General features: G+C 35.5%; 2 protein-coding genes across 2 annotated transcripts; both read left to right on the top strand.

The window, feature by feature from the left end:
- Positions 1-2,847: 2,847 nt before the first annotated feature.
- Positions 2,848-8,727, top strand: LOC138698104 (trypsin beta-like). The gene is made up of 5 exons (XM_069823833.1): positions 2,848-2,995; positions 3,160-3,245; positions 3,917-4,005; positions 6,388-6,526; positions 8,223-8,727. The coding sequence occupies exons 1-5, from the start codon at positions 2,950-2,952 to the stop codon at positions 8,628-8,630; spliced, it is 768 nt and encodes a 255-aa protein (XP_069679934.1). The 5' UTR covers positions 2,848-2,949; the 3' UTR covers positions 8,631-8,727.
- Positions 8,728-25,426: 16,699 nt separating this feature from the next.
- LOC138698943 (transmembrane protease serine 9-like) lies at positions 25,427-95,214 on the top strand. The gene is made up of 10 exons (XM_069825140.1): positions 25,427-25,552; positions 25,700-25,785; positions 26,001-26,089; positions 27,979-28,117; positions 42,733-43,137; positions 66,493-66,592; positions 67,006-67,091; positions 68,919-69,007; positions 86,040-86,178; positions 90,051-95,214. Exons 1-10 carry the CDS (start codon positions 25,507-25,509, stop codon positions 90,456-90,458), a joined length of 1,587 nt encoding a protein of 528 aa, XP_069681241.1. The 5' UTR covers positions 25,427-25,506; the 3' UTR covers positions 90,459-95,214.
- The last annotated feature ends 32,235 nt before the right edge of the window (positions 95,215-127,449 follow it).

Genomic DNA, 127,449 nt, shown 5'->3' on the forward strand with positions numbered 1-127,449 from the left:
TGTGTGTGTACGTATATATCTACATATATTTGTGTATTTACCTAAACAGAAGGTTCATTAAGAAACAAACATAAACTATATAAGTTACAGGTTTCCAGTAGAACGTACTGAAAGAATTAATTATGGTAATTAAAACTAAACATATAACCTAGGCCTACACATATAACAGTCATTGAAATTCTCATATCTCACATGCGAATCACAGTTGGATTTATCTCTTCCAGTGAAATTAACTTTCAATGAACATAAGAATTATTTTTACTAAAAAATTTTGTAGTATAAAATATAGTAATCCACCGTTAACACAATATCTACTGAGATATTGAAGATTATATAAAAGTAAGTACGAGTATAATTATGCACGTAATTTTTTTGAGTATTTAAGACGATTAAAAAATATTACCACTATGACGGCCACCAAGCACTCAACTATGCGAGGAGCAAGGGTCGCATTCCCAGACATACGTGGTACAGTCATTAAGTTCTGACACTGACGCCTGAAGGGTAGGCACCCACAAGAATCTGGATGTCTCAGAAGATGCCGCGTGATACGGCTTACACTTAAACAGATCGACATCCTCCCTCAATATAGTCGCCGTTGGCCGCTATGCACGTCTGCCAACGTTGGTGTAGCTGCTGGAAGCACCGCTGAAAGATGTTGGCAGGAAGATGCCGCACGGCTTCTCTTGTGGCAGTCATGACCTTTTCGGCCGCATAAAAATTACGCCCTCGTAGGATTGATTTCATGAGGGGAAAGAGAAAAAAAATCGCATGGTGCGAGATCAGGTGAGTACGGAGGGTGTGGCAAAACAGCGACCTGTTGCCTTGCAAGTTCCTCTTGGACAAGGATGGAGCGATGTGCTGGGGCGTTGTCGTGTAGCAACAGCCAATTCTTCCTATGCCAAAGCTCAGGACGCTTACGACGAATTGAATTGCTTAAACGGCCAAGAATCTCTTTGTAGAGGATCTTGTCTACAGTTGCACCTTGTGGGATGAATTCTATGTGAACAATTCCATTTAAATAAAAAAAACTGTTAAAGCATCACCTTGCCTTTTGACCTGTCTTGTTGCGGATTTTTCTGTCGTGGAAATAATGGCGTTTTCCAGGTGGCGGATTGTCGCTTCAGTTGCGGATCGTAAAGGAAACACCATGTTTCGTCTCCAGTTATGATCGGTTATAGCAGTTTCGCCTAATTTCTGACAGAACTTGACGTTTGCCCGTTGCTCAAACTGCAACATACTCGAGTTCCGACGCGCGCATTCAAATCACCGTGACAACAAAGACCGTAGTTCTGCTTACAGTGCATGCACTCAACTGTCTCTTGTTGGGTCGAGAGACTATCTGACAAGGTATCATACCATGGCGCCACCTATGCGCTATAGTGCACCACAACGCCACTATGCGCTCAGTATTAGAACTTAATGACTGTACCACGTATATCACTCAATGATATCATCAAATGATCTCTGACTTCTTGAGGCATCCCGTCTCATTTGGAACCACCAGGTATTAGTCGCGTGAATGGTGAACGACCTGATGGTCTTACCTTAATCCCATGATCTAGAGCAGTGGTCATCAGCACTCGCTGAAATGGGTAACGGGTAAGAAGTCTATCTGAATATACACCGTCGTGCAGAAGGGAGAGGGATGAAGCATACCCGCCACCAGCCACGGATGCATGCTGGTAAAGACTTGGTTTTCTAAACTGACGCATGAGAGTTAAGAAGTGCGAGGCACACAAATCCGGACTACACAAGAGATAGTGAGTGGTTTCTATACATGCAAAGTACGCAGACCTCGCATCTCGCAGTTATTGAAACCACTCACTATCTCTCGTGTAGTCCAGATTTATGAGAGGCGGGCCTCGCACTTCGCAACTCGCATGCGTCTGTTCAGAAAAAAACAAGATTTAAGATACGCTAGTCCGAGGATACACTGTGCTGATGACCACTGTCTAGAGGAAAATCTTTAATTTTGGACTCCACTTGCGTTGACACTCTAGCTCCAACTCACTTGCCGAATACCTCCAGACGCTCAGCATCTCCTGCTGAATTATCAGTGAAGAAAAAATCAATAAATATGCACATCTGTTAGAAAATTATATCTTTATCCTCTTTGCTGTGGAGACTTTCGGTTCTTGCAGTCATGATGCTAAAGATTTGGTACCTCAAATCGGCTAAATTTTGATTTCCATTACTGGTGATCGCCATTGTACTAATTATTTATTTGCGTCAACGCTTTAGTATAGCAGTCGGTTATTTTACGACGCTGTACCAACATCAAGTATAGCTATTCAACGCGGAAATGCAATGAGCATTTTAGGTACTCTTCGCGAATCCAGCCCTGTAGACGAACTTTTCCTATTTTAAAATTTATTAAATACTTTTGTAAATCTAAACACTATAACGAAGGTCGTAATTTTTGTGTAGGCCTATGCTTTTAAGTGTGTCCAAATTCGCTATTCTTATTGTTATTAAAAACATATCCGAGATAATATTTTGAATGAAGGAGTACTGTATGTAATTTTAATAGCTTTTACGGGAGCATAATATTCGGATAGCGATAACTCTTATGTGAAACATCTAATACTAAGGAAACAAAGTTACGTTGTTCATTGAACTTCTTATAATTCTTTAATGAATGAAGTATGTTTATAATTAATTATATATTTTATATTTATAATTCATTATTGAAGAGTATAAATCTTCATAAAATTAGGCGAAAGTTTTTCAATTGTAAAAGAAGAAAAAAAAATTCTAAATTATAATTTAATTAATTACATATAATATACTGGATTTCCCTTAGAGATTTGTCGTTTGATAATATTATAATTCTTCTTATCAAGACAATGCGCACTGAGCGACGCGCAGTGTGTGTACTTAGAGGTGATAGTATAAAAGAATGGACGATATTATACCAGGGCATCCTGCTGTGATCAGAGCTACAACATGCTTCGCTTCCTGGTACTGGCTTCCCTCATTGCCTGCAGCCTTTGTGAGTATTGTTGTTCACACATTGTAAATATTGTCTGATATTAGAAATAAAGAAAAATATTCAATTTTAAAATTACAGGGCAGACTCTCAGAACCTATCTTTAAACTTAATATAATGTGGAAAGTATAGAATTTGTAATTTATGTGAGAACCTTCGTTTTGCAGGCGCTGTTCCTAGGATCAGACGCCCCCGTCTTGATGGCCGTATTGTAGGTGGTCAACCTGCCGACATAGCCGATTACCCTTACCAAGTAACTAAATTCTCATTCTACTTATGTTCAATAGTACAAAAGCTCTTCAAAGAACACATTAAGCTATGTTAGGCAGCAATTATTTTAAGAATATTCGTGAACATATAGGTATTATGAAATTAATATAAATTTAACAAAGTGGTTTTTTCTCAGCGGTAGTATTAAAGCCGACAACTAATTATGAGACTTACGTCTTTCTTTCTAAAGCCGCATAAACAATTGTTATGAGTTTAAGTGATATAATTAAAGGTAAGTGTGAGAGATTTGTATCTCTTTCTGAGGCTGTCTAGTCAATTATGAGATTAAGTGATAAATAAAATGAATATGAGATATTTGCATTTCTTTCTAAAGCTATTTAGTCAAAATTGGTAAATCAAAGTAAATGTGGGACATTTTCATCTCTTTCTATAGCAGTCTAGTCAATTATGAGATTAAGTTGCAAATAAAAATAAATATGAGAAATTTCTAATCAATTATGATTTCTAATCAATTGGTAAATAAAATAAATATCTTACACTTTCATCTCTTTCTGTTTCTATGTCAATTATGAGATTAAGTGGTAAATAAAAATAGATAAGAGAGATTTGTATTTATTTCTGAAGTCGCTTACTAAATTATGAGACCAAGTGATGAATAAAAGTAAATATATGAGACATTCTCATCTCTTTCAGCTATCATTCCAGTACTTAGGTAGCCACATGTGTGGAGCGTCCATCATCAGCGAGATCTGGGTGGTAACAGCAGCACATTGCGTTGACGAGTGAGTTTGTGATTGTTTAACTGATACCAGTGTGTTTGTTTTATCCCTTTAAATGTCAATCATAAAGATTTTCACTCTTTTCATCTTCACTTCACACTTCAGGATCACATTCCGCTCATTTCATTATACCATCCTCACATGTACAGTACAACCAATCTATTATATAATGAAAACAGAGATGTAAATATGTTTCCACGGTTTAATTTTTAATTATATTAACATTTTATAATATTTTCAATTTATACAAATATTTATTTTAAATAACTTGTGGTATTGTTATATCATTGCTTCTTTTACCCAAAAATTGAATCTATAACATAAATTATTATCTACAGAAATTTTAATAATGCCGCATACTTCCCACATATTTTATTTAGTGTAAGTCAACTAATTAAAGTGAAAATATTTTGATATGGAGTATTTTTTGTGTATATACACATAATATTTAAATTTAAGATCTTAAATTATTAATTAAAAATCATAAATTAAACATATATGGTGCTATGCATAGACATTTCGCTAGGTTAGGTACATGTACAGTCTTAGACACAAAATATGACCGACTGTTATACCTAAGTCCTCTTCGGAAGACTTCGGTTGATTCCGTAAGAGCGTATGTTTACACATGAAGGAATTTTTTATGCATGACTCCGCTCTGGTTTCGCTTTGTTTTGTTAGTTTGTTTGTTGCTTTCTCTGTCTGTTTATCAGTAAAGTGTTATGAATAATCTATAACGAAGATATTATATTCAAGGAGTAAATAAGGTGCAAAATAAACATTCTTTCCCTAATTTTTTTTTAACGACTGCACATCTTATCAGGCTTGACGATGCGTGTCAGAGGGAGAAAAATTGTTAGTAAACATTTTAAATGTGATTAGTGTTATGTGTTACTAGTCAGTGATGTATAGAATGGAATTGAAAAGGAATTAGCCATACTACCGCATCATTTCCTGGCTTAGTTACCTCATGAGTGGTGCCTTATTGGTGTCACTTATAAAATCCAAACCTGTCTTTTGGGACAGTTTACTAAACAACAACATTGTTATTATTCGTTATTGGGTGAGTTGTATATATTTAAACGTTAGCAGGTTGGGATGAGTGCATTACATCAATAGGTCTGCTTAATAAGTTACTATTGGCTAATATTATATTTAAACCTAGTGGTATTAAATTAGACTTCTGATCTCTATAACATTTGCTTGAATTATTCATCCACTGTTTTTCCAAGTAAAATATGTAAATATATATAAATAAATAAATATATATATATATATATAATTTATTGGATTCAAAATAGCCTGTAGGTGTGTCATTCTCTCAACATTATACAAATTTCATGAAGTAAATAATCTATACAATACTTGAAGTTGTAACATTGAAATATTTGTTCACATATTGTACAATGTTCTCTATCGATTAGTACTTAACCTGTAAAACAATTTCACACAACTGTTCGCACCCAAACAGAACTTCAACTATGTATCACTGCACATGAAAATCTGTCCAATAAAAATAAGTTCAAGAAATATCCTAAACAAAAATAATGAAATTATTATTCCCATATGTAACAGTATGTCTTTGCAGCTAGAGGAATGGTGTCCGAAAACGTGCCTTCATATGGTCTTCAGTTTGGTGTCTCCGAGCAGGATACTTTCTCGTGTTGCAAGTTCACGTCCATATTGCATCCTAAACAACGCTGAAAAACCGTAACAGAATTTAACACAGCGAGCTACAATACGTGTAAGATCTTCTCCTACAGTGTCGATATAACTTATTAAACTCTACGAAGGCCACCAGCTGGGGCATTCGCTTCAGCTGGTTGGGGTAAACAGAAAATTCCTTTACGATACGGCAAACCAGAATTGCATATAATATATACGTTCCTAAATCTTCTTATAATTTAATTTAGGATGCTTTTCATTCGAAAACACAGCATATATTTGAAATGATTGTAGTACATACTAAATTTATAACGTTTGAGATTTTAAAATATTCGTTTATTTCAAAACGAAACTTGTGTAGTAGTATGGACTATTAACATTTGAACACTATGAGAATGAAATGATTATAGGAAAATTCACGTCTAATGAACCCCATTGTATCCCCACTGAATATAATTTGCAAAACTAGAAGAATTTCTTAGAAATAGACTCCGAGAAGCAAGGAAATTAAACCTCTCTTTCTATAGGGTATATATGTATGTATATATATATTTGTGTGTGTAATATGTAACATATATAACAATCAATTACATACCAAAATTCATTGCAATATTTGTGAAAAGGAAAATGCTTTCACAATACAATTTGAAATGGTCCGCCAAATTATTACGAATGTGTTATTGTTTTGAAACAAATAAAATTTTAATTTTCTAATTTCAGTGTTAGTCCTAGCTCTGCGTCATTTCGCGCCGGTAGCAGTATCAGGGGAAGTGGAGGCAGCGTTCATCAAGCTTCAGCTCTGATAGCAAATCCAAACTATGATTATTATACGATTGACTTCGATGTAGCTGTCGCTAAGGTGAGTAAGAAGGAAGGCCAATACAATCGTGTTCTGTGTTTGTATTGTCACAACAAAATATGAGGATGGAAAGGTTACCAACTAATGAATGCCATGTTCTTAATTACACTGTTAGTGATAAATAATCAACTCAACTTACTTACAAAAGGCTTTTAAGAAACCCACAGCCGCCCTCACATAAGCCCGCCATCGATCCTATACTGTGCAAGATTAATCCAGTATCTGTCATCATACCCCACCCCCCTCAAATCCATTTTAATATTATCCTCCCATCTACGTCTCGGCCTCCCCAACTAACACTCTATATGCATTTATGGATTCGCCCATACGTGCTACATGCCCTGCCCATCTCAAATATCTGGATTTAATGTTCCTAATTATGTCAGGTGAAGAAAACAATGCGTGCAGTTCTGCGTTGTGTAACTTTCTCCATTATCCTGTAACTTCATCCCTCTCAGCCCCAAATATTTTCCTAAGAATCTTATTCTCAAAGATCCTTAACCTCTGTTCCTCTCTCAAAGTGAGAGTCCAAGTTTCACAATCATACAGAACAACCGGTAATGTAACTGTTTTATAAATTCTAACTTTCAGATTTTTTGACAGGCGACTAGATGACAAAAGCTCAACCGAATAATAACAGGCTTTTCCCATATTTAATCTGTGTTTAATTTCCTCCCGAGTGTCATTTATATTTGTTACAGTTGCTACAAGATATTTGAATTTTTGCACCTCTTCCGAGGATAAATCTCCAATATTTGTATTTCTATTTCGTACAATATTCTGGTCTCGAAACATAATCATAAACTTTGTCTTTTCGGGATTTACTTCCAAACCTATCGCTTTACTTGCTTCAAGTAAAATTCCCGAATTTTCCTTAATCGTTTGTGGATTTTCTCCTAACATATTCACGTCATCCGGATAGACAAGCAGCTGATGTAACCCATTCAATTCCAAACCCTCTCTGGTATCCTAAACTTTTGCTTACTTTAGAACCAAATCCAAAGTACAGGAGCAAATGCCACCTGCATTCTGGATTTGATCCTAAAGTTTCAGAGTTAATTTAAACTCAGTTTTTTGCTTCCCTTGTAAAATTTACTTTTTGGCGGTTAGCAGGTTTATACTCTAAGCCGACGATATGAAAATAGTAAATATTTGGAAGTCCCTGAATGCGGTGCATTTTCATATACTTTACGAAATTAGAGTATATAGCCTATTATGTTAAACGTATGTCAGAAAATTGTATTTTCAAGGTCATAATCCCAGGAAATAGTAATATTCTGAAAGCACATACGATAGTAGATTATTTTATAAAAGTATTTCCTTTGTTTTATGAAACACATTGTTTCTTGGTGATGCTACAATTTTTATCTTCATTGACTCACGTAGTACATTAGTCACTGATGAAACGTGCTTTGTGGTTCATCACATAAATATGAAAGATGTACGAACAATTTTCACTACCTCCTAAATAATTTGGTGAAGTCTGTTGAGAGGCAGCTTTAAGACAAATAATTTATACCTACTAAAATAATTTTACTATACAAAGCAAGGTTTTGTAACAGCCACAACACTTTCCTGAACAATTATACAAAATAATTACGGACATTACTTTTCAATAAAAAGATGTTAGAGTTCTTAATGTGTACGTAGTGCAACTAGGCGTATAAGTAAGCTTATAACTTGTATCTGTTTAAAGGTGTCCACCCCCTTCAGCTTTGGTACCGGAGTTCAACCTATTGCTCTTACTTCCTCTGAGCCTTCTGCTGGACAAACTGCAGTGGTCACTGGCTGGGGAACCACATCTTCTGGCGGATCACTGCCAACTCAACTACAGGTAGTCTCTCTGCCCATTGTGGACCATGGTGAATGTAGCCAGGATTATGCTGATTATGGTGGCATCACTGACAACATGATCTGCGCCGCTGAGGCAGAGGGAGGAAAAGATTCCTGCCAAGGAGACTCTGGTGGTCCTCTCACTGTGAACGGAAAATTGACCGGCATTGTATCCTGGGGTGTGGGATGCGCCGAGAAGGGTTACCCTGGTGTCTACGCCAATGTCGCTTCTCTCAAGAGCTTCATTACACAAGAGACTGGAGTTAACTAAATGCAACGTTGACTTTCAGTGATTACATATTATTTCACACAATAATTTATATTGTAATAGTAAATAAAATATCAAGTCAAATATCATGCAAACATTATGTTCTGCCAAATGGCAGGTCTTTTACTGCAAACCCAAAATTCTCCAGTCTTTCCTATTTTCTGCCTTTCCCGTTAGTCTCCGCATATGGTCCATATTATCTTAATGTCGTCTATCATCTTCTTCTGCCCCTAACTCTCCCCCATTCACCATTCCTTCCAGTGCTTCCTTCAGTAGACAGTTTCTTCTCAGCCAGTGACCCACCCAATTCCTATTTCTCTTCCTGATTAGTTTCGGCATCATTCTTTCTTCACCAACTCTTTCCAATACAGCTTTAGTTCTTATTCTGTCTGTCCATTTCCCACGCTCCATTCTTCTCCATATCCACATTTCAAATGTTTCTAATCGCTTTCTTCACTTCGTCGTAATGTCCATGTTTCTGCTCCATAAATTGTCACACTCCAAACAAATAATTTCACTAATCTCTTCTTTAGTTCTTTTCCCACATGTTCGCAGAAGATTCTCCTGTTTGTATTAAAAGCTTCCTTGGCCATTGCTATCCTCCTTTTGACTTCCCGGCAGCAGCTCATGTACTACATCCCCAAATATTTGAAGCTGTTCACTTGCTGTACTGCATCATTTTGTATTCAAAGTTTATCTCCTTTACTTTTCTTCCGTCAACCATGGTTTTCTTCTAGTGTGGATTTATCTTCATCCCATACTGTTCACAGCTGTCACTTAAAATATCCCTCATTATCGCCTTCTCTTCTGCTAACAACGCCTTGTCATCAGCAAATCTTATCTTGTCGTACTCCTCTCCCTATTTCATTCCCTTGTGACATTTTCTTCTCGTATTCGGATTATGAGTCAACGTTACATATAAAGATTACTGAAGACTCTCCTCTCTTTCCAATCCACACCTATTATCTTCAGGATTCTCATCAGTTTTTTCCACTCCACTCTATCAAACACTGCTCTTCTTCCAACTGTCCTTCCATCTTAGAATATAATCGTCGATTTAGTATTCGCAGAAGAAACTTCGCCGAGTGCAATATCAGGCTGATAGTCCTGAAGTCGTTACATCTCTTAGCATTATTTTTCTTCGATATTGGCATCAAGATTATGTCCGTAAAATCTTCAGGTCATTCGCCTTTCTCACATATTTCGTTGCATAGTCGGTGATATATATAATGGAAGGGGAAAGAAACTTATTTATTTATTTATTTATTTATTTATTTATTTATTTATTTATTTATTTATTTATTTATTTATTTATTTATTTATTTATTTATTTATTTATTTATTTATTTATTTACTTATTTGTATGTTCGCAGTCTACACAACCTAGACCTGCATATCTATCAATACATTTTAAGTATTTTTTTTAGATTTAAAATTGTTTTATTTTCGTTATAATTTATAATTTTCAAGCCGTATAATGACACTGAATTACAAGAATTTTGCTCCGGCATAAAACAATATGTCCATTAGGGTTTGGTGTGCGGTGAATCCAAAAATGCATCTACTTTCTTCGTATAACGTAAGGTTATTAAAATATACTGTGATTTCACTTTTCGATAAGCTCTCTCCCAGGTAACATCTGTTACGGGTTAAGGGTTGTAAACCAAAACGAAAAGCTAATACATTTTATGCCGGTTTCTTATGGTTGTTGACATGTTCCTTTGCACTTCTAATAAATAAACAGATATTGATCTCTTCTATTCAGTAAATTTCATAAGAGTTCAGTGAGGTCTCCGCAATGAACAAACAAGGGTATGGTTTTCAATATTTAAAATAATAGTTTACCAGTTTCAGTGAAGACAAATTAAAAGAAGACATTTTCGTCGGTCCACATATTCGCAGAGTTTGGCTGACTTTTTGTTTGAGGGAAAACTTTCCCTTATAGAAAAAAATGGCATAGCGCGCTTTCAAAGATGGTTGCTCAAATTTCCTTGGAAATTCTAGGACAGACAACTACATCGAATTTGTGGAAACCATGTTAAGTGAATATGAGAAAATGGGGCGTAATATGTCTCTCAAAATTCACCTTTTACATTCTCATTTGGATTTCTTTCCTCTTAACCTTGGAGAGGTAAGCGACCAACATGGGGAAAGATTTCATAAAGAAATATCTGAAATGGAAAGGCGATATAAAGAAAGATTATCAATCAGCATGCTTGCACGCTATTCTTGGTTCCTTGTAAAAGACAGTCCCGGGTCTAGTTATAAACAGAAGTCATACAAAAAATCTTTTTAAATGATAAGTCCAAATTCCGAGATTTTCTCCATTCAACATATGTAATATTTTAATTGTTGTTGTGTTTTTTGTGTTTTAAACTGTGTAACATCATTTTTGTAACCAGTACACATTTTTCAATTATATTATGAGGAATTCTGAATCCCTAGTCTGTTGTAATTTTATCAGTCGCAGTGACAAATAAATAAATAATAAGTTTTTAATAAAAAAATTCAATTCGCTTTCCCCGAAAAATGGTATGTGATGGGGCAATTTGAATTTTAAATTCAGATTTAGGGCACACATATTAGTAATATTCACCTATTTTTATTTCGGAGCAATACAAAAAGTAAAAATTTGTTGTTCAGTGTCATTATAACTATATAAGTGTATTTAACAGAATCTCCTAAATCTTGGTTTAGATCCGTTTAAAAAACAAATGCAGAAACTGGGAACGTAAAATTTGATTAATCAGGTTTTGTCATTTTTCTCATAACTTAGGCCAGTTTGGAATCCACCACTTTATATAAGTGTCTTCATAGAGGACATCCCCCTTCTTTGTAATATAATGAAATAATTATTTAGGTGTTTTCTAATGTATGTAAAATAACAGAATTATATTTAGTACTGTAACCAAGGTCCCGCGCCGTGGCGTCGCGGTCTAAGGCATCCTGCCTAGAACTCGAGTTACGGAATGCGCGCTGGTTCTAGTCCTCATAGGGGAAATTTTCTCATGAAATTTCGGCCAGTGTATGGGACCGGTACCCACCCAGCATCGTGATGCACTTGGGGAGCTACGATAGGTAGCGAAAATCCGGTTTAGCAAACCAGCTATAACGGCTGGGGGGATCATCGTGCTAACTACACGATACCTCCATTCTGGTTGGATGATCGTCCACCTCTGCTTCGGCATATGAACGTGAGGCCAGCAGCCGGCCGGTCGGACTTGGCCCTTCAGGGTTGTAGTGCCATGGATTTACTTTCACTTTTTTACTGTAACCAAGCATTGCTTCAAATATAAAAGCTTTATATCGCTTATGAATAAAGTTATATATTAGTTTGTTGTATTTCCAATAAACGAATAAATAGAACAGATTTACTTCTATTATTTTATATACGTTACAAAATACGTAAATAACTTTTGTGCGAGATCGTGCGTATTTGCTTGCTTTCCGCACAAAACCTATACGCGGTAAGTGTGAAATACCACATTCAGTATTCCCAACGTAACACACATAACAATTTCCCTCTTCTAACCGCTTAAGCGCCATATTCATTTTACTGCTTTAGGCTTTTAACATATTATTTTTAGAGACGTTTAACATAGTAATAATTATAAATTGGAAACTTACCACTGCAATTTCACCTAAATTGCACTGTTAATTATTGTTTTTAAATATTTGCAAAAATTTACTAACTCTACAACACCACAAAAGTTACTGAATTTGTAATGCAAGTAACATTAAGGGAGCCGTGAAAAAATCAACAAGATTCCAGATGCCGATGTTATTACTGCAATATGTTATATAAATAATACTGTTAAAATATTAAAATGAAAAATAAATCATTACATAACCTTACGGTTTGTTTTAAGTTCGCATTTATAGACTGGGGGAAAAAGAAGACAGGCGTATATCACGGCCTGCTGGAATATAGTAAACACAGAAAACATTTTACAGCAACATTGTTGAAGATAGATATTTTTATTTTTAAAAGTTCCCGTCATTGAACAGAAACCAAGATGGAGATTTCATTGCAACTAATTAGAAATTCCTCTTTCAGGAATGTAATAAATGATCTCGGAAATTAAAAAAGCTCAACTACGTTTCGCTTTTTCAATCTTTTCCTCGAACATGAAAACATCAACATACCACTCTAGTAACGCATATTACTATTCTTAGTTATATTATATATAGAGAGGATTTTAGCTGACAATAAGACGTCTATACACCCAATGGTATTTCCTTAACTACAAACGCTTCGGGAAAGAGAGGTGTGAAGAGACCGAAGGAAAGATGGAAGGACCAACAATAAAGTCATGACTGTAAATTGAAAGAGGCAATAAAACCAGTCCGTGGACTGGAGAAAAAGAGGAATAGGATGAGAAAAATTGGTATAATTCGTTCTCTCAATGTGTTTGTTTTTGCGAACCTATACAACTTCAAAGATATTCTTTACCATCAGTATCCTTGTAGCTTATTCTTACTTCATTGAAAAACTGGAGGTATGTCACAATTAACGATTCACTTAAGTCCTAACATAATAGAAAACAACATAAGAGTAACAAAAAACATTCGATTCCCTTTAAGGAAAATACAATCTGATTTGGTATTTAAAGTCGGAAGCTTTATAATGTAAACGTCATCTGTTATATTTCGTTTCAGCTTTTATTATTGAAAATACATTAAAATAAATAAAAATTAAAAAGTAAAAAATTATGTACCATACGTAAAGCGGAAATATTATACTAAAGAAGACTATTGTCAAACTATAACGATGATAATGCAAAGAGAACGATGTGAGCTTGTAAGTTGGCACCCCAGATCATTTGAATTTAATCATTAATATTCTTGTGTTTAGAGTCTATTGAAAAGAGTGGTATAAAGCTTTGTTGTCAACATAATAGCATAATTGTAGTACCAGATTGAAGTTACCTTTCAACAATTTAGGAAATCATGTGGGTGTGTTTGTAGAATTAGTATGCAATCCAAAACTCAATGCTGAGAAGAGAGAAAGAAAAAAAGAATGAGAGAGAGTTTGTACTGCATGTAGAGTACGTCCACAAAATAAAATACGTCTCCTCATATGTATGCTTGCAAACGAAAGAACGATTTAAATCACACAACAAAATAATAAAAGTGCACGCGCATGTTACGACAGGGTCGCAGAGAACAACTGATGCGCTCTTGATGGCCTGGCTATGAAGCTTAATACTTGAACATTTGGACGCGAAATTGGTGGCTTTGTTGGTCAAGTTATAAAGATTGTTAAATATTAATTTTATCATTTCTGTGTGCATGTTGTTTTATTAAGATAATAAGTAAAAGTTTCATAACAAGTATAAACTAAACATTAAATATTCTGATGTAGTTTTCATTTAATTCCTTAATTAAATAACATACCACACAAACAACAGATAACATCATCATGAGGCTCTCATTTCAAAACAAATATGGTGGCTATTTTGTTGTTCTGTGTGGCTTTCCTTTGTCTATTGATACATCGTTGACTTGGAATGACAAGGTTCTAACAACCAAAATTTAAAACAATCTGTATGTGTAAATTTGCCTTAGATTACACTTAGAGTGATCTTCTATATGTAACAATGTAGCTGACATTTGTTGAATAGCAATGCAATGTAGAAGAATGCCAAGGTTGTATCTGCCCTAGAAAAGATCCTGTATTTGGAATGACAAAGTTATAACTGCTGCAATTTCTGTAATATTGACTCAGTAACCAGCCATTGCTTGTTTTCAGAGGCTATGTGAATGACTGTGTTTTGTTTCACTTAGTATCATATAAGAATGTATTTATGTGATATTCTGCATGAATTGCGGAACCATTTCACGAAAAGAATTATAAAGAAGCTAGGGGACAAAATTAAATGGCAGAGCACAATCAGAAAACAGAAACACGAAGCTAGCGAATGATAAATAAGTAGAAGAGGAAAGATAATAGCAAGAAAAACAAGGATTGTAAAGTGAAATGTAATCTAAAATGCACCAAAAATAAATGGTAATGAAATGAAATAATTTATTACTCCTATTATATTTATTTTAGTACGTTATTTTTACGACGCTTTATCACTATAGATTATTTAGCGTCCGAATGAGATGAAGCTGATAATGCCGGTGAAATGAGTCCGGGGTCCAGCACCGAAAGTTACCCAGCATTTACTCGTATTGGATTGAGGGAAAACCCAGGAAATAACCTCAACCAGGTAACTTGCCCCGACCGGGAATCGAACCCGAGCCACCTGGTTTCGCGGCTAGACGCGCTAACCGTTACTCCACACTACTCCAATTATAAAATTTATACTAATGAAAAGCGACATTCTTTCAACTTGTTGTTTCTTAACGTAACGTCCAAGAGGTGAATAGTAACAGCTACAGAAGATAACAAAATAAGAAGTGCGATGTGTCATTCTTAATTTTTTACCTTCAAAATGTCACTAACTTCACAGGGGATAAGATAAGTTCTTTTTACAGAAAGAAGTTAAATATTTACAATCTGAAAGGTTACTTTACCAGAGCAAATTGCAATTTATGGAACGACCACAGTCTAACAGAAGTGCTAATGACTTGGCTAGTGGCTTTAAGAAGTTAGTAGATGCAGTTGCTTGTGAAAATTAATTTACTGACTTGGTTACATGGGATGATTTTTGTCCTTTACAGAACTGTAATTCATATTTATCGAATGCAATACCGTACTTCAAAATCTGATAGAAAGCCTTGGAATAAGTATTGTAACCATAAATGTTCTGCACCCGGTCATTCTTCCTGCCACGAAATCGACACATCACACAGTTTAATTGAAAACACTATGAAAAACTGAGCATTTTTTTCCACCTTTGGGTCTAGTTGGATTACTGAAACAAATAAACCTAGTCCTTACGAAGTGAATCAGTTAAAAGTTCCAGTTTTCAAATTTTTTCAACTGCCCAATTACTGAATTACAACTTGTATCAGTCTAAAAAATATCAACCATAAAATTTACTCATTGGCTTTCAAGTTGCCATGTAATAAAAATGAAAAAACAACTACGAATAATTTAAAATTGTTCACAAACAGGCGCAGAAGAACAAAAAGCATAGGCATATTAGTTCAACACATTACAATGGTCACACCAAAATCAACAAGTAAAATATCATATATCGTTTCTCCAAAGAAGAAAAAAAATAGATTTTAAGTAAATGTTCAAATAAATGCCAGAGTAAGACAGGAAATATTAGAATAGCCTATTGCATTTTTAGTTGTAAGATTTGCAGTGATTGTTTCAGATATTTCATTTTGTCCATGTAGGTTGTATAACAATTAAAGAAATGCCAGTAATTTTATTAAATTAACAAACATACAAAAGATTTTAGATCGCCACCAGCATTAAAATGATGAATAATGTAGGAGTAGGAGATAGGTAAACAAAATTACTTTGCGGTCCATCTAAATTACGAGTATTTACCAAGTTATATTTCATAGTGTGTTATTAAAAATTGCAGTTAGAACCTTGTATTGCAAAGAGATTTGCTTTCCTACGACTGACAAGATTCTAACTGCAAATCCTTTCCTCTTATAAACAAACAATGCTTACAAAATTGCACTCCATACTTCTACAAAAGTTAACAGGATTCAAAATTGCACTCCATACTTCTACAAAAGTTAACAGGATTCAATTTGTAGCATCTATGCAAAAGTAGAGTAAGAAAATATACGTAGATAGGAAAGAGAATAAACTTAAAAACTTTCAGGCAGTTATTTTTTTTTCGAAACAAGCAATTGGTCATTGACATTCTAATATGTCTTAGGCATTATCTCATAGCTAACGTGCTTTTTCACCAGTATCTAATCAGGAAATTCAATTGAAACGTTTAGCGCTACTGGAGACCGGGCAACAAAACAACGGCCTGGACAGTCTTGCTACCGGAAACTCCTATCCCAGTTTCATCTCCCTGGTTTACAACCACATTTAATTTATTTTTATAGATATGATTCTTCACATACTCAACCGTCATTTGTCTCGACTGTTTGCGAAATCAAAATTATTCCCATTAATTTAGTAATCTATCTGCATTCTTCTTTCTTAATGGTAGATTTAACGCAAATAATTCCAGCATTTAATCTGAATATGGCCCTAGGTTTTAATTCCACAAGTTCTTCGTGATTTTAAAATAACTGTATTCTATAGCTTCACTGCGCTATTCATCATTGGCCCATTATTTCTTCGGAGAAGACAACAGAATAATATAAACGGTTATAGTAAACGGGGAGAGTTACTGCAGTATGCTACATAACTTCGTCGTTCTAGGCCTAAATAACGACCTGGAAAACATAATCATCTTGCAAGATCACACACCGCCTCATATCGTCTATTCCAGTGGTTTCAAAATTGTCTGAAGGCGCGACACACTTTTGGGCGAGACTTTTGTTTGCGATCCCCTCCCCCCACTCCCTTAACGGTACTAAAACCCTTTCAAAAAATGTAAATCCTTGCAAAATCGAAAATGATTAAAATTTTACTCAAAATCAGTGGATAGCATCCAAAGTATGACCAAATTTAATTATATATGGTGCAACAATTACACAAGTAAACATCATTTCTAGTACTTCAAACCATTACCACCTTGGCGCTACGGTAATATTTTAATATAAAGTGGTAAATTCAATCAAAGGAAGGGAGTTGGAAACTCGTATTTTCAGCAAAATTTGTGAAGGTATGGGTTTGTAATATGAAAATACTCTTTATCACACGGAAGATGGCTTTCTTGGGGTAACGTGTTGAAAATAGTTTTACAGTTGAGAACAAAAGTTTTAATATACCTGTTTGTACAAGACGAGAAATCGAAATATATGCAAACATATTTTCCAATTGAAGAATATTGTCCCAAAACTATCACAAAATATATATAAAGATAATACATGCAAAATGAACGATACACGTTTGCTCACAATCATATTAAAGCTGAATTAGATGGCAAGAGGAAAGTCGGGAGACCCAGTTATGATGGCCGGATGATGTACAGACAGACTTATGACAGATGGGAAGCAAGAACCATAAACCGAAGTGAATGGGTGGCTATTGAAAGGGAGACTGAGGTCAAACTAAAAGGACCAACACGCCGATGATGATGATGATGATGATGATGATGATGATGATGATGATGATGATGATAATGATGATGATGAACCTAGAACTCACTCAGTCTATTTTATTAATTATACATATATTATATACGAGTATGTTCTTTCTTTTTTTTTTATATTTCTATCATTATAATATATTAAGCTTCTTTTCCTCTAAAACAACGCCAATCCTTGCGTGAAGTTTGTGTTATTGTGAACACTTGAAAATAAGCTCAGTCTGTAGACAGGTGTATAAAAACTATTAGCCCAGTCTTTTCACAAAATTGACTGAACGCTTTGTGAATAATAGTTTGCAAGGCCAAGATGTTAACATTACAAGAGCCGGGGATAAAACTTACGGGTTTACAAAGAAATTTGATTTCTTGTGATATAATTGGACGAAAATTTATTTGATTCATTCCAGTGTATTAAAGAGCTCATGGAAAATTTTGATATAAATGATAGGCAAATACTGTGTTTTTGCGGACATGAAACAAAGTTTCCACAATTTTAATCAACAACTTTTTGAGTACATTCCGGAAGAAACTCAAAACAATTACGACTATCACAAAGATGGTGAATCCGTTTTCAGACAGTTGCGTTCACCTGGTTGAAATTCCAGAATCTATGAAGGAAAAACTCATGTAACACGTACCTAGAAATGGAATGTTTAAATTATGCTTTTTACGAAGAGCGTAGACCAATTCTGTGGCTTGGTTCTAAAAGGGCCAATGTCAATTTTTTGCACTTTTGAGTTTTATACACTTTCGAGCTTATCTCGGTCTGTTCTTCCATATACTAAAAGGGCCAATGTCTGCTGCAGTTAATGTGGAAGGTACAGAGCATTCACAAGCCAAGTCATAGGTTCACTGTACAAAATAAGCAAACTTCAAACCCATTTATCTCAAAACTAACATTTTTGACATTGGCCCTTTTAGAACCAAGCCACAGAATTTTCGATCAAAGAATGCAAAAAGTACCTCGAGCTTGCAAAAATACACAATATTTAAATTTTAAAATATTTGTAAACTTGTATTTATGCAAAATGAGTTTCTCGTCTATGTTCACCATCAAAACAAAAGTGAGACGTTTCCTTGAACTTTAGAAAATGATATCACTGTGTGTATGGAGTGCTGAGTCCAGATTTGAGAAGCTACTTCTGAAAAACAGGCACATTAATCACATTAATTATTTTTTACTTTATAATTACTGAAATGTTTTTATGTTCAATATTGTTTATGTTTTAATACAGAATAAATGTTAATAAGAGACTTTTAAAATTATTTTGAAAATCAAGTCGCGACCCCTCTCACCCTTTGCACGACCCTCCTGGGTGTCGTGGCCCACACTTTGGCAACCGCTGGTCTATTCTATACCTCCTAAAATAATTAATTAGACAGGACTTTGGCGTTCGTGTCATTAATAGGCATTTTCATAGGATATATTCTCAGGCGTGATTGTCTTGCACAGAATCCATTTTTTACTCCCATTTATTGTAACAGCAGCTGTAATAGTCCATTTGCTATTCCTACACCAAACAGGATCAAATAATCCAACAGCATTGAATAGAAATATTGATAAAATTCCATTCCATCCTTATTTCACAATTAAAGATGTTGTAGGATTCCTAATTCTAATTATATTATTAACAATATTATCACTAACGGTTCAAAGGAGAATTACAGAATAAATTTTTGAAGATTTAGAGATATTTTAAATTGAATATTAAGATACTCAAGTACATCACAAACAGAAGTTTGATAAATAAATATCAAACCCAAATCCATTTGGCAAACTGTAAATAAATGCTTAGAAACTCGAAGCGACTTTTGAAAGAGATATTTGTATCGGAATATTGGAGGATCAGTATTTACAGTATTAACAAATTAAATGCTGATTAGATAACTTAAAATTCCTAATTGTAAGTAATCTTTCAATGAATACGTGCTATTATTTTTTCTTTCTTGAAATGAGCCAATTCAAAAAACTCAGTATGTAGAAACACCATAGCTTTTATTTCCACCAGATATGTACCGAAATAGAGATGCTCTTGAGGTAATATTAGTGATATAGATTTCGTTATAATTGTCAGAATGTATAATTATAAGATGTATTTTAGAAGTTTTATTTAGTTTTGTACTTAGAAGGTGAGCAATATAATAAATATAAAGATAAAGATAAAGATAGCCTATTGTGTCCCATGAAGGGCAAAGGCCTCCTTAAATAAAGGAAAGCTCTATTTGCCTAACGTGATGAGCTAGTTCACGTTAGACGTGATATTTAAGTCTAGGAATTTGAATTTCTTTAACAATGATTCTCTCACTGCCTCTCACAACTTCCTGTCTATGCACAAATGTCCCTCGAGTAGTTCCCACTTTCTTCTGTCTCTTGCCTCTCTGGACCAGTGTTGACCTGCCTGTTCTTTGAAGAAGTCTGCCCATCTGCGCCGAGGTCTGCCTTGAAGTCTCCTTCCTATACAAGGACCCCACACGGTGCTCGGTATGTCCATCTGTCGCCTGGTAGCCTGGCCACGTGTCCACCCCATTTCCATTTGGATGTAATGGCTGCATGTGTGATGTCCTGTGTATCTGCCAGTTGGTACAGTGTCGCATTTGGGATTTTCTCCTTCAGTGATATGCCCATAATTTTGCGCATCATTTTCCTTTGACACGTTTGCAGTTTGGTCCTCTGTTTCCCTGTTAGCGACCAGTTTGGCACCCGTAAAGTAGTACAGGATAAACACAGTGCCTGTATCTTAGTTTTTCTGCTTAAGGTTTTGTCAAGCAGAATGAATTTAAGGGCCCTTTTCTGTTCTGTCCTTGAAAGAGATTAGTTGTCCCAGATAAGTTTATTCATCCACGTATTGAAGTGGTTGTCCATCCACTGATACTGGGATTGTTGGTCCGTTTGACATTATCTGCGGTTTTAGCATGTTCATTTTCAGTCCTGCTGCTTTGCTGTGTAAGCACAATTGTTGTAACATTAACTGTAATTCTTGTGGTGATTTCACAAACATGACCACGTCGTCAACAAATCGCAGATTTGTTAGTCGGCTTCCGTTTAAATTAATTCCATGGTTATTGCTCCAGTTTACTTTGCGAAATATGTCCTCTAATACGCACGTGAACAGTTTGGGAGAAATCGGATCGCCCTGACGTACTCCTCTCTTCAGTCGGAATGGTTGGCCTTCTCTTTCTGTTCTCACTTTCGCGAAACTGTTGCTGTAGATTTCTTGTAGTATGCGAATATACTTTGCTTCTATCCCTTGTGTGTCCAGTGCCTGCAATATGTTTATATGTTCAACGGAGTCGGATGCCTTGCTATAATCTACAAAGGCGAGGTACAGCGTCAGCTGAAATTCCCCCGCTTTCTCCATCAGTTGGTTTATAGCTTGTAGATGGTCGATCGTACAGAGTCCAGTGCGGAAGCCCGCTTGTTCAGGTGGTTGGTTTTCGTCGAGAGGTTTGGTTATTCTTCTTGTCAGAAGTTTTGGGTATATTTTATAGAGGTTTGACATCAAGCTTATAGGCCTACAGTTGATTATGTCGTCTCTTGTACCTTTTTTGTGGAGAAGGAAGATGGTGCTTGTTTTCCATTGCTCTGGAATGGTCTCTGTTTCCATGATTCTATTGAATATTCTGCATAATATAGGAGTTAGTTGGTTCTCCGCTAGTTTCAGCATTTCGTTGCATATTCCGTCCTCGCCGGGGGTTTTCCCGTTCTTCAATTCGGTGATTGCAGATCTTACTTCGCTTTGTAGGATAGGTGGTGTGAGCGTGGCCATACAGGTGAGCAATATAATATGTTATAATTCTTAGAAAGTGTTTCAAAATATTATACAAAAGTTCGAAACTAAGAAAACACAATAATTCTGTAGCACGAGAAGAAAATTATGTACGTAAATACGAAATGTTCTACTCTTACTTACTTACATATGACTTTTAAGGAACCCGCAGCTTTATTGCCACCCTCACATAAACCCCCATTGGTCCTTATCTCGTGCAAGATTAATCCAGTTTCTATCATCATACCCCACCTCCTTTAAATCAATTTTTATATTATCCTCCCAATCTACGTCTCGGCTTCCCGAAAGGTTTTTTTCCCTCCGACCTCCCAACTAACACTCTATATGCATTTCTGGATTCGCCCATACGTGCTAGACGCCCTGCCCATCTTAAATGCCTGGATTTATTGTTCCTAATAATATCAGGTGAAGAATACAACGCGTGCAGTTCTGCGTTGTGTAAATGTTCTACTCTTAATAAAAGAAAACCTGCAACTTCAAACCTACACGCTAATATGTGTTTTGTTGCTCCTGCTTGTCGAAAATATTGTATTACTTGAAATGTAAGAAATGCATGCATGTTTACTAAGATTTTCTTATAGACATTCTATTTCCGATATTTGTCATACGAACTATTCTGTACAGTTATGAAGGTATCCATATGGAAAAAAATCCTATATGACAATAAAATTTATGTTTGTTTATTTAAAGGTATTGAAAAATAAGACAGAAAGAGGCAGCTAATGTGAACATTTATTATTCCTTTCAAATTGATGGGGAAACAATATACAGAATGTTTCAAAATTGGCGTAAACGGACTACACATATGAATGCTGAATGAAAATGGACACGAAAATGTTACTGACAAAATTTCGACTGAATCTTACTTACTTAGTACGACATCATTCAATTTTTCGAATAAATCTCACAACCGTGTTAATTCCTTAAGCCAGTCATGTCAACTGATGTCCATAGGCGCAAGCTCGCGCTTTAGAATCAGAAGAGATTGAGCGCTTTACAACGGAAAAGAAAGACACAGACGAAAGAGGTAGTATATGCCGTTTGGTTGAGCTGTATACAGGGATGGTCAGCACTGATTCAATGGATAAAGGGAAGAGAACCTATTAAAACTATATCCGTGTTAATATTTAGATTTGTCTAAGAAGTATAATTGCATTATAAGAATGTAAGTTTTAATTTTAATGCTTATTTTTCACAAGTTTCCTTTTTTATTCAAAAGAAATAGTTTCTCTACTTCTTTTACAGAAAAGTGAAATTATCCGATTCATTTTAGTAGCCTTACAGGTACTGAAACAATGTTTTCGTAAAATTAATATCTCGTAAATACGTATAACTGAAGATAGTACATTACAAATTTTGAAAATATTCGCATGGAAAATGTTTCTAAGGAAATGAATTAAGAAAGCAATTACTGTTACAACATACACAAAAGATATGTGCCGATGTGTTGTAATAACGTCAGCTCTATAGTTTCAGGGGATTTCAAGAAAATAATTTAATGTACTGATGATAGGAAGTTGCGCATCAATATCACTTGAAAGGCATAATGCAATAAGAGTTTTGTTATGTAATATTAGTTAGGCCTACAGTTAAAACATAAACCTAGGAAACTTTGCTTTGTACTGTAATATTGTTGTGATTAGTTTATTGATTACTTTTAAAAGGCTAAAGATACAATCAATATCAATTCCAACTTACCTTGTCATACTCAATCCTTTTTCTTGGGATATCACTTTCTTTATTAATGATGTGTTTCATTCATTCATTCACTCATTCACTTAGTACATCATAGTTAACCTACTATGAAATTTATGTGAATATTCCTTCTTAAATCTTTATTATGTTTTTAACGTTTAAAACACAACTCCAATATTAAGAAATTGGTGCTAGTGCATTTGTTTCACAAACAATATAGATAATATCAAACAGAAAAAAGCCATATAGAAATAACGATATAAAATTTCACGTTCCGTTTAAAATTTATACACCACGGTCTTCTTAATCCAACAGGCTGCTTATTTATATACATAATCCTTCCTCCTTCCGTACCTAGCGCTTGATGCCCGCGCACGACGTCAAGGTCAGAAAAATGCGCTTGCCTTTGACATCACTGTCTTAAGCTATCAGAAGGGTGCTTGAAAATTAGACGTTCATGGTACAGAGTAATTTATTCAAATTTTTCTTTCTTCCTCTATTTCCTCATTTTAATTACCTGTATCTAATATTCGCTTTCTTTCTGTGGTATGTATCTTTACAACTTTCCAAGAAACAGAATTGTTGTATATTGATCTATTATTATTTTATCCTTTCTAAGCAACAATGGACAAATGCAGTGAATATTAAATAACAATAAACTACTAAGACATTATATGCTGTGCATAATTGCCAATTTATGAAATTTTATTGCAAATTCTTCGCACAAAATTTACTCACTAATATTTTCGCATCCATTTTATCCACACGAATCCACACCTATGGAGTCCTGAGATATTGATACAGCGCTGTAAAATAATGCACTGAACTATATGTCCACACGATTTTGTGTGTCAATATTGGGATATCTGTATGTTAGTGCAATATTTACTTCAGGTGCACTAGCTTACAATACAAACATGTTTGATAAAGGAATTTTTCCAGAAAACTGAATGCAATATATATTGAAATTTTCTCTCATATGTATACGCTACATATATCACAACATGAATTAATTTTATTGCGGCAAATAACAGTTCCAATATAAAAGAAGCGAGAAGCCTCATGCCTCTGTTTAGTTCTTAGTTTTTAGTTCTTTAAGGATTTTGTTCAGTTCCTTCATTAGATTTAATTTTAAGTTGTATTAAGTTAATTGTTTTAATTTTGAGGTTGTGTATAGGTAAAAGATAAGTTATCTATGTACCTGTCATTCGCATAAATAAATAAATAAATAAATAAATAAATAAATAAATAAATAAATAAATAAATAAATAAATAAGTAAATAAATAAATAAATAAATAAATAAATAAATAAATAAATAAATAAATAAATAAATAAATATAAAATATTACGGTATGAAGATTGCACTTTTTTCACATTCGAAACAAATCACAAATTAATATCAAATATATCTTCCTACAAGAAGATACATGCTATTTTTGAGATAGTGGCATGATGTCTTTAAGAAAGGAAATTTTAATGTGGAAAGATATTTTTATTTCGACTGTATAAAATTATCTTATTTAAAAATTTCCGAAGAGTTTTTTTCTGTGACAGTTTAGAACAGACCTGCAGAACTGTAGCTCTTGAGAGCGACTGCTTTCCTCCCCTTTCTTACCCTACCCACCTTTTCTACCTGTGCGGTCACGGAGTTCTTGTTACGTTCGGCTGCATCAACAATTATTCTCGCGGCGGAAGTCGATAATCCCAATAGAAGTGGAGTGAGGCTGACGTCATATTTCCCCTACTTCCGACTTCTGGAGGCCTGGTTTAGAAGTATGGCTATTTTGAATCCATACAGATAACTAAATCAATGTTTATTAAGTTTTACGTCTTCATGATAACGATGATTTCTATTCAGTTATTTTCCGCTATGTGTTGTGGAAATAATAAACATTTTAATAAAACATAAGCCAAATAACAATTCCGAGATTGTAATTGTGTATTATAATATCCAGAAAATGATATCTATTAGTTGGAAAGAAATATCTATGAAGAGAGATGAAATGTTTGCGATAACTATATCTTAACTGAATTTAGTTGAAAATAAATTAAAGAAAGAGAATATGACGTTTGATATGACAATATTTCAGTATTATATACGAATTGTTATTTTCCCTACATAGATAAGTCTCTCGATAGCATGATTTTTTTCGAGATAAATAAACACATCATAAGTAGTTACTTGGAAGATGTGAGTACTTGAAATAGGAATATAAAACAGCTGAAAACGGTATAGCAAGATACACTTCGGCCATCAGACCTAAAACATGTTTCGCTTTGTGGTACTGGCTTCTCTTTTTGCCTGTAGCCTCTGTGAGTATTAGAATTTGGATACTATAAACATAAAATTTCACAAATACAGAACATTGCTATTCCTTATTTGTTACTTTAGACGCAAACTCTTCATTCCCTGTGTTTTAAAGATACAAGTTTTGTTTATTGAGATCGTTGGTTTCAAAGGCGCTGTTCCTAAACCCAGGCGTCCCCATCTTGACGGCCGCATAATAGGCGGAGAATCTGCCGACATTCAAGATTACCCGTACCAGGTAATGAAAATCACGTTCGCAATATATTTATATGGTATAAATATGACATTTCAACTAAGAAACAGTACAATTTTGAAGGCATTCTATGGGTTTACATTTAAGTATATATAACATTTTAAATTATTATATTAACGATAATATACAAAATGCGAAGTTATAAATGAGGCTCAGCTATCAATTTAAAACAGTTACACGACATTGCGTTTCCTTTACAGGTTTCACTACAGTACAATGGTGAGCACACTTGCGGAGCGTCAATCATCAGCGACAGCTGGGTGGTAACAGCCGCAAGTTGTCTTGATGGGTTAGTAGGTGATTATAACACTGATATAAGAATACGATACCTGTATTTCTTTTAATGCATCTACAAATCTTTATTATTTCATGTACCCGTTATCATTTCATTATCATAATCTTTATTATTTTCTGTCATTACTTGAGTTTCTCACATCTGGTTCAACTACATCATTCAATATTTTTTTTTTCATTTTTGCGACCAACATAATTTTTTAACGTAAGATATCTCATATGCAGACAATTTTATGCTACGTTTGAATTCTGTAACCATCGCATTTACAAGATTTCCCAGAAATTCATGAGTTTAAAATGATCAAATTATTATTTTTCTAACCTATAATAAGGATGTTTCTATTACGTTAAGAAATACCCGCGTAAATTTATTTCGTCAATAGACAACTGTTCCTGTCTACTTGCTTATTTGCTTCAGTATCAAAGATGTAGGGTAAAGGTCCTAATTCCGTGATATCCCTAATCCCGTGATAAAATTTGAATTGACTGACATGGAGTTGTGATCTCTGACTTTTAAGTTTTTAAAATACCTAACAGATGCCAGAAGAGATCTTTTTTTCAATTCTATTGACTATCCGCCTTTTGAATAGAAGCAGTCGACTGCAGAAGCTTTTGTTCAGTGAAAGGTGGTTGATCAGTAAGTTTTTCTTTCTCTTGTGACCGCTCCTGAACAAACATTTTATATTTGAGGTAAGAATTAATATAGCATTATAAAAATAATATATTACTGTAGATTATAGTCAGCTGAATCAATGTGTATGATTATTTAAACATTATGAGACAATAACAATGCCAAAGGTGCTTTCCCATTTTCGGATTTATTATCATATTTATCCTTCCTGACTCACTCGGCTAGTGATGCCAACGCTAAATTGCGATAATCAATGTCTATAAAAGAAAATAGTTCGTGGAAATAATAATAGAAATAGGCCTAAGTTATAAAAACATCAATTATAATTATAATAATATATGGCATATATTTAACTTAATTACTGTTGATATTAGGAATATAAATGATGAGAAATAATTGTGTGACAATTAAATTTATTCAAAGCTAAACTTGTATTGAATTTAACTTTCAGTTTAATTTGTTTATAATATATTAATATGTAATATGTATTCCTGTATTTACACAAGTATTTTCTATGAAATTTGTCACCTAGGGCCTTTTTCTATGTTGTAATTTCTTGCTTAATCCAGATTGAAACAATATACCATGACTTTAATTTTTTTTTCCAAATACACGTTTGTTTTCTGAGCAGTTAATGAGGATTATTTTAGTATCAAGGAATTAGGATATCAATCACGGAATTAGGAAACCACTATCACGGAATTTGGATCCCTGTCACGGATTTAGGAACCACTGTATAACAATAAAGAATTATATATTATAAGCCAAACTTGTGAAACTATTGAACTGATTGTTGTAAAAACTGTAGCTAAAGGTCCAAATAACATCATCTAGGTGTTATTTGAAAATTGTATTACAATTTTTGCATAAATATAGACTTTATTAAATATGTCACGGAATTTGGTAACCTTACCCTACAATATAACATCAAGAATATCGACTTTTTATGATATTTTAATTGTACATATTAAATTATTATATAAACTCCATACGTCACGGAAGTTCAACAGCAACATTATGCAGTCTAAAATTTTGAAATGAGTATAACATACTGCGAGGAAGACATTGAAGGCTTTGCAATTAGGCAATACGCAGTTTTAGAGTTTCTCTGAAAAGTGTGCTCCATATTTTATTGAAAGCCATAATTTTTCTAAAAGTAATAATTCCAAATTAACCATAGATTTTCTCATAATGTGTTGACATTATAAGCTTATCATAAAACGGCAATTTATTTTTATTTTTGTGCATTTCAGAATTCCTGCTAACTCCACTTCATTTCGAGTCGGTAGCAGTATCAAAGAATGCGGTGGTAGTGTACATGAAGCCTCTGAACTGATTGTGCATCCAAATTACGGTTTCTACTTCATGGACTGCGACGTAGCTGTAGCAAAGGTGAGTGTGAAGAAAGGGAGATTCGAAATTCAATATGGAAATGCCTTGTGATGTGTAGAAATACTGTAGAAACTCAGAAGATAAATAATCATATGATCATTAAAAGAATGAGCATAATAGTCCTATGTAATGACTCTTACACATCTTACTTAAAAATATTATTAAATAAAGAAACCAAACATATCGTCGCTTAAGAACCAATACCGCGTAACTGACAAAATGTAAATTTTACAGGAGAAGGAAAAAACCGAATAAAAACCATAAAAATAACGCAATAGTCTTGAAAAGTGGTGTATGGCTATGAAATAGCATAACTAATTTGTAACTAAGTGAAAATGGATGATCATGGCCGTAGACATTTGGCCATGTGACTTACGCGGTATTGGAACTCTGCCGTTGACTACATTTTGTTAGTTACGCGGTATTGTGAGGCAACTTTAGCAGCTTCAGGACACATGCTGACAAGCGTTTTCTTTGCGTGAAAACTGCCTTCTGGGAATATTATTCGTGCTCTTGTATATGTCAATGTGTTATCTGAATTGTTGTCCTACCATCTGACTTGAGGTCAAGGTCGGTAGGCTGTAGCTTGAATCAGCAGTAGATTACGTTCCAGACAATGATTGCTGCATTCTTAATCAATCAAATGCTGAAACTATGGGAAAGGAAAAAGAAGACACAGTTCAATGTTTATTGTTATAATAATAATAATAATAATAATAATAATAATAATAATAGGGACCGATGGCGGGCTTATGTGAGGGCGGCAATGAACCTTCGGGTTCCTTAAAAGCCATTTGTAAGTAAGTAAGTAAATAATAATAATAATAATAATAATAATAATAATAATAATAATAATGACAATCTGATACCAGGTACTTTATTTTCACACTACGTATATGAATAGGTAAGTAGAATTGTAGCTAAAACGTTGCTGACAAATATAATTTTATAATAAAATAATTAATAATAATAATAATATTATTATTATTATTATTATTATTATTATTATTATTATTATTATTATTATTATTATTATTATTATTATTATTATTATTACTGACAATGTACTTGACTGACTTGCGAATAATGAAAAGAAAATCATATAAAAATATAATAATGATGACAATTTTTCAGGCACAATATTCGTTAAACACAATAAAGAAATAATTATAGGTCTATGCTGAAATCACAAAAACTAATCCTTTAGTAACCCTAGTATGGAATACTATCATAAAAACTATGGCACAATCGGTTCTATATACAATAATGTGACGGTAATTTAGGCAGGCTACTAATGCTTTTTTTTTTCTGTGCTTTTGCACGAGAACATGACTTTTTTTTTTTTTACTGAAGGGACGCCATCAGTACTATTAGCTAACCAATATTGCACAGTTCATTCTTTAATTCCCAATGTACACAGGAACATCTTTTTGCAAACCTGAATTTTTTTCTCATCAACTTTCAGGTTGTAGACAAATGTTCTCTTTCTTCTCGATTCAGAATTTGTACTGTCAGGTCTTTTCGTAGATTTGATACGTAAACGGTCCTCTGTTCCCAAGTCATAGATTTCCAGAATGCCTGAAAGATGTCTTCTCTCATTAGAAATTAAATTACAGCCCATTACTTTAGAATTTTGGCACATTTTATAACTACACTCTGGCCCCAAATTCCTTGCATCTCTTTCCGTATCATGTGTTACTTTGCCATCTTTCGATTTCTTGTAGCTAAGATAAGCTTCCTCTTCCATTCTAAGTTTTCTATTTTTCATTTTCTTCCACTTACCCTTTTGTGGCTTTGAACTTCTTTTTCTTTTGTGTCAAATTTCCATGAAACGCTTGTAGATTCTTCTCTTTACATTTTTCTGACGAATGTAAAGATGTATAATAAGTAGCACTCACGAATTCTTCGGGGTCGTCTACATATGAAAACGCTTCCGAAATTTGGTGTAGATCCTTCATTGACAGGGTATTGTCTTCAGTTTCTGTCCTATCCTATTTCTAGCTGTATTATTTTAATAGCGTTGCTTTAAATCATACCAGACTGCATAATACGATCATAACATTACCGGTAACACTGGACGGATAATCCCTGATCTGCAGCAGCCCATTTCCAGAAGGACGGTTTTCTTTTGCATTTGAATTATCAGGCAGTACACCTACGAATAAGATGAGATTACTAGTGTTTATAAATGTGATATAAATGGCTTAAAAACATGTGTAGTAAATATTATCATCAATTTAGATCTTCCTCCTACCGGAGGAAATGGAAGGAACGAAGCTCAGCACCACTAAATGTAGCGCAAATTATTTTAGCGGCCCCATTCATGATTATTTATATTAAGTACTTAAATTAAGTTTGCTGTTATGATTCCGTAACTGAAGAAAAATAAACGTTTAATAACTGTGATACTTCTTATGCCATACCTTTGTTAATGTTCACAGAAGTTTCTCCCGTCTTGAATGCAGAACATAGCACAGATAGGATTTCGTTCTCGCTAAACTGACTGTCGTCTGATTCATTGTCCATTTCTTTTCTTGTATCTGTAGGCCTATATAATAATAAAATATTAAATTACTATATTTCAGTGAATGAACTTGGAGATTCTGCGGGAATTCAGCTCAACTAACATTCAATTGACATTAGTGAAATAATTCTATTATATTTACCTTTTAAATAATTGAAACTGAACACTTCTTTAATCTTCTCAGAATATTACACACTGTTGATACAATTTTACAAGGCAGTAACGAGAACCAGCTTCCGTACGGAGGGCGCGCAGGGAGTAGACATAATATCTGTTGTCAGATGCGCGGTATTTCCTACAGACTTCTCGTGACTTCAGATACGCGGTATTGTACCCCCCTCCTTCGCACGCAGGCCATTCATGTAATCAAATTCCCGCGCTTGTCAATGCATGCAGATGACAGTGGAGGTACCATCTGTGCAAAAAAACAGTTTGGACCAAAAATGTCAGTTACGCGGTATTGGTTCTTAAGCGACGATATTTAAATACAGTCTTAAATATTTCCGGCTCTAGTATACAAAAATAAATAACAGCGCTTTAATTTTTCTCAATTTAATATTTCATAAGTTGTCAGTACCCAATGTGGGTACGATTTTCAGAAAACGTGAGTAACCTGACTACACCGTATCTGGGTATGCATGAAAAATAACTAATTCATGATCGTATATCCGTAATACTCAGACAAATTTGTGTTCGAAATTTGAGTTTTAACTTACATAATATCCTTCTATGCAAAATTAATTTACAATTATATCCGAACAAAGCACATTTAATTTCACTTTAATTTATTGGATGTATATTTATCCGTAACAAGTAAAGTTATGTTACACATAATCACGAAGAACTTGTGTGTTGTGGAATTCATTACGTGATTTTCCTATACTTATAACCATGACTTCGATGACATTTATTTAAATATTTTCAATATGTTTTATTGAATAAAATGGCATACCTTATTAGAAGGACGTAACAATATATTGCTTTGCTCGTTTGACAGCAAGGGAAAGAAATCTTAGGTATATAAATTTCTTTTTCCTAATATTTGCATATTACGAAGCTAATTACAATTTATGAAAAAAACTAGATCTCACTTCTTTAACGAGTTTTTTAATTTATACGATTTAATTGGCGTTTCTGCAACACCGGAATTTTGGTTCAGAAGCTAAATAGAATTAAAACCATCGCGTATTATTATTTTCATAAAAATAGGCCTATATTTATTATTATACTGTACTTAATAAAAGTTATTCATCTTGAGAACTGGCCACCTTACCACAGCCCCTTGTTTAGTTGCCTCACGAGTGATGCATTAATGGTGTCACTTATGAGGTTCAAACTTGAATATGATCAGTTGACTAAACATCTTGAGAAATGTAAATTTGATGTAAATAATAATTACTTATAACTTAGACTGAACCTATTATTATATCATGGTAAGTTGAAAGAATATGATAATCGTAACAATGACAGAGCTAGTCTATTTGTTGAAAAATTTTTCGTCGGATTTCCATACCATTAGCGCAGGGACAGGTAACTCTACGCTCCGTGAAGCAGCGGAAAGAGGCTCTTGCGCGCGAAATACGACTGTCAGCTCTCCAGTGTAAAACAGCTGAGCAGAGGCGGATTACAAATTACAGAATTATATTTACCGCGCATGGATGTAATAGGGATCATATTCATTCGCTCTACAATTAATACGTTTTGAGCGGGTTTGAACTAAACATACGAGTATTTAAAATAATTATAACTTTCATAATATGGAAAATAAACTTACACATTAAATAACACTGGTCAACAGCCATTTTGCGCCAGACATAAAACTTACAAATTCTTACTAATTTAGACATCCTGAATTCAAAAATGACAAGCGAAAGTTCCATCAGTTTGGGTTTTCGAGATGCACAATATAATTAATTTTATATGCATTCTATTTTAAAAAATCGCAGTATCGTGTGTAACTATTTTTTTACAAATGCGACGATCCATTATGTGAAAACAAAATTATTATAATTAGGCAACCATGTTAGAAGCACTTGTAGAAACGGAAATTATTTTATTGTCCTTTTACGAGTCTATTTGGAGGGGGGGGGGAAAGGTTCGCGATATGAATTTGCTTCAGTTTACCCGATTTTATTTGAGATGTGCAATTCTTTCACTGTGAGTTTTAATGACATTAATGTAGTTTATATTTTAAAATAGACCACCTTGTCAAAACGACTTCCAGATGGGGAAGTTATTAGATTACCCTTTTCGGTTCCATTTGGAGGGGGGCCAAAACAGATTCGCTATATAAAATCGGTTCAGTGTATCAGATTTCCATGGTATTAGTATTCTGTGTAAGACGTCTATTTCTTTAAAGTGTACTTTAATAATAATATTCAAATTACGAATGGTTTATATGTGCGGATTTGTGGTTGTAGCATTGCTTCTTGGAATGTAATTAGGCTACACACAATTTTGCTGGTTTCTGTTCAAATGGAACAGTCACGCTCGAGATAAGCATTATAAAATAAAACGACAATCACTAGAGCCAGGGAAGAAAAATATTACACATCAACCCCTTGTACCTCAAAGTAAAGTAAATTTTACCCCCTTTATACATTAAGTTAGTGTTAATAAAGAATTTTGTTAGAGGGATGAATAATAAAACTGAAGCATTTAAAATATCCAGGAAACATTTCCTGCTATTTGACTGGAAAATAAAAGAGAGAGTTTTCAATGGAGCACAAATTAGAGAAATAATGAAGGACAATCACTTCGAATCTTTGTTGGAAGGAAAAGAGAAAGCCGCCTGGGTTGCATTCAAGGAGGCTGTTTTAAATTTTCTTGGTAAACGTAGAAGTGAGAACTATGAAGAACTAGTGCAAAATTTACTGTTGGCGTATGAAACTATGGGTTGTAACATGTGCCTGAAAATTCATTTCCTTCACTTCCATCTTGACTTCTTCCCCGAAAATTGTGACGATTTCAGTGATGAGCATAGTGAGCGCTTTCTTTAAGTAATTTCAACTGTAGAAAAAAGATACCAAGGACAGTGGTGTACCTATATGCCAGCAGACTATTATTGAACTTTATCTTGTGATTTACCTGATGCCCAGTATAAAAGAAAATGCAGAAAAAGAAAGCTGTAATCTTCTAACAGTGAATATTTAACCTTATCGTCATTCCGTATATAAGCTGAATCAAATTGAAAAAAGAATATACCGTAATTTAAAAATGTCCATAAGAAGAATAAAAGTTATGGCCAATCGAATTAAACACTCTGTGCGCTAAAAAATAATAATAGAAAACAAAATATTTGAATAAGTATCTTATTTTGATTATCTGGGATGCAATGTAAGTTATGAAAGGGACAGGGACATTGAAAATAAATTGAATAAATTTCAATTAATATGTGGGAGAATAAATAGAACTCTGCAAAATAAAACTCGAAATGACACAAAGTTGAATTTTTATAAGATTATGGCTGTAGCAATTTTAATGTTTGGAAGTGAGTCTTTGGTATTACAAGACAGAGATAGAAGCAAGATTCAGTCAGCTGAAGTGAGATTTTTACGTAGGATGAAAGCTGTACAAAGATGGATCGGATACAAAATGAAGTTGTACGAGAATAATTAAATATATACCGCATAAATGAAAAAATATAAGGGTTTAAGGATAATTAGAGACACCATTTGGGTCGTATGAATAATGAAAGAATCCCAGTCCTTGTAAATAATTACCAGCCTCAAGGAAGAACAGGTATAGGGCGCCCGAGGAAAAGATGGTTTTAACACTGTGAAGACGGGACAGGCAAGACGTCTAATCCCTGCAAGATTGATGATGATGATAAAGGGATAGTTTTGACTTGAACTATCTACGTACTCATTTTTAATTAAAATCATTTATAATGCATTTTACATCTGTTGATTCTATCAAAATTCAAAATTTAATATTAACTACGAGTAATGAAACAACATTATAAATTATAATCCTATCATTACATGCTTCAGTATTGGTCCTTGATGTTGAAAAGATATTTCGGAAATTAACAATCTGAATTCTCTTCAGTAACACACTTTTCATTTCTCAGCAGAACGTTAAAATGTTATGTTTTATTTAACGACGCTCGCAACTGCAGAGGTTATATCAGCGTCGCCGGATGTGCCGGACTTTTGTCCCGCAGGAGTTCTTTTACATGCCAGTAAATCTACTGACATGAGCCTGTCGCATTTAAGCACACCTGGTCGACTTCTCAGCAGATCTAGAATCTTTTTTCCTCAAGGATTGATTGCTCAACACCAATCAATGATATAATTGCAAGACTGACAATAATATTGTGTGCCATTTTTTCCCAGTGCAACATATAGTGTGCTACGGATAACCATCATTGCTAAAATGCTTTATTTCAAGGGTTACGAAAAACAACGAATGAATATATGGCTGCAGATACACTGCAATTTTATCTCACATCTAAAAATAAATAGTCCACATTTAGAGACAAAACAACGCTGCTATGACATTCAACACTATAGCGTAATTAAAACTACAATAATGTAGCCAACTCGTATAAGGTAATACTTCGTTATGACATTAAATAATCACGTGTATTTGTAGAGACGCAAAAGAGTATTTCCGTAACGGTTTAATATAGACGTTCCGTTGTTTTGTCATTAAATAGATTAGTTCCCCAAGTCAATAATGATATAGGTATGTAAAAATGGCAAATTCTTTCAATACGTTGTTATGACTCTAAACCCCCGGTGACAAATTTCGATGAAATCCAGAGGACCCAATTAGTCAAATCCACTCACGCTAGGGTTTCCTTAGATCTTTTAAGATGCGATGGAGAGTGAAGTGGGGAAAGAAAACGGAAATCACTGAAATTATTTTCCCAAGAAACCTATTGGCTGGGACATGGGCTAAGAAGAAACTGTCAACTGAAACATGCACTGGAAGAAATGGTGAAAGGAAGAAACGTTCGGTGCAGAAGAAAATATCAGATGATAGACAACATTAAGATACATGGATCATATGAGGGGTACTCTGCAATGACAAGGTATGTGTAAGAAGTGGGTGTTTGGCAATAAGTAAAAGTAGCATTGTTCTCATTAACAAAGAAAGGTCTTTGCAAATCTGTATTTTTGAATTAGTATTATTGATAGTTTTTATGTATAAGTTTCATGTATTGTTCATCAAAATCTCGTTATTGAATTTGTTATATTGATACATTAATTGTGGCGACTATACCTAGGTATGTGCACATACCTTGTTATTGCAGAGCAACCTTCATTATGTGGAGCCTAAGAGGAAGCAGGAAAATAGGAAAGATTGGAAAATACTGGTTTTGAGTGGAAGACATGTTCTTAGGCAGAACACTACGGATGGACGGATGAATGAATGAATTAATTACACTGCGCTGGGCATGTGATATACGTTTTCTTTATAATTTGAGTCTCCTGAATACGAATATGACGATAAAAAAACAGTTGTTGGTTACGGGTTTTGAGAAATTTTCGAACTTACATACAGCCTATTATTTTTTAGCGCACAGAGTGTTTAATTCGATTGGCCATAACTTTTGTTCTTCTTATGGATATTTTTAAATTACGATATATTCTATTCCAATTTGATTCAGCTTATATACGGAACGTTGTAAATTCTCTTCACTGTTTTGTATTATTGCTATATCATCTACTTATAGCAGGCCTGCAGAACTGTAGCTCCTGAGAGCGACTGCTATATTCCCCTTTCTTACCCCACCCACCTTTTCTACCAGTGCGGTCATGACATTCTAGTTACGCTTGGCTGCATTAACATTCATTCGCGGCGGCAGGTATAGGCTACAATACGCTATCAAAAATTGCAAATGAACAGATAATAAAATCCTTAGGAACATACCTTTAGAAAGTAAGAGAAAAATGAATGAGGGAAATAAACACATTAAAAGATATGTAAAATAAATTTAAAAATGTGTGTGTGCATAATGTAAGAAGGTCTACCAATGTATATATCGTCCTATTACTGGTAAAGCCGATTAAATCCACTTTTTGTGTAAAATAAGTGAAGTACAGTCCCCGACATGTCTTTCCGTGCTCTGTATTCTACTAAAATGAAATAAGTCCGAAATGTTGCTTGCAGGAAACAACCAATTACTTTATTTGAAGAATTTATTATGATATTTCGTGCATTAATAAAGTTTCAATTCCTGTTTTTACAAAACTTATATTACTGGTCTTAACTGGTTTTAGTATTATTAGGACGAGAAATAAATTGTACATTGATAAGTGAGTGATAGCTATTTGATCGGATGTCAGTGCTGTCATTCAAGTTTGTAACGCACTCCAGCCCAATAAATAAATATGTAAATAAATAAATAAATATGTAAATAAATAAATAAATATGTAAATAAATAAATAAATATATAAGTAAATACATAAGTGAATAAGTAAGTAAGAAAGTAAGTAAGTAAATAAATAAGTAAATAAGCGAATAAGTGAGTAAATAAATAAATAAATAAATAAATAATGAAGTAAGTAAATCAGTAGGCCTAAATAAGTAATAACTAAACAAATAAATAAGTAAATAAATAAATAAATAATTTATTAAGTAAGAAAATAAGTAGGCCTAAATAAGTAAATAAGTAAACCTAAATAAGTACGTAAATAAGTAAATAAATAAACAAACAAACAAATAATACACGTACTGAAGTTTAAAGAGAACTGGAACATGGCAAAATCTAAACCCGTGCAGGAATACTACTTCCAAAGGAAATGGGAATATGATTATTTTGTTGTTGAAGACGAAAGAATTGCTTGTTTACTGTGTCCCATCCAATTTATTTCCACTCGTCATTTCAATATTAAACCACATTTCAACAAGGTTCATATTAAGAATTATGGACTGCACAAACTTTCGGGTAAGTTCATTATTACGAACTGTATATTGATTATTTGTTTATATACTGTAAAATTAAGGGCGTCACTCGTTGTGTTCATTTTGAATTGAAATTAATAGTGACTTTCAAGGTTCATTACTTAAATGCTATACATTTATGATTCCGTATGTGATGATAGGAGGAAAGTTTTCGAAAATCTAAAACAGGTTAGGTGTAAAGAAATCTCAAAGAAACTACCGACAGGAAACCTAGCATAATTGTAAACCTTGAAACGAAATAACGCATTATAAAAACAATGAATTTATTACAATTCTTTTTCAAAATTACATGCACCCACTGATGGATCTTTGACGACAAGAGAAGGTAAATAACTCTACGCGGAAGTCGATCATCCCCAATGGAATTGGAGTGAGGCTGACGTCATATTTCCCCTACTTACGAGTTCTGCAGGCCTAGCGTATAGCAATACTTTGAGATATTTTTATGAATATTATTACTGCAGAGAATTACGACTATGTTCGAAATAATACTTCAGAATATCGACCAAACGCAAATCTATTCCTGAACGATCAATTAAATCGCAAGATTACTAAAAATGTGTAAGGAAATGCAGTTTCAAACTTACTCGTGCTGAATGGCTGGCACTTCATGATGAATTTTGACATTTTCAGTAAGCGGTATAGATAAGAAGCGGTTATAGCATACTTAAGTTACCTTGTGGAAAAGGAGTAGAAATAAAATGCACTTTTCCGGTATCATATAGAAGAAAATTCACAAATAAATAATTTTTAACCAAAGAAGGTGCAAAAGTGTAAGATTCTGGCCTTTTTTCTTGCAAATTTCGACTTGTCTGAATCGTCCATAAGTGAAATGCTGTATAAAAGAAATGAATTAGCCTATATCTCACGTTAATAGTTTTCTAAAACTACTATCACATTATGCCAGAAAGATTAAGAGAATGAGTACTTACCTCATGAGTTAAATATTTTAGGAATATGTACAATTGTACGTTGAAAAATATGAAAATGATGGCATCACTATTGAAAATAACTATTTTATTGAATTAGGCCTATATTCAACACAGAATTTAACATACCTTTTTATGTACCTAAAAATAATTTGTACGATACATGCTACAGATTTCTCATATGAATGTCACAGAAAAAGAAATTCACTGTCAAGATCAAGATGCTCACATTGAACGGAACTGTTTAGCCAGTGATACAAAAGACGACATTAGGGCGGAAGCTGAACCTGGAAAAACTCATTCCGTTAATGATGGAGATGATTATTACTATTATTGTTCCGCCATGTGGCGTCGTGATCTAAGGTATCTTGCTTAGGAATGTACGCTTGTTCAAGTTGTGGGGAATTAAAATTTTTCATGAAATTTCGTCCAGTGTATGGGAGTGGCGTCCATCCAGCATCGTGATGCTTTTGGGAAGCTACGATAGGTAAAAAAATTCAGTTACGAAAGTCAGCTAATAACAACTGGAGGGATCATCGTGCTAACTATACAATATTTCGATTTTTGGTAAGATGATCGTCCACCTCTCCTTAAGCATGTGGGAGTGAGATCAGAAATCGGCTGGTCGGTCTGGGTCCTTAAAGGGTTGTAGCACCACGGATATTATTATTATTATTATTATTATTATTATTATTATTATTATTATTATTATTATTATTATTATTATTATTATTATTAGAAATAACATCTGTCTATCATTAATCAGAGCAGATAATCCGCATGTTAACATGATGAGACAGATGTCGAACTCAGATCGTCGTGTGATTCCCTCTGCCTTTCTTTTCCCGAAGACTTTACTAAAGCTGCAATTCGAAATTTTCGAGAAGAATTGAGAGGTCGTGAATATGAATCATGGAAGACCGTTTCAGGACGGGGAAAAGGTGTTCAGATGTATAGCGAAGAAACAGCCGCCAACAGTTGGATTGCAAACAAGAAAGGACTTTCGACTAGTGAATGGATATCTAGCCTGAAAATGACAGCAAATTTAGCAGCTGTTCGTTCCGTTCCAGGCAGATCTCTCGACGGTACCCGGTGCAGACATGGCTGCCCGGAGATTGAAACTTTAGCACACGTCTTGGGATTCTGTGAACAAGGATTGCTCTTGAGGAACTCTAGACATCATCTTGTAAGATCCAAAATTGCTGCCGCATTAAGAAATAAGGACTGGATAGTAGAAGAAGAAATCTCCTGTCTAGCTGAAAATGGGTCAACGAGACGAGTAGATATTTTAGCGTACAATGCTGACACTAAACATGGCATCATTGTGGACCCCACGATACGTTTCGAAGTAGAATATCATCAGTCAGCCGAGGTCCACCTTGAGAAGAAGTCGATCTATGAGCCTACAGTCAACTATTTCAAGCTGAAATATGCCTTAATTCACTTTGAGGTATTCGGCTTGCTCATAGGTGCTCGAGGGACTATACCAGCTTTTTTCGAAGAATTTCGACGGCAGTTTGCTCTGCCAACATCTCTGAGGGATGACATTGTGAAAATTGTGTTAAAAAAATCCTGCCAAATCCTAATTAATCACATGGTGCCACATTAATAGCAATTGTAATTTTTCACGCCCTTTACTTTGTTTCCCTTCTTTAAAATTTAATATCTATGTTTACATATGTATAAAATTTTTTTAAGGATATACTGAGTCCGTAAGGGCTACCCTTAATGGGGGCAGTTTACTACTATTATTATTGTTATTATTATTATTATTATTATTATTGAGACGTATTCCTTTTTCAATATAAGGATTGTGTACTATTGTTTCAGTGATACCGATCTGTGTACAAGTCATTACAGATAGTTATAGTAATTTTTATATTGCCTTCGATTTAGTGTTTTAAACATTTTGACATATTATCCAGACATCTTACTAATCAATATAAGAAGAAAGATAAAACTGTTTCATAACAATATTATATGTAATTAAACAATAATATTATATATTTGAGTGCATTATATTTTGTGCTGTTATTAATAATAAAATCAAACGTGACTTTCAGAAAGAACAATTTATTGAAAGTCAAAAGAACGTATTTACAACAATACATAATACGTTGTTCTTATGTACTCGTATTTCAGCTTTTTAATCTTGCCACTGAACGTACAGGATTGTTATTTATTTCTTTTCTTAATTGTGTATTTATTTATTTATTTATTTATTTATTTATTTACTTATTTATTTATCACTAACAGGGAAAACCCCAATTATAATAAACAGTACAAATAGTTGCTTATATCATAAAAAATTTGTTCGTGAACGGGGAAAGTAAATGAAAACACCGGTTAAATTCTGTTTGATTAAAATCGGTTTTGAAATCAGTCGTGTGGAAAACAGAAGGAAATTCCTGCCCAGGATGAGATTCATCAGTAAAATAGACTAGAATTTATCTCGTAGAAAGTAAATAGGCCTAATTATTATTCTCTTTTGCTGCCATAAATGTTATAAGTTTGTAAGGTGAACAGTTTCACAAAGTCACAATTCTGTATCTGTTTCAATAAATATCTTTCCATGCAATTGTGCTTTTTTCTGTAAACGGCCCGAAGGAAAATCACTTTCTGGATGGCCTCGTAATTGCGGTCGAGTGGCCAAAATTTGTGTAAGCACTTCCTTTGACATTAATAGCCTAACACGGTGGAAGAAAAAAAACTTTTTTATCTGCCTCCCTCAGAATGTTTGTTTGTAAGAATAGTCATTATATTACAGGCCCTAAATATCCGTGGTATTTGGTATTGACTTATCTTACGACACTTTTCAGCAATTGTGTTATGTAGCGTCAAAATTCAACACTGGACGAGAACTGAGCATTAATTTTTCCACTATTACCACTACAAACTATTGAAAGTTTTCTTTTTCCTTTTTTTCTCAAGATAAGTGGCAACGCTAAAAGTAATTCCGTTTATCTTTGTTACTGTCTGGGAAAAAATTTTTCACTGATTTTGTTAAAACTAAAGTAAACTAACTATATTACAGGCCAATTCGGCCCAGAGTGTGGCGAGAGGTTAAGGTTTCCACTTCTACAGACAATCGGCATTTAATGGCAATAGATATGTGTGTCCTACGTGACCGCCGCCTTTACTCCGAAGGAAATTCTCCTGATAGTCATTTCTGTTAGATGCTCAATAGCCTTAATGCGGCCTTAAATATTAGATCCATGGAAAAATCCATGACCAAATCTAGTTTGTATCTCCTAAGAATATGAGAGAAATGTACTCCTAGATGTTTATAATCTAAATATTTACAATAGTTAACTAAGAAGTGTTGGTAAAAATATCTCATTACCTAGTTGGACAGGATATTAATAATTATCCCATCAATTTTAAATAAATAACTTCAAAATAGTGCCTAATATTGATATAAATTCATGAAATAATCGAGTAAGCACAAAACCTATATTTTTTTTTTACCGAGTCTGACCTATCGTAAGAATATGAGACAATCATAAACGTAAATATCTGCTACATCCTAAATATAGACAACTATATACGTCTTGTTAAATATCTAAATATTTTCAATAAAACATTAAAAGAATTTGCAGTTTCTAGTGGTAGAAATATTTATTTTGTCATTAATAATTTTAAATCAATCACTTTCTAAGTAATTAAGAAAATCTATGAACTTTTATTTGATTGATTACGAAGTTTTTTCATTTCAACAAGTTTTCTTCTCCAATAATTGGAAGAACGTATGACATCATGTTCAATCTCAAAGTGCTGTCATACTACAGTCAAATGTTGGAATCCACCTCTGACCACGGAACATAACTAACATCGCTCTCTTTGTTGCCGCCTACTAGCGCTGTAACACACACTGCTCTATTGCTAGGTCCTGCATTAGTGTAACAGTGCACAACTCTATTTGTTATAATTTACTGTTCTTAATCGCATTACTTACACTGAAACTGACATCGAGCATTTTACGATTACTGTGTACCAGATTTTCATATATGTAGAACATGCATAATATCAATTTTAAATATGTTATTTATTGAATAATATATGAGAGAAATTTTCTACTAATTCCATATCGACATTACTGTTGAATGTTTGATTTTCAAGATTTCAAGTCACTCTAATAGACAGTGACGGTAAAATGAGGAGAGGAAGGGGGAATGGAATGAGAAATTTAATAATTTTAACATCCACATAGAACTGTGACCACATTATTTGTTTGACTACGTTTAAAGGTTATCACCCTCTTGAGCTTCGGTACTGGAGTCCAGCCTATCACTCTTACTTCCTCCGAGCCTTCAACCGGAGAACTTGCGGTCGTCACTGGTTGGGGATCCACAACTGAAATTGGACCAGAATCATCTCAGCTCCAAGTCGTCACAATGCCCATCGTAGACCACGTCATATGTGACCGAGCTTATGCTCTTCTAGGTGGCATCACCGCCAACATGATCTGTGCCGGTGAGCAAGAGGGAGGAAAAGATACCTGTCATGGTGATATGGGCGGTCCTCTCACTATCAACGGAAAACTGGCCGGCATTATATCCTGGGGTGCAGGATGCGGAATGCAAGGATATCCCGGAATCTACTCTAACATTGCTACTCTGAAAGGGTTCATCTCAGAACAAACTGGCGTCAACTAATTCCACTATATGCGTTCCTTTATTACATATTACACATTCATATTTATGTGACAAGCACAAGTTAAAACTATTTTGTTCTGTATCAATAATGCTGTATTACTTCTGAACTGAGGAATAATAAAATATGAAGCACACTAAGGTCTATTTTTATCACTTGAGAAATGGTATGACAGGTATCAGAGTAATTACGTTCTTGGAATTGATTTCTTAAAATACAAGACAACACATTACTCAAATCGGTTACTCGATATAGGTTAATTCTTATGTATTTCCTCCGATTCATACTTGTCGAAGTGCTGTAACAGACGTTTATCCGGCACTAATTTGTAATGCGTCTTATGCAAGCAGTCTTCATCATTAATTTCCCTTCACTGCATGGCTCTGTTAGTGTCTTTATGTCCTTTATTTTATTAATTGTTTGGTGTTATTCACACCACTAGAATTTTAATAGGACATTTGGATTTATCCATCTTAGATCTGTATTCATGCATTCATTCATTCATTCATTGTGTTATGCCCAAGGGCAGGTCTTTCACTGCAAAACCCAGAATTCTCCAATCTTTCCTATTTTTTGCCCTCCTCTTTGTCACCTCATATGATCCATATAATAATGTAGTCTATGATTTCATATCTTCTTTTGCGACGAACTCTTCTCCCGTTCACTATTCCTTCCAATGCATCCTTCAGAAGGCAGTTTCTTCTCAACCAGTGACCCAGCTAATTCCTTTTCCTCTATCTGATCAGTTTCAGCAACATTCTTTCTTATCTACTCTTTCCAACACAACTTTATTTCTTATTATCTCTGTCCATTTCACACACTTCATCCTTCTCCATATTCACATTTCAAATGTTTCTAGTAGCTTCTCTTCATTTCGTCATAATGTCCATGTTTCTGCCCCATACGATGCCATACTTCATACAAAGCACTTCACTAGTTTCTTCCTTAATTCTTTTTCCAGAGGTCCCCAGAAGATGCTCCTTTTTCTATTAAAAGCTTCTTTGCCATTGCTATTCTCCTTTTGACATCTTGGCAGCAGCTCACGTTACTGCTTATAGTAAACCCCAAGTATTTGAAGTTGTCCACTTGCTGTACTGCCTCATTTAGAATTTGCAAGTTTACCTTCTTTACTTTTCTTACTAAGGCCATGGTTTTCGTATTGTAGCCATTTATGTTCATTCCATACTGTTCACAGCTGTCACTTAGCTATAGTGGCACATTCCTTAGTATCATCTCCTCTTCTGCTAACAACGCCATATCATCAGCAAATCTTATACACGTTATTCTTCTTCCTCCTACTGTCACTCCTCCCATGTTCTGAAAACAGTTCTTCACTAAACCCTCCAAGTAGATGTTGAAGAGTGTAGGTGATAAAGGGCAGCCTTTAGATCTGTATCTATATCAATTTAACTCTCTTTTCTTCACTATGTCAATAATATTCCTATCTACTTCCACAATTTCTCTGATTGTTTCGTTTGAAATTATGTATTTTTTTTTAAATCTACAATATCTAATAAAATCAATCTCTTCATCCGGTAGATTCTTCCTGTCCCTCTCTCTACTCCTCATTCTTCTGCTACATATTTTACTGCACTCTGAACGGTACATTTGCAGTATGTTATTCTTTGTACTTTTTCATATATTTTTGCCATATAATAGAATTTAGACACCTTGTTAAAATCCTGCGTCGTATATTATAACATTGTTTCTCAAACTTTTTAAGTCCGGGACCAACTTTGAAGGAAATTAAACTTCACACGACCAATAGATTAAATAAATAGAGTCTAATCACTGATGAAAAGTAAATACTATGCTATTATAAGTTAATAAAAAATACTAAATTACTCTAATTGAGCACATGTTGAAATTTTGTTAAAACATTTTGTACTCACTGAACTAATTTGATGGATGGGCCTGTCGTATCTGCATAAACTGATGTCTGTTGGGTTCAAGTGCAGTTAACTTGAGTCGTAAATCAGAGCTTGCGTCACTTGAAATAACGAGGTAAATCCATTTTCACAAAGATATGATGTTGCGAACGACATGAGCAACTTTAATGCTCCATTCAGGATATTCATGCCTTAGTGATATCCAAAATGTTGATATATCTGAATGTAAAAATTTAATTTCAGTGTCAGAATCACAGCAAATATCACACAATTGTTCTCTTTGTTTCACTGAAAAGTTTGAACTTTCAAAATATAGGAGGGGGCTTGGAATCCAATTGAATTCACTGTAATTTTCTGGAAAATAACCTTCAATCTCATTATTGAGAGATAGGATACTAGAATCACAAATATCAGAAGGTAAGGAAAAATCATTTTAACTTAGAAAATAATTAAAGATAGGAAAGACAAAAAAAAATATTACTTTTGACGTACTCTAACCACAGATCGAACTTTTCTGGAATGACTTGAGTTTATCATAAACTTTAAGCACAGTGACAGTTGGGCCTTGAAGGGATAAATCGAGTTCATTTAGTTTGGAAAATTTATCTGCCATATAAGCAAATGTAACCACCCAGTTGTTATCTAAAAACACACCCATGTACTTCAGTCATTCAAAACTAGTAAAACATCGTGTCTTACAAGGACTTTACCTCTTGGAAACCAGCGCAATCCTGTGGAAGCAGGAGGTGCTTAGGTTTACTACCAGTTTTACAGCAAAACAAAGAAAAAAGTCTCAATGGGCGAGCGTTTATGACATTCATCACTTTAACTGCAGTGTAGAAAACGGTTTCATAACACTTGGCATGGTCTTACTAGCCAATGCTTTCCTGTGAATAAAGCAGTGTACTCAAATCACATCTGGTGCCACTTTATGAACACGCGTTAAACAGACTGTGCCGTCCACACACTGCTTGATACCCATCGGAATTTAGCCCAACACGTTTTGTCAATCAATGCTGTGTTTAATCATATATAAATTAAGAACTTCGAAAATACATTCTGCTGACAAGTTTTCACAGAAAAGAAATATCTTCATTAACGGTACCGTGATATGCACACGTAATGAAACAAATGACATGAGATCAATTAAAGATGTCTGTTGATTCATCAATTTGTAATGCGAAAAATCTACTGTCTTTTATTCTCATGATCAAAATTTCTAAGTCACTAGCCATTTCATTGATACAGCGATGCACTGTATCGTTAGACGTGGGAATTAAATGTAACTGCTTTGCTTCTTTTTCACCGAACATAACTTTATTAGTATCCTTAAACTAGGAAAGATCAGTTTCTCACATGTAGAATGAGGTTTTACATCTTTAGTAATTTGAAAACAAACCAAATATGATGATTCCAAAGCCTTTGAATTCACTGACTCTACTTTACATGCAACACATTTTCCCGTTTAAAACATATTAATGCGCGAGCGAAATATTTTTCACTTTAATTTTTAACATCTGAATGTTTTGTTCCTAAGTGCCTTCGTAATTTATTTGGTTTCATGGAAACATGTACGGTATGCACAATGCACTAAATGTTCCTATTTACATCATTCTGTGATCGATGTCCATAATGTTTGCAATTCAAATGCTCAACAGCTGTAATAACTCATTTGCAATGCAGTGACTTCAAAAAAGCTTCATTTTAACCTTTAAGTGTGCACATTTTGTCATACAACTTTTGTCCCTATGGAGCTCAAGCGGAAAAATTTCACCTGCTGAATTACCTATTTCCAAAAATATACGACAATACCGCATTATCATGAAAGAAGGTTCCCTTGTGAGTAACTATCTGCCAGGTAAATTGCGCAAAATTTCCAAATATGATATTTGGAATTCAAAAAGGTGATATGATTTAGTGCAGCAATCATCAGTACAGAGCACCCTGAAGCTAGCGTCAGTTACCCGCGGAGAACACAGTGCACTATGGTACGTTCGTAGCTGCTAGCGGATATGTTCTCCACCTCTTCCTGCTGCACGATGGGGCACATGGGACGGCTCCGCTTACCCTTTACCCATTTCAGCGACTGCTCAAGACCATTGGTTTAGTGTGAGATTTGTGCGTAAATACAGGTAGTTTGTGTGATATCATTGTGTTCTAACTTTAAAATTGAAGAATGAGAGCCAAGCAGTCTCGGTTCGGTATCTGTTTTAACATAATAGGGTAAACATTGGTAATTTCGTGATAATTTCATGAAAATTAATTTAAAATGCAAATGTGTAAATATAACCTTATTCCGAATTTTTCATCTAAAAGACGATAATTTGCTGTACAATTCTGGAGACATAAAAGATTGGGCACGTTCTTGAACATGTGCCAAAAACCACTTTTACAACTTAAGCTAAAAGGTTGGTTATTTTGTGATAACCTTGGTAATTTCGTGGTATTACATTGATAATTTCGTGAGAGGTAGAAGAATTGTGGAAAAATTCATTAAAGTCAAATTAAATTCTCATTTATTGTTACAAGACTTTAAACGTAGTGATTCCGTCTAATATTCATACCAAGAAAACATAGAAATACATATCATCACATAATAAGAATGAAATAAAAGTAAAAATTGAAATTTAAAAGGGATCTTCTTTGCCCTGAAAGGGTGAACACTTTTATTACGGACTTTATTATAGCTTACATTACTAGTGTAACTTCAAAAGTAATGCATAACATTTGTTTAAAAATTATATTTTTATCCTACAGCTTTGCTATTTTCATAAAATGTAGATACATCCTTTAGGAACAAAATGTCACTTTTCCACATAATCCCCGTCCCTTTCCACTGCCTTACGTAACCTAGGAACGATAGCCTGTAGACCAGCACGGTAAAAGTCTGGACCAACACTTCTGAGCCACTCTTTAGCAGCGTTCACAAAGGAGTCATCTTCTAACCTCGTTCCGCGAAGGGATCCTTCTGTTAACAAAAGAGATGTTAATCGCACGGTGCCCAATTCAGGACTGTAAGGCGGATGTTTCAGTGTTATCTATCCGAATTTTCTTATCTGGTCTGTGGTCTTGTGACTGGCATAAATGGCTGTGCGTTGTCTTGCAATAGCAGAACATCCTGCTTCTCCCGATGTCGTCGAACACGACTCAGTCGGGCGTAAAGTTTCTTGAGAGTTGTCACATACGCGTCAGAATTAATGGTGGTTCCGTGTGGCATGATGTCCACAAGCAAGAATCCTTCTGATTCGAAAAACACAATAGCCATAACTTTTCCTCCCGAAGGTGCACTTTTGAATTTCTATTTCTTTGGTGAATTTGCATGATGCCACTCCATTGTCTGCCTCTGTCTCCGGTCCAAAATGGTGGAGCCATGTTTCAACTTCTGTCACAATTCTTGCAAGTAAGTCATATAGCACTTATCATTGGCACTTAGCATGAAAACAAATCAAACAGAAGCTACACTGAACCCATTGCGTCCCCCTTTTCCTTCTGTTATCACATCTACAGATTTCTAAAAATCGTATTGTAATACAATTTTTAAAATATTATAAAATGTAACATTTAATGCTCAACAAAATTTCGCCCCAAGCAGCTAAGATTTCTATCATTAAGGCTAAGCCTATATGGCGACTATAGCTGTATCTAAAATTCCAAAAACATTTCCTAAATTTCATTAAGATATAATAAGTCATTGTACCAAATATCATATGCTTACCTTTAGTAATAAGCCTGTAATGTAATTACAAACATCCACAAAACTTGTACGCCTGAGAAGACGACGCTAATTTGCTCTCTCCAAACACAAAAGCTCACTGAAGCAGCTACAATAATCACAAAAAGCGTAGCTGTATGTTTCTGGAAACCGGACAACATATGCAATCCCTTGGCGGAGATTTGAATCTCGTAACACCATTGATTATTTCACGAAAGAGCAAAGATGAAGTATCACGAAATAACCGCTCCCACGAAATTACCAATGTTTACCCTATAATATAATAATTATTTAATTTAGAAAAGCATGGAAAGAAACGTACGAAAAATTTAAGACGAGTGCTTCAAGTTACGCTTCAAATGTTGAACAGAACAGAGAGGCCTATTTAATTGGCCCCACATTTGAAAATATGTAATCCTTATCGCGTACGAATTTCAAAAATCTCTAATGAAAATTCAATACCAATCACGAAATGGTATTACGAATTCTCACCAATCTCAAAACAAATTATATCAGCGAAAGTGTACTCGAATTCAGATACTCAAAAATTGTTGAAGATTACTCATGTGTGAAAGTATTTGTACATATAAACTATGACGTAATTCTATGTATAATAAACAATAATTAATAGTGACTTTAGTGAAGTTATGACTTGTCATATAAATTTATTATTTATTTTATGTAACAGCCATCTATATGCTTATCAAGGTACAAAATAGTCATTAAATAATATAATACATATACAAGTATAAAAAATTAAGGATTAAAGTTTTCGGCAATATTTGCGACCTTCAGATCAACGATATGAGACATGATTGTGAGAGTTACCTGCTTATCGGACTGTTACTAACATAAACATAAAATTGTTATATAAAGCCCATATTAAGGATGCACAAATTCTACAGTCCCAGCCATATTTCGGTGAGAAGATGCAATAATAATTAAGTCACATAATTCTTAATTGTTTCTCAAACTTCAAATTTTTCCCATAAACGAAATTAATCACGAGTGTTGTGTGGAATCTTAAAAAAGTCTTAGTGGATTCATAACGAAAATGACGCTTAAACTTTTTGTGTAAAAGGTAATATTAAAAAAACAAATATCACAATGAAAATTTGGTAGATGCAGGAAGAAATAATGTTTAATTTCCTTCAAAATGAGGTATCATTTGTTTTGTTGCGATGGATAGAACAAGAGTTACTGTCATTTAAATTTTATGGTGCGCTCCAATCTAGGCTTTTCAGACGGAACTACAAAAAATCCGTAACTTCCCAAATATAGTCGCAATTTCGTAAATAAAACTACGGGTCTAATGAATTTTCTGGCAGAATCTACAAAAAATATTTCCAGATAATCTAAAGGGTTGCGATTAAACCACTGTTTGATTGGCATGGAATTCTTCAGTACACACAAACTCGTTGTTCTACAGAACGAATAGTAACTCCTAAGGTCATAAGTATTCTAGTCTTCAATGCCTCTGATCCCATTGATGATACGAGTATTACGTGTGCTTATGTTAATGCATAATGGAGGATGTAAATTGGAGGGGAAGAATAATACGTCCAATTATACAATCGAAACAACTCGAAACATAATTCACTGATATATTGTTCTTATTTTTTGTAACTTATTGCACAGAACTCATCCTTAGCCTATTGTACCACGGTACGACCTACCGTGTATTATATTATTCCCCAGCTTGGCACATTTTTTATCGACACTAAGTTTCGTTGCGTATTCCAGTGGCGAGCAAGCGACCTCACTCCTGACGGAATTAGCCTCCAATGAGCTTCGACAGCAGGTGGTCTTAGAATGCTATTAAATGGTAATGATATGGAGATCTTGAAGGAATAGTGTAAGATGCTTAACATAAAGAAACCTGAGAACCCCGAGAAGAAACATCAACTGCGACCTTGTCCGTCACAAGAATCACTCAGGATTTTTCAATTAAGAATCTCAGAAATTCGAAACCGGAGAGCATTCCTGATTGCCAGAAGGTCTGATCACTCAGCCATCATAGGGGCACTGGCAGAATTACCTTAGCAACAACTCAACTTTTGATCTTAATTAATTATCTTGTTTTATTGCCTACACCTGCTTATCACGGAGTTAGTGTGCGTCACAAGAATAATTCACCTGCTTGACACGCGACTGTTATTACCTTGAAGCTTATCGAAATCAAACTAAATTTTGCACATAGGGGAAACCATAACAACACTCTGGCTATCTCAGAAATTTTGTGTCCATTATAGTGAAAGAATGGCTTTGGGTATGTCGTCTGTTTATCTGTCTATTTATAAGTCTGCCTGTAACTACCGAACTTCTCTTACACAATTTTAGCTCATAATCTACAACTTCAAATTAATTTCAGAGCAATAGCTTTTTCTCCTATTACCGAAAAACTTCACATCAGTCTTATAAAGTTCTTCTTCGGGGAGGCACATGATATATTGTTCTCTGTAATTCCAGCAACATATTTTAACTTTGCTCTAGAATATGCCATTAGGAAAGTCCAGGATAACAGAGAGGGTTTAAAATTGAACGGGTTACACAAGCAAACTACGTATTTATGCGGATGATGTGAATATGTTAGGAGAAAAGCAACAAATACGGAAATTTTACTTCAGGAAAGTAAAGAGATAGGTTTGGAAGTAAATCCCGAAAAACCAAATTATATGATTATGTATCTTGACCAGAATATTGTACGAAATGGAAATATAAAAATTATGGAAATTCATCATTTGAAAACGCGAAAAATTCAAATATCTTGAAGCATCAATAACCAATATAAAAGACATTCGTGAGAAAATTAAAGGCAGAATAAATATGTGAAATGCCTGTTATTATTCGTTTGAGAAGCTTTAGTCATTCAGTTTGTTATCAAAAAAGCGGAAAGTTAGAATTTGTAAAGAGTTATATTACCGGTTGCACTGCACGGTTGTGAAACTTGGAAACTCACTTTGAGAGAGGTACAGAGATTAAGGGTGTTTTAGAATAAGGTGCCTAGAAACATATTTCGGGCTAAAAAGGATGAAGTTATAAGAGAATAGAGAAAGTTACATAATGCAAAACTTAAGATAGTTAAGAACATTAAATCCAGACGTTTCAGGTGGGCAAGCATGTAGAACGTATAGAACGAATCCAGAAATACATATAGAGGGAAAAACACCTACGGAGAGGCCGAGATGTGGATGGAGGATAATATTAAAATGGATTTGAGGGAGTAGGATATGATGGTAGGGACTGGATTAATCTTGCTCAGGATAAGACCGACTGGGTTATTTAAGGACGGAAATGAATCTGGGGGTTCTCTAAAAGCCATTTGTAAGGACCAGAAACAACACCAGTGGCAGAAATATCAGTAGGGAACACAATTCGTGTAAGTCACAATATTGTCTAATACCGAGAAAATTATTACGAATTAATGGGATATATGCATATATACCGCCTGTATGTATATTCATTCATTCATTCATAATTCATTCATTCATTATTCATTCATTCATTCATTAGATATTAATTTTTATATTAAAATTATACACGAATGTTAGTATAGAGCGTTCAGAGTTTAGAAAATACCATTGAGTATATAGCAGTGCTGTTGATCGATGAAAATAATTTAATCGATTACCCATTTGAATTTAATCGGTTAATCAATAGATTAATCGAGCTTTGATCGATTTGAAAAAGTTTCAATGTATTGTAATACACAGTTGTTGTTAAATTTAATTTGCATTCGGTGATAAGCATAAGTATAAAATTTTGTACCTATATCTGTATATACTGTATCGTTATATTACAAAACAATACTATTTTAGTAATTTACTAGCATATTTATTATGTAGGCTTATAATTTATTGTGTAAATTTCTCTGGAGATTTTTTTGACAAACACAAATTAAAAAATATATATATATATGAAAACTCACCTAGTTAATACCGAATTAAGTTCTGCTCTACGTTTAGTAACAATTTTTCCAGCAGTACTAAACGCGATAAAGCTTTTTTTCTGTAAAGAACTTCTCCACGATAGTTCAATTTAAATCCAAATATTTCACCGAGTTTACCTCTCAACTTCTCATATGTCATAATGGAGTTTTTACTTTTCACATACCACGAAATTTGTTTTTTTCTTTAGCAAACTAAACACACAAGCTTCATCTACAGATTCAGCAAAGAAACTGCAACAATGCAGCGGCCAAAACAGCAGAATGTACCCTATTGTAATCGGAAAGATTATTATTTCTACAAAATTTTAGAAAGAGAAGGAGATAGTTACTCCCTCACCTGTACATAGTGTAGCCATGCCTATGGGATGAGGAGAACGAATCCCAAGAAAGTATGTATTTCATATGCTAGAAAGATGAGCTGACAACAAGGTGTAAGTTTTCTTGGCAAACCATAAAACTTAATAAGAGATTCGCATTGTGTTTAAATTTCAATAGGGATAGACCAGGTCACTGTCCTCATATCTCATCTCTTTCTGAAGTGTTTGTGGAAAGATTTGCCCTACGCTACCTTCTACCTGCTTTGCAGTTACAAAATAACGGTACTATTGTGTTTTGAAGTAAGCAATTCCTGAGAGACGAAGATTGTCAGAATTTTTAGTCTGAGTTTGCATTAACAAAATATTAATTAATATCAAGTACAACCGATCAAGTTTAATCGATTGGGTTATTCGATTAAATATTTTTGATTGATTAATCTTACAACAGAAATTGATCGATTAATCGATCAGATTAATGGATTAAATCCCATAACAATAGTATATAGACTTCTTCTTAGCGGAGATTCCGTTCATTGTAATATAACTAAAATAAATTTTACGTATTTTCTAACAACGTAAATACAATAACAGAAATAAACCTAAAACTGTGACTAAACACTTATGTTGCTTATAAATACATTTATATATTAAGATAATTATATTTCCAATAACCGAAGAAATTGAATAAATTTACTTCTCTTTTTATATATTTAGAAAATACGTAATTAACATATTTAATTTGTATTATAAAGGGAAGGGATGTCTGCTAAAGACATGTACCAATGGTATTTTCTAAACTCCGAATCAAATATAGAAGAAATTTATTTCACAGCAAAAATTTCATTGGTAGTAAAGTTAGCATTTGCAGTAATAATGATAAGAAACTTATTACATATTAGCAGCAATATTAGTATGGATAGCAGAAATTATATTGGTAGTAAATTATATTGGGTAAATTAGGGTCTGTTGGACAGTCGGGCATGTTGGACACTTTGTACTTTAACGCGTTACCTCGCCACTTGTGGGCACCACATTCTGCTAGAAGTCAATGACGGAAGTAGCCCAACTCGTGGCTACTTCTGTCATTGACTTCTAGCAGTGGCGAGGTAACAAGTAAAAGTACAAAGTGTCCAACATGCCCGACTGTCCAACAAACCCTAATTTACCCTATTACATAAGTGGACTGAAAATGGTACTAGTACGAGAAACATTAGAAATGGCAGCAGTAGAGAATTTGATATCTATAATAACAATATTATTGACAGTATTTTCATAATTAGCAGTAACATTATATATAGAGAATTACTGTCAAGAGTTAACTAGCATTAATAGCAATATTAATTAATCAAGCTATGCCCAGCGGCCCGATATCAGTCATGAGACTCCTCAATTCGCACCCCCAGTAAAATAGTGTCGTACCTCGAAAATCGTGATTTGTAAAGATATGCCATTTCCTAGTGTATACTGGTGTAAAATATTTTAATAAATAATTACCAATACCTTTGATAATTTACTACTTCGTTATTAGAATTTCACACATCTAGTTAGGAAAACGGCGTGGCGTTGGAAATAATTTACGAACCTAATATGCTATTTTCGACATACGACAGTATTTCACTGGGGGTGCGACATGAATTCTCAGAGTTCGGAACTAGTTGGAGTCCGTCAGTTATGTGTGCTCAGTGGTGGATAAAAGAATTTCTGACTCCAATAATTCCAGATCGGTTAAAAAACAGGTGAAAGTGTAATAAAGATATTTTTAATTTCACTGGGAATAAAGTATTAATTTATAGAGGAGAATGGCAATGTATTGTCATCTATGTCTGAAATCGCTTTCAATTATTATCAGGGTTAGTAACACTAGTAGACATTATGACAGATACCATTAATCTGAATGTCGGCATCTTCTTGAAAACAAAAGACGTGATTTACTTTGTAGATTAAAACATCAATACATACAACGGTGTTTGTTGTAGTGTAAAATGTTATATTATTATTATTATTATTATTATTATTATTATTATTATTATTATTATTATTATTATTATTTACAGTCGTCTCATGAGGTCCAACCATCATATGTCATAAATTATTTTTTTGACAAAATTTCCTGAAATTAATAAGTGTGCCACAAAGATTATAGCTACAGTATATTCTGTTTCCCATATAGCCTATGTACGAACAACTTTTCTCGGTAATGAATTCGAACAAAACAAAATACAGAAGTCGCATAAGTCTTAAACATGTTCGTAATCTTATGAGAGTTTCTGCATCACACTTGTTGACGTCTAATTTGGATACAATCATGTTCGGAAAAAGGTATCAATTTTCCCCGAAGAAAGAGCGTGTCCAGGTAACCAGTTCATTTATCTCCTCTTTCAATGCATGACTTTGCAATAAAACATACTGTAGATTGTTAGATGTCATCAATTTAAAAGTTTCAGTTTCGGTTCATATATGTCATATATTCAAGTTTATTATACTATGTATTTTATTTTAATTTTGTCTTAATTCTGTATCATATACGAAAGTGATATAAGTTATTCATTGAATTAAAAAAGGATGTTCTTTGTATATTATGGATAGATTTTATATTATTTTTAACCCTTAAATTGACAATATATCCCATAGGATACAACAGGTTAATAGACTATATGCAATAATTTTAATAGAACAATAGAAAAAAAATTGGTAGGAAAATTAAATTTCACAATACTATAATACTATACAATATATAAAAATATGGACATTGCGACAGTTGTTTTCTTTTATGGTCCGACAAGGTTTAATAAACTAGTGTGAGAAATGAAGCTTTGCCAAGTTAAGGGTTAAATCGAGAACATCAGCATCTTCAGCAATTATTGCACTGCAATTAGCATTTATATTCATTATAGGCCTACATTAAATTAATATGACGAGTGTTTTATTGAGTATTTGAGAGTAGAGAAAGAGAATAAATGGCAATTATGCGCACAGAAACAATATTGAATATTAAAAGCCAATGCTATCTTTATTTGTTTTCAATAATTATTCTTCCTCTCAGCGTGTCGTAACTGGAATAGAGTAAACAAAGACTGTCTCCAAGCCTGTAATCACTTGACAATTCCTGTAATATATAGTATTGTTAGAAACAATGTGGTAACAGAAATGGTAGGTATTAGTCGCATAATAGGTATATAGCAAAAGTAACAAAAATATGATTTTAAGGGAAATAGTTTCGGAGCATAAATAATATACAGAAATAGTATTTCAGTAGATATTCCTATTTGTGGAAGAAGTAGTATTTGTACTAAAATTATCATTTCAGCACAAATTTTATTAATTGTAAATTGAAATTGCATTAGTACCAGTAATGAAGATAGTCAGTACCAGTAGGCCTAGTAAAGAGAAAATGGTCTGTGTGAGATAATTATTATTTAGCATAAATTCTATTAATAACAGAAATGGCATTTGTGGTAAAAGAATATCCTCGCACAAATTTGTATTCGCAGCAGAAACAGTATTTATAACAAAAATATTACTTTAGCAGGAATGGTTATCGTAGGAGAAATAGTATTAGAAACAAGAATAATAGTTTTAATTAGTAGATATTAGTATTTTTAGCAAAAATTGTATTAACGAAAATATATTTTAACAAAACTAGTAATATATTGTGAAAATTATATTTATCAAAAATGTTATGTTCTGCACATATAGTCTTAGTTACAAAAATAATATGTTTAACAGTAACAGAGACTGTAAAATTATCGTATTCTAATAAAATTATTCTTTGTAAAAATTATGTTTTAGTAGAAATTGTAATAAAACAGTATTTTGAGAAATTGCATTTGTAGCAGATATAGTATTAGTAACGAAATTGTGTTTTAGAAGAAACGACTTTGCTAATTATATAATATGTTAAGGAAAATTATTTTTACCATACATATTAATAACGAAACGATATTTTCTTAGAAATAATATTTCTAGCAAATAGTGTTCAGCAAATATTTTATCTTAATTCTTGAATACACTCTTTTAATGCTTACCATATTTAATCATTATGAAATGTGAAATTATTTAAGTAAGTAAATAAATAAATAAATAAATAAATAAATAAATAAATAAATAAATAAATTACTTCACTGTGTTAACATTTTAAATCATGGCTTTATATTATTTAATTGACTAGTTTCCACTAGTTTTCTAGTTTGAAATCTCTAGGTTTCGGAAGTTGATGAAAATAACATCGATACTGGTCAGTCAGGTCAAATGACACCATGATTTTAAATGGTAAAAGAGTGAAGTTGTTCTTGATTTAGTGGACTTAATAATTAACCAGTGAAATATGGTGTGTATATATAGGAGACAATAGTATTATGAATAAAGTAGTATATGAAGAAAAATTGCGTTTGTAGCATGCATAATATTTGTGATAAAATAGTATTTTAGTAAAACTAGTACTTATAATAATAATAATAATAATAATAATAATAATAATAATAATAATAATAATAATAATAATAATAACAACAACAATTTAGCATACTTTGTATTTCTAGGGAAAATAAGTAGTACCTATTAGTAACAAAAACGGTAGCTTAGCACATAAACTAGTCTAATTTAGTCAATGGTGGAATACGAAGTGCGCATGAGCTGCTCTGTCGATGAGTTATGATGGAGTATGTGCGTATTACCCCGTAAGCTCCGAGTTTCAAGTTTATCACCATAGTTGACGAAAATAATTAAACTGGATATTGTAAAATGGACTAAATCATCAAATTGGTCATTTGAAGAAGAGAGAGTGGAACGGAGGAAATTCTCTCCGGCACCGGGATTTGAACCCGGGTTTCCAGCTCTACGCGTTGACGCTATATCCACTAAGCTGCATCGGATTCCCATTCCGATGCCGGACAGAATCCTCTCAGTTTAAGTTCTATCTCTTAGATTCCTACTAGTGGCCAACCTTCATGCACTACGTCACAGATGTGTTACAGTAGTACCATGTACACACAGTATGCAAAGGTGCGCTCTAACGAGTGACTAAGCGGCCGGGATGTACTGCGGTTCATCGTAATATATTGTAGTCATTTGAAGTTACATGCATTTTAGAAACATTGTAGAAAGTGATAAATTACTGAATTTGGTCACTATATATTTGACTTTGCCCTTTTGGCCTCCTTTATTACTAGTATTATGTGTCGAAAGTATAGGCATCTAGTATCTAGGCACTTATTACAGCTCGAGATCATGCAATAAAATACTTCTTTTTAATTTAGTATTAAATTGTGATAATGTCAATGACTTAGATAAATTTTTTCCACTTTATGTTGCATACGGTACACTGCAAAACATTTCTGAACTACAGTGTATAAGTTGGGAGAGTCCTCATTGACGTCTGTTTCTAACACATGTTTTTTTTCTCTACGAAATAAGGAAAATAAAAGTGCATACTCCTCATCTGAATGATACATTCAAGAGGTAGAGTTGTGCATCCAAGATTTTCTAAAGGATTATTTTAACAATAAAATTTAGAGTCGAACAAAGAATCAAAAGAAAACAGGAATGTACAGATTTTCATTATGCAGGATATTTATCTGCCCAAAATACCTGTTCAAGACGTAAGCCATTACAGGCAACTCACAGCAAAATTATTTTATATTTTTTAATTTATAACTGGTCTTGCTCATTACAGCATCTATAACGAATGACAGGCGCACAAAGGCCCAAATAAGTCATTATAATATATTTAAGATCGAAAAGTATTTTGGAAGACAAAAACTAAAAGAAGCTGTGAAGCTGTAGTCGGGTGGTCCAGCGATAGGAAGATATTTTTCTCCTATATAAGTTATAGTATAGCTTCATTTTAGATATTTCTATATTTCTTTGAGATGTTTAACTTACGCGACGGGGATCAGCGAAGCGCGTAATAGGTTCTTTATTCACTCAGTCTGACAGGCGCCTAACGCATTTAAAACCAGTAGACGCGAGGTAGGTTACTGAACTTTAGTATAGCATAAAGGGGTTTTTCCTGTCTAGGAACGCGCTTGTAGCGTTGCTTGAAGCTTGCAAACAATAGTAGCGTCTGGTGAGCGCGTCACCTTAGTGAGTATTTAAAAGGACGGCGTACCGAGACGCGCCCCCAGACGATTGCCGGCCTGTGAGCCGAGCGTGTATTTTCCCAGACGATTGCCGGCCTGTGAGCCGAGCGTGTATTTTCTCAGAAGATTGCCGGCCCGTGAGCCGTACGTGTATTTCCTCAGAATATTACCGGCCAGTGAGCCGATCGTGTGTTTGGTCAGAAGACTGCCGGCCAGTGGCGTGTTTACTCACTTATACAGTCTACGGCCTGTGAGCCGATCGCGTGAGTACTAATAATATTACCGGCACTTGTTCCGATCGTGTATATCTTATCATTCTCAGTTTTTCAGCCGATCGAAGTGATAAAGTGTAAATTTCGCACCTTTTAGCTTTGTGATTTACTCAAAAAGTGACAGCAGCGATTTTAAACTGGCGTTAGACGAGACGCCGAAATCACACGGAAGACAACAGCCAGTATTCCGTCGCTTGGACTCAAGCAAGGGACGTGAGCCGAATAAATATACTTAGTGGAACTTTACTCCTTGGTTTCTTTCCGTGAGAAGGACAAACATCACATTATATCCTACACCCACAAAACCACAAGGTCCCTGAGAAGAGATCGCCTCTACCGGGGGACAAGATCTTCTACCGACGTCTGACTGAGCTAGTAGACTTCTCATCTGTCGGCGACGAGACAGAGAGGAGGGCAACCATCGCAATTGGCGCAACCAACACGTGCCACCAGGTAAAACCGTCGCAGGTGAAATGGATTACAGTAGGTCTACATTTTCATTGTAGATGCAGAAAAAAGTGTGGTGCTGTGTGGTAGTTAATTATGTAAAAAATTAGAGAATGTCGTAAACCAAATATCACTATATCACCTCATAAATTTAATGATTATTTTGTTGATTCTGCTAATGAATTATATACCAATCATAATATGGATCTGAATATATCCTCTTCTGAGGGATTTTAAAGATGAAATCAATTCCTCATGGTCTCAATTTTAATTTTAGAGAAGTTATTGCTTATGAGAATTTAGTTATTGTTAATATGTTAAATAATTCTAATTCCAGATACATTTATAATTTATCAAATTATATAATGACAATTTTTATACATTTCATAGTCATCCACTGACTTGCTCTATTAATAGTTGTTACTATTGGCTTTTTTCCCAGTAGTTCAAAAACAGCCAAGGTAACTCCAGTCAGAGTAGTGCAGAACCGGTTTATATTCGACCGGTTGCAGATCAATCGGTGAGGTTGCACATTCGTTCGAATATCCGGTCTTGAAGCGGTTGCGCCTGGCTAGACAGATTCACAGATATAGAGGAAAGAATACCAAGCACATTTCACCATACAGGAACTCTGATGACATTTTGCAACTACACAAATGGAGTAATTGAAGGAAATTTAGTTTTTCTAATTATAAAATGAGTTAGCTTGAAATTCTTAGGAAAATATTTGGGGCTAAGTGTGATGAAGTTAGAGGAGAATGGAGTTAGTTACACAGATGCATTGTATTCTTCACCTGACATAATTAGGAACATCAAATCCAGACGTTTGAAATCGACAGGGCATGTAGCACGTATGTGCGAATACAGAAATGCATATAGAGTGTTAGTTGGTAGACCGGAGGGGAAAAAGGCCTTTAAACAAGGCCGAGATATATATATGGGAGGATAATATTAAAATGGATTTGAGGGAAGTTGGATAGAGACTGGATTAATTTGCATAGGATAGAGACCGATGACGGGCTTATGTGAGAGCAGCAATGAACCCGCGGGTTCCTTAAAAACCATAAGTAAGCAAATTAGCTTGAAATAGGGTTATAATTGATTGGGCATTTTGGTACATTTATCTTCATAACTAATATGTAAATCAACTAATGGACAACGGTAACAACAAAGGAAATAAGCGTGATGTATAGATGAAATCTGACGTGTAAACAAATACAAGAATAAAATAAATTACAAATAATTACAAAACAGACGAGCAAATATTTGCACACTTAGTATTGTAACGTTCATACTTTAAATTCAAAATAGGCTACTTCCGAAAGAGTAGTTGTTAATACAGCTTATGTCTTTTAATTATTATAAGTGGATGTATTATTATTTTTCTAATAAATCATTTTTAGGGAAATAAGTTATTAACAGAAATAAAAGCACTCTCAATTCTAATGATTGTAGTTTCATGATGCATGCTTCAATCAATGAGAGAGAAGGAAATATCATTTGAAAGATACACGATGATAATCGCGTCCTCACAATGTTTCTTGGAACTCCTGGATCGCTCAATATTGTCTGTCGTTCATGATCCAGAGCCGTCCAACCGAGTCAGACTCAGACATTCGTTAAACCGAACATTGGACCACTCCGCGAGACGGAAGAGTTTCGCATACTGTCTACAGCGCCAGGCGTTCAGTAGCAATCTGTCTGTTCTATCTTTCGTAACCGATTATGCAGGACTCTAACTCAAGTGTTATTTTAAATCAACTTAGAAATTATTTTGATGGAAATAGTGTGAAGAGCATATCACAGTCAGAATTTGTTTAGGTAGATCTAGTCTGAATGCAATTGATAATTTTTCCGCTACTGTGTTACAAATGTTAATGCAATTAAGATTTTATATTAATTTGTAATATTAAATAATAGCTTCTTTTAATATTTTTAACTGGTCGAAGCCGACGAGTTGAAGTTAATGGTATTTTTTCTAATTTGGTTTTGGTAAATGATGGTGTGCCTTAGGGTTCAATTTTGGGCCCTTTTGTTTCTCAATATGATTAATGATTTATGTAATAATGCTGATGTTCAATAAATTATTTATGTTGATAATTAAATTTTTTTATTAACTCATAGAAATCTTAATGCTGATGTTCAATAAATTATTTATGTTGATAATTAAATTTTTTTATTAACTCATAGAAATCTTAATGAATTGCAATTGCTTTAGAGTGTACCACTGATGCAGCCTTAATATGGTATAAAGCCAATAGTTTCTTCGGAAATGATGATAAAACACAGTGATTAATAATCAGTTTAAATAAGATATCTAGATTTCCAAGTTAAAATACAATGATCATATTGTTTGTGTTCAGGTTGTCCATAGTGTTACTTTTAATGAGAAGTCTGGTCGATAAAATTCCAATGTATTTTATAAGAAATATTTATTTTGCTTTATTTGGAAGTATATTTAGTACGTCCTTTTCAATTGTGATAATAGTTATTTCCTAAATAAACTTCTTTTAATCTTTTTAATCATTCTAGAACAAATTATGATAGCAGTTTTTAATTATAGACTATATTTATAAAGTTTTAATGTACATATATCAAGATGAATGAGGAATATTATTCACTTAGAAATTGTGTACAATGCCTTTACTTATGATGCACCCTTGTGTAGACTATCTACGACTCAGGATAGTTATGTATATGTTTGAAGATTTTGACATACATTTGACCATACCAGCATTCAAGCAGAAAATTCAACAACGATTACTAGCCAAACCATTTTATTAAATGCATGTGCATATATAATGTGTGTGTAAAAGTCCACACCTGTGTAGTAACGGTCAGCGCGTCTGGCCGCGAAGCCAGGTGACTCGGGTTCGAATCCCGATCGGGGCAAGTTACCTGGTTTACGTTTTTTCCGGGGTTTTCCCTCAAACAAATACGAGCAAATGCCGGGTAACTTTCGGTGATGGACCCGGACTCATTTCATCGGCATATCATTCAGACGCTAAATAATCTGAGATGTTGATACAGCGTCGTAAAATAACCCAATATAATAAAAATAAATATATGTGAAATGCATAAAAGCTATCTAACTTTAGGTGTATTTCAAATGTTATGTCTCATATAATGTTACTACTACAGCTCAAAAGATGTAGGCACTTTTAATTTAAAATAGGCAGACAAAAATACACAAAATGTCCGAAATTGACATTTAAACACAAAATTAAATAAAAAGATCGTTTTAATATCTAAACTCGGAGAAGCTAACAACACATAGGCCTAGGAGAAGCTGTTGTACCTGGAGACATTTCGTTTATTTTCAAGGTTGTGTGGTGGAATTTTTCGCAGTTGACCACTTTAATTTCATCATTCAGCTGTTCTGTGAACGATTTACTTTTTGTTGAAGAAATCTGGAGAGATTTTATTTTAAAATCTATTTTCGAAAATTAAAAGTAAGTAATTGTCAAATTAATTAGTTATTTTTAATTGATTTTTTAGATACACGATTAAAAACTTAAATATATATTATTATTCTAGCTACGAATCCATGTGGTTATTGGCCTGTTTTCGGTACCTCAGTCTTGAAAACTTGCTGAGTTATATTTTACTGATTCCTGATGTGCCTGTCTTCAGGTAGACCTCATTACATATTAAATGTTTTTGTAAAAAAGTTACTCTTTTGATTAGTAATCAAAAACAGTATCTAGTAATGACTTTTATGTGGTTTCAGCTTTAGCGGAAATGCCACGAAGCGAATTATAACTCAAGAGACAAACTCCGACAAAATTAAATTACTCTCCTCCCAGGAAAAGAATAACTCATAATCCTAAAAAAGGAAAGACAAGTGCTTTAACAGATACGTCAGAGAAAACCGAAATAGAAGAAATAGAAAGAAATTTGAGTGAGAAGAGAAATATAGTGAATAAAGTTCAGAAACGGAAGAAGTTGAAGCCACAATTTCTGTTTCCAGAAGATAATTCAGAAGATACTGCAGATGAGCCGAGGAATGTGTTAGTTATAATGATAATGATGATGAAAATGCCATTTAAACTTTAAGTTACACTTATCGAGCGAATTTTGAAGAAATAAGAGAAGAAAATTTTGTTCTCATTTATGTGGCAGGAAAGACAGACTAATTATACCTTTTTTGTCGATAGAATATGTGTGAAGATTTGTGAAACAGAATTTGAAGTTCAGTATCTAAAGGAGTTTACTAAATATGACAATTTATTTTTTTTTTTACATCATGAACAATCTGAAATTGTTGAGCTTCCTTCAGAGGATATCGTGTTCAAACTTCCCCAACTTCTCAAAGAAAAGATTCAAGTCTAAGGGGCACTAAGAAATATGTTTTCAAAATGTCATTTGAAGGATACGCCCTTGTATAATAAGCAATTCATTTATTTGGAAAGCCTAATATTGTTTCTTGTCAAGAAAACTGAGAATTATTTTAAAACTTAGCACCATTATAAATATTGTTATTACATTAAATTTAAAGACAAAATTTATCATTAATAATAATTAGAAAACAGTAAATTGTCTGTGTTTTCTAGAAATATCAATTTAATAAAATATTAATTACATTAATATTATGTTCAACCATGACCCAAGATATGTCATTCTATGTCCCAAGGTACATCACCCTGTGTCCCAAAGTACTTCACCCTTACGTACCTAGGGACAGTATGTTGCACTTTAGGAAAATTTTAAAAATCTATACAAAAATTATTTAATTGAAACCTTTTTTTTCTAAGATACACTTCAAAGATACTGTTGTTAATAATGAAAACATAGCTTCCGCTACTTGTTATACAAAGTGAAGCTCATTTAATAATTATGTAAGAAGAAACGAGGTTGGCCTCATAAAATTTGTGAACCAGTGTGGTAGCTCAGTGTCTAGTGTACCTTGAGACTCTTATTCAAAACGTCACGGCTTTTTAATTCCGGGCTGGCCTACCTGCCTGGGTTTTTCACATGATCAAATTCTATGAAGAACAATCTATAGCAAAATAAATATCTGTATTATAAATAGTAGAAAACAATTTTATTAACATTAACATTTTTAACAATTATTTTGTTTGCAGTAAAATGATTATGAAATTATAGCCTATACAGAGTGGGTGGTATCCTCTGCACCAAATGAAACTGGTAGGCCTAATAGATCATAAGGAGAGATTTGAAAAATCTAAATACTCTAACATTCACCGTTTTAGAGGAAATCGTTGTGTTGCTATGAATATTATTTTTACCTATCTGCTTGTATAGCAATCAGCCATTTCTCTCAGGTCATTACGTAACAGAGCGCTAGAGTGTTAGGCCAAGACTATTGTTTTCCTGCTTAACGATGCTTCATCGAAGGAAAAGTGTAATAAAAGTTTTATGATTTTAAATGTTAAATATAACCTTTTAAATGATGGTGTAGAGATACCATACCCTCTATAGTAATAGTCAGAAAAATGCTACTAGTATCCGACATCTTACCTGTAACAAAATTTGTAGCAGAAATTATATTAACAGCAATAGTAGTACCAATAAGTTCCAAAAATATTTGTATTATGAGGAATAAATTTAATTGTAACAACTGCTGTAGTTATTTAATGGATTGAGGGAACCCCGCCCTCCAAGAAAAAACCTGAACCAAGTAAACCATCCCAAACAGGATTTGAAGCCGGGCCTGTTGGCTTCAAATCAGACGTGCTAACCGTTACTCCACAGCGGTGTACATTATGAGGAATACTGCAGTTTTAATATCAGTAAAGTTATTGACATTAGTGAAAATATCCAGAATTACTAATAATATTAGTTCCAATAGTTATATTAATACAAGCAATAGTATTAGTAGCAGTAGTAATATTAGTGTCGGTACTAGTATTAGTAAAATATCTCAATATAAGGAATTAAATCGTCAGAGCAGTGAAATAGCTACTACAATAAAAGGCATCAGTACCTGAACTAATATTTCAAAATTATGTATTTTTGTTAGAGTCAATTCTAATATCGCACTTTAATATGTAACTGTAAATATGATTCAAGATTGTGTATAAAGTTGTTCGAAAGGAAATATGGAACGCAAACTGGAATTATACTATTGAATTAATTTTATGTTAATAAAAATACACTTCTGTTTTACGAGCAAAAAGCCTAAACTCGTTGTTTCTCGTCTTACACTCTAAAATTTATATGACAATATTTTGTTCTGCAAGAATGATGTATAATCATATAATTATTATTTAACTGTGCATAATAGTGTGAAGGAACTAGGTGGCAGTTTATAGGAATGGCATAAACTTATAAAATTACTATGATGTACCGATTAAGTTTCAGTGCAGTAATTCTGAACTTTCATATGGTGAAGAATCGGTAGAACGGAGTCCCGGTGCCGGAGAGAATTTTTGTCCGTTATACCGATTCTTTACAACTTACAAAATGTTGGATTAAAAATAAATTCGAATAAACTTGTTAGACATCACTTAATTAGAAGTTTACAAAGAAGATTATTTTAAATATTTTACTGGTAATTTCAATTCTAACAAAGTGCATAAAAGTCTATTGAAATTATATTTTTAACAAACACATTAAAATGGACTTTTCCACAAAGATAAGTCTATCGATAATAACATATTACCGAGATAAAATACGCACATGGTCATTAATTATTGGCGTGATGGAGTACTCGAAACTAGTATAAAAGAACGGACAACAGTTCAGCAAAACCTCCTGCAGTGATCAGAGCTTGTGCAACAAAATGCTTCGGTTCTTGGTACTCGCTTTCCTCGTCACTTTCAGCGTCAGTGAGTACTGCGTCAGATTGTTTCCTGACAATGCCAGATATAGAACATCTTTGCTTATCACTACATTTTGTAGGGCAGCCTCTCTGTAGACCAACTAGCAGTCTTGGGTTATTTCTCGGTTATCATGCTGAGCAATTATTCGATGTCTGTAGGTTTAGCCCGTTGAAGGCAATTAATTTTAAAGTACGATAAAGTAATTTTCAGCTTGGCTTTCACTGGGAGGGAATTATGAACACTGTTTTCAACAGAGGGCTGTAGATAAAATTTGTCGATCATTTTTCAGCACGTTAATTTCGGAGTCTGGCTAAAACTGTAGCTGGAAGCGTTCTCAAATACAATATTGTCTCTAGCACTAGACCAAGAATGTGAAAAATGCAATATTTTTTATATAGGTACAATTGTTCGTTTTACAGGCGCTGTTCCTGAAATGAGGCATCCTGGTTTTGGCAGCCGCATTCTAGGTGGTGAACCTGGAGATATTGCTGATTACCCATATCAGGTAGGAAAAACTCAATCGCAATATAATCATTAGATTAGAAAGAAGTTAATGTTTTTCATTAAAATATTTTTAAGAATACTATGGGCTATAGAGTTAAGCACCCTGGCTGTATGGTCCATGCCATCCTGTGTAGGACTCGCGTTACGGAATGTGCGCTGGTTGGAGTCCCAAAGGGAAAGAAATTGGAGAGCTACGATAGGTAGTGGAATCTGATTAGAATCAGCTATAACAGATGGGTGGATCATCTTGCTAACCACAGAATACATCCGTTGTTGTTGTATGATCATTCACCTCTGCGGAAGCATGTCGACGTGAGACCAGCAGTCGGTTGTTCGAGCCTTGCTCTTAACGAGCTGTGGTGCGGCGGATTTATTTTTATGTGGGTTTTGGAATTTAAATAATAAAGTTAGTAATCTTATATTAGCTCTACGTAAAGATTAATTTTTCAGTCCTACAGAATTATCTGTTATATTTATCATTAGTTATTAAGGGAGAAAAATTCGCTCAGTCGCCAGGAATCGAACCCGGGACCCCCAGTTCTACGAACTTGTCGCTCTACCACTGAACTACGCCGAGGCTCAATGTCCGGCGCCGTGCCGGAACAAATTTTTCTCCATTAATAACCAATGATAAACACAACAGATAATTCTATAAGTCCAAAAATTATTCTACTGTGGAGTCACGGGCACCAAGTTACTCAAATAATTGCGTTCATTGTGTGGTGACTGTTGATTTAATATATGTATCAATATATATGTCGAACTCGGAGTAAGGTTACTAAGGGAAATATCAAAGGAGAAAGATTCGATCCGGTGCTTGGATTGAGCCTTCGCGTAGCTCAGTGCTTAGAGCGCCCAGTGAATAGAATGGAGGGTCCCGGGTTCGATACCCGGCGCAACTTGAACATTGTCCGAGAGACAACGCTCAAGTATACGAACATGCCAGAGGAAAATACAAAGAAAAATACTGGCATCACGCTACGAGACAGAATGACAAACGAAACACTGCAAAGACTGACGAACACTATTGACGCAGCAGAACGAGCCACGGCAACGAAGTGGACCTGGGGGGACATGTGGCGAGACTACACCAGACAAGATGGACCCATGCAGTCACGATGTGGGACCCCTACATCGGAAATAGAGGATAGGGAAGACCACGGCTCAGATGATGTGACATGCTTGCCAAAAAGTTGAGTAACCAATGGTCGAGGACAGCAAAGATCAGAGTTTTGTGGAAAGAACTAGGGATAACTAGATAACAATAATTAGTGTTAAGATATTGTAAATAGCAAAGTCAGTATTAGTGAAAGTGTGAGACAAATTTTGTAAATAGTGAAGTCAGTGTTGAGAAAGTGTCAGTTAAATAGTGTAAATAGTAATCAGTGTTTGTCAAAGTGCATTGTGGATAGTGCATAAAATGAACAAAGAACAAAGTGAAGATACTAATTAAAGTTTAACAGGGTTATTAACCATGTCACGAAAGTAGTATACACGACAAGCTCACCTGGACTGGCTCACCAAGCGAGTACACTTGAGCCATCCTTATCGAAGGGGTTCTAACTCCATCACAGGAGGCCTGTGCCCAACTTGGGATATCACTCACTCACTCACTCATTCATTCATTCATTCATTCATTCATTCATTCATTCATTCATTCATTCATTCATTCATTCATTCATTCATTCATTCATTCATTCATTCATTCATTCATTCATTCATTCATTCAATAAATTAGCGCAACTTAAAGACAGCATTCAGACTGTCAAGTTGAATATAATATAATTCTATTAATACAAAATAATTACTTGTATTTTTTCTGTTTCAGCTTTCATTAGAGTACTGGAACGGGCACATGTGTGGAGCAGTAATCATCAGTGAAAACTGGGCAGTAACAGCTGCGCACTGTCTTGACGGGTGAGTTTTTGATGTGCAACTTTTTGTAGCGATTGGCATATGTCTCTTTCACCCATATTTACCGCTGCCGCTACCGCTACCACTATCATTACTACTACAACCACCACTACCACAACCACTACCACTACCACTACTATAATATCATCATCGCTTCGAAGTTCAGAGGTATTTCTCGTAGACTAGTTACTTCTTGACTTGTACGACCATAACTCTCATTGAATGGTTAACAAAAGAATTCATAGGCATTGTGTAACAGTTTAGTCTACCGATGTGAAACAACGGTTAGCGCGTCTGATCATGATACGAGCGGGTCAGGGTTCAAATCCCGGTTGGAACAAGTTACCTGATTAAGATTTTTCCTAAGTTTTCCCTCAACCCATTAAGAGCAAATGATGGGTAACTTTTGGCCCTGAACCCTGGACTCATTTCGATGGAATTATCACCTTCATCTCACTCAGACGCTAGATAACCGTAGCAGTTGATAAAGCTGCGTAAAATAAATCAATTAAGGAAAGATGCAACACATTATATCTAAAAGTCTAGTATTTTTTCTTCTTTTCATTGACGAATGCATGCAAACAACTTTTTGTAAGAGTTAATTTTTACTTGTATGGTATACTTTAGTGTGTTCTTTTAAATTCTCCAGAAATTCGTTTATAATTTTTCGTTAAACAGGAAGATTCTTTAGCAATATCCTCCACGAATTCCATCATGTATTATAGTAGAAGTAATCTTCAAATGAATTTTAGCATAACTTACGTAACAACGTCGTGCACTTTCGTTTTACTTGTTAAATATACTGATCGTACCTTACTTATTCCAAATTTTAATCAGTTTACGTTTCTATAGGTTTATTAGTTTTATTTGTGCATAATATCTATAAATATTATTAATTATCGAACTATTTACGTATATTATTTTTTACTTTTATAATTATTGTCATCACAAAATCTCAAATCTCTTAAGTTAATTTCCTGTACTACACCATACAATTCTAAAACATATTACCTATTTGTTGCATATGCACAGTAAATAACTGATTATTTAATAGCCGTCCAGAAGGGGATATTAGCTATATAATAGTATTAGATACACTCAAGTACGTATTTAATTAAATATTATAATATTGATTTATTTATGTTTAATTAATATAAATATGATGAAACATTTCGGTAACAACCCTGATTTCCCCATTATTAAATTCAAGTTCTTAACAACATTTATTCTAAATTTAAAACAGCTACACTACATATAATCATTTTCTTGTACATTGAAACTCTTTATACATCTTCCTTTGTCAATATTCACCAAAGTTTCATACCATTATTTTTGTCAAAAAAAAAATAATGCCTCTCCAAATTGTAACGTATAAGTTCCAATGGTAAAAAATACATATTTAAATCAATAGATCAAAATATTAGAACTGCACCCAATTTCCTACGACTGACTTACTATCAAACAGAAAGATTAATAGTAATGTAAGTGGGAATTAAAAACTACACAAGTGAAATAAACGAACACATACATCAATCAAAAGATGCATGCAATGGGATTCGCACACCATCTACATTCAATGTACATTTGTTAATCGTGATAATTTCTTTAAATACGAAGAGACTTAAAACCATGATCAATATTTTTTGAAATTTTTGGAATTGGTTACCAAATAATTTTGAAATATTCTATACAAATCCCGGTCTAATATGATTTAAAGTTATAACTTCAAGTTACCGACTATTTGTTTTTTAACAACTTTTATAGTTACAACATAAGTGAACACAGTTTCCCTCAACAGTAAGGTGTACGGATAGACAGTGTATAGGACCACAAACTTTTTATTACCAACTGGCGATGAGGTCGCTGCTATCGCTACAAACAGGAAACATGCAACGAGCTCAGTAGTTCGAACTCCTGCCGTCGGTAATCGGAACTTGACATGCCTATAGACAGGTCTACAATGTAATATCACTCTAGGGCATTCATAATATGCTAATACAGACTTAGAAGTGAAATATAATGTGCGTTGCGTAATAACAATAATAATAATATATTCATTTATTTTACTTTTTAATTACACCGATAAAATCAGATCCTTCACTATCACAGTGAATTGGCGAGAAAAGGTAACCTGCCGTGCGTCTAAGTGAACCACGGTCATTCTCCAAATTCTACTGAAAGAATAACCCCGACCAACGACTCTGTTGGTAGATTGGTCTACATAACTGGCTTCATATGGGTGAAAGGCTTAAGTTAAGTAACCGCAATTAGTCAAAATACATCAATATAATTTATGATAAACCTCTCTGAACTCTTCAAAGTCGAATGCTGATGTTTAAACATATTTTGTCTATATGATACATGACAAATGATAGCCTATGATACGATACGATACGATACGATACGATATGATATGATGTATGACTTGATATGTGATATGATATATATCGATGGCCCAGAACCAGATTGTTCTAAGTCCATTTTACTATTTTTTTTTCAGGAGAGCTATTTTAAGCTCCTGACATTCAAAACTGGAATTGCTTCATAGCAACCTTATGATGAGAAATATTTACAATTTTGTTCGATTCATATATGGAGACAAGTACTGGAACACAATGAAACACAGATTTCTTTCTTATGAAAAATTGGACTTAGAACAGCCTGGTTCTCAGCCATCGATATGATATGATATGATATGATATGATATGATATGATATGATATGATATGATATGATATGATATGATATGATATGATATGATATGATATATGATAAGATATGATATGATATATGATATGTTATGGTATGATATGATATATATGATATATATGATATGATATGATATGATATGATATGATATGATATGATATGATATGATATGATATGATATGATATGATATGATATGATATGATGTTCAGGGTGATTCACGAAGTTTTAACGTCACTTAGAGAGGGTCTTTCTTAGGGCAAATGGAGCAAATCTAAGTAAAACATAGGATCATGCTTAAAGTTAAGTCGCTACAGGTTGTAGAAAATTTGAAATTACATACAAAATTTAATAATATTATTTCAGAGAACACAAAAAAATGGATACAGTTCCCACTTTTGTAACTGCTTCTTTGTAAACTTTATTCTGCTCAACTCCTTAGTTTTATAACAGATTTTCAAACGTGTCTCCTCCTGCCTCCACACACTTGGTCTCACGCTTATGAATCGCGCGTGTCGCATTCCTTAACTTATCAGGGCTGTTCCTGATGATTGCTGCGGCGTCCATAATTCCCACAATTAATTCTTCACGTGTGTTTATCTTGATCTGGTATACAAGATCTTTCATCCACCCCCATAAGCAATAATCAAGGGGTATCAAATCTGAGGACCTGGCTGGCTAGGGATGAACATCTTCGCGGCAAATCCAACGGTGTGGTATATAGGCTACTAGTTTAGATGATCTCTTACTGCTAGGGTGAAGTGAGCAGACATCCCATCAAGTTGAAAATACGTACGACATCTCGCTACAAGAGGGACATCGTCTTGTATTTGTGTCATTTCGGTTTGCAAAAAGTGTAGGTACATGTCCCCATTTTCTTTTCCGGCTAAAATGAATGTTCCTATCAGCTGTTCATACAGAATATAACACCATACATTTACACTTAATCCATGTTGAAAACTGGTTTTCTTCGTGTCTTTAGGGCTAATACCTACCTATTCCTGTAAGTTATGTACGAGTAAGTTATTATGCCTTTCCGTCACAATGTGACTCATCAGTGAACATAACTCAGCGGTAAAACTCCCTACCATTTCCGTTTAACCAGGTGCAGAACTTGACAGAATGGGCATGATCTTGTGGCTCTTAATGTTGCAATTCTTGAAGATGATAAAGGTATAATTCGTTTACATGGAGTGTCCTCCATACCTTTAACTTAACAACACCGAGTCGCCGAGCAAGACTTCTGATTGAAGTTCGAGGACTGTGTTGTAGGCCTATAGCGTTAAGAATGTTTTCTTGTTCTGCTACATCATGTTGTTGATGTATTTCATACTGGTTACGAATACTAGGGGCTGAACCATTTTGCCTTACTTTGTTAAATGTTCACTATACTCAGCGCATTTCAAACTGACAGATAAAGATCAAGTACAAACCACGCACGAGTCACTGAACTGAACTCTGAACAAAAGCACTGGTAATCCCGGCTGTCCCAGCTGACTTCAAACGAAGAGAATGGCCCAAGATTGGGGGTTAGCAGACGTGGCAAATGCAGTCCATTGCTTGACCTTCATCCGCCAGTTCGAAATGCGCTCAGTAGTCATAGAATAGATGAGAAAGTTTTATTTTCGCTGGCAGAGTTAAGACCATAAGGCCTTCTCTTCCACTCAACCAGCCTTAATCAATACAATGGTGACATACATATTTTAATTATGAATATTTACAATAAACTAAAGATTCTCCAGGAGTATTCTTAAGTTATATTTTAACGACTAGTACATGTATATTTAATCTGAGATAAAGCCTATACGAAAAAGTAATAACTTAATTTATGAGTTAATGTAATTCAATTCAGTCTATATGCAATATGTAAATAATTATAATTAAGTTGAGATAGCTAGTTGGTTAAATGATGAGAATTAAATTTTAGTACTTGGAATTCTATGATTAAGATAACGTCGGTTATATCTGACAGCAGGAGCTGTTACATTTCCCTCACACACATACCATAAATAGATATATCGGCATATTTCTCAATTGTAAATTCATACGGCATCTTGAGACAACTAACAAGCTGCCAACTCCACAATGTATGACCGCCAACAGGTTTAGAAAATTAACGATTATTCCTGCATTACATGAAATAGGAAAAAAAAAACTTTATTAGGAAAATATGTTCCCAACCACTTGAGAAAATATTCAATTAGTGGCGGTAAAACTTCTTGAATCGCTCATACATCATAATCATCATCATCATCATCATCATTATCATCAGCCATTTACGTAGTAAGCCTAGCGGTCTCCTTCCAGCTTCTTAAGGGCCGACGCAAAAATCTTTTCCCTCGAGATATGTACCTGAGGATCTATCTAGGCAATCTGAAACAGTCCATCCTGTTGACATACTGGAGCGAATAACTGTCCGAAATTGTTGAAGTGTTCGTGAATGGGGGTCAAGTTTAATTTCTTTGTTATAAGGTATTTATTTTATGACCTGAGAGACTGTAGCCAGTAGTTCTTAAAAATGTCATTTCAGCTGTTATTAGGCGTTGTGTATCTTCATTTCGGATCGTCCAAGATATTGCTGCTAAGCGAATGAATACTACTGACGGAGGAATCGAATACTATGAATAAAGCTGTTCTCCAGTGATATCCGTTACTACCGTAGGTGGTAGAGAAAGCATTCGGAGGGATGCGGAGCTCCGGAGGCAAGCGACAATCCAAAGAGGGAATTCTCAAGGACGACCGGCAGGCCAACTGAACGGCGAGTCTGTCGGTAGATGCCAGTGAGATAAAATGACACTGAAGCCGATATACGACACTAGGATATTCTTTGACTGTCTTTAATTTGGAAAGATTTTTGTCAAGGGAGTTATTATTAAAATTGTTTACAATATTTGCAGTATCGGTACTTTGAATTTTGTGTTTTATTATTATTATTATTATTATTATTATTATTATTATTATATTACGGTATATTTATTAATATTATATTATGTTCTAATAGAACATATTCATGAATATTATGTAAAAGTGTTTTCCAAAGTTAAAGGTGAAGAAGAGCCTGAATAAATTATTTTTAAACAGTGATCTTTAACACATTGATACCAACATATCTTCGGTTGTATTCTTAAATGCCATTTAATATATTTTACGTTAAACTCAATCGATTAGACTGATGTTGGCAGTAAATATTTGTGAATAAACTAATGTTTCTAGAAGAACTATAATAAATTGTTTACATTAGGTTCGATACTGAAGAACTTTACTTTTGCTGTACATTTCGCAATGATTGAATTTAATGACATTAATTTGATCAATAACAAAACTAACACGCTCTTTCATAAATGCTATGAATTTGAAATGTAGAAAAAAATCTGTCGGCTAAAGTAGTACTCCAGGCAAAAAAGAAGAGAAAGAGAGTAAAAGAATGAGAGAATAGACAAAAAATTACACACGTATTGAAAAAAAATACTCAGGTTCGAACCACTACATGATCCGAATAAAGGAATGCTCAGCGAAAAGTGCATGTCTGCGCCGCAGCACAGGTTATATAAACCTGTGCGGCATCAATCACACGTAATCCGGAGGCCTCCGATTGAAAATGCGCAAACAACTGCTCCGAATACAACCTAATCATGCGCAGCACTATTCTAAGTCTCACTGCCGTACCCACAATTATGTACGGCAGTGAGGCCAACACTTTATATGCTTTCAGTCTGGTATGTTTGTGTACTTTATTTGTTGTTACAACTTGATTAATGACTCTAAGGGCATTGTAAGAACTTTGAATTTTCTGTGATATGTCTTGTTCTGCTTCATGTTAAATCGTAACCTATTTTTTAAAGAGCATTCTTGTTCGAAAATCGAGTTCCCAATACAAATTTTACTTCTGAACGGCATTTTATCTTGATAAGCAATTATATTTGTTTTCACTGTAGAAATTCCCATGTTAAAATTGTGTGCCATTACATTAAGCTGGTATACAGAATATTGCAATTCATCTTCAGTGTTAGCAAGGAGAACTTGGTCGTCTGCATACAGTAAAGTGTCAAGAGTGCTATTGGTTGAAAGCTGGATGTTTCCATGTATTATCAGTCTCCAGTGTCTGATAAGAGTATTAATGTAAATATTGAGTAACAGTGGCAATAAAGGGCAACCCTAGCGTACTACACAATTTATTGTTTTGCGTTTTGAGCAATCTGAACCAATACTAATTTAAAAATTAAATTTTCCTTGTATAAATTGTAAATTGCCAATATTATTTGAATTGGAGCTTCATCATCAGCAAAAATTTCAAAGAGCTTGTTTCTGTTGATCAGATCGAATGCCTTTTTATAATCAATAAATCCCATATAAATTTCTTTGTTAAATTCTCTGTTCTTTGCAATAAGGAGTTTTACGATAAAGTAGCCATTTGCACATCATCTTCCTTTCCGGAAGCCATTTTGTTCCTCACCTGTGATATTTATGTAGTGAGTTTCTAATTTAGCAGCTATAATTCTGGGGAAAATTTTGTAACCACTGTTTAGGAGACTTATTCCTCTGAAATTTTCATAATATGTGAGGTTTCCTTTTTTTGAAGATGAATATTGCAATGACTTTGATGGTGTTTCTCCGTTTAAAATTCTATTTAAAAACTCAAGAAACTTAAGTTTAGGAATTCTATCAGCATATTTAATACATACATAAATTAGTACATATTTTAATTATCTCCCGAACTGATGAGGAATTAACTCCAGGAACGTTTAATTTCTAAACTATTATTGTCAGCATAACTAATGTGTTCTAAATGTTATTTCTCTCCACAGATCAAATCTGTTAATGTCCCTTATTTTAATTTGTTCTTCAGGAATAACTGTAATCATATTTATAATTCTACCCACAGCCCTTATTTCTTATTTTCTCAACATTTACGTCATTGAAATTTTGCTATTCTCAGTATTTTTATTTATTCTTTGTTCATTTCTGTGAATACTACTTTCATTTCTTCCCTAAACACTTCCCTCAACATTTCGCTAGTCTCGCTCACTGGACCATGATTCATTTCAATTTTCCGATTATTAACAGCATTTCTATAATTATTGTTCTATAGCCCATTTTTATTCTTCTTTCTCACGAAGTTATATATTTTCTCTTATTTAGTTATTCTCATTTTGAACACTCCAATGCTTGTCCCATAGCCTACATTTTATATATTGTGAATTTTTTTCAACTCAACAATAGGATTTTATTCTTCCAACAATAATTCCTTTCTACAATTCGCCTTAAACGCTCTCGTCAACAATTGGATTTTCACTCAACACAGTATTCGTTATAGCACTCCACCGACGACAATGACAATTTACTTGGACTAGTACGAACAACAATGAACTGTTAATCTCAACTAATATTTACAAAGCACTATTTACAAATCAGAACTATCAGTTCTCAGTTCACAGTTCTTCTAGCGCAGTTCACAGTATCTCGAACCACAGACCTTCAGAGACAGTCCACTGTACTCGAACTCAGGTCCCTCCAACTGCGGTCCACTGCACTCGAACTCAGGTCCCTCCAACTGCGGTCCACTGCACTCGAACTCAGGCCTTTGGATGCTGATACAGTTGCGGACGCACACTCGAGTCGAATTCCGGTACGCAAGAGTGGCTTGCTTGCTCTGGCTTTCTCACTGACTGGCTGACTAATCAACTGAAAACTGCTGTCGTTCCTTCGCGTCCTTAATTTATAACCACAGCGACGTAGCCTCGAAAGTTCCACGCGTCTCTAGAGATGGCACTCCAGAAAAATCCAGAGCCCTCTCCTCTCTACCAGCACCAGATGCGCGCGCACTCTCTCTCCACTCTCTCGCCGCGTTGGCCCTTTCCCCTCTCCGCCGCGCGCCATCCCAAAGTGCTCCGCGCAATCTTCTCTCTTGCGGGACGCTGGTCGTGAGTTCGAATCTCACGTCGCTGTCACATTGCTCCCTCCTTAGGGCTGCTCGTCCCGGGCAGTCCCTTAGTAGGCTCCTAATCGGTCCAGATGCACCACCATCATCTTCCCTCGAGGTTGTCGCTGGATGCGGTACACCACGTCGTTGATCCGGGTCACCACGCGGTATGGTCTATCCCAGGCACGCTGCAGCTTTGGTGATTTCCCTTTGGTCCTGGTAGGTCGATACAGCCACACCAGGTCGCCCTCCTGGAATCCTGCAGAGTTGGCTAATCTGTCGTAGCGCACCTTCATCCTGTCGCTGGCCATCTTGAGGTGCTCTCTGGCCAGTTGGTGAACTCCATTCAACTTCTCGGTGATTTCTGCCACATAGTCAGGCGCTGGCTGGTCGGCGCTGGTTGGCGTGCCAAACAGCAGATCACAGGGCAGGCGCAGCTCTCTCCCGAAGACCATGTTTGCCGGTGTCATCCCTGTTGTATCGTGGACCGAAGCTCTGTAGGCCAAGAGGAACAGTGGGACTCTGGCATCCCAGTCTCGCTGATGGTTGGACACCACCTTCCGCAGGTGCTCCTCCACGGTTTTGATGTATCGTTCCACCATGCCGTCGGACTGTGGGTGGAGGGGAGTGGTCCTGGTTTTATGCACCCCCAGACGCTCGAGCAATTCTCCCATCAGGTTGGATTCGAAGTTGCGCCCCTGATCGCTATGCAATTCTCGGGGCACCCCGAATCGGCAGATGAATTTGTCAAGCAGCGTGTCGGCCACCGTCGAAGCCTCTTGGTTGGGAATCGCGTACACCTCTGGCCATTTTGTGAAGTAATCCATGGCGACTAGCAGGTAGCGGTTCCCGCGATCCGTGACCGGGAACGGTCCAGCAACGTCGATGGCGATCCTCTCAAAAGGAGCACCCACGTTGTACTGCTGCATGGCTCCCCTCCTGCGTGTCCTTCGTCCGCGACTGGCCGCACAAGTGTCGCATCTTCGGCACCATTGTTCCGTGTCGGTTCTCTGATGCAACCAGTAGAACCTCTGTCTTAACTTGTCCAGCGTCTTGTTGACTCCCAGGTGTCCTCCAGTCACTCCAGCATGAGTCTCCTCCAGCACTTCCTTCACCTTGCTCCTAGGCAGGACAAGTTGTTCTATGCGGGTCCTTCCATCGGCCGACTCCCAAATCCTCTTCAGGATACCGTCCTTGACAGTGAAGGATTCCCACTGGGCCCAGTAGCTCTTGTAAGTGGTGCTACGGTTTGCGATATCGGCCCACACTGGTCTCTGGCCGGACTCCACATCACGCAGTAGCTGTCCAATGTTTGGGTCCTCCAGCTGCTCCCTCCTTATGGCGGCATTATCCCATCCTGGGCTCGGCTGGGCGGCAATTGCAAGGACTGTGTGGGCGCCATCCCGCTCTTCTACTTTCAGGCAGTGTTTGCAGCCATCCGGGCACGGACGTCGTGATAGGGCATCAGCGTTGGAATGTTTCTTCCCTTGTCATTGTTCAGAGGTGAAGTTGTACTCCTGCAGACGTTGAACCCAACGGGCGGTCTGCCGCTCCAGATTCTTGAAGCCCAATGGCCAGGTGAGTGCAGAATGGCCTGTCCTCAGATGGAATTCCTGGCCATACAAATACTTGTGGAAATGCTTCAGGGCTTCCACAATGGCAAGACGTTCCCTACGCGTCACACAGTAGTTTCTCTCAGCCTTGGATAGTGTTCGGCTGAAGTAGGCAATCACCCTCTCTTGCCCGCCCTGTTCCTGAGAGAGTACTCCGCCGATGCCTACGTTGCTAGCGTCCGTGTCGAGCGTGAACTTCCTTCCAGGGATGGGATATCCCAGTACAGGAGCAGTGCAGAGCGCCTCTTTCAGCGACTGGAAGGATGACTCCGCCTCGTCTGTCCACTGGAATTGTCGTTTCTCCTCGGTCAGCTGGGTTAGAGGCTTAGCGATGTTGGCGTACCCAGCTACGAACCTTCTGTAATAAGTGCAGAGGCCGAGAAAGCGGCGCAGCTCCTGCTTGTCCCTCGGTCTCGGCCATCCTCTGACGGCTTGTAGCTTCTCCGGGTCCGTGGCCACTCCGTTGGTCCCTACTACGTGTCCCAAGTAGTTGACCTTCTTCTGGAATAGATGACATTTTTTCGGGTTCAACTTCAGTCTGGCTTGTCGCAGTCTCTCGAACACTTTCCTCAGGTTCAACAGCTGTTCGCCGAAAATCTTGCCCAACACGATGACGTCATCAAAGTACAGAAAACAAGTGTCGTATGTCAGGCCTCTCATTACGGATTCCATTAGTCTCTGGAATGTAGCCGGGGCATTGCAGAGGCCGAACGGCATAACGGTGAACTGCCATAGTCCCTGGCCTGTAGAGAATGCCGTTTTCTCCTTGTCCTCAGGATGTAGCGCCACCTGCCAGTATCCTGACTTGAGTTCCAACGTCGAGAACCACTCTGCTCCGGCCAGGGTTTCCAAGGTGTCGTCAATTCGTGGAAGGGGAAAGCAGTCCTTCTTGGTGACGTCATTCAGTTTTCTGTAGTCCACGCAGAAACGCAGGTCCCCATTCTTCTTCTTCTTCACCAGCACCACAGGTGATGACCAAGGGCTGTCGGATTCCTCGATGACTCCTCTTGCTTTCATGCCCTCCAGTTGGCTGTCAATCTCCTTCTGTTTAGCTAGAGGGACGCGTCGAGGAGGTTGTCTGATTGGGCGAGCATTTCCGGTGTCGATGCGGTGCTGAACTTTCTCCGTTCTCCCGTAGTCGTTTTCAGACAGACTGAACACGTCTTGAAATTCTGTCAGTAGATCGTGGACTTGTCTTCTTTCTCCTTTGTTTAAATTCTCCGCCAATTCTCGAGCCAGCTCTTTCAGTGATGGGTGTAGATCTGGATGTGGTCGGTGACACTCCTCATCTGCCAGAGACGTCACAGACACCACCGGCTCGACGCTACCTAGTACAGTTCCACTAGGCACCTCCTTGTCCCGATTGGTGACATTCAGGACCCTCACCGGTACCACCTTCTGATTCGGGAGTAGGTTTCTAGCCACATAAACCCCATCTATCGGAGTTGTTTCCGAATCGACGAGCAGGTTTCTCTTAGGTTGTCCGTCCAGTCTTGCCGTCACCACCATCTCGCAGCCTGCTGGGATTGTCACTTGATTCTCCAAGGTGAGTCTGCTGGCCTTGGGTTGGTCTTCGACGTCCCTCAGGAACACTTCATCCTGACCAAAACGCAGGATACAGCGCCTGACGTCCACCGTTGCATCGAAGATCCGCATGGCGTCGAGTCCCAGGTTGACGTCTTCAGTGATGTTGGCGACGAACACCCACATCTCCAGTCTCCTCTTTCCCAAGGTCAAATCCAGGAAAACCTCTTTCCGGATGGGCAGGTTCTTGCCTGAGGCAGTACGTAACTCATACCGGCGCAGCGGCGTCATCCCAGGTAGGCCACGCACGACTTCCGGTCTGGCGATGGTGAGCGACGCCCCGGTGTCTACCAGTACTCTGCATGGGCGGCCTCTTATCCATCCGTGAGCAATCAGCCCATCGTCGCATCTTTTGTTAACCAAGATCAGCCGAGGGGATGGTGATGACGGCGCCGACGTGCCCCTCAACGCATCGGCCCCTTTTAGTTTTCCTGTTTGTGACCAGATCGGTTACAGTCCCTCCTCAGGTGTCCAGGTTCGCCGCAGGACCAGCAGGTAGGCACTCCTCGTCTTCGGCGCTCGGGTGACTTCGGTTGACGCTCCTCGACGTCGGCAGCCGCGACGCTCCTAATCCGGTGCGACGTCGAGACGTTCGCCGTCAACTTTGCTTCCTCCATCCTGAGGGCCGCTGCCAGAGCTGCGTTGATGGTGCGATGCTCTGTCAAGAGTAGCTGTTGTCTTATTTCGGGGTCTCGAACTCCGCTGCCGAAGGTGTAGGCCGCCTCTCCAGCGATGAAGTCATTAGGTAGGCCCCTGAGGGCCTTATGGGCCAGTTGTTCCACCGCCATCGCAAATTCTTGCAGGGACTCGCCTGACTGTTGGACCCTCGTTTTTAGTTGGGTCCTGAACGCTGCCGCAAGTTGATGGTCACCATAACGTCCCTCCAGGGCCGCCATTATCTCAGCGGCTGACCCATCTTCCGGAACGCTGTGAAGAATCTTCGACGCCTGTCCCTGAAGCGCGGCCAGCAGCTGAGTGGTTTTCTCTGCTGGCGTCCACCCATTGTGCTCTGCGATGGCCTCGAACTGGCGACGGAATATCGCCCAAGACGTCGTACCGTCGAACTTCGGCGTCTTGACGTTGTAATCTCTGGCTGAAGGCGATGGTTCCACATGGCCACAATATGGAGTCCTCAACTCTGTGGCCGCTTCTTGCACGGCACGTCGAACTTCCTCGACAACTATCTGTTTATGCTCTCTAGCCTGGCGATCCACCAACGCGAGGATGTGCTTGTTTTCTTCAGCATGTCGGTCCATCAACGTGAGTATGTGCTTGTTTTCCTCGGCGTGTTTGTCCATCACCTGACTCGTCTTGTCCAGCAACTCGCTCGTCTGCTCTTGACGACGCTCGGGATCGCGGATTTTGCCGTCGAAATGGTCTACCTCCTGTCTCAATTCGGCTACTGTCTCGTTTATTGTTGTAAAATTCTTGTTTAGGTTGTCAAGATCGGCTTTGAGTTCGTCTTTCACGATGGCGACAATTCCATCTACGTGGGCCGAAACGCTTTCAATTTGCGTAGTGACGTCATCTTTCACTCCGCTTATATTGCCTTTCACTCCGCTTATGTCGCCTTTCACTCCGCTTATGTCGCCTTTCACTTCACTTATGTCACTTTTCATCTCCGTTTTCACATCACTTATATCGTTCTTAACCTCACTAATGTGCCTGTTCGTGTTATCTTTTACTTCACTGATATCGTTCTTCATTTCTGCTTTTACTGCACTTATGTCGTTTTTCATTTCAGCTTTCATTTCCGCGATGGCTTGCAGGATTTGCTGTAGGTTCTCCATTGTCGATAATGTCCCGATTCTGACACCAGTGTGAATTTTATTAGTAACAACAATGTAATTTATTCGTCACAACAATGATTCCTTTCTACAATTCGCCTTAAACGCTCTCGTCAACAATTGGATTTTCACTCAACACAGTATTCGTTATAGCACTCCACCGACGACAATGACAATTTACTTGGACCAGTACGAACAACAATGAACTGTTAATCTCAACTAATATTTACAAAGCACTATTTACAAATCAGAACTATCAGTTCTCAGTTCACAGTTCTTCTAGCGCAGTCCCTCGAGTTCACAGTATCTCGAACCACAGACCTTCAGAGACAGTCCACTGTACTCGAACTCAGGTCCCTCCAACTGCGGTCCACTGCACTCGAACTCAGGCCTTCGGATGCTGATACAGTTGCGGACGCACACTCGAGTCGAATTCCGGTACACAAGAGTGGCTTGCATGCTCTGGCTTTCTCACTGACTGGCTGACTAATCAACTGAAAACTGCTGTCGTTCCTTCGCGTCCTTAATTTATAACCACAGCGACGTAGCCTCGTAAGTTCCACGCGTCTCTAGAGATGGCACTCCAGAAAAATCCAGAGCCCTCTCCTCTCTACCAGCACCAGATGCGCGCGCACTCTCTCTCCACTCTCTCGCCGCGTTGGCCCTTTCCCCTCTCCGCCGCGCGCCATCCCAAAGTGCTCCGCGCGATCTTCTCTCTTGCGGGACGCTGGTCGTGAGTTCGAATCTCACGTCGCTGTCACAATATTATTCGCCCATTGTTTTGAAATAATACTGAATACGGTTCAGTGTTGATCTACTATCTACTACCTGTTAACGAATAGTGACGTGTATTATGTATTATATTATACATGTCACTGTTTGTTAACAGAAACCACAATTCAAGTCACACAATGTTTGTGTGCACTCAATGTTAGTTGCTTGACGGTTGTCAGGTCACTTTGAGGTCCGTGGATATAAAGGGAGAAATTGAATCGGGTTCTGGTAGAGTTCCTGGGTAGCTCAGATGGTACAGCCTTGGCGCGATTAGCCAAAGGTTCGACACCCGGCCCCGAATTAATTTTTCCCTTGAAATTATTCAAATCAGCCTCACAGGGAGCTATACCTGAAAGATAGATTTGCGTAAAGTGCTACTGTCAACCCTCTTTAACCCGTCTTAGCCCAAACTCATTACAGATGTACAAATTGTTTATAAATGATTAAATAATGTTTATTATAGCCTATAGAAGTATTGTTTATTGAGAATTCATGGAAAATCATATTTACAAACGAACTGTAGGGGTGTCACCTGTAGGTGACATTGGACAATAAATCTAATTGTCACATTTAATATTTTATTCAGTGGAGAATATTTAAGTTAGCATATATGTGATAATACTACTGGATGGGACTGAATCGATGGCTGGATGTCTGTATGGAGCTTTCCCATAAAGACCACAACATACTTGCACGATATTTCGCCGGAATTCTCAATATGTCAAGTCTTTTTGTATTGCATCTCTTCTTGATACTAACCACGCATTATGACAGTCTGCATCGAGATCAAATGCAAAATTGTGTACCACTATTTCGTTAAATGAAAGCTCACTTTCAAAGAATGAACATTTTCGTCAAATCTATCTACTCCTTCCATGTATTTGATGTACTATCCAATAACCGAAGGGCAATCCACTTGAATTTTGCTTCGTTTCCCTGTAATAGCACTGACTCGATCTGCTTTCGAAATTGGAGTTACATTGTGTCAGTTTGAAGCAAGAGTGACAATATTATCATCATGTCATCGAACAACAGCATCATCCTGTGTCACAGCGAAAGATACTGCACCACGATTGCGCTTTTTCATGTGCTTAGCGAGGTAGCCAAGCTGCTGACCATAGTTTATATCCAAAACGCATGAATATGAATATGCTGATTGTCACTGTCTTCAATAACGGGGAACCATTGTTCATGAATAGATTTGTGACTCCACCATATCTTTTCAAACTGTTGGCCAAAATTGCCATTTAGAATCTCGAAGTATCTTCGGACTTTCCCAAATTCATCATTAGGAGGAAGATTGAAATTGTCCGAAGGATGTAAATATTGGTGGATTTCTGTAAACCTACTTCTCCTCATGGTATTGGATACAAGTTCATTGTGTACATCTGATTTTGTTTCGCAAAACATTGTTATGCTTTGGGGAGACATGTAGCCCGTCAGTAAGAGAATGGCAATGTAAACTTTTTATATCATTTTTGTCCAATTCAGTAGAATGATTCCTTTGGAGGGCAACAATTTTGACATTTTACACATGACAGCGAGTATTTCTTCACTGAACAGGAGCTCGAAACATTAGACAGGAGTAAGTTTTGATTCATTATAATCTGTAAATGTTTCATCTAAGTCGCCTCTTCCAGATTTACAAGTAAAGATTTCTTCTTTGTCAGACCACTCTTTATTACGAAAAGAAATATTAGAAGTAGATTAATTTTTTTTCTCTGCTGAAGTCTAATACTAGAAATAGATTGCCTTTCATCGCGAGAAATGTTCTGTGTTCTTTCGTAGATAATAATTATTTCTTCCATGTATATTCATATCTGAATTCGGTAGTTTGCTCTTGTCTGTTGAAACTTCAGTGTTTATTTCCTCAATATAAGAATTGGACATTGTTATCTAGTCAATTGTTGGTAGTTTCGGGTTACTTCCTTCATCATTATCTATTAGTACGTCATTGGCAGAAGTAACGTTGACTTCAAATGTAGGTCTGAGTATTCTTCCAGGAAGATGGTTGATGTCACTGGTTGTTTCGTCACCACTTTCCTAATCGATAACTGGTCCATCAGCCGGTGAAAATATGGTAATATCAATAACAGACGAAGCTCCAACTGTATCTTCGTCCATCACCTCCAGTATTTCATACACAGTCAGACTATAGAAGAAAAATAAGTAACATAACTATACTAACATAATGAGATCGGACGTTTAATGTATCTGACCAATGTCACCTGGAGTGACATGTCACTTTGTAGTCCCTATATACACCATATGCACCGTTTTTTCTTGTTTTTGAAAATTGCATATACAATATCAATAATTTAGTAATGTATATATGGAAACAAAAATAAAACTACTTAACTATTAGTACTATTTTCACAAGCCATTATGTGAAGTGCGCACAAAATTGAGATTCTTCTGCATTCACGCTCATGTTTTCTTCTCTACTGCTGCAGATTTACGAACTAGTTGCCAAAAATGGTTGAAATTCAGTTACCAGATGTCTAATAAGGCATTGTCGACGGCGATTTGTTTAAATATATTTACTGCTAATTTTGGACAGCTTGTTAGGGAGCGTCACCTGTAGGTGACATTGGGACATCAAGAGTTAATTATTATAGAACTCTTCGCCACTGGTTTCTCTTGTGTTTCAGTGTTTCTGTTGACTCAATTTCATTCCGTGCGGGAAGTAGTATCAGAGGCAGCGGAGGAAGCGTACATGCAGCATCAGTGCTTATTCAACACCCAAATTACAATTCCCATACAATGGATTGTGATATAGCTGTTGTTAAGGTAAGTATGAAGGAAAGTCAATATAAGCATGCGAAGAAGTAGTATGTCACGCGTGAATAATTCTTTACTGAAATGATTCAGCAAGTCCACCAAATACATCTGCAGGTTACATAACTGACCCCACAATAATAACCGAGGGATCCGAAAACCAGCCATTGCCGTCCATAATAACACATTCGTAATCTGCAAACCCACAAGTCCATACTTCTTAGACAAATATAATCTATTATTCATAGAAGTAATTTGGTCTAATGCAGACCTGGGGGATTTATGCGGTAGCTTGAGCGATCTTTACATAATGGTCTCCTTCTACTCCCGCAATTGTCTTCATCGTGGACATAGGAATCAATCAGTGGCGTGCAATGCGTAAGCTACATTTATATTTCTTATAAACAGAAAATTAAATGTGGTATTTATGTTCATTTGCACTCATTGTGAATGGCACGTCACTGAACCTCTACGTTGTTTATCATTTCTATTCACCTGGCCGCAGCTCTGGTTTCTCTGTGAGCGTGAGCGTGCTCAGAGATAGGCTTAACCCCTGCTCTGGTCTAATGATTGGAGCAATACCCAGAACCATTGTAACATTCTGCAGAATCTCGGGCTGACAAATGCATTTATTAATTCAATAGCTATATTTATCTGCCCTTAAAAGTTTATTGACTATCCTTAGAAATAGTTTATATATAGGAGATAAAGCGCATGAATATGCTTGAATATAGTATAAGGGTTTAACTCTTTTCCTTGCTGTATTCACTTAAAGTTTTTATGCGTTTTAAGCAGTGGCGGCTCGTGGCTGAAAATGAGAGTGTGCTACAATATGGAAAATTTACTTTAAAAAAGTCGTTAAAATTTGGTTGATCTACTTACTAGTGAAACAGTGTGAAGTTCATGCTGCAGAATCTGTCAATCAGTATTCCCAAAACATAAATTGTATCCCAGTCAGTCTAACACAAGGAAATCCGTCGGAATCCGTTAAAATTAAAAAAAATAATAATAATAACACCCCTTCAATATATCTATACACAAATGAAAGCAAATATTAACGCAACTTCCTTATCAATCCTGATTAAAATAATAATAATAATTCAGCCACATCATCTGCCTCTAATTCTGCAGTTGATGTGCTGGTCTGGTCTACGTTCCCTCAAAAATTAAACAATTAAAAATGACAGAAGCTAAAAAAGTCAAAAGACGATGTAAATCGTAATTTCCGCCTGAAAATCCGTCACCCGTCAAAGCTATTCTTTTCCCGTCCGTTACATTGAAATTCTGTCAGTTTTGACGGAACTGACGGAATTTCTGCCCAGTTGAAAACACTACTGCCAGTTACTTTGAAGTTTAACCCCTCCATGTCTGCAACCAGCAACAAAAATTTTGAATTCGAATAGCATTCTGGTGCATTCAGGTCATCTGTTTTTTTTTTTTTTTTCGGAAGGTTGAAGGAGGACTTAGAGATGTCGTGACGTCCGCGTTGTTTGTAGATTGCAACCCATGTATACAAATAGTCACTCATTCCTGATTGGTTATAGATTTTATAAAACGCCAATGCGAAAGAGTCATTTCAACTCGCTGCTTTCCCTTGCAATTCACACTGTTTATAATGGGAATCATAGATTATGTCATACAACAAGCGAATGTAAGTTCTCTGTGCATGTGCAAGCTTCGCTGCATTTCACAGAAGTTCATTGCGATAAGGAAGTCAGCACACATTACCGACTGGGACTTGCAGACGACGCACAAGCTATAGACAATAGCAGTTCCCAATAATTCTTCGCGTAACACGAATGAAAGAAAGAAATTTTAAATAAGATTATGCTAGGGACTGAAAATTAACTGTGTGCTGCAGTACTGCAGCACATAAAGAGCGGCCGTCATTGGTTTTAAGCATTTATCATAATGGTACCTTTCACACATTTCCCCACATAGTTCACACACACAACTTTCACTTGGATTATGGAAATATCTCTTTTTTTAGAATTTATGGTGATAACCATAGTCAAGTGATCGCGCTTCTTCCTGATTGGATCCTGTCCAGTTTCTATTAACCATGGTATCAGTTGCATAAAACTCCCCTCAGATCTCGTATCTCTTGCCACTCCTTGTTCAAAGCAGTCCTTGCTCTTGACGTGTACATGATAGTTGCATAGTTTTTCGGATGTCTTCAACAATGAAAAATCATTTACACATATCTAATTAATCTTCAATCTTCTCTTCTCGGTAAGCCCTACTAAACTTGACTGGGCTACTACTATATTTAGTTTTAATTCATTCTTGCCTAACATGATTTCATAAATTTTAGTTCTTACTTATTACTCTTTACTGTATAATGTACTTTCAAAATGTATTTAACGTGCATTTATTTTTATATACCCTTCATCTTTACTGTTTTATGTAATTTTCAAATTATCTATGTTAACCTTTAAATGTCATGTTTCGTACACTTAGTCTTTCGGCATCCACTTTTAGTGTAAGTTGAAGTTATCAGAATAAAACATGTAAAAGGTAAAAGGTAAAGGTATCCCCATCACATGCCATGAAGGCACTTGGGGGGCATGGAGGTAGAGCCCCATGCTTTCCATGACCTCGGCACTAGAATGAGGTGGTGTGGTCGGCACACGCTCTGACCGCCTTTAACCCCCGGGAAAGACGCGGTACTCAATTTTATAGGAGGCTGAGTGAACCTCGGGGCCGTTCTGAAAGTTTGGCAACGAGAAAAATCCTGTCACCACCTGGGATCGAACCCCGGACCTTCCAGTCCGTAGCCAGCTGCTCTACCAACTGAGCTACCCGGCCGCCCGAATAAAAAATATAAAGAGCAAAATAAGTTTCAGTAAGATATTTATCATTATTGCTAGGTCATTTAATTATATGAGATTGATGCGATTTATCGCATTTGATTAAAAAAAGAAGGCGACACTTTTCGGCAAATTTTTGTCTGTAATAAGGAGCAGGGTGCTCATTAAGATTTCTGATGAGGAGGGGATAGAATTCTGGACAGAGAGTACCATATATAAAATTATTATTATTACCCCCATTCGATACGGCTCAACGCTTGGTCGCACTGAGTTGCTTGTCTTGAATCTTGATAATAATAATAATAATAATAATAATAATAATAATAATAATAATAATAATAATAATAATAATAACATAACCTATTATTATTATTATTATTATTATTATTATTATTATTATTATTATTATTATTATTATTATTATTACATCCATGAGCAGGCTTAAGATCAGATTTGTAATTCCTAAGTTATTGATTGTTGTTAGCTTGCTGGTGTTGATAATACATTAATATTATTTTTTGTTGCATACTTTATACTTCATAAAGTACATAGCCTATACTCATATTAAAAGAAATCGCTATATTTTGTGAGGGGGTTAGAAGTTGTCTCTGGCAGGGTTGTTAATATTAATTTATGAGAGGGAGATAACTTTCCAAAAGGGGAAAATCCCCCATCCCCCTCCCGTTAATTAGCACCCTGATTAAGAGTACTAGTATCACAGTGGATGACAACCACTTATTGTTGACAAGTACGATACGTTACATTCAGAAGATACCTACACTACAGATTTTATAAAACTAAATAACTGATATGTTCTTAGCTATTAAGACAAATTTTATGTATGTTTGAACCATAAATGTTCAATTGATGTGATAGCGTGATAACACAATGTTTACATTTTTTAATAAAATATGCAAAGAAAAGTTTGTGCAATTTCATACCAATCTCACGTCTTAAGTCAGGTTTTCAATACAATCAATATGATCTGTTGAACAGTTTTAAAGGCACAATAAACTTTTCAATAATTCTCAGCCTACATCCAGAATATTTAATATTCCCATCCTTTATTTAAAGGTTTCCACGCCCTTCAGCTTCGGTGTCGGAGTCCAGCCCATCAGTCTCACTTCCTCCGAGCCTTCAACTGGAGAAACTGGAGTGGTCAGTGGCTGGGGAAGCACATTTCCCGGCGGTTCAGTTCCATTTGAGCTCCAAGTCATCTCTGTGCACATTGTGGATCATGCTGAATGTGTCCAAGATTATGACTTTTTTGGTAACGTAACTGGCAATATGATCTGCGCCGGCGAGGAAGAAGGAGGGAAGGATGCCTGCGGAGCAGATTCTGGCGGTCCCCTCACCGTCAACGGAAAACTGGTCGGCATTATATCCTGGGGTTTAGGATGTGGCGAGAGGTTCCAACCTAAAGTCTACGCTAATATTGCTACTCTCAAGGACTTCATTACAGAACAAACTGGCGTTAATTAAATGCGATACTATATTTAAATCTTGAAATTGTCCTAAATGTTTATTTATTTTACAGTAACACATAATTTTTAAGCACTCAGTATATAGATCGGTGTGGAGGGTGGAAATGAAATAATCCTGCAGACTTTCAGAATCAATAGATCATGCTGTATGTAACAAAAAGTTTTGATACTGAATTGGTAGAAAGTCCATAGTGTTCTCAGAAAAAAAAAAAAAGACGGTTTTCGGCGTTTGGCCAATGCAACCAGCGTACAACATTGTAGCCAGAAAGGGAAATGGGAGGTAGCTCACTAAGGCAGTCAGACCTGAATTCGTTAACTTATTTAATCTGTATTGCGAGAAGAAAGAGAAGTGTGTTAACGCGATGTTGCCAGACTAGTGAAACTTCTAACTTAATTTTCTAATTAATCGCATATTTAATCACAAAATGAATTATAACTTTTCTAACCGTTTATATGTACCCTACCTTTGCTTTCAATATGCAAGGTTATATCACTTCCATCCTATATGCTCATGAGCCATGAGACAGTTGTTTTATTTTTAAAGTTGAATATAATTCTACACTTAAATAAAAGTCACTGACATGAGGGAAAAATGCTGAAAATTTTCTGCAGGTTACAATTAGGACATAAATGTAGGTATATTATACTGTACTTCGGGTCTCTGCATATACATCATATATCATAATTATGTATGAAGTATGGTATAGTATATTATACTCTCAGGACTAAGAAGGGTATATTATGAGACCAGTAAAATTCCTAATTTCTTATATCATACAATTTTCTTCCTACACTTGAAAAATAATTGTATAAATAGCAACCCTTACATCTCAACTGAAATAATTCTTTTGTAACAATTATAGCCTATTAGCTGCTCAATTTGTTGAATGTAGCTTCGGTTTCCCTGGTGTTATATTAGTTCATTATTATTATTATTATTATTATTATTATTATTATTATTATTATTATTATTATTATTATTATTAGTATTATTAGTATTAGCACAATATTGATGTATTATTTAATTCTTTTGATTGCAGAATGTAGTAAACGTAGAAACTGAAAGTGGGGAGAAATGGCAAATGAATACTTCCTTCTTTTACATCCCACCAATAGACAGTTGTGCTAAGAATTTTTGTTTCTTTTTTAAAACATCGTCCTTGACCGAGCTTGAACTCACGGAGGTCACAACTAGATCAACGAGATCGATATTATTTGGTAGGCTTGCAGTTGGCAACATTTTTAAATATTGTAGGGTGAAGGTTGGTAATATTGTGATAGAAATAATATCATGATAGTTTTTTTTAGAATTCTTTTACAATTTTACTGAGCGAAAGGAAGTTCGGTTTTTTACGTGAACGTATTAAAGTAACATTCATGGACAAGTTTCTGCACAAAACCAGCTCTTCTCTCACTCAGTAAAATTTTGAAAATAATTCTAAAAAAAACACTATCATAATATTATTAGTATTACAATATTACCAAATTTACCTTATTATTTCTTGCCATAAATTAGGCCTATGTCTATGTAATTTGAAGGAATCTTGTACCGAACTAACGGAAACTCCATTGGTTTTATTATTTTGTGTTTTCTTCCTCCTGAGAAAATTGCAGTCCAAGATTAAGAAGGCCATGGCAGTTCCCATATTGATCTATGTGTCACAGACTTGGGAATTAACCCAGTATCAACGCCTTCAAGTATCATATGAGCCATTCCACGTCAAATCGCACAGCAATAAAACACGACCTTCTCGTAAATGGTCAAAATTTTTTCATGATTTCCAGACATCAAATAAGTAGACCCGTATTGTTTTATTTTCACAATTATTAATTATTTGTGTAGTTATGACTATTTGAAATTACGCAAATTATGCGCGCACTGTAACATAAACTCACTTGGAACTCTGTGTCTACATATACTTCAGATTTCCGGTTTGTCGCATTTGAAAGGATAAATACAACACTTTTTCTTACTTCAGGCCTATCACAAGTAAATTAAAAAATTTGGCCTAATTTTTTAATCATTTAATTTTCAAAGCAAAATTACTTTATTAAATAGCCAAGTTAAAAATCTGAAAAAAAAAATATAGGCTTGTTCCCTGATGTATTATCTGTAAACTACTGAATTTAGAAATGTGGGATCTGCACACATACATTTGTAACAATTTATTTTCCGGAGACATGCACGCTCTCGCGATTCCCAGCTACTGAACTGCTTGCAGCCGTAGGCTAGAAATTCCCGCGGAAAGTTTTACGAAATCCCCCGTTGCATATAATAACTGATGTCGCCACACTCCAAACAAATGGATTCATTCATCAAATGATTAATACCTTAAGGAACAGTAAATATCTAAAGTTATTTTATTATTGTCAGCTCAGCTAAGAGGGGAAGCCCTTACGAATGCTGTATGTTTATACTGTAATATAGCCAAGTGTTTAACGATAGCAAGGTTGCTTAAGGCAGTAAACTTTATGGCAGTAAACAGATGGCAGGAGACAAAATATAGAAGAGAAAAATAATCAGTCAGGGTTCGAATTTCATGGAGTGAAGTGACTTCTATACTACATGAGTGGTGGTAAAGATCGCGTAGTGTATAACAAGTGTTTAATTCCATATGACCTTCCTAATCACGCTTTTAAAAAGAAAAATACACTAAGTCGCGTAAGTCGCGATTTATTGATAAAGCTCAATTTAGGAGTCTTTGAATGTACGAATATGTGATTCGTTCCGGATATGTCAGGTGAAATTTTATGCGAAGCCGGTAGTTCTTGTGATATTAATAAACATGAATCAAATGAAAGTGCGGACAGAGAAAGTGATTTCCCAGTTCTTCTTCTAGCAGTTCTATGGATATAGCGCTAGAAATCAGTAATATTGAGGAATTAAACAAGAGTTTGATATCAATAGAATCCCCTATCAAGAAAAGAAAACTGCAACAAAAACGATACCACCGTGAAAATTTTCAAAAAGTAAAAAGCTCCTTAGCAAGTAAAGTTCTTAATGTATGTAGAAGATGCATTGTCATCCCTTCAAATGTCAGCCTTATTTAATTTTTTGCGGAATGCAAAGAAATGTACAACCTGAAAATTACATGGTTATTGCAGACTTTTCTGAAAATTATTCAGTTGTAATATAAGATGCAGTACAAGGTGTGCGTTGGAACAAATGCCAAGCCACAATACATCCTTTCGTAGCATATTTCAAAGAAGATACAGAAATTCGTCACAAAAGTATTGTAGTCATCTCAGAAACATGAAACATGACACCGATTCCTTTCAGTTTTTTCAATCCGAATCAATCAATTTCTTAAAGCAAGTATTCAACGATATGAAAAAATCATCTACTCTTCCGATTGATCAAGTTCACAACACAAAAACAAAAAGAATTTTAAAATTAATTGCTTACATGAAGACGATTATGGAATTAGCGCTGAATGACACTTCTTTGCAACGTCGCATGGTAAAGGTCCATGTATGACATTGGAAGAACTGTTAAAAGACTTGTCACGAGAGCCAGCCTATACAAGATCCTATAACAACACCAAAAAAAAACTATTTGATTGGTCACAAAAAATATTTCTAACGTGTCATTTATATTTTGTCCATTGAATAAGCACAAAAACCACACTGAAAATTTGCAGGCCAGATATCACAATCTGAAACCAATAGCTGGTGCATTAAAATTACATTCTTTCATTTCGTTGTCAAAAACTGAATATTTAGTAAAACAATTTTCTTTCGAGAAAGAAGATAGGCGAATGAAATTTTGAAGTGTAGTGTGAATGAAAACAAACGTTTAAAAATCATAATGTACAAATATTTGAAGATAACATAATAAGTAAATTAGCAGTGTTTCCTCGAGTGATTTGAGCCGTACTGAGTGTAATGCTGCAACGTTCGCTCGGTCCTCCAGCGCCGATAAACCTCCCAGCGCGCTTCAACGCTTCCCGTCCACTGCTGCTGCACCGATCGCTACACATCGTGATTTTTTTCTGAAATTATTGAGAATGCTTCACTATACCTAGTAGGCATTTTTTTATATTTTAATACGGCTATTTCACATTCATATCTAACTTTGAAATATTGAATAATAAAAAAAAAATATTTCTAATAATTATATTAAAATTAGTTAGTAAATATTTAACAAAAGACAGTACTTTAATCTTTCAAATGCGTTTCTTTAAAAAAAAAAAAAACATCAATATCCTCAGAAATATGACGCTATAAATGTTGCATAGTGAGACATTTTTAACGAATTTTAAAATGTAATATTTTAAAAACGTTGGAGTTAGGAGGGAATAAAATACACTTGTTGGTTTAATAGACACATAGAGTTGGTAAAAAAATATAACCGCAATCAGAAATATGAAGGTCAAAATGTGTATAATTTTGTGCGATTTGATGTGGAATGACTCATATACGACTTCTAAAATCTTTAGCGAAATATAAATTAACACAGCATAAACGTAATATAGAAGTACAACGGTAACTACAAATGGCATGTTTCAACCTAACAGTAGAAAATAAAATTATATGAGGTACCAGGGATACATAGAATGTATGAATCAGCAAGATTAACGTCGTCAATTGTTGTTGTGCTGATACACAGGTAGACTCCCTAGGGAAAGTTGGATATACTACTTTAAATAGAAGAATATTGTGTAATTTAAACTGGCAAATTTGGGAATTTTCATAATTTGGGTGTGTTTATTTTAATTGTGTTTAAATAAATACCGTCTTGTGTTAAAAAAGTTCCAGACTGTTTTCAAAAGAAACTTTATTAGAACAACAATGTGCGTGACTTAAAATCGAAGTGCTATTCATAGACATTTCTATAGCCCGCGCTACGAGCGTGCTAAAGTAGCTCCGACTATCGACTGGTTACTTGTACAGGATTCATATAATAACTATACATCGGATTTTTAGGCACTAAAAATTGCAGTTTTAGGCGCCTAAAATAAGTTCAAAATTTGTAAAATTAGGCTCTATTTTAATGAAAATAGGCATTTTAGGCACATCAAGGTATCATACTTATTTCTTTCACTGAAATTGTTAGTTATACACTAAAATACGCACAAAAAAGTATCTTTAAACATTAAAAAATAATACTATATTATATTTATAAACAGAGCTGCACAAATTTAATATATTGAAACTAATGAAATAATGATTATTGATATCAAGATTACCCATTTTAAGTTATTGAAATTCAGTTCCATGCTCAGACTTTATTATAATTATCTGCACAGTACACCACCAGAATTTTTTCTAAATTCTCCACAGTTAACCTTTGCCTTTTGTCACTGAGAACCATTTTGAAAGCAGAAAAACTTCTTTCAACCGAAACTGATGTGAGAGGCGCAAATTTTAAATTAGGTACAATAGAAACATCAATACTTACTGAAACATTTACACTTTCCCCCGATATCACTCTTGATACTTTTTCCAACAATGAAAATCCTACATTCTTATTTAATACGTTGTCCCACTTATTTTTAACTTTTTTCCCAGTTTCGCCCAAAGCAGAACATATGTTCACTTGAGCTTCCTTTACTATTGCTATTTGGCTACAAAGAGATTGTTTTTCACGTTCTAATTGTTCAATGCTTGCAGGTATGAAAGAAAAGTTTGATGTTATGTAGGCAATATCGTTTTTCACTCGTGAGTCATTCAGACAATCTTTCACTGCTTTCATACACGCTGCACTATCAGTTTCAGGTAATTTATCAATAACTGTGACCACTTCTTTAAAATACTTAGAATAATACACCACTGACTGAATCCAGGTTCCCCATCGTGTAACAACCGGCTGAGGTGGGAGTGGGATATCTGGAAAGTTCTCTCTGAATATTGAAATCCTGGATGGGGCTTTACAAAAACATTTTTTTGTGTTAGAAATAAACGAATTGACAAGAGGAAATTCATTTCGGATTGTTTCAGAAACCCTGTGAAGGCCATGTGCTAGACAGGTTACATGGGTGAGGTTAGGATAAAATGTTTTAAGAAGTGGAGCTGCAGCAACCATGTATGAGGCAGCGTCAGTACAAAACAACAGAACTTTAGAATCGTCTATATTACCTGAGTATAAAGACTGTAGGCCTTTATTTACAAAATAAGCAATGGCTTGGCTATTCACGTTCGAAAGTTCCTTAACACATACGAGGTGTGGAATCGAAGGTCCATCAGGACTAAGTTTTCCTACTACCATATTTGCTATATACCTATTCATAGGATCTGAGGTTTCATCCACAGAGACCCATATGTAAGAATCACCTATATCCTCCCGAATGGAAGCTAAAGTTTCATTGTATATTTTAAGTAATTTTTTCTTAAGGTCGACTCAGATAGGATATTTTGTTTGCAGTATTTTTGTAAAAACTGTCTTAAAACCGGATTTTCAATTGCATTCCAGGGAATGTTAGCAGCAACAAACGCTCTGGTTAAATCAGCATAGAAATTGCTGCTGAGATTGGATGAAGTAGGCTGTGTTAGTAAAGTTTGTTGCAGTTGATTTTTCTGCTGAGCTTTAGCCTTATGAGCCGCTCCTTGCACATGCTGCTTTAGGTGGCACTTCTTTTCTTGCGAAATCTAAAAATGTAAAGTAAACTGAATTAAAATAAAATCCTAATTGTTGTATTGTCGTATTTCTATCACAAAGTTAGTGGGTTCGAACAATCAAAATTTTAATGACCTGCAAATACTTTAACTATCGGAATTTAAAAGGTTAAAGTGTAGTGGTCTTAAAAAGAATTATACCTCAGGATAGCTCAGTCAATGTATAAATATTATAGGCCTACTCATTAAAATTAATAGAATTTATATATTTCAACTATTGTTACATACCTGTTTGCTACAAATCTTGCAGAATATTATTTTTCCATCATAAGTGAATTCTGAATATTCTGTTAGCCATTGCCGGATCAATGTAGATTTTGCGCTTATATTTTTCGGCATTATCGCGTTAAACTTCACAGGAAAACGTCCTACCGCTCAAAACTTCTCAACACAAATAAGGTGAGGGAAAGAGCAACTGTTAAAGAGCATTCAAATGAACCGTTGTTATTGAGATTCAATTGGACAAAAATACAAAGTTCCACTTATTGTTGCATTTCCTGGTAGTGTTAACACTAGGAGGGCCATTCTTTTAAATATTTTGTAACGGTTTACCCTACTAATTCGCAGTTTTACGACTTTTCATAAATATTTCAAAAACACTCTTTCTCCAAAAATTGTGATTTCATGACAATCTGAAGGGCAGTACAGCTAATCGGTTTCAGACCGAAAACAGTCATTTTTATAGTATAGTATATCTCTGAATCGGTAGCAGCACATGTTGTGATTGTTGCCTGCTTCAAAACTAAGGTTGGTTCTTTGTCGGCATTTATGCCTCCAAACATGTTAAATTCGGTGAAATCTATTGCGAGTGTCGTGAGATTCAAAACATTTTGTTTCCTTTATCAATGGTTTCATGGCCGGTGTGAAGCAAACTTTCCACTTTTTAAATGCCTTAAATTTCGCAGTGAATGCATGTATAAATTATAAAAAGTAAGAGTAAAATGCGAAACTTTACAGTGAGTTAGGCATTTTTAGGCGAATATTAACAAATTAGGCTCTAATAACCGTTTTAGGGCATTTTAGGGCACTATAAAACTCTTTGAATACCTTTCAATTTCCATGAAACACAAATATTAATAATTATTTTTACTTTTCTCCTAAAGAAACAAAATAGGCATTTGCCCTAGAATCCGATGTCTGATAATAACATATCGCTAACACTGGTTTATGAATACGAAAAACGTTAGTGCGCTGATCATCCACAGGAATTCCGTGCTACTTGATATCATGAATGTATACTTCTTTACACTTAAATGGATGCAAATTACCAATAATGATGCAGAACAGTAATTCCAATTCCTTCAAACTATAGATTAGATAATTGTTTATTAAATTACATTAAATGTTTTAATCCTAAAAGATAAGAAAGATAATGTATTTTCATTCCTTTAAACATGAAATGAAAAACTTTCGCATTGAAGGCGCTTGAAGGCAGACACGATTGTAACATTATCAACAGTAAAAAAGGCGTAATGATGGTGTCTTAGTCGTGCTACTACATACTGTGTTTTTATATAGACAATACACTTTCGACATTTTTATTCCATTACCAATAAATAGCGCAAAAATATTTAACATCTTGGGAGAGTACAAGTTTTCAGCATTGTAGTAACCGAAAATGTAGACCTGGGTAATCTAGTAGCCTATCTTTATCTGTGAAAGCACAAGGATTTGTTTGAAACTACTAGTCAGATCTTGTTCATATTCCTTATCTATGACGCAATTTAGTTGTGAATAACTTAAATTAAACATAGTATTTTACTAAAATAATGTACGGTAATATCTGAGAATTATGAATAAATTAAATCTCTTTTGGATGAATTACCAATCCTAGGAAAAAAAGCCTAATAATGAGACTGTCAAATAAACGTCGAGACATGGGAAGTGTAAAAACCGGATGAGAGAATATATAAAGAACAGGCTACTAGTACCTATCTTGAAGAAGTACTAAAATATTAATGTCGCCACTTAAAATCTAAGGTATATATAGTGATCCGGCACAAGAAGTGTTGCATAAAACAAACAGGAAATATATAAATGAAGTTGATATCAACAAAAAAGATATCCTGAGACTAATTGTTTACACTTTTCATTAAACATTTACGTAAGGTTAACCCAACAAGTGAGATGACTACACAGATGCATAACGTTCTTCATTCTTCCAGAATTATACTCATATGTTTAAAATTATATCCTCAATTCTTGACAAGTAGTTTAAAATAAAAAAAGGCCGCACAACTATTTTCTGCTTTTGAACTTTTCACATATCTTCGCGACAATCATGAATCCGATTTTGACAGGTAGCCATCTTGCCTCAGCCTTCATAGACATCCATCCTCGCGATAATTTATGATAAGCCATAACTCTTCCTATATGAGCATCGGAAACACATACAACCCAGAAGCCTTTACCCTAGACTATTTTTAATCATTGCAGATGTGAGATGAAATGAGTGAGAGGTGGATTGTGTTAGTACGATTGTCAGGGAAACTGAAGAACTTCGAAGAAAATCCCACTTTTCTAATTCTTTTATTTTACGACGCTTTAGCAACTGCTATGGTTATCTACCGTCTGAGTGAAATGATGATGAAAATGTCAGCGAAATGAGTCCAGGGTCCAGCGCCGAAAGTTACCCAACATTTCCTCTCAATGGGTTGAAAAAGAAGCTGAAAAAACCACAATCAGGTAACTTGTCCCAAATAGAAATTGAACCCGGGCCCTTTCGTTTTACGACCAGTCGTGCTAACCGTTACTCTACAGCGATGGACAAAATTCTTTGTAAAGTCTGCTTTGTTCACCACAAAGTTCATCACACGTGGCCCGGGAAGTGAACCCGGGCCACTTGGATAGAAGACCAGACGCTAGTGCTTGAACCACACATGCAGCGTTTTAATTACACAGATATATCTATATAATGCAATTTGTGTTTGAAGTCATATAATTTACTTTAATTTTAGAAAACAAATTATGTTTTGTGTGCAATACATCAAATGAAGTTTATATTAGTACACTATCTACCAAAAAGTAATTGGGCACCCAGGATTTTACATTCTAGATGCCATGTTCCGGTGGCTACTATGCAATGGTATGCAGGCAATAATGTTCACCGGTTGGACTGGCCTGCACAGAGTCCTGTTCTCAATCACATTGAGCACCTTTGAGACGAATTGGACCGGCGATTGAGCTTTTGGGAAATTCGGCCAACTTCCATTGTCCAACTGAGTGCCATATTGCAAGAGGAATGGCGACGCATTCCAGTGGATATCCTACACAAACTAGTGGAGAACATGCCTGACGGGGTGGCTGCTGTTATAGCAACAAGAGGTGGTACCACGAGGTTCTAAAGGGGCAAAAACAGTGCCCAATTACTTTTTGGTAGATAGTGTAGTATGATTTCAGTTTATTTATATTTTATAAAATAAACAAAAAATAAACTACAAATATACCTAAATATGATTGAAATACGAATTTAATTCTTGTAATACGCATAGAATATTTAATGACATACTACTACGTCATGGATCACGGCAATGATGCCTTAAATTTCTTGGCACAAAAGAATTGCCCGCATGCGTAAGTACATCAAAACAAACAAAATTTTAATTATTTCTTCTAGTTGCCCAGACGTATCCTAATGGCGTGAAAGTAGGCCTACTCTCAATCCGCTGGCAGATATACGGGCTTTGTAGACCCATGCTTGCATTCAGAGAATTTCATTATATTTATACGAATATCTTACTACTCCTTAAATTTTACATGAGATGTCGTTTGATTGTTAAATAATAAAATAATTGTGATATGTTTTGAGAAGTTCCCTGGTACCATGACTCTCAATGGGCTAATCATTGATATTATACCGACATTTTCTTTTTATGAAAATTATGATATATAAATAATTCCATTAAAACCTGACTGCAAATAAAAACTCGCATCATTTATTGACACACCGCTCATATACATTGACTTAAAAATGAGAATTCTATTCAAATTAATTAATTAATTTTAATTTCGGCATTTTTTCAGATGTCTGAAGTGAATTTAGATAAAAATATGGCAAAGTTAAACTAACAAATCACTGAAACTTGTTTGTGATTACAGGAATTATTTGGTTTTATTACTTCCACACAAGTTTCTTAATTGAATTTCATGCAATTTAAAATCCTGTAGAAAACAAATTTCTCCAACATTTAATAATTTACATATCTATATCAATAGCGAAATCACTATCAACCATATTACGAGTAGTAATTTAAATTATGTGAGTTGTCACACGAATTTAGGTGAACATTTAAACTATTTCCTAGTCACATCTTAATCATATATCATCTGAAGTTGTGTTCGAGTCAAGCTACATATGTCTACATATCTAACCACAACCTGAAAGACAATACGTTCGTAACTACCGAAGGAAAGGAAATTACTTAAAATGTGTAAATTGGTAATTAATATCCTAAAATAAATATATTTCATAAGTAGGTATACATATACTCGTACTTTTCTAACCGCGCTTCCAAGGATAGAATATTACTTAATAGAGAGATCAGTAACTTGCAAGTCACAATGTAGCTTATCAGTATTTTTACTACAGACTGTTGAACGAGCTGGTTATTATAAATCCAATATGATAACGTAGAAGAACCACGAATAGCCCTGTGAAGCATGTGTACACGAAAAGCATAATATAACGGATAATGAAATGCAGATTTTATGCAATTATTAAGCACTTTCTTCCATCTTCAAGACTGCACTGGCAGCTGGTTTCCTAAGTTTAATCTAGTTTTTGCAGTATATACCTGTGTTTTAATTTTTAGGGTAGAGTTTGACTCGATGAAAACTTAATGAAACTTAAGAAAACCAATCCTTGTAGCCTAATTAAGTAGTGAACAGGAAACGAACCAATATTAATGTTTATAAGCTCATGTATATAATTAATAAAATATAATACTAAGCATAAAAATATGCATGCCTAAAGTTATCATTTAAAACAGACATATTACTCGATATTCTTATTTGCAATTAAATGAAACTTAGGTTACTTTAGATTCAGAAAATGTTTATGACTAAGTAGTGCCTATATTCATAACTTGCTATCTATTTACTCTTAATCTACAAATTGAGGAGGTTAACCTTTAAAGTGGAACGAGATAAGAAGTAAGTTTATGATCTCAGATATTTCAAGTATAAAATCTAGGTCACAATATTCTTTAATACATATTGAAACGAAGATAAAAGATGATTAAGAACAACGTATATTCTTCACTGATATAACTTATGTTCATCTTACTGAGAACTACTTCATTGATCATTATCATTCTTTTATTTACTGTTGAAGAGGCCTTCATTTCGAAATCAAATTGCGACTTTACCTAACGATTGTCAAGTAAAATAATCTAAGTCACGGTACCTATCTTCCTATCACATTTTCGAACTCTGAACCATTATTCTCGTCATTAAATATTACTACCAGATTTTGCACACTTGACAGGTAGCGTTTATTATATGATACTACATTACATTTACATTTTATGACACTAAAGATACTGTAAAATGTTACACCCTAAATAATAATTGTAGTTTCATATAGGCTCTCTGGAACGTCCCTTATTTCAACGCCTCTCAAAAGAAAATGTGAAGTGTGGGAGAATTTTTTCACTCTCTTTTAAGGGAGTATAATTCAATTTCACTAAATCAATCAGTACTAGGTTTCTACATTATCACTCTCTGTATTAAGGACAGTATCCAAACGATACTCAATTTTAGTTCAGATTCTATGTAGCATATTTGGCGTCATAGTTGCTATTTATTCCATAATGCCGTCACGTAAGTTACTCAAAACAGTCACCTTGTTGAAATAGGCATTCACATAGCCCCAAAGAAAATATTTAAGAAGTAATGTCAAAAGAACAAGGAGGCCATGAATTAAACTGTCACGTTCAATACAGCGGTTCAGTGAAGAGTGAAATGTTGCCCAGTATTGTACGCACAATAATGTTCCAGGAAATCGTTCTTCATCTGTTATACATACAAGATTATGTTGGGCTGTTTGTGTAAAATATGTAGAAATTAGTATTTTTCAAGCATGTTTAAGTACGAAGGTGCTGTGACAGTAGGAACAATGAAAAGAATGGTTCATTATTGATATGTTATTCTGCATAAGACCACATCATACATACGTCTATCCCAAATACGTTCCATTGATGTACGATAGTTTTGAGAGCCTCTTTTCGAAGTAAATGAAAAGTTTCCTCGTCAGAAAATACAACACGAATAAAAAAAAAATCTTGGTTTCCGTAAACTCACTGTAGGATTCCAGTTGAAATCTATTTTAGAGTGTAAACAACAATGGTTGTAAGAACCATTTTTTGTTACTTTTAAGTTCTCAACACAGGTTATATGTGCGAAGTCCGATTACCTGCACTGAAATTCGAAGTAGAAGTAGTATCTAATTAATTCTATTCAGTCACAGTTGGCACCAGTTATTTGGATGGAGAGAAATGTCTGTCCTGGAAATTTTGTGTTGTGCACTTACAGCCTTTGCTGTTCACACTCTTCTATTCTTGTCTCTGAGATTGGTCGATTAGCTTGATTTTTTTAACAATATGTGTCTTATTATTATTATTACTATTATTATTATTATTATTATTATTATTATTATTATTATTATTATTTATTGTATATACAACATATGGGGAACCCTATTACATCCGAAGGTACATTGTTGTTTTAGCTGAAGACTGTAGCAACAGTATTTCAAATGTTTAACATCCGAAGTAATTCTACATAATCTAGGCCTATACAGTACAACAGGGTATTATTGTAACAAAAAGGCTCCAAAAATTACATCACAAAACAAAAAGTGAAAATGGTATTTAAAACTACAATTTAAAAATTGAGGTTTAGAGCAATATTCCTTAAAGCGATATAATGGAAAGAATTCGACTCTATCTTCCTATTTTCCGTACAGTAAATAATTTAGAGCACTTTTCAATAAAATCTGTAATTCGACACGGATTCTTCTAATACTTGGAAGAAATGTTAAATTCATGTTTCTGTACAAGGATCTATCAATGGTTTCGAGGTTCGACGCAAAGAAATAAAATTTTGAATTAGTTCAAGCATGCATAGGTCACGTGGATGCAGCTGATTTTGTTAATGCAGATATTACCCTCGACATTTCTAAACAAAATAAATTTGAATTCTTTATCGTTCTTTTCACATATATTCGATAAGAATGTTATATAAATCTTCTCTCTTAACCGAGTCATATGCCCTTTTGATGTCTACGAATAACTTATGTACTGTGTCCTTATACATATTTTGTATGGAGACTTAAGGAAGAGAATAAATACTTTAAATACATATTATTCATGTCTATTAATAGTACAGTGTATGCCATTGATGTAGTTCATCTCGATAATTTTGTCTTGAAGATAACATCCAATAGGTGACCAATCAACAGCTATGGAGTAACGGTTAGCACGTCTGGCCGCGAAACCAAGTGGCCCAGGTTCGAATCCCGGTTGGGGCAAGTTACCTGGTTGAGGTTTATTCGTGTTTTCCCCTCAAACCAATATTAGCAAATGTTGGGTAACTATTGGTGCTGGGCCCCGGACTCATTTTACTAACATTATCACCTTCATCTCATTCAGACGCTAAATAATCTGAGATGTTGATACAGCGTCGTAAAATAACGTACTAAAAATATGTGACCACCATCTCAGCGCAGACATTCCTGCAGTCTTACCAACATTTTGGATTACTCGACGTTAATTTAAACAGGTATTTCGGCTATATCTTCTCTGATCTTCGCTTTCAGTTCTTATGTCATAGCAGGTCAACTACCTTACTCTTAATCTGACCTCACAAGAAGAAATCGCACGCTGTTAGATCTGGGGATTTTGGTGGTCATCAAATATCACGTTTTTGGAAATCAAACGGTTTGCAAACAACGGTCATACAGCTGCCACCAATATTCGTGCTGAGTGTGATGTTGCACCGTCTTGCTGAAACCAGGTGATTTATGTAAAATTCTGCAGTCGTGTACAATAAAGGATTCCATCATGGCAATGTACGGAACAGAATTGACAGTGATTGCGCCTCCATCATCATTCTGAAAAAAGTAAGGATTCATGACACCAGATGATGACACAGCGCACCATACGACAGCTTTGTTCCTGTGTAGAGGACGCTGGTGTAGCTAACGAGGATTATGCGGAGCCCAATAGCGAAAGTTCTGTTTATTGACGAATCCATTAACTGAATAAATAGCAAACTTCTTTACCGTGTTAATATTTGATATATACCTGCTTGACTAGTTTCCAAGTCCTGTGCTTCATTATCCAAAGTCTAGTGGACATTCCGCGTTATCTTCTGGTTTCCTGTTGTAGTTGTAGTTGGGTGTGTTCATGATTGTGTCGAAAACAGTGTGTGTTTTGAAATTGAGCTGAGTGTTCAGAATGTGATGGGGATGTGTTACAAGCCTTAGAAGATGTATTTTGCAAAGGATTTTCCAGTCATTAGAACTACAACATGCTTCGCTTCCTGCTACTAACCTCGGAGAAGTATTTTGAAAATCATTTTTCAGTCATTAGAACTGGGTAATGTCTTTTGCAAGGTATTTCGGTATTTTCCGGTGATTAGAAGTGCAATATGTTTTGATGAAGGATGAGTGGAACAGAGAAAAATTCTCTCCGGCACCGGGATTTGAACCCGAGTTTTCAGCTCTACGTGCATACGCTCTATCCACTAAGCCATCCCGGATTCCCATCCCGATGTCGGATTGAATCCTCTCAGTATAAGTTACACCTCCTTGGGTTTCCTCTAGTAGCCTACGCTCATGCACTGCGACATAGATGTATGACAGTGGCACAATGTCCACACAATATGTGCAGAGGTGCACTCGTTATGAGTGACTAAGTGACCGGGATCCGACGGAATAAGCGCTGTCTTAAATCACTAAGTGATTATTTTTCGCATATCATATATTATTATGATGTACCGAAGTACATATGATATTTCCGTGCAGAAATTCTGCGTCATCATACGTATGATGAAAGATGAGTGGAACAGAGAAAAATTCTCTCCGGCACCGGGATTTGAACCCGGGTTTTCAGCTCTACGTGCTAACGCTCTATCCACTAAGTCATACGGGATTCCCATCCCGATGTTGGATCCCAGCCACTTAGTCACTCATAACGAGTGCACCTCTGCACAAGTATGGACATTTTGCCACTGTCATACATATATGACGCACTGAATGAGGATAGACGACTAGAGGGGACCCAAGAGGCGGAACTCAAACTGAGAGGATTCAATCCGACATCGAGATGGGAATCCGATGTGGCTTAGTGAATAGGGCGTCAGCATGTAGAGCTGAAAATCCTTGTTCGAATCCCGGTGCCAGAGAGAATTTTTCTCTGTTCCACTCATCCATCATATGATGACGCAGAATTTCTGCACGGAAATATCATATGTACTTCAGTACATCATAATAATAGGCTATACAATGTGTTTTGCTTTCTCTTCCTAGACTCATCATTGCATGCAGTTTCGCTGAATATTTCAATTCATATAGGCTATGCAAATGTTATCAGATATTGCAAATAACCATCATTATTGTTCAGATGCTTTAAAACTGCAGAATTTACATTTACTTAGCATTTTGGTATTTAATATTGATTTATTTACCCTGGTAGAGATAAGGTCATGAGGCCTTAGGCTGCACAGTAATGTGATCAGAATAATTATTATTTACTAATTATTATTTAGTTCTATATTCCTCAACTCAGATGTTCTTTCCGTCTTGACAGTATTATAGGCGGTGAACTTGGTAACATCCATTTATCCAAAAAGGTAACGAACAGTTTGTCTTTCTTACACTCATAATCATGAACTGATGATAAAAATTTATCGACTACAGTGAGGATCACGTAAGAGTAGTTCCTAAAAAGCTAATTTGACCGTCTAGTGTTGCCAACTAATACTATAGATCACCAAAGAGTATAATATTTTCCTCCTGGACCTCTTGCACATTATGATGGTAATTAGTAGCCACGCCATGCTATTTGCTCTCTTGATATAATATTAAAATATATTTTGTCAGACAACATGAATTTCATTGTTTTGACTAAACAGTTTACGATTCACGAGATGTAGCTAACCTAAAAATACTTTTTGTTTGATCACGTGAAATGATTAATGCGAATTCCGCAAACAGAGTGCCACTTTTATTTCTATATCCTACTTAAAATGCATACTCCTAAGTCACTACTATCTGAACACTAAGAGATATATTTCTGTTCATTAGCCACGTGCACGTTTCATACCAAGTAGGTCTATATTTAATTACACTTACCTGAATATAGCATTGAATTGGAACCACAACGCAACACAACTGAATAATAATAATAATAATAATAATAATAATAATAATAATAATAATAATAATAATAATGATGATAATAATAATACAATTATTTATTCTGGTGGTGTTAAGACCATCATGCCTTCTCTTCCACGTCACGCCATGTATTGATATTTATATTGATACCGGTATTACTAATTAATTATTAATTATGTTCAAATTTTAAAAGCTTAGTTACTTCCATTTCATCAGTTATTTTACTGCAAACCAAACTTAATACTGCCAACATAACAGTTAGAAAATAACTGTCAGTATTGTATTTGTCAGTACTCGAAATTCGAAACAAAAATGATATAAGAAAATTCAACTTAACATCTATAAAATAACTATAATCCACTAGCATATATAGTAATAGGAAAAAGGTTAGATTTCATATTTAGGGTATTAAGCAAGCTGATCCGAACTATAGTAAGGATTTCAACTTTCTGAAACAATAAAATATTGTGAAATTAAGTATGAGTGAAGACAAAAAATTAAGGTTGTGAAAAATATCACAATGAATTCCTCCTAAAGAATTATTGAAACTGCCGTAATATTCTCAATAGGTAATTACCATTATAATAATGAGTACACAACGAATACCGGTCCCACTGCAAACTCCCCCGGCGCAAGGACAAGGTTCGTGCACGCTTGCATATGCATACCTGTCCCACTCCACCGCTAATCCACTAGCTTCCTCGGGACAGGCGCTCCGCGCTACCGTCATTAAGCCGACGGGACCGGTCTACATAGGAACTGTATGCATTTATATTTTTTCAGCTGTCGTGCTATTTACATAGTACCATAAGTGCAGACGAACCATTATGAACTTGTGTTAATGGGTTAGTATAGGACTATGTGTTTGCCTGTCTCAACTTTTACTGTAAATCATCATAATCACCATGTCTGAGGAACAAAATGTGATTGGTGTCTTGCATCGTAGTTCAAGTTGTCTTCGTTTAAAAAAATGTGACCAGTTTAATCTAATTACGGTGGAATGGCTTTCAACATAATCTGCACACCCGAAGAACAGAGAGAAAAGACTCCGATGATCATCTTGTGGTCAACGACAAATTATTCGGCATTGTGTCCTGGGGAGCGACATAGGCTCTGAATGACTTTCCTGGATCTCCTGCAACGTTTCTACCGGGAATGAATGCGTGAATTGATTAATATTGATGAAGGAATGTGGGAAATATATAGAGTAATATTTAGAAGGTAGTCAAAAACGCATCCTTGCGAAAGAAACTGGGGCTAAGAGTAAATGTCTATGTGAGATTCAAGGCTCTTGACCACTTGTCTAATACAGATTTCCGACGTTCCATATGAAGGATCATTAAAGAATTTTGAAGGGGAAGCCGAAATTTGAAAAAAGAAACCTAGTATCTACAACGCTGCTACTCTAACAGATTTTATAACACAAGAAATGTGCTTTATCTAAGTATTATATCCGAAAACCATCATAGTTACATATTTAATATTGTAAAATAAAGTTTGAAAAATAATATATTTTGTTTTTGTGCCTTAATTTACTGTAGGGTTACTATTTTTCAAAGAGAAATTCTATGGAATATCTATGAATTCTAAACATTTATCAGGGTGAACAACAAACATTTAATTAGACTTTTGCAAGAAGCACTAATTATCAAGCATTTTATAATCGTTAACGGATAATATTTTATAATTTTCTATTTTAGAGAACTCTGTCTTTACGTTTCCAAAAACTGCTTTCGGTTGTATAAAATTTGAAAATGTAGAAACATAATAATGATGTAACAGAAAGAAGTTAAACTTGTAAGTTCAAAAACGTCCCAAATTCACTTTTTTGTGAAAAGATTTTATGGCATATTGTATGAATAGCTACACTTGGGGCGCATGTTTTTACGTTTAGAAAAGTTCCAACTCCAAGCGAAAAGTGCCTTAAAATCGTTCGTAAATTTGTGTATAGGCCTACTTCAAGAACGTCCCAAAGCACATTCACTAAAATGGGTTACAGGGCACCAAGAAGAGCTCACGTCTTCCACCCATGTGGAAACTTTCCAGTATTGAAAAAGTAAAAGGAAAGGTAGAAGGGATGGAGATGTATGAGGGTGAGATGCAATTTGTAGAAACAAAATTTGATGTTGTCTGGAAACATTATATTAAATTTTAAAGATCAATTACATAGATATCTTTAAAATTCCGTAAAAAACGATATGAATTTCAAGATGATTGAATACAAATAATTCCAGTTACAACAGCTGCACAAGTCTGAAGTATCGGTTGCTACAGTCATGTCTTTCACTGCTCCTACATACATGGTGTGTCTAAGAAGTTCGGTGAATGGTGTCATATCTGAACGGCAACTTGGCGCATGTGCGCTACCGTCATTAAGCCGACGGGACCGGTCTACATAGGAACTGTATGCATTTATATTTTTTCAGCTGTCGTGCTATTTACATAGTACCATAAGTGCAGACGAACCATTATGAACTTGTGTTAATGGGTTAGTATAGGACTATGTGTTTGCCTGTCTCAACTTTTACTGTAAATCATCATAATCACCATGTCTGAGGAACAAAATGTGATTGGTGTCTTGCATCGTAGTTCAAGTTGTCTTCGTTTAAAAAAATGTGACCAGTTTAATCTAATTACGGTGGAATGGCTTTCAACATAATCTGCACACCCGAAGAACAGAGAGAAAAGACTCCGATGATCATCTTGTGGTCAACGACAAATTATTCGGCATTGTGTCCTGGGGAGCGACATAGGCTCTGAATGACTTTCCTGGATCTCCTGCAACGTTTCTACCGGGAATGAATGCGTGAATTGATTAATATTGATGAAGGAATGTGGGAAATATATAGAGTAATATTTAGAAGGTAGTCAAAAACGCATCCTTGCGAAAGAAACTGGGGCTAAGAGTAAATGTCTATGTGAGATTCAAGGCTCTTGACCACTTGTCTAATACAGATTTCCGACGTTCCATATGAAGGATCATTAAAGAATTTTGAAGGGGAAGCCGAAATTTGAAAAAAGAAACCTAGTATCTACAACGCTGCTACTCTAACAGATTTTATAACACAAGAAATGTGCTTTATCTAAGTATTATATCCGAAAACCATCATAGTTACATATTTAATATTGTAAAATAAAGTTTGAAAAATAATATATTTTGTTTTTGTGCCTTAATTTACTGTAGGGTTACTATTTTTCAAAGAGAAATTCTATGGAATATCTATGAATTCTAAACATTTATCAGGGTGAACAACAAACATTTAATTAGACTTTTGCAAGAAGCACTAATTATCAAGCATTTTATAATCGTTAACGGATAATATTTTATAATTTTCTATTTTAGAGAACTCTGTCTTTACGTTTCCAAAAACTGCTTTCGGTTGTATAAAATTTGAAAATGTAGAAACATAATAATGATGTAACAGAAAGAAGTTAAACTTGTAAGTTCAAAAACGTCCCAAATTCACTTTTTTGTGAAAAGATTTTATGGCATATTGTATGAATAGCTACACTTGGGGCGCATGTTTTTACGTTTAGAAAAGTTCCAACTCCAAGCGAAAAGTGCCTTAAAATCGTTCGTAAATTTGTGTATAGGCCTACTTCAAGAACGTCCCAAAGCACATTCACTAAAATGGGTTACAGGGCACCAAGAAGAGCTCACGTCTTCCACCCATGTGGAAACTTTCCAGTATTGAAAAAGTAAAAGGAAAGGTAGAAGGGATGGAGATGTATGAGGGTGAGATGCAATTTGTAGAAACAAAATTTGATGTTGTCTGGAAACATTATATTAAATTTTAAAGATCAATTACATAGATATCTTTAAAATTCCGTAAAAAACGATATGAATTTCAAGATGATTGAATACAAATAATTCCAGTTACAACAGCTGCACAAGTCTGAAGTATCGGTTGCTACAGTCATGTCTTTCACTGCTCCTACATACATGGTGTGTCTAAGAAGTTCGGTGAATGGTGTCATATCTGAACGGCAACTTGGCGCATGTGCTTGCGCATGCGCATGGTTCTTCAGAGACTTGGGGAGAATCGATAAACAGCATGCAATGCATGTGACTGGCAGTGTAAACAGACTGCGATCAGTTGAACGTAGTCAGTGTGAGAGGAAGTGTCACAGCGCAATAGAGCAACGTGTAAACATCAAGTTCAGCTACAAATTGGGGAAGACTGCAAAAGAGACACATGGAATGTTGGTGCAGGTGTACGGGAGGGAAGCCGTAAGCAGAAAATGTGTTTACGAATGGTTTAAACGTTTCCGTGAAGGGAAGGAAACAATTGAGGATGAGCCACGTTCAGGTCGGCCATCTACAAGCAGAACCCCAGAAATGATCGAGAAAGTACGACAAATGCTGGCACAAGATCGGCGACTGACTCTAAGATTGACTGCGGAGGAATTGGACATTAGCAAGGACGCGGTGCACACCATCGTCCGCGATGATTTGGGTAAGCGGAAGATCTGCTCCTGATTTGTGCCGCACAAGCTCACAGACGAGCAGAAAGCAAAACGGATGGAAACCTCTGGTGATTTCATTTCCATGTGTGACCAGGATCCATTGCTTCTGAAAACCATCGTCACGGGAGATGAGACCTGGTGCTACCAGTTCGATCCGGAATCAAAACGGAAATCGATGTCATGGTGTTCATCGATTTCCCCGCGTCCAAAAAAAAAGCCGTCTGCAAAAATCCAATGTGAAAACACTGCTGATCGCCTTCTTCGACAAAAACGGCATCATCCACAAGGAATTTGTTCCTGCAGGTCAAACCATTAATGCTGCATTTTACCAGTCCGTTTTCAACCGATTGTTACAGCGTATCCTGCAGGTTCGGCCAGAGTCACACAGGACTGGAAAATGGATGCTGCTCCATGACAATGCCCCTGCACACTGTGCGATCCGTGTGCGCCAATTCCTGGCACCGAAGATGGTAACTGTTCTTGAACACCCTCCGTACTCCCCTGATCTGGCTCCTGCGGACTTCTTCCTGTTTCCCCGCTTGAAGGCGGCCAGATCAGGGGAGTACGGAGGATGTTCAAGAACAGTTATCATTTTCTGAGCCAGGAATTGGCGCACACGGATCGCACAGTGTACAGGAGCAATTGTCATGGAGCAGCATCCATTTTCCAGTCCTGTGCAACTCTGGCCGAACCCGCCGGATACGCTGTAGCAATCGGTTCAAAACGGACTGGTAAAGTGCAGCATTAATGATTTGACGTGCAGGAACAAATTCCTTGTGGATGATGCCGTTGTTGTCGAAGAAGGCGATCAACAGTGTTTTCACATTGGATTTTTGCAGACGGCTTTTTTTTTGGACGCGGGGAAATCGATGAACACCATGACATCGATTTCCGTTTTGATTCCGGATCGAACTGGTAGCACCAGGTCTCATCTCCCGTGACGATGGTTTTCAGAAGCAATGGATCCTGGTCACACATGGAAATGAAATCACCAGAAGTTTCCATCCGTTTTGCTTTCTGCTCGTCTGTGAGCTTGTGCGGCACAAATCAGGAGCAGATCTTCCGCTTACCCAAATCATCGCGGACGATGGTGTGCACCGTGTCCTTGCTAATGTCCAATTCCTCCGCAGTCAATCTTAGAGTCAGTCGCCGATCTTGTGCCAGCATTTGTCGCACTTTCTCGATCATTTCTGGGGTTCTGCTTGTCGATTGCCGACCTGAACGTGGCTCATCCTCAATTGTTTCCTTCCCTTCACGGAAACGTTTAAACCATTCGTAAACACATTTTCTGCTCACGGCTTCCCTCCCGTACACCTGCACCAACATTCCATGTGTCTCTTTTGCAGTCTTCCCCAATTTGTAGCTGAACTTGATGTTTACACGTTGCTCTATTGCGCTGTGACACTTCCTCTCACACTGACTACGTTCAACTGATCGCAGTCTGTTTACACTGCCAGTCACATGCATTGCATGCTGTTTATCGATTCTCCCCAAGTCTCTGAAGAACCATGCGCATGCGCAAGCACATGCGCCAAGTTGCCGTTCAGATATGACACCATTCACCGAACTTTTTAGACACACCACGTATATGTATGTATGTATGTATGTATGTATGTATTAACACTACAATTGGGTATACACCCGGTGGCAGTGATATATAATATACAATAATTACAATTACATGACATAAAATAAAATACACCTAAATGAAATAAAATAAAATAAACGTAAATCTATAAATAGTAGATGCACTAAACCTAGGCCTATAATTAAAAACTATTCTATAATAACGCCTATGATAAGCAAAAGTAAATCTAACTTATAATTACTTCTATTTCACCCAACTATTACCATTTTAAATAATTACATATCACCTTAATTAATTACATATCAACTTAATTATATATAATATTAATTAATTACATATCACCTTAATTTATTTATATATCAACTAAATTACATATCATCTTAATTAATTATTTATCAACTTAATTACATATCACCTTAATTTATTTACATATCAACTAAATTACATATCATCTTAATTAATTACATATCAACTTAATATTTACATATCAACTTAATTAATTATATATCAATTCAATTAAGTACATGACACAACTTAAATAATTACACTGCACTTCCAGTTACATTTTCAGTGTAATCTTCTCAACCTTTCCTTAAATGTTCTCTTTCCCCAAGAAGTGTTATGTCAGAATTCACTTAAGTTCAATGTTATTCTGAAAAAATACCCGCGAAGTCCAAGAAAGTAAGAGACATAAAGAAACGGTGTGTTTTCTTAACACTTCACATAGTTTCTTTTATCAATAACTTGAAAGATAGCACAGATATGTCAACTAATGATTATTTGGGATGAAATTGTAAAAATGATTTTAAATAAACAATAACAAGTAAATTTCTGTATGAATTTGCTTCTTCTTATGTTTCATATATTTCAAGAATATTCCAACTCCACTCCATATTTGTAATTTTTAAAACAATGGCAGCTGAACAATACGGTATACTATTATAAATGTATTCAGAGCCTTATTTATTGTATAAATACATTTCATGTTATTCCTATAAACGGATGTCGAGCATTAAACTTCTTTCTCTCTCTCTTGAAAAAATTAGTCTCCTGGAGTTGGAACTTTTTGAACTCACAAGTTCAGTTATCTCTTTGATATGAGGAACACTGATATGTAAGGTTAAGCTACTTTATACTATTGCTTGTTTAAAATATATATCAAATGTGGTTGCATAAGTAAGTAGAAAAGGCCTTAAAATTTTTGCACTCCAGGTTCGTTTGATGACTACAAACAGGAATTAACTTAGTAGTATAATTATTCCTATTCCTCGCGAAGTGTGGAAATAATAATAAGAAAGTGTTAAAAAATGGAATAAGTTTTTTATTTAATCTAATGATCTGAATTCGAAGACATGTCGTAATACATCTCCCTTCAAAGGGGAATTAAATTATCTAGTGCATGGTCAAGAGCCAATTTTAGTAAATAATCTAAAAGGATGAAATTTATTAAATAAAAAGACAAAATATCAGTGTATCGTTCCTGAGAACAGTATAATTTGTTTCTCTAATTTACGATGGATGCGTTACTCTCTTATTGTAGCAATATTGTTGGTTTCATAAAAGCAATAGACATTATATACGTTCCACAAGAAAGGAGATTGTTCACAGACTCTTCAAAATTAATTTCAAAAGCTGTGTTGCTCAATAATGAAAACATACTGTCATCGATACCAATCGTTTATACAATAAATTATGAAAGAAACATGCATCAACAGCATAAGTGACTTAGAAAATGTATAATAAAATCAATTCAAGTGGCATATGGGAAGATTTCAAAGTGAGATGAGGATTATTATGGGGTTACAAAGTGGATATATATAAAATACAATTGCTTCATATGCAAGTGGGACTGGTGCCCTGAAACAGAACTTGTACAAAGAAAATAATATGTCAAACACAATCTATAGTTTGAAAGCTCCAAATAACTTGCCTCCATCTCATATGGACCTAGAGCTCATTAAAAACCTCATGAAAGCACTTGTTAAAAATGATAAACAGTTCAGCTACCTATATCATTAATAAATTTATTCGGACGACTGAAGGTGAAATAAAAAAAATTGTATTTTTTGGATCTCAAATTAGAGCATTAACGTAAGATAAACAGTTTGACACAAATTTCTATTGAAATTGGAAACTTATTTGTCCTCAAAAATGTCTAACAAGGGATGCTTTCGTACCTTCCGATGAAAGTCGCCACGAAACTTTCTGGGCTGAACAAGCATGAGGCCAAAGCAATTGGTGTGAAGTGTGGCATTTCGCAATCATTTGCTACCCCTAAAACATGGCGTATAAAAGTAGGGTTCTCAACTGTAGGCCTAATGTTTGTAGTCATAGAGTGCCTAACATCATCTACCGTACCTGTGAAATATAACACATGTAAATGACGAGATTACGTACAACAGATAGATTTGTAAATTGTCATATACGTACCTCATTCTACCTCATGGTAATGTGCAAACAAAGTTCAATCTCACGCCACGAGCAAATAATGGCGGAACTGCAATCACAGTCAGGAATGTTGCATATGTCAAGACCACCAACATTTATGTCCAACACATTGGGGAACGGAAGTGGCATGTATCCAGACGCCTTCCACTCATAGCGATGCATAGGCTGGTATTGTGGTGCACTCAACTGATTGTGTATCAAGGAATGCAACTTGAAAATGAAGATTCTATCATGCAGCTTGACGGCATTCCCCCCATCATGACGTATCTTCTCATCAATGCGTCACGCAAATACCTTGTGCTGGCGAAATAAGTAGACGTCTAGTGGCTGACAGTACTTTGTGGTTTTAAGTGGTATGATTTTTGTGTGTAAATTTAAATCCCTGTTTCCGAAGGCTTTCGCCGATAAACCTGTGTCTGTTTGACCAGACCATGAATCAAGGAGCAGAAGCGATGCTCCCTTTAGTTCCGGTTGCAGTACTTTAAACATCCAGAACAGTACGAGAGCTGTTGACATCTTACCACTGGTGCTGCAATCACATTCTATATTTGGAGGTTGGTTACGTTGTAATGTTTCGGAAACACGTTTGCGAAATTTACCACCCGCTTCCTGAAAACAGATGTACAATTTCTTTGCGAAGCTTCCTGACATGGAAACAAGGACCTGAATGGTGTGTTATTGAGTAGTAGATGCAACGTTTTTAACAGTTGCTTCAGTTGTCTTTTCCCAGGTCATTGATAGTGTCCTATTTAAGGTAATTTCATACTCAAATCGACTTTGATCCGTATTCAATATCATGTCGGCATCGATTGCATTAGCAGAAACGTAGTCCGTAACTTCTCGCACAAACTCCAATGCTGTGGTCCTTACGTCAGTATCAAAAGTAACATCCCGCCTAGTAATGAATCTGGCAATCTTGCGTGATGTTATTTTGTAGCAGCGTCTGAATTGGTGGAGGAAATAATTGCGAAGCTTCCTGACATGGAAACAAGGACCTGAATGGTGTGTTATTGAGTAGTAGATGCAACGTTTTCAACAGTTGCTTCAGTTGTCTTTTCCCAGGTCATTGATAGTGTCCTATTTAAGGTAATTTCATACTCAAATCGACTTTGATCCGTATTCAATATCATGTCGGCATCGATTGCATTAGCAGAAACGTAGTCCGTAACTTCTCGCACAAACTCCAATGCTGTGGTCCTTACGTCAGTATCAAAAGTAACATCCCGCCTAGTAATGAATCTGGCAATCTTGCGTGATGTTATTTTGTAGCAGCGTCTGAATTGGTGGAGGAAATAATTGCTGGCTTTAAATCTGGGAATGCTCATGAAAATACCTGCTTCTTTTGCCCAAGTCTTTAAATGTCAGTAATGAATTGCGTTTCCAACATTAATAATAATAATAATAATAATAACAATAATAATTAGCATTATTATTATTATTATTACTATTATTATTATGTATTTATTTATTTAATCTGGCAGAACTAAGAGGCCAGTAGGCCTTCTCCTCCGCCCAGCCAGACTCTAATTCTAATTTAATACAATTGCTTACATTGTTATTACATTAATATCTAGACCATAAAACAACATAAAAGTAAATAATGAAAGTTGGATAAGTAATGTTAGTGTGACAATAATAAACATTGGTAAGAAATAGTTATAATAATAATAATAATAATAATAATAATAATAATAATAATAATAATAATGAGATAATTTAGATATTTATCTGTGCTATATATAACCAATAAACATTGAGAAACCTGAAACAGCTATTATTGTTAACAAGAATTGTTAGAAAAATATTTATTTCGTTAGCCTATTCTTAAATTGGTTTGATGTCTGACAGTCCCTGACATTACTCGGTAGGGAATTCCAAAGCCCAGAAACAGCCACAGTGAAAGAAGATGAATATGAGGATGTTCGGAGGGAGGGAATGGATAATACTGAGGAGTGTTGTGATCGTTTGTCTAGGTTATGATGGGTGGAAAAAGTTTGAAAACGAGACGCAAGATACACAGGAGTGGAGAAATGCAATATGTAAAAGAGAAGGGAGAGACAATGGATTTTCCTACGATCTTCTAGACGGAGCCAGGACAACATATCGAGGGATGGTGTTACGTGATCATCCCGGCGAATATTGCAGACGAAACGGACGCACATATTATGAACACGTTGTAGTCATTGCGCCGAAGTAACGCTTAGGTCAGTAAGCAGAATATTACAGTAATCGAAGTAGGGCATCACGAGTGTTTGCACTAACACTTTTTTTTTCATGGAAAAAGGTAGAAAATTCTTCAATCGCCTAAATGAGTGGATTAATGAGAATACTATTTTGTAGGTTTCTGCAACTTGAATGTTCCAATTTGAACTTTCATCCATATAAATACCTAGATTCTTTACAGATTCACTGAACGGAATTTCAGTGCCATATATTTTAATCGGGGACAAATTTGGTATGGTAATAGTACTTAACAAACGTGAATGGCCCACAATGATTGACTGTGATTTTTCTGGATTTCTGTCCATGTCCAGATTGAGTCCAGATCGTCTTTAATTTTAGTTATTGCATCATTTATTTCGCCAGTGTGGAATTTTATGTATATTTGAAGGTCGTCTGCATAGAGATGTTGTCGGCAGTACTTTATAGATTCTGATATGTCGTTGATATAAATTGTAAATAGTAAAGGGCCAAGAACTGATCCCTGTGGGATCCCTGACCTCACGGCCTGCCAAGAGGAAGAACGATTTCCAGCTATCACACTTTGTTGGCGACCATTAAGGTAAGAGGCAAACCACAGGACAACGTGCTCTTCTAGGTGTAGTCTTTTGAGTTTACATATTAACAAGTCAATGTCTACAGAATCGAAGGCTTTGCTGAAGTCAAGTAAAGTCATTATTGTCAATTTACGCGTAGGTCTTCCGTGATTTTAACTAATGCTGTACTTGTGTTATGTCCGGCCCTGAAACCTGATTGATAAGAGTCGAGAAGTTTGTATTTGTTTAAGTATTCTGTCAGTTGCTTGTGTACAATGCGTTCCAATGCTTTTGATAGGGCAGGTAGGATGCTGATAGGTCTATAGTCGTTATAAGATGTCGGTGTTTTGGTCTTGGGAATTGGGTGGACAAAAGCGAGTTTCCATTGCTGTGGGTAATTCGAAGTCATAATTGAGGCATTGAAAATGTGAGTCACAGTCGGTAGTATTACGTCTGTGATTTTGTTTCATAACGAAATATTGACGTGGACTGGTACTTCTGCTTTAGTTGTGATTCGTTTCAGGGCTTTCTTTACGTCAGATTGCGTAATATACAAAAAGTGAAATTTTTCCTTTGAGGGGATGGACCGTAGGTTTAAGAGTTCAGCGATTGTCTGTTGTTTGTCAATGGGGCTAAGGGTTGTAGTGTGAGTTTTCGTAAAGTGGTCATTGAGGCATTCCAGTGAGATTGAGTTGCCGTCTACCTGGGTCTTTGTCTGTCTTAACCTCATTGTCTACACATGTCTCCATAGCATGGAGAGGCTAGTTCCTGGTTCAATAACGCTGTGTACATGTCGAATTTTAGCATTACGCGCATTCCTGAATTTGGTGTACATATGCTCTCGAATGCGAGCATGTTTGTTTTTATCGTACCACCTCTCTCAAGAACCTTTATTATTTGCCTCACTTTTGCCGGTGATGTCTTGAATTTTCGGGCAGTTGCTGCAACGCATTTCTTTCCAATCTTGACACTGACATAAATTCTTTGCATTGCTAATTTAGAGAACTGCTCGTGGAAACTTTTCCGTTTGAATATGGGAGGTGATGGTTCATAGGAACTGGAACTGGTTGCCGTGTTATGAACTGGATTACCGAGCACATCTTATCGTCAGATAAAATGTCCGATGTTTCATCACTATCACACCACAATGTCTGTCCTTCCGACATGTTCATGCCGCCACTGACATATTTCTCCAGGATGATAAACAACTCCCGTGCAATTCGCCTGTCGATGTACAGTATGTTGGATGTGTGTTGTCCGCTGGGTAAATCTGTGTCACCTCATTCACCAGTATCTGTACCACAGCATGAGGATTACAACTCATTTTAATAAACACACAATGGTATACACGTATTTCACCTACAATATTCTTTAACACACAAACAGGCCCATGCCCTGAATCGTACTACCTAGGCACTTACGGTTATACAAAACGCACTTATTTACACAAGACAGGAGACCTACCAGGCATGCGCATTATCACAAAATGACATCATGTCTCTCGGGTACAGCGTGTTTCATACTACAAAGATTACAGTTGCGAACCCTACTTTTATACGCCTTGTTTTAGGGATAGCAAATGATTGCGAAATGCCACACTTCACACAAATTATTTTGGTCTCATGCTTGTTCAGCTCAGAAAGTTTCGTGGCAATTTTCATCGGAAGGTACGAAAGCATCCCTTGTTAAGTGGACTTTTCGGAAATAACTAATCAGATAACAATAGTAAATTTGTTAAAACTCTGTTATAATCATAAAGAAATCTTGGATGCAATGTCTTTAAAAATTCTCATCTTGCATTTGCACTTAGAATTTTTCCTTCCAAATCTTGGGCATGTTAGTGACGAACACATTAAACGTTTTCACCAAAACTTTACCGAAATTCAAAGAAAGAAACCTACTAGGGAAGGTGGGAAACCAAAATTCTCGCTGCTTACCGAAACAGTATTCATCCAGGAGTAGACCTCATACACGAGTTCAAAATTATGTCCACGTATGCTATTTAAGGAATATTACTAATAATACAGAGGCTCAGCCAGAATTTAGTTCTGGGGTTTTTATTTTTTTAATCTGATTATAATACATAAATATGATAACAAAACTTTAATGTGTCATTATTTATAATATTACAGTTTGAATGAAATAGGAAGTCCACGGAGTGAAGTAACGGTTAGGATGAATGACCGCGGACGAGCGGGCCCGGGTTCAAGAAATAGTTCGGACAAGTATCCTAATTGAGGTATTTTCCAGAGTTCTGCCTCAACCCATTAGGGGCAAATGCTGGGTAACTTTCGGCGCAGTGCATTGGAATCATCTCGCTGATATTATCACCTTATCTCATTCAGACGCTAGATAACCTTAGCAGTTGGTAAACTATAGTAAAATAACCAATTAAAAATAACGAAATAGAATTTTTCACAGAACTACGTTCCCAACTCAATCTAACAAAAATCCATTTGCTTCTGAACACAAATGCAGCATATGCTTTTTCGCCAGTTATGCACATGTGCAATGCGTAAACATGATATGTAAATTTTTTCTCGCTGGAGTTCATTTCGTCGCATTTTACCCTTAGGACATAGATTTCATTTCATCACACTTCTTTTTTTAATGTAGGCGCGTTCAGAAGTCAACATGATTGGTTTGGCAACCCTGTACGGTGTACTCTACAGTAACCTATCTCGTAGGCAAAGAATGCTTTTGTTTAGTCTTAGTAGTAGTGTATAGTAGCACATTTGCCTTTTCATATAATGGTTGGAGAATTGACGTGTCTTCAATATGGGCCCAAAGCATTTTAGCGTATTTATTTTAAATAAAATATGCTCGTTTAGAGATATAATAAAATTGGTTAATATTTTATAAATAAATGTTCTTTTAGAGCTTTAAGACTGTGTGTGCATTTTAACGTGTGAGATATTATAAAGTAACATAGGAAAATACATGGAGGTATACAGTGAAACATACCATGACGAATAGAAACATTTAAACGTTGATAAAACTGACTATCATAGCTGTGAAAACATTTCACCGTATCCAATAAAAATTTCGTACAGGATTGAAAACAAATGAAGGTTTTATTTTTTTAAAGAACCATAGTCCTAAAATTGCAAATTTGAGATATTAAGTATATGGTGAGCGTACTGAACTGAACAACTGAATTAGTTGTTATTGAAAAAATTACCATAGTTCTATGTTATAGGAATGGAAATTTTCAGGGTTTTCATAAAACAACCACAGTCACAAGACTTTTTTTTCTGAACACAGCCATTGTCCAGCTAGGATGATGGTAGCATTTACAAATGTTCCATTCATATTATTTTGAAATATTTATCCACACAATTTTAAACTGTAGTAGACTGTCAGTAATGCTTCTTATGTACGCAACAAAAGCCATCTCAGAGAAAAATATTTTAGCACGTGAATTGTATTAGTTATGGAGTCAACTTTATATGCATAAATAACCCAATGAACAAACATAAGTAACGAAAACGGAAGAAAAAGGATATAATAAAAGAAAAGAAGATTAAAGGAGAGGCACACTTTAACCACAACAGAATATTTGCTCTCAAAACAACATTGTTCACAGTTACCTATATGTACACATATATTTCTATGAGGCAGTGCAATTTATAAGTATTCTTCAGCTTTTCGAAGTTTCTGCAATACTTTAAGAAATGGCATGATGAATTTCATACCCATTCCAGATGGTTTTTTGCTTATCGGGCCATTCCATGTCAAATCAACACAAAAAAGTGGACTTTTCAACCCGACCACCTCAGATTTTCATTAAATTTGGTGGGATGGTAAAGAACCTTAGGTTAATTAATTATGTAAAATTTTAGCTCTCAATAATGCACGATATCCATACAGCAATTCTGTCAATACGAAAAAAATGTAAAAATGTCGCATACTATGTCAACAAAAATAATTCATAACTTCTCTTCTAATTGAGGTAGAATCTTAAACTTGGGCTTATTTTAAAGCTAAGGGATCATACGTTTCAATAAAGATAGGTTTGCATCAAAGGAATGAATTCTTTATTGAATGGTCACGTGAAACACATTTTAACATTGAATATCTATAAATGCGGGACATAAATTATTTCGCGAAAAATGTATGTTATAGAGGTAAGAGTATTCTCCCTTCGGTATAAGTTTCATTTTGGAAACGTTTCAGGAATATCAGTAAAAAAAATATATCAATGTATTGGTCTGTAGCACTTAAACCCATCTTACACCAACACTGCATGCGCACGAGTTCGTACTTGTCTGATTATCTGCGTCGTCGATCTGTCAGGTCGTCATGAGCGGCAGTTTATACAGTCTTCAATTTATACAAAACGTGCGATCTGTTTCAAGTGCAGTGTCGTTAGTTTTTGTAGTATGTGGTAGTTTTGTGCGATGTAATGGAGTCGCATTTTAAGTTATAGGCCTATGTTTGCTGCAATCCCTTCGAGAAATCAGGGCACTGTAATTAGAGGAAAAATTTAAGAAGTGTTATATCGTGGATGCTTAATGTATTTCCTGATTTAAAACAGGAACAAAAGGTGTGCGCTATATGTCGCAAAGAAATAAAAATATAATATGATGCTATTACGCAGAATCCTCAGAATGACTCTAGTAATGAAGAATACGTCGATTCTACAGCAAATGTAAGTTCATTAAATACAAGTCTTTTTGACCAAGGTGTGTTCCTTATTAAACAAAAGAAGACTACAACAAGAGAAATATAAGATACAGAAATTTGAAAATATTGTAAAAGTTAATGTCTTCGATATTAAAGACGCCGAGGAACCAGGACTTTTCTGATTCTGAAATTTTGTCTCAGTTGCAGGAAAATTTTCAAAATTCAGGTAAAAGTGAGAAAATCACCATTTTAATACTACTACCTAAAATCTGGAGCGTAAATAATATAAAAAAGAGTTTCTTTCAGCTTTCGAATACATAATTCGGAAAGCCAAAGTCCTAGCAAAGGGAAAGGGAATTTTGTGTTCACCAAATCCGAAACCTGGAAAACCCTTGCTCGCGGCTGTTGCCGGTAAAGTTAAAGAATTCTGTTGTTCTGACGAGATAAGCAGAATTATGCCTGGTAACAAATATTTGTTGTGATTAAAGAATCAGGGAGTAAATCACATGAGCAGGAATGAATTAAATGCAGTGTTTAAAAATTCTAACCCTGAAATGAAGGTAATATTCTTCAAATTTTCAGCTCTTAGACCAAGAAATTGTATTCTAGCTGGAGTTAGCGGAACTATACTGTCTGTGTTTGTGTCCTTATCAGAATGTAAAACTTACGCCGGAAGCAATTTATTAAAGTTTCAAGTCTACGTGGATTTCTAGAAAATTGTTCTTTACACCTTCCAACTTATCAACATTTCTTGGCTACTATGGTGTGCAATCCTCCTCATATAAATTGCTTGTTCAGGAAATGTACAGAATATCCTGAACCATTCAAAATGAGAGAGGGTTTAGAGAAATGTTTCGAATAAAACTTCAGTGAATCAGTGACCTACAAGCAGTGGATGACGACTGACCGATCAACGCTTGAGACCATAATGAAACCCACAGACAAATTTTTCGACTGTCTCTTGGAGAAACTTGGTGATTTACTGACTCACTCATTTATATCATCTGAACAAAGTAAATTTCTACGCGATATGAAATCATTTCTACAGCCATGCCAGCTTGTTGTGTTATGCGACTTAGCTGAAAACTATTATTTCGTAATCCAAGGTTAAATTCAGTCACATTACAGGACTAATCTGCAGTCAACCATTCATACTTTCGTAATATATTATAACGAACCGTCATCCGATACAGTCTCTATTAAAAATCTGGTAATAATTTCACACTGCCCGAAATATGACACTACAGCTGTACATCTGTTTCAAAAATATCTAATGGAGTCATTAAACAAACATCTGTAATTCACCATAACAATTATGTATTTCTCCGATGGATTCTCTGCTCAGTATAAAAATAGGAAAACATTTTCTGAACCACACATTACATGAAGAAGATTTTGGATTTCCAACAGAATTGCATTATTTTTGCATATCGCATGGCAAAAGAGCATGCGACGTTGTAGGTGGGACACTTAAAATGTTTGCGGCTTCAGCTAGTTTGCAGAGACCATCCGATAAACAAATAACTACACCTAGGGAATTGTACGACTGGACAAGGGATCATCTCCCAAACATTAATACCGTTTATGTGACTGAAAAAAACCATACTGAAGAGGAAAAAATGCTTGCTCTTCGATTTGAAAAATCCACCGCAGTGCCTGGAACACAAGTTTCATACAGTCCTGCTGTTTAGGATGGGTATTTTACTTGCTAAGCAGTTTTAAAATGCATCTGAAACAACGCAGCATCCTGTCTGGAAAGGTGATCAGGCTATTTCATCTCAGCAATGAAAGGTAAGCATTTCTTACAGAACTTCAGGTTTAACAAAATCCATGTGACAATAATTTATTTGAGGTAATAGTTAAAAAAATTCGAATTATGTACTACATGTTAAATTACATTGCGAAATTCAAGAATATGATCAAATGTAATTAAAACAACGAATGTGTGGGACATAATTGTCGCGACTTATACGGTTAGCTCACGCTTGCAGTGACATAATAATTTTTATCTTTGTAACCTATGATGATTCCAAGTTGAAACTTATCAGTTCATTATATCACTAATTGAGGCGTACTATATATTTTTTTCTTAAAATATAACCCCCGCATTTTTAAATGTGAATATATGAAAATTGTTTCACCATGTTTTTTAGTGTAATTGAATACATGCAGAAAACAATATAAGCAATAAAAACTATCACATATTAAGAATGTATTACCCAATTTTTGTAAATTTATCTGGAGAAGTTGTTGAGATATATAATTTTAATTGAAGCGGCGTGCTTACAAAAATATGATTTTACTTCATGTTTCAAACGCCACTGAGAGAAAACGAAAAGCACAGGACCTATGAAACTCGGCAGTTTTAGTTAGCGCGGCAGGTAAAACAAACCCTCAAATTTTGAAAGAAATCTGAGTCGGTCGGGTTGAGCGCCTTGTTGATTTGATATGGAATGAAAGTTTACCTTTTGGGCAATTGTTTTTTTCCAAAAAAAAACCTTCAATTGCAAAACCCTTGCAGATGATTATGCCCGAAAGTAAAGAAAACAATAATTTGAGTTTTTTTTCTGAAGTTGATCCGATCAGGCAGGCGATTTTATAAAAAAATTTGTCAAATGCTTTCGCCTGTTGCTTCTTCCGTCAAAGAAGGCTTGTAATAAGCTTCTGCCGAAAATGTTGTTACACACATTGGAGAACAGTTCTTGTGCGGACAGGAACAGTAAAATTTTCTTAATAACTTATGAAACAAATAGGGTAAACTAGGGTCGGTTGGACAATCGGGCATGTTGGATACTTTGTACTTTAACGTGTTACCTCGCCACTTGTGGGTACCACATTCTGCTAGAAGTCAATGACGGAAACTCGTGGCTACTTCCGTCATTGGCTTGTAGCAGAATGTGGTGTCCACAAGTGGCGAGGTAACACGTTAAAGTACAAAGTGTCCAACATGTCCGACTGTCAAACAGACCCTAGTTTACCCTATAACTTTTCTCATGAATAATGACTGTATCAATGTTTTAGTTGCCGGTACTTTTGATTATGCTCCCAAACATTTCTATCAAACATACACCATACATTCGTGTGTAAATGCTTCCAATATTCCTGTGTTTACTTGTTTTTGCCATAAACTAATACCCAAACATGTAACATGTGGAGCTTCCTGAAGAAATTATGTCTCCAAATATTTGGAAAGCAGTTAAACATTTCAAAGTCATCGTTAGATTATGAAACAATATCACACAATGGTGCCAAAATTAATTTCCCTGTAGTAAGGTTAAAGAGTGCAAATTTGACTTACGATAGAGTTGGCTTAGAAAAATTAAGGGTAACAATATATCAAACCAGGAGCTCCGAAACAAAACATTTGAAATTCGAAAGTGGTTAAATATTTTTTTCTCTGTCTTTTATATTTACCATCATCAGAGGTATCAGATGCTTTTACAGATCTAATATAAGATATCCTCCTGTTATTAAATATTTTGAATTTCCTCATATTTTGGAAAACTATATTGAAACAGCAATCCCTCCTAAATTATGGGCTGGATCACCACAATTTCAAAATGTACGAAGTATAGACGCGGCAGAATGTTACTACAAAGGATTACAGCTTCTATCTTCATGATCATACATGTATTAAACTAAACGTGGATTATATGTGATTAAAAAAATGCGAGAAGTATAAGTGGGAAAGACAGTAAAAGAAGCTAAACAGGCAAGCACACGGAAGAAACTGTTCTTCTTGAATCAGTATATAAAAATACACTTCGAACAAAATATCCCGTATACAGTAGTACTTGAGAATCATGGGATATCAAGCACAGATTTAAATTTTCATTACAGTGTTACCATGCGACGAAGTGAAAAATATTTTTGTGCTGAAATAAAAAATAATAAAGTGTGAAGAAATGAGAAATGGCCATATTCCTTGTATTACAATTTTAATCCGGACACACTGTTTCAACCTTCTGCGTTTCTTAGCTAGTTGTTGAGCCCATCATTTTCATTCACAGACATTTTCTAATGTTTATATGTATATGAGAACCAGTCCATTAAGGCGCTCTTTCCCTGTGCTATTCCTAAGGTAAGCCTG

The sequence above is a fragment of the Periplaneta americana genome, chromosome 4, assembly GCF_040183065.1.
Source record: "Periplaneta americana isolate PAMFEO1 chromosome 4, P.americana_PAMFEO1_priV1, whole genome shotgun sequence".
In the NCBI taxonomy this organism is placed as follows: domain Eukaryota; kingdom Metazoa; phylum Arthropoda; class Insecta; order Blattodea; family Blattidae; genus Periplaneta; species Periplaneta americana.

Bases quoted from the DNA above. Each gene is read 5' to 3' on its own strand.
- LOC138698943 (XM_069825140.1), top strand. From the start codon at position 25,507: ATGTTTCGCTTTGTGGTACTGGCTTCTCTTTTTGCCTGTAGCCTCT. The intron at 66,593-67,005 runs GTGAGTACTGCG...TTCGTTTTACAG, and splicing joins CCTCGTCACTTTCAGCGTCA to GCGCTGTTCCTGAAATGAGG. The intron at 69,008-86,039 runs GTGAGTTTTTGA...CTTGTGTTTCAG, and splicing joins GCTGCGCACTGTCTTGACGG to TGTTTCTGTTGACTCAATTT.
- LOC138698104 (XM_069823833.1), top strand. From the start codon at position 2,950: ATGCTTCGCTTCCTGGTACTGGCTTCCCTCATTGCCTGCAGCCTTT. The intron at 2,996-3,159 runs GTGAGTATTGTT...TTCGTTTTGCAG, and splicing joins CCTCATTGCCTGCAGCCTTT to GCGCTGTTCCTAGGATCAGA. The intron at 3,246-3,916 runs GTAACTAAATTC...CATCTCTTTCAG, and splicing joins TAGCCGATTACCCTTACCAA to CTATCATTCCAGTACTTAGG.